This window comes from Thermobia domestica, chromosome 1 (assembly GCF_964235325.1).
Source record: "Thermobia domestica chromosome 1, izTheDome1.hap1.1, whole genome shotgun sequence".
NCBI classification, from domain to species: Eukaryota; Metazoa; Arthropoda; class Insecta; order Zygentoma; family Lepismatidae; genus Thermobia; species Thermobia domestica.
Window position 1 is genome coordinate 62,972,359 of NC_137454.1, and position 144,179 is coordinate 63,116,537.

General features: G+C 36.9%; 2 protein-coding genes across 3 annotated transcripts; one reads left to right on the forward strand and one right to left on the reverse strand.

Moving 5' to 3' along the window:
• Positions 1 to 12,837: 12,837 nt before the first annotated feature.
• Positions 12,838 to 86,314, reverse strand: LOC145685484 (uncharacterized). 2 transcript variants are annotated; one of them, XM_081757890.1, is made up of 7 exons: positions 85,648 to 86,314; positions 57,972 to 58,113; positions 50,007 to 50,839; positions 40,099 to 40,263; positions 31,967 to 32,636; positions 20,605 to 21,951; positions 12,838 to 14,792 (listed from the first exon to the last, which is right to left on the reverse strand). In XM_081757890.1, the coding sequence occupies exons 1-7, from the start codon at positions 86,173 to 86,175 to the stop codon at positions 14,734 to 14,736; spliced, it is 3,744 nt and encodes a 1,247-aa protein (XP_081614016.1). In that variant the 5' UTR covers positions 86,176 to 86,314; the 3' UTR covers positions 12,838 to 14,733. The 2 variants fall into 2 exon arrangements, with proteins under 2 accessions (XP_081614016.1, XP_081614010.1); XM_081757884.1 differs by having other exon boundaries at positions 50,007 to 50,842.
• Positions 86,315 to 88,224: 1,910 nt separating this feature from the next.
• LOC145684571 (zinc finger MYM-type protein 1-like) lies at positions 88,225 to 93,006 on the forward strand. The gene is made up of 2 exons (XM_081756979.1): positions 88,225 to 88,713; positions 91,189 to 93,006. Exons 1-2 carry the CDS (start codon positions 88,225 to 88,227, stop codon positions 93,004 to 93,006), a joined length of 2,307 nt encoding a protein of 768 aa, XP_081613105.1.
• Positions 93,007 to 144,179: the final 51,173 nt, after the last annotated feature.

Consider the following 144,179-nt stretch of genomic DNA (forward strand, 5'->3'; position numbering starts at 1 on the left):
TTCCTGTCCTGATGATTATGGTTAACGGCCATAATGCCCGTTGAATGAACTTGGATCTAATAAAGTTAATAAAATCTCTTTTGCCTCAAAACAATCAACTTACACCTGCAGTTCCTATTAACTTCGCTTCCCAAATAAAGGGCGTAACCCTTTGGGTGGGTGCAAGCTACGGCTAGCAAAAAAACTTTGGTGTTTATACTTAACCAGCTGGTGCAGTACAGCTTTCGTAACAAGTCTAGACTGTCTTCTTTGCGTACGTGTGGACGCACGGCGACAGGTTACGAGAGATCGAGGGCTTCACCCAAGTGGAAGCCTGTTGAAGTACACTATTATTGTGTATTTTTTGTTAATCATTTATTGTTAGTTCGTTTCGCTTCGCTTCAATCACTTCACCGTTAGCTGTGTAAAATTTCTCATCGCTTATGGTATCTAGCTATGGATATCGGAGAGGCTTCAGGACCATCAGCTTCCCGGCCATCTACTATCTCTACTAACGTAAGACAGAAAAGCGGAGGCCTCGTAGGGAAAAGTCTAAAGCTGAAACAAGCCCAAATCGATCTCGCTCACCTCTTAGCAGCCCAGTACCGTCGTCAAGACCACCACCATCTAAGAAACACCATACAGACGCCCACAGCATCTCTAGTTCAGACGATGAACGTCTCATCATTGACGAGGATTTTCCTCCTCTACCTCCTCCAAAGCTAAAACCAAAAGTTTACAGCTATCTTCTTCAAAACTACGATCCTAAGTACCGAAATTCGAAACTGCTTCTTCAACAAATTCTGAAATACCGACCACGCTCTGAGATATCACAAATAGTAGAAACCAAGAACAGCTTCATCATCAAGTCATCATTACCAAACTTTGCTACTACCGTCCGAGATAAATATAGCTTTGAAATCTTCGGAAAAAACGCAACGCTTTCTCCACTGACTAATAATAGGCAGAAACAGCGCCCACCCCCACGCCAACCACCTACCATGTCGGTAGTGGTAAGGGGTTGATCAGTCTATAACAGATGCAGATATTGAAGATGAACTACAAGAGGAAGCCTGAATTCAAAAAATGTATCCGTATTCGGAATAATCAGGGGCCCACCTACGTTATGCGGATCTTGACCACTTCGCAAGACACGATAAACGATTTTCTAGATAATGGCGTTTTCATCTTCAAAAAGCGACATCGTGTCAAACCGTCACGATCACCAGCACCACTTCCTCTTAGATGCGAAAGATACCAGGAATACAACACGCACTCCACTGATCACTGCACAAACCAATTCAAATGCGGTTACTGCTCTGGACCTCATCCAACTCGCACCTGCACTAATCTTCAAAAAGCTCCTACTTTTAATACTTGCCACGAAAGATCTCATCCAACTTACAGTTATGAATGTAAATCTCGGCCTACTCCAGAAGAGATTAAACCAGAACTAGCAGTAGCATTACGTACTCACGACGCCCAGAATCAAACAGTGGATACACCACTGGAACCCAACCAATTTGTCACCCTTCATCAATTATTAGCATTCATCACTTTGACACTTCAGAACGTCCATCCTTTTGCACGGCTACTCATGCTACAGCATGTTCAACACGTCGCTCACAACCTTTTCCATCTTAACTTCCATGCTACCTATAATGGTCCCTACGTACATTTCCATGCAACTCCACTTACAACTGCTATCTAAATCTATCTTTACTATGGCTTTTATCATGGCTCTCATATTCTTATTCCTCAACATCCGCTCATTTTTCACTCATAAAATTCTTCTTGAACTTCTACTAGAAGAAAAAGCCAATACTTTCCTTCTGAATGAAACGCATCTCACACCCAAGCTCACTTGCCATCTTCCAGGATATCACATTCTTTGCCATGATAGTACCCTACCAGCCCGCCGAGCCAATGGCGGCGTTGCCATAGGTTTTTCACCTCATATACCTCACCGTATTTACTCTGCTCCTATCCAAAATGTACCAGAACATCTCATTACTACTCTATATATGTCATTATGTCTGACAGTAGCCACCATTTATGCCCGTCCCGGTCACTCAATTCCATATCATTCTTTCGGCCGCTCTGATAGAGTTAAGACAGCTTTCACGAACTTCACTGCCACAACTACGACCAGTATAATTCATCCTTTACCTAAACCCACCCGCCCAGAATCCAATACTACTCCAGACATCGCCATAACTTCACCCTCTTTACCACACCGTATTCTCATTGATATCTTAGATCCAATAGGAAGCGATCATGTCCCAATTAAACTCTATCTCCGAGTATCCACTACCTCTATCACCAACACACCACCCCCTCCAAGGCTCATCCCCCGTTATGATAAAGCAGATTTGTCGAAATATCGTACTTACTTAACTCACTCTCTTGAGCAATGCGTTCCTCCTACTACGGAAGATGAGTAATACTCTACCCTGGATCATATCACTAATCACGTACAAGTTGCCTCCGAACAGTTCATTCCTCATTCTACATATTCACTCCGCAAATCTAAACTACCTCCACAATATCTAACTCTCATACAGCGCTCCCGGCAGTTTTATAACGATGCATACGATCTGCAAACCGTGAAGCTCTTCAACATCATCGAACCCTCCACCGTACAATCTCCAACTATGTTAAAGCTTACAAATTAAGACAATGGATCAAGGCTTGCAATTCAGTCTCTGATACTTCCCATCCTACAAAATATTGGAAACGTTTCAATGCACTTACCGGCAAATACACAATAATGTCCTATCCACTCATTCATCACGATCAAGCACTCCACTCAGACCAAGATAAAGCTAATGCCTTCGCTTCCTAATTACAGGATATCTTTACGCCTTTATCAGCTACACGCCATTTTCGTCATCATCCCACAGAGTACTTTAACTTCTGGTCTCCACATCTTCAACCTAATGTCAATCACACACAGTCTACTCATAAAGCACTCACTGCTCCCATCACTCCTGCCGAGATCACGAATGCAGTTACCCGCTAACGCAACACCGCTCCAGGCATCGATAACATCTCATATCGCCATGTAAAAGAAAGCCCACCCGTTCTGATAAATATTTTTGCCATGATCTATACTTTTATTTTTCGTACCTTGTACATACCCAAACGTCTAAAGTTCTTATGTTTCTTAAACCTGGGAAACCTCCCGCCCAAGTATCCTCTTACCGTCCAATTCAGCTCACCCCGGTTTTCACTAAAATTCTAGAAAAAATCATAGTACAACATCTTCATTTCCATCTTTCACGGTACAATCTTCTGCCGCTACACCAAGCAGGATTCCGCTCACAATTCAATATTAATGATCAGCTCATGCGTCTTCTAAACTACATCACTAATCAATACAATACGGCAAAACCATCCTGTCTGGTTCTTTTTGATCTGGAAAAGGTATTTGATAAAGTTTGGCATCAGGGACTTCTCACTAAGTTACTCAATTTTCGCCTTCCCTTGCATACATACGATTCATTTATAATTTCCTATCTGGACGTCTCGCTTACGTTTTTATCAATCAGCAATCATCACATCCGATTTTCCTACATCCCGGTGTGTCCCAGGGCTCTTCTCTCTCTCCCCTACTCTACCTGCTGTATGTCGCAGACATACCTCCACTTCCTGCCAACGTCCATCTATTTCAATATGCTGACGACACGGCCTTTCTTACCGTAGGCCGCACTATTCACCAATTGAACACAGCATTACAAGAGGCGATAGATACATTTGTCATCTGGTGTGATAAATGGAGACTTACGATCAATGCCAGTAAAACTCAAACCACAGTATTACTATCACCAAATAAGTAGGGGGATGTCGGCATTGCAACTCCACTTACTGGCATTGAGTGGAATAAGTTCCACTCAATACATCTTTATTGAATCTCACCGTTAATGACACCCGTATTCCCTTTCTAAAGCAGTCAAATATCTGGAACTAACATTAGACAGACACCTTACTTGGAAAGTACATCTACAGGGCATCACAGCAAAAGCATACCGTCGACTTAACCTACTTAAACGACTAACCGGCACAACTTGGGGTCTTAATTCAGAACTTCTTTTAAACATGTACAAAGTATTTCTTCGCCCGGTGCTGACTTATGGCCATCCTGCCTGGATTGCAGCTCCCCCTTCCTATTATCACAAACTTAAAAGTCCTAGAACGACACGCCATTCGTATAGCCTACCGCATCAAACTACCCACTCCAACTCAGATTCTGTACAATCGAATGCTTTTCCCCCACATCTTATTTCATCTCGAAAAGCTTCGCCTTAAATACTTTCAAACACGTCTCAATATTCATCACCCCCTCCTCCATGATATTATTAACACTCATACCAACTTTGATCTTTTATATCCCATCACACATTCTCATCTTTCCCTCCTTTTCACATTGTACCATTACTCGCTACCACCCGACCACCCCGATCTTCCATTCACTCGTACTTTTCTCGTCGCCCATCCTCTACCTTATATCATACCGTCATATTCTGCACAGTAGTCCTCTGTTACTAACAGGGCTTCCCCTTGTCTCTTATCAATGTTTGGAGCAGCCCCCAAGCGAGAAGATTAATTTGCATCTGTCCTCTAACAATCACCCTCGTGTTGTGTTGTCAAATGCACCTCATCTCATTCCTCTTTTCTCCCCCATAAAAAATATTGTCCAATACTACAATGTACTGTAATCAATTTATCAAGCAATGCCGACATTGCCCTACCTGATGATTGCTATCGCAAAGATAGCAATATCCACCTGCTGTATAATAATAGATATTATGAAATAAAGTGATATTAAAATAATGAAAAATTCCTTTAGACAATCTCCCAATCCTTTCCTCCCAATTCTCAAACTTCTCTTTCTCCATTGAGGGCGTAACCCGCGGGTGGGTAGCTAGCCTCGGCTAGCTAAGAAATAAAATGGTGTTAAATTAGCATACATGAACCACGCTCAAGTGGTAGTTATTTTGTATTTTAACCATGTATTGGTATAGAGGTTTCTGCGCTTAAGTACCAATACGTTGTTGCCAAAACTAAGAGTAGAGAAGGCGGAGTGAAGAGAAATTTATGGTGGCAAACCGCAGCGGTTCGCGGTTGTTCCGACTCTGTCTTGCACATGGAAAAATACGTGGGGGATTTCAGCGGCTGGATATCGGCTAAAGGCGGGGGAGAAGCGGGATTATGGCGGATACCCCGCCGGCGGGACAACGGTGTAATTGGTGTAATCGAGAAGGTGGTCCGACGGCGGCGTCCGCCATTCACCCGTCGAAGGGTCTAAGGCGACCCTCTGGGTTATTCTTATGGGTTTGTTTCTTATTTGTGGAAATTCCGTACCCCTTTTCATTAGGAAATTGCCAAATATTTTAAAAATTCATATCGGACAGTTATTTACGAAAAGGCGAAAATGATATGGAAATTCTTCATAAAGTTGGGAGCACAACTCTTCGTTTTACAGTAAGTATTGGATATCCATATTCGTAATAGCAAAGAAATAAAGTTATCTTTATTGCAGTGAGTGTACTTCATCTAAAATAGATTTTTAAAATTTTGTCAGTACTGTATGATTGATTAGTTATCAAAAATATTTGCAGTAGGAATGTATTTTATCAGATATAAAATTAGTTTGGCGTACGCATTTCTAATTACATGCTTATTTGCAATTATTTCAGTCTAATTTCACACCCATCCAATGTCACTGATTATTCTAGAAATTTTAAACCGAGAAATCTTATGTGTATTAGTTTTGGAACTGAAAGTTTAAAAAAAAATAGGAAATAAACACCAATTTTAACTTCAAAGCATTACATGTGAATTTTGTGTGTGTAACAAATATTACACTTTTAATTATTTCATCATATCTTCATCTTTAAAAATAAATTTTAAAATATCAGACCAGTTTCGAACCCTCGAGCTTCAAGTTTCACAAATTTTTTACGAAGATTAGTGTCTCACCACACTCGAGTGCCGTCGGCACATGTACTTCTTAAAAAAAAAAAAAAAAAAAAAAAAAAAAAGTTCCATTCCCATCCGAGGATTGGCAGGCCGTAAAGCAATATCTTCTCTGTGGCCAGAAATACTTGCAAGTTTAAGGAGCGTTTAACGTCTAGAAAGATTGCAGCCTGTATAAGATCATGAGCTGAAGTAGGAAAATGTGTAAGGGTATAGTCTTGCAGCTAGTGTGTATATAAAGAACGGAGGGAAAGTGCTATCCCCTCTGAACAGACCTGCGGGAATCGTAATGGACAAGCTCATCTTTTTGGACGAAAGGTTTCTAAATTTTTGTGAACAGAAGTGTACCAACTTATAATGTATTACTTCACACGGGAACTCAATAATTCATTGCATGCACTAAGGAATCCGTATATACAAGCGGAAAAACTGCAGATATAGTACCTAGTAGTGAGGCAGCCTAGAAATACCACATAATAGTGAGCGTAACTGCCACATGAGCCACCATAAAAGCCACATGAGCCACACGTTTGAGATTCTCCAATGTGTAAATTAGGAATTCTGCTGCAACTATTCACTCCTTGTAATTGCGTTCCTTGTTATAGGAAGGTTGGATATGCACTCAGACTCTTTATTCAATTGACGCCTGTCGACCTAGTGCGTATAGATTTATAATCTGTGTGCAAACATGGAATTAAAAGTTACCGCTATAAAAGCTGTTATTCGAGGGAACTGCATTCAGCTTTTCAAGGGAATATGTTCCCTGCTCCACTCGAAAGTGTGAAAGCCGAAATGACCAGAGGCGGCGGTTTAAGACTGAAATCCACGGTGCTAAAGAGACAAGAGCGGATGCAATTGAAAATCACTGCATAGATAAAAATAAATAATACAAATAGGTGCATATGTACGGCTCAAGTACTTCAGATATCAGAACACGTGCATACTGTGCTTCCATTTTCTAAAAATTTCCCTTTCTGCAAAATCAAAATATTTCACTCATATTATTTATTTTTATTACCAGGGTCAGTGATTGTCGCGTATCCTCGAGCTTGTGAATCCTCACCGGTAATCAAGAAAGTAATGAGGGCAATGAACGACCTATTTTCATTGTTTCGATCAAGCAATGACAGGATAAGTATATTACAGGAAATTGAAACGACTCTTGATAAATTACCACATAAATTTGTTCAGCCAGGAAAGACACGCTGGTTCTCTTACGAAGGTAGCATGATCGTTATTTGCAAACACTTCACCGCTACCCAAAGACGCCCATCGGGGGCAAGGTGTGGCGCTCGCCCCCCTAAGAGGAAATTGTACTTGGGAATATCGAAAACCTAATAGAATTTTTACATTAGTTACAGCAAAATTTGAAACTATATTTGAAACGTTGCTTATACTTGCCTCCCCCCCTGGAAACCACAACATGGGCGCCCTTGCCGCTACCTGCTTATCCCTCCAGCAGATTTATAGCAATGGTGCAAACTACTCTAATTTGGCTGAAGGGTTGCTACTACTATTCAAGAAGCCTTCTAACGTGTTTGTTTTGATTCTGTTGTCAAAGTTACTGAAGCCACTAGCAAGACTAAGTAGGGCTCAAAAGTAGGGTATACTACGAACAACATTTGTGAAGTTGTGTTTAAAATCTTATGGGTATCTTGCTGTCTTATTTTATCATATGTGTAATTTCATTTACGTTATGTTATTATCCATGCAACACCACACACATCTGTAGGAAAAACATACACCGTCAAACTAAAAATGCAGGGAAAACCCCTGATAAGGACCATGAGTGAAGTATGCAATTCGCAGTTTCCTAAAACAATTTTCAAGTTTACTTCATATATATGCAATTCTTGCAGTGTCAGATGATTTCAACACAGAAAAAGAATGTTAAAGAATGCATAAAGGAGTGTAAAATATTAAGTTCGGGTGATCTCAGACTTGGAGAGTCTTCATCCCGCGAAATTAAAATACCGCTAATTTTACAGTAATTATGTGATATCTTCAAATAGATAAAAGATAATCGAAATGTTAAATAAGAGCGCCCTAGACAATATTATTTTACATGAGAAACCGTTATCACGACTCACTTATCCGCTTTCGATTTCGAGCCATTTTGAAAATCGGCATTTATTTTCGCGTTTCTAAACAGCTGAAAACGGAAAGCCACTAGGTGACTTGTGATAACGGTACCTCACGCAAAATAATATTGTCTAGGGCGCTCTTGTTAAACATTTCAATTATCTTTTATCTATTTGAAGATATCACATAATTACTGTGAAATTAGCGGTATTTTAATTTCACCGGGATGAAGACTCTTAAGGAATATGCATTACATTATGTTGTGCTATGAAGAAAATGTGATGTAGATACACCAGTCTGGAACAATTAAACTAATAAAGGTAGCTGTCAAATATGAATGCAATTGTTGACTTCAGCATTGGTTTACCTCAGAAAAAACACAAGAATTTTAGGAAAACCAAAAATGGATCAAAAGATGAGATTTTGGCCAATAATTAGTTTTGGAACAAGGGCCACAAAATTTTTGAACGGCCCCTAAATCAAATTTTCGTATTTTCTACGGAGTAAGCACACCATACTGAGTTAACTGATGGTTTGCATTTGTCTACACTATATGTAGTCCTCCAGATATAAGGCCTACACGAAAATTATTGATTGAAATATATTGGATCTTGTAATTTTAAAGGTTTTTCTCATCGTGTTTGAATGTCTATTTTGAATACAGATTACAAAGTTACTATCTAAGAACATTCCAGAAAATAAATTGCAAACACCTTTACCTATTTTCCTTTAAAAACATAGTTTTAAAAGTCTAGCCAAATAAATAAAATAAAAAAAGTAAATCCTTTGCAAAATTTGTCCAAATTTTGGTTTATTTTCTGTTATAGTATATTCTCACGTGACCTGAAGATTGTAATACTGACATTTTTTGGGGTCACTCGAATTGGCAGTAAAACAATTAACAAATCGCATAAAGCAGACGGTTAATCATTATCTATTTGTAGTTCTGATATTTTCCTTCGAAATTTCCATATGCATACTGCAATATTATCGTTCAATTTCCACCCTTGACTGTGGTAAAAACGAACCAGATTTAAAAGGAATTCGTTACTACCTAGCCTAGCCTAGTACGATCATGTCTTCAGACTTAGTTTAGTCTCTGGAAGGAGCCTAGATTTTTGTGAACATAAGTATACGAACTTTTCCTTGCTTGACCATCTTATAGCAAAATGCAAATCACCAACCCCGAGTTAATTCAAACCTTCTTGGAAGGATTTGTATTTTTTTTTCGTAGAAGACAGAAATAATATTAGACGTTGTTGAAAAAAAAATAATGAAAGAAAATAAAAAAATAATGCTGCTCAAAGAATTTCAACGTCAAGCAAAATTATTCAACTTATCATGTCAATGAATAAGATAGAAAGAAGCGAGTTCAAGCTGGTGCAGAAATACATAATTAAAAAAGATAATAATAATAAATGTAATTAACAATATTATTATAAATCGTTACTATTGTTTTTAAAATTCCCTTCTGATAGTTGAAGAATATGCAACAACATCGTAGTACATTATACAATTTTCAAATTTACTATGTAGAATTGTTTCTCAAACGATACTCCATGGACCACCGGTGATCCATAGCGTGCTTCCTGATGGACCATCCGGAACATAATACCGTAATTTTCCAGGAGCCTATTTCTCAAAACAATAAGTCTTGTGATATGTTTCTTACACGTCGTAAAACATCGTGAATTAGAAATATCAGAATAATAGTAAAAGTAATTTTTAAATACCAACCGTGATACCTTTCATTTATCAGGATATGATGGTATACACGATTATACAATATTTGATTGTGAAAAAGACATTAGTATTACAAGACTAGCAGTTTTGAGAAATAGGCATCTGAGGATATAAAAGTGTATGCGCTGGTAATTTAATTTAATTTTGCTTGGCAGATTTAAAATTCCTCCAATCTTTGTGAAATTAGTAGCTAGGGCAGCCTGGGTAAGTAGGGCCAAAGCATGATTCTGACTACATCATTTCTATTATGTACCAAAATCAAGAACGTTTGTGAGCCTTCACCTTCACACAGCTTGAGAGACTATTAGACCTGTCCCGTATAAGTTCGCCCTTTGCGTTTTTACATGTCAATCAATAGGGCTATTTGCATGAGGAAATCTACTTAACAACTTTTCGCGGACAAGCAGAAATCGGAACGAGCATGCTTTAGATCAAAATACTGTAGATGCTGAGCGGTATACAAAAATTTGCCAGAAGTCATCAATGAATTGCGTAAAACAAATCTAAATAATCGCATCGTTTTGCACGACGAAAGCGCCAGTACCCACCACTCAGCATTCCAAACTGATATTTTATCCAGCAAAAATGTCGAATTAATTGTCCACACTTACCTGACTACTTTTTGTTCCCACATATGAAGAATAAGATGCGTGGTGAGCGATTTGTGGCCTGAAGCAGGTGTTGATGCATTCCAAACAGCGGCTGCAACCTCAGAGTGGCAAAATGCTTTCAAAACTGGTTTGAGCGTATGAACTGCATCGATCTCTTAAATGCGACAATAATAATAATAATAATAATAATAATAATAAAAGCCATTTACAGAGTTTCACAGGTCTTTTCTCATATTGATTGCAGAGACTTTTCCGGCAGTCTTCGTACATATGTATATATGCTGTATATAGTGTATAATTCAAGAACTTAATTCATCCACCAGAATAAGTATAAGTGAATATTAGATAGTACACGCACATATCGAATACTTCTTTACACTGGTTTATAGCATGCATGCAAGAGAGCGATAAAAAAGTAGAAGGACCCAATGATTATTAATATACAGGCAGATGTCAACCGACTTATTTAATATGAATCATTAATAAGTTAGACTCGTGTATTTACACCTCTGGCTAAATTAGTTTCCTCTTAAGAGCTCCCTCATAATTGCATGGTTAGCGAATGCGCGAGAGATCTGGATTCGATTCTCAGTGGGAACTCATGTGGTTCGAGTCTAACGTTAAACTGTAGGTCCACGTCCATATAGTCTCCGTGCTGAAAGGGATACTACACTCGAAATCAACCAAATTAGTCTTCTCAGAAAGGTACGGACAAAATCCTTAACAATAAAGTGTAAGTCAGCTTTTCAACACTATTTATTTAATTTTTTTTTTTAATTTGATACATGAAGTTTAAAATGTTTGAAAGCACTCATGACAATTTAAATTTACAAATATAACTAATTCTTTCATGATATTTTTAACAGTTTTCAATTTTTTTTGTATATATATATATATTTACATACATATTACATGCATAATTAAATATTTTGTCTAGTATTTATAATATATATATATATATATTTCTTTATTTATATAAATACACATCATTGGACTATAAAACCCAACGTATATACGATTATCTCCAAGAGATACTCACAAATAGTATTTGTTTTTAAAGATACCATAGTAATCTTTTCAGCGAATAGCAACACTAAGATTTCTTGCTCTTATGAGTGCATAGACCATTATTAGTTCATTCACATGATGACAAATACATATTATTTAATAGCGTTCACTTGTAAAACTCACTGTATGATTCCCATTTCACATCACTCAATTGTTGCATTATTTAAACCCACATTTACAGAAGAAAAAGAGAAAACAAGTAAATAGATCTAGCCTAAAATTTAAAAAGGAAAAGAAGACAAATGACACCGAAGTTTGCGTAGTTCAGTCACAGCATCATAGAGCACCGTAAAAAGATTTTTTTCAGAGTACATGTGTTTAACATATAAAATATTGCGATTGTTCTTTTCACCACTTTTACCGCAGGAAATTTGGTGTTTACTAAAAAAAAAAAAAATGTACAGTAAGAAAGACAAATAAATGTTATTGTATCACACTAAAAAAGATATTACTTCTAAAAAAATGCATAGATACATCATCATTTTCTTTTAGGTCAAATAAAGTGAAATCAACGCAACGGAAATTTTACGTCATATAGCATCGTTCGAAACTTACTTCACATTTTCATACACTTGTATAAATTTATTTACTGAAGAATTTCATTGGCACATGGAAAAAAATTTTTGGAACATCGAACTTTTTTTTTCTGTACAAAATACTGCTTTTCTTTAAATCTTCTTTATTAATATTATACTAAAATTTACTAGTCACTTCATCTAAAGCACCTGAGTGCAATACCCAATATTTTCGATACTATTACTTTATAATTAGTAGGTTTTCCACCGTACTAATTGATGTAACAATAGACTTACCAACCTATACACATATGTATATATATTTTTCTCAATTTTTCAAAGGAAGAATGGATAACCTTGCTTGCTGTAACTGTTCAGTTATACTTAAGATACTGGTGTTTAGCCATAAATACATGCCTTTACTATTCTCCATTCATTCTTTTAGTATGTATATATTTATTTAACTTTCCATATAACAAATGTAACTTTCGGAAAAGATTTTACACCTTTATTATTATTATTATTTAAGTAGAACAATATAGAACAGCACAAATTACATTATATTTTTATAATGTATATATATATATATAAATTACATATTCAATTTCCATTATATAGAAAATTTTCATCATATTTATTAGAATAAGTAACTTCAGTTTTATTTCATATACATACTTTGTATAAAAAAACAAATGCTCACATTAAATAACAAAACGTTTTATATTAAAATTGTTCTTTTTCATCTTTCACACGAAAAATAGATGCCGTTACGTAAGTACTTTAAATATATTACATTAATAATGGCCATCACATTCCAAAACATACAACACTAAAAAAATTAAGTGTTTTCTTTTTTAAAAAAAAAAAAATCAAAGATTTTGACAACAGTTTCGGTGATCTTCCGACATGCGAAAAGAGAAACATTTTTTTTAAATTACTGGTTCTTCTTTTAAATAAAAATTATATCACAAACATTACTGGAAAAGATTTGTTTCTCATCTTTGTCTAAACGCTTGACCCAACAAATTACACACGGCACAATTAGACATCATCAAGTGACTCAATAGGTATGTATATATACGTAGAAAGACTCTCCACCATGGCACATTAGACACTCATGCGAGGGAAAAAAAAAAAATAACACGCACACATGATTAACAGCATTGTTTGGTAATACTTTTTCATTATTGTCCACAATCAAGAGGCATAATATCATTCTTATTTTTTCAGAAAATGGGATATGGTAACAGCTTCTGTGTCGACAAACATGTTCATTAAGATAGTTCATATGAAATCCTCTTACTGAAATAAAATTGGTCCACTATATTTCCCTGATACTGTGATTTTTATGACATTAAGACACAACCACCACGGTAAACGGTTTTTTACTTATTAATATCTGGGATACTGTCTAATTTATTATTATTTTTAAGACTTTTTTTTTTTTTTTTTGCACTACTTTGAATGATATTGGCACTTTAAGTTATTAAAAAAATGACATGAGTCACAACCATTGATGAAAAGAAATTCTCTCTTTTTGTCGGGTGTCGTATGATGCTGAGACAATTTGAAATTAAGAATCTTCGGAGAACATGCTATTATAAACAGAGAAAGAGAATAAGAGAAAGTCAAAGCTATCTATTAAGAATGAAGTATAGTTTGATAAGAAAAACAAAAACACGAGAAACTTTAAAAAGACACTAGTTCCCTTTGCATGATATCTGCTTGTGTGACGCAAACTCTTTTCCTTCTCCTTGACTCAAAATAAATCTGAGCAATCTGTTTGTTTATTTTATACTGAACATAAATATGTTATAAAGAAATGTGCAAACGTCAAATTACACAAGTCAAAAATAGGCTAAATATTACATAAAAAAGAAAGAAATGAGCACTATAAACACGTCTGATATTGCCTGTTTCCTCCTAGTACCTTTTGAGCACGTATCCGGAATATTTATTCTTTTAACTCTGGTAACTCAAATTCACAATAAATATTCCACATGTTTTAAATTGATATAAAACCTCCCTCTTTACAAAAAAGAAAAACCAAAATATATTTATACAAGAATAGCTGCAGGAATAATCGTGGGGAAAATAAGTTTATTGACTGTATTCTGAATCTGCAGCTGACCAGAAAAAAATGGCATCTGATCTCCGACACTGCAATTGTGTTAGAGGCCATAAACTTCTATATCACATAATTTAATATCATTTTTTTAGTATTACTTTTTTCTCTTTTTTGCATGGCAAACATTGTCAGAAAAAAATGTGACCTAGAATTCTTCAGTCTTAACAAATGTACTATAGTCCAGTACAAGTAACTGATAGTAAAGTGGTCTCCAAAACCACATCGCTCCATGTATCATACATAATACACAAAGAACATGACCAACAAATTACATACACACATCTTCATGAGACACATTTACAAGAAAAATAAACTGCATAGAAGACCACTTAACTGATTGACAAATAAATTGTCTTATAAAATTACGTAAATAGAAGAATAAATAAACTAATAAAACAACTTTATCTTTGACTTAGTTGCAACATCTAATATTGCAATGTTCCGTAGGTCATGGGAGTATTGAATTGTCCAAAATGACTGCTTCATTCACGTAATGTGCCAAAAAAGTCTCTCTTTTGAAAGTCAGGACAAGTAACCCATTCCCACATCACATCTAAGGTGTTGGGAATGTCACACTAGCTGTAGGTAGAAGTTTCCATTGCGTACTACCCACTGGAATTCTACATCGTCAGTTCTCGGAACATTCGCCCGACTTCTGATACGGTGAATAATCAAGTCGATACTGGCCTGAAACAACAAAAAAACATTAGTTATTGTTCTTTGTTTTAACGTGCACAATAACAGACGTGTGATAAATACAAAATGACGTTTAAAAACTACTGACATCGAGATATGTAGAATATCTGCCCGCGCGAATACAAGACTTCGTCGTATATATATATAATAAAATAAACCAAAATCTATGCACGAACATTCAAAGAAACAGACAAAAACAGTTCTGGTACCTAAGAATATCATTGCAAAACCTTCTGTTCTCAGTTTTTGTTTTTAAAAAACGTCTAATCCAATGGAAAAGAAAAATATGGATTTCCTGGTGCAATTGTGTGTATAACCTAACACACAAAAAAAGTACAATTATATCAAAAAATTTTAAGTTAAAAGGAAAATCACGTGAAAGATTTAAAAATAGTATATTATTACCGATTTAACTAACGGTAAATCATTACAATAACTGTATACACTCAACTTGAAGTATGCTCTTATATCCCTACAATACGGAAAAATCATTCTATTCAAACGAAAAATATTCGGAAAATATGCACTGATTACGGTAAATTGAGAAAGCGACAAACTGGAGGACTAGCACGGCATTTCATAAGTTCCGCTCATGCACTTTTATCACGGTTACAGTAATTAGTAGCAAGAACGCTAATCCAAGTGAGATAATCCCGGTTTATTAACATTATTACGAACACCAAATACAACAAAAAGCAATAACTGAAATCAATGTTCCAAATCAAGTAACCGTTCTTCAAGGAATCAATGAAGGAGAATGACAAGAAATAGGCAGGCACAGATACCAAGGAAAAAATTCTTTCACCCAAGTCACAAGAGAGAAGAAAAATGTACCCAACCCTGATCACGCGATTTAACTCCATGGAAAGGCCTGAAGCTTGGACGTGTCTGTAGACGACTGTTCCAAGCAGACCAATGTTTGCTAAAAGACAATCTTTTATTCGATACTAAGAGCTTGGTGCTTTCAGATGATAGGCAGGAACATTTACTGAATCGCTTTTTGAGAGGAAATACGCAAAAGAATTTATATATAGTAGTTTTCAAGTGTCTTATTACTTGTTATAATGAATTTAGGTATGTAAATATTTATGTTTACCGCGCTCAATATGTGACCAGTGATTTTTTATTATTATTATACAAAGACACAAGACACTGTATTATCGATTTATTGCAGTGAAATAAATTGGAATCTTTAGTTCAATATCCTATAAATATGCTCTGAAGGCTAAAGGAGAATATTATAAGAAACTATGAAATAAGAAGGTGGAAAGGAATTAGTATTCTTTTACATCTGTTATTCCACATGATTGCTCTTCACGAAGGCGAATTTTGATATTCTGCTTTTGCAATTGTCTCGGCCTGTTTGAAAATGGAATCAATAATGTTCAGATTAAGAATATGGAGATCCTTTCTTTATTTCAATTACTATACATGATAAATATTGAACGGAAGAGAATTTTGATTTCGCAATAGATAAAGCGACTATCTCGGTCGAGTTCGTTAATGAGGTTAATTCCGTGCAGATTGAAAATATGAGGGTCACTTTTTTACATTTTACATGATCCTTCTTACTGTCTTTACCAGAGTTTTTTGTTTTTGGCATTATTTTGTTAATATAAAGTGAAAAGAGGTTATAAGAAGATATTAACTTATTTTTTTATTACTATTTTGAAGTAACATTAAAGAATGGAATATTTTTGTTGTGTCTATTCTGTTTAGGAGAGACAGAGAAGCGTACTTTGTAAAGAACCCGAATACATTAAGGAACAGCTGGGATTAACCGATTTAAAGATACCTGGATAATCGAATGGCGGCTGATTGGAAGATCGGATAATGGGATGGATCACTATATGATAAACAGATGGATGATCGGGTACTGTATTATTGAATTTAAATAGACGAATGATAGATGATTGGATGCTAGATGAATGAATCGTGGATGATAAGATGTTAAATGGATGACTGATTGGATGGTCATACGGTAGATGTTCCACTGATCAAATGGTGGATGTTTGAATGATAAATGGATTGATGGAGAATGATTAAATCATGTAATAGCAATCCAATTATAACTCATTCAATCGTTTATCTGTTAAATCAAACAATCAAGGTTAATGCTTAATGTATTGTGGATCTTTACGAAAGATCATTTTTTCTCTCTCCTAAAACGAACACGAGAAAACAAATAACTCTCTAACATTATCTCAAAATAGCAAAAAACAGCAAGCTTATATATCCCTACAATTTCTTCTTACTTTATACAGTGAAACCTCTACTAACGGACACCTCTATAAAGCGGACACCTCCCTTAACGGACATATTTTGTATTCCCCAAACACTGGAATAGGAAAAAACATATTGGCAAACCTCTCTAAAGCGGACACTCTCTAGTACGGACACGGACAGTCTTTTCTGTCTTTTACAGGTATCATTTACCTCCGTATTACGGACACTTTCTCTAGAAATAAGTTGAAAGGTGTAGTAAAAATACATTTTTAGTAATTCATACATGTGTCACCAAGGAAGCTTTGTGACAACATTGTACCCCCTCAATTGTCTGCTCAGCAACCCAGACGAAGTGTCTCTGTTTAACAACACTCTTATGTCCTTTGCTTGCATCCCACTCCCACCCAAGCTGTTTTAGAAACAAAAGTGATTGACAGTTGCCCGCCGTTAGGGATGACACATTATGCTACTGTCCCGTTGGAGTCTCTAACCAAACAGGAGACAAGTTTTGTACTTTTTGCCCTCAGGTATGTATATTGTCTCAAAAAGAACACTTCAGGATTCCAATTACCCCACAAATTAAAGCGCCATACTGAAAACGAAGGAAGTACTGATAAGTGTAAAGTGCATAGAACTATAATATGTTATTTCCATGTTGTGCCTCGAACATAGAGTATTGGATGACAGAGAATAATGCATGTAATATTCGTAAATACGTGATTCATGCAAAAATATTTTTTCTAATTGTATATTATCTTGCTCACTAATTTACATAAAAAATACTGAAACCTCTTGAAGGCGGACACCTCTCTATAGCGGACAATTTTTGATTCCCCGCGGCTGTCCGCTTTAGGGAGGTTTCACTGTATTAGGTAATAACAAGAAATTAAACTGACGAAGAAAAATACGACGTATCACGCAAAATAAATAAATAAATAAAATAAAATAAAATAAATAAAAATGGCCCTCATATTCTTCATCTATACGGGATTGACTACATTAACGAACTTGATCGCTGAATTAGTATTCTTAGATTAGACGACGATAATCGCTCTAGCAATCTACTGCAAAATCATTTTTTTTTTTTTTTTTTTAAACAGCTATCGTGTGGTGTAGCGGACGGAGTCGTTTTACTCTGAACGGGACTGAGTTTGCAAACACACCTGAGACTACTGACTTAGCTATCTCTTGGGGAGAAAAAAAATCGCTGAAGAGTTATTATACGAATTAACGGACATAAAAAGTGGACCCCATATCCTTAATCAGCACGGGATTGACTCCATTAATGAACTAGCTACAGATAATTGCTCTAGCTATCTACTACAAAAAACGGAATTAAAAAACTTGGTTTTGTCCAAGAGTTATCGATCGACAAATAGCATAATTTTGGAAGGCTTACCTGCATGACCCTAATAGTTGAGGGCTCGATTAGAGGGCTTAGGAGGACTTTCTAACGGTTGTGTCAATTATGACTTTTGTTCAGTAAGATGTGAAGAACTGAAATACCACTACTTAAAAAGAAAAAAATCCGAAGCCGTTTTTCTATAAGGAAAGTGCATGGTTCTTTACATGACACGGCCTAGAATCGAACAAATGACCTCTGAAACCTGAGGTGAGCGGTTTATCATTGAGGCTTCATATCCTTATTACGGTAATCTGGACGTAAGCTTCGTGTTTTTCCTAAGTGTTGAGATTTGAGGCTGTCTCGTCTCGAAATGGCATATCAGCTAATATTGGACGAGTTTTGTACTGTCTCGTCTTGTCAACAACCCTAATTTTTGCACAAAATAAGATACACACAACAAATTGGTAATCAATAATCAACGTAAATTAAAAAAATAAGTATTTGAAATGTATTTTGTTCAAATCTAATATAAAAGATAGGAAATGTTCATCCGTAGAACGGAAAAGCAATTAAGTACTGAACATTTCTCATGCTGGAATGAAATATTTTGTTCTCTTTGTAAAATATTTCACAATTCCCTTTATTGTTTTATGGAATTAAAAATGGAGTTCGAAAGCATTCTTTGGCTTTTCAAATGCCCAATACTAAACGACAGATATTTTATTTTCTTCTCTTCGTGAAATTAGTGTGATATGGTTTTTCTTCTTTACGGTAGAGGCAAACAAAAGCCTTAAGATCAACAGCTCAAAATTAGAAGATATTTTTTTCTGGACTATAATAAATCAAAGCAGGAAATAAGTAATTAGGAACTAGTCACATTAATGTGAGGACAAATTTCAACTATGAACATTATACGTTGGTTGGTTGGTGTGAAGTTTGATGTCATTTCAGCACCGTTGCTATATGAGACATGGACATACATTTAAAGTGGGTCCAAACCACATGAAACGTAAATTTGGCTTAACGTGGCATTTGAGTTACATGAAACTCACTGGAAACCGAAACCGGTCCTCCTTAAAGAAAACCATATATGATCAATTAAGTAAATTTATAAATCAAAACAAAGATTTAACCATTATACAATCCTACATATACTCAAATACATTTAATATTCAACCATAAGGCACTAAACATTGAAAATGAAAAGGAAGAAACAATTATTGCTTTTTTTAACTATGGATCAAACATATTCCCAAAGAAGTATTTTAAGGTACTGCAACCTCATATCATAATTTATGCCTTTCACTTTCTTGTACTTTCTATGGTCTTGTAAGACTTACGAAAACAGAATGTGTAGCATAAAATACTCATTTTGTAATATGTGAAAGTGGTATTAACGGAAACGGAAACTTAAAAGCTTTTGTTTTACATTTCGTTCACAACATCACATCACATATGCTTAATGTGTGCTTCCTTTGTCACACGACATATATCTAACCTGCAGTACATTTTTTGCCATACACGTTGTACAATGTGGTGCGAACACGATGATGGCAGTTGGTGAGGAAGCCGATACACGTATTCTTTAACAAAACCCCAGAGAAAAAAGTGACAGGATGTAAGGTTGCGGGAACGTGGAGGCAAACGCAAGCCATGTGTTTCCGTTTCAATTTGAATGTCCTCTCTAAGACTCTCACTTGACTGTCTAGTTTAAGGTACTTCGACAACTGCAAACGGTAAAGATGAAACCGCGAAAGTTTACTTAAAATTTTCCAGTTTGTTGCGGACTGGCTACGATGGTGGGTTTCTGTGCACTTCGTACGAAACTCTCTCTCTCTCAGTCCACAATTGCCCCGTTTACTGGTACGCGGCCGGTTGACTTTCCCTTACAGATGTTCATTTGCTTTAAATTCAAAATATCACTCACGGATACTGTGCTCACAAGGTGAGGGATCTTCACCAAACTTTCTTCTAAAATTACGTTGCAGAGTAACAGACGTGCAGATGTTATTTCATTGGGAGCCACTTTCTCTCCTATCGCCCTAGCGGCGAAAACAATAACTAAGCGACAACACCAACTACTGAAAATTCTTGAGTCTGTTTCCATTGATACCACTTTCACGTGTCTGAGTGTTAAGCGAGATCTGTTCAGGTTTGTAAGTGAGAAGATCATTGTAATAACACTGTATATATTTTGTAATAACACTGTATATATTTACAATGTACACTTACCTGGTTTTGTGATTTCTTCCATTGTCTGGTCCTTGCATTCATTACCTCTGTGATTGTGGCCACCACAATTGTAGCAAGTCATCTTCCCTTTCGACTGTGGTGGTGGACCAAACGCCGAGTACCCTCCGGGATATGTGACAACTGGGGGAGGAAGAAACGCTGGCGCAGCTGCGGCAGAGATGGGCGGAGTCTGAGACGATGATGGTGTCCCATGTATCAATGGTGTCGGATATGGACTACCTGTGTACAAAATATCTGGATTCATTCCATTGGGGAGTGCGCTGGGAGCAGCAAATGGAAAGCCAGGATGCATGGCAGAAATATAACTGTTGCTCGCTAGTGATGTATTATGAGAAGAGAGAAATCCATGGAAAGTAGGGTATATAGAACCAGTTCGTATAGAGAAATGGGCTAGATTGGGAGGAAGAAAAGGAGGGGAATAAGGCACATTGGTAGGGGCTGTAGAGGAAGGTAGAGAAATCTCAGCTGAATTCATATTCCGCTGCTGCTGTTGAGTATGGGATGTATTAGAGTACTGAAGTGGAGTTGATAAACCAGTTCCGTGATTACTCACGGCTAATGAATATGTTACTGTTGTGTAAGACATGTGTGTAGATACAGGAACAGGAAATGAGGGAGCCGGTGTACATGCAGGAACTATCACTGGCGGAGTAACAGGTACCTGGCATGTTTGTACACATGGAATGCATACTGGCACCTCATTGGTTGGAGAAACGTACATTTTTCTATCATCAGAGTTCACTTTCTCTAAACGACCAGATGAAGAAATGTTATCAGTTCTGGTAACTGGCACATTTGTTTTAACTATTGCCGTCGGAGAGTTTCTAGATTGGGAACTATTTGACGAATTCACTCCACTGGCACTGGCACTACTGTCTCTGCGGCAACTGGGTAAAGATTTTTGGTTGGTATCCATGATCACTGTAGCAGGATTTGGGCCGCGTATCATAACAGTTCCTACTCCAGGCAAGCCACTACAATTATAACCAGGTCGGGTAAATGTCTGAAAACTGGATGTTGATGGACATCCTGGTGGGTTCGCTTTGTTTCTTGTGGCGTGAAGACTTGGTATGCGAGGCCTCAACGGTTGACTATTTGTTGCATTAGGTTGAACCAAAGGAACTTGAGACTGTTGTCCTACACCCTCCAGATTCTGTTTCATTTCACTACTGCTACTACTAGACACAGATGGATCATCTCCATTATCGAACTTAAGGCCAGAGCACTGGTTCATTTGTAGCGACTTAGAGTCTCTGTCTACTGGATTTCTAGTATTAGCTCCTGTCACCCAATTTTCTACATCTCCTGCGTCTTTACCGGAAAACTCTGTAACAAAGAACACAAATATTAAAATTTGTTGTTGAATGCGCATAATTCATATTCCTCGTAACATTTCCACAGAGTAATTTCACTTAAGCTTTTCGAATTATTTAAAGTTTCTCATCAGGGTTGGAGAAAGGTGTTTAAAAAATGCTAAAAATAATTCATAATTGTTTGAACAAAAACTCAACTCAAAACATTTCTTTGCTTCAAATTTATCTTCACAAACAGAACTGGTAAACAGTGGAGGCTCTCGAGTTTTACAACAGGGAAGTCATATCGGTAATGGCGGTGAAAATGGCTCAATCTCTCCCCTCCGTCGCAAAATCATTGCTTGGCTTGGGGGCCTTCAGTGATGTTTTACTTTGAAGGCATTCTTTAAATTCTGGCATTTGATATAAATAATACAAGAAAATTTGACATTATATATTCATACGTATATCCAGTATATGATTTACATACAGAATTATTTAACTTAACTTTACATACTTGACTCAATACGAGGGATTCAAGCTATTTCAAGAAGTGAAAAATAATTGATGTTGGGGACACTACTCAACCTACTTCTTCAACTGAATTTTCTCAGTCGAGTCTGTAAATAAATTAAACTTCTAGTTCGTCTCATTTAGGCTAAAGGAGACTGATGAACTAATGGATATGAATTATGAATTGGAGGAGCAGGACGTTTGGGCGCGGCCATTCGGGCGCAGAGGTTTAGGCGCCCGGCCGTTTGGGCGCAAAGCAGACCACGATGAGCTGCTTCGGTGTTCGTTCTTGACTGGTCATTGAGGGCTCTGTCATACTGTCGTACAGATTCCATATCCTTATTGGAAATAATACTGTTCTTCTTATGCCGCCCAATCGTATCGTTCCTTTATGTTAGATATATTATAAAGGACAAAAATTAGTTTTGGCGTGTCACAGGCTGCCTACAGTAAATTTTATTTGGCGTATTCTTCATATTTCAATATATAGCTAGTGCCTATTTTTATGAAATCTGAAATAACTTTCTATTAATACAATGGGGTATCAACTATCCGGCCTAATGGGCAGATCAATTAAAAAAGAAATCAATAAATACTTACTTTCTGAACCATCCATAGTATTAAAAACGCCATTTTTATTCCAAAACCAACTCTTATTCGTTTCTTCTGACTTCTTGGTACAGGCCAGTGCTTAGTAATCACTTTTAGGTTTTGTACCACGCATTTTAATAATTTATTATAGAAAATGAAAATATTTACAGTATTGCACACATCTTAAGATAAATTTAATAATGTCTGACTCAAAAAATCAAGTACAAGTGCAGTATGAATATATAGTCACATCTATAAAATAGCTAAACATTAACGAAAAACGTACGTCTTTTTACACAAATTACATGTCTTTATTACATATATATATCTTATTTTATTAAAGAAATATTCTTTTAAAACTAAGCCGCTTAGTACGGAGACCAGTTAGTCAACAGTTTGCTATGGTTTCTTCCTATTTCTTTTCAACTGGTAGAGACAAGTTGTGCATGATATGCAGAAACTTCACTGTGTTCAAGATATTATTAGTTTTTGCACAAATAATTCGAAATTTCCAATACCGTATCTATTTTCATATTTTAGTGCCTAAACATTATAACATTTGTAGGTAGGTAAACCTATTTGGATAAAAGGTTTTGCGCCCAAACGGCCGCGTCCAAATGTCATGGACCCTGAATTGGTGCAATGATAATGTGGGAGGAAACGAAAGAATCCCGAGAAAACTCACGGACATCATTTTGTCACCACGAACTTGCATGTGTTCATGAGGGAATGCTCTACCACTGAGTCACGGTGCACCCTCCCTTTCAATAGATTCTATAAAAATCGTTTGGTAACATGCCCATTAACATGAATAAGAATGTGGTAGGAACTGGTACCACAAGTTCTCGGCGTGGGATCTGGCAACACTCCTAGCCACGTGCTGTCCACTACCTATAAAGTGCAGTCCAAGCATGACTCGCCCTTCTTCGTCTTGGTTCGAGTCCGGCAGGCTGCAGCGGGGGAGGCGGCCCATAGAAGATCCTAGTTTGGAATGTGTTATTGCAAAGTAACAGTGCTGAACTTGTGTGTGAAAATGTTATAACCAACAAAGTGAAAGTGGACTATTAACCCAGCAGTTTCCGAAAGTTAAGTAGCTGGACAGTGCTGAACTTGTGTGTGAAAATGTTATAACCAACAAAGTGAAAGTGGACTATTAACCCAGCAGTTTCCGAAAGTTAAGTAGCTGGACAGTGCTGAAATTGTGTGTGAAAATGTTATAACCAACAAAGTGAAAGTGGACTATTAACCCAGCAGTTTCCGAAAGTTAAGTAGCTGGACAGTGCTGAACTTGTGTGTGAAAATGTTATAACCAACAAAGTGAAAGTGGACTATTAACCCAGCAGTTTCCGAAAGTTAAGTAGCTGGACAGTGCTGAACTTGTGTGTTAAAATGTTATAACCAACAAAGTGAAAGTGGACTATTACCCCAGCAGTTTCCGAAAGTTAAGTAGCTGGACAGTGCTGAACTTGTGTGTGAAAATGTTATAACCAACGAAGTGAAAGTGGACTATTACCCCAGCAGTTTCCGAAAGTTAAGTAGCTGGACAGTGCTGAACTTGTGTGTGAAAGTGTTATAACCAACAAAGGTAAAGTGGACTATTAACCCAGCAGTTTCCGAAAGTTAAGTAGCTGGACAGTGCTGAACTTGTGTGTTAAAATGTTATAACCAACAAAGTGAAAGTGGACTATTAACCCAGCAGTTTCCGAAAGTTAAGTAGCTGGACAGTGCTGAACTTGTGTGTGAAAATGTTATAACCAACGAAGTGAAAGTGGACTATTACCCCAGCAGTTTCCGAAAGTTAAGTAGCTGGACAGTGCTGAACTTGTGTGTGAAAATGTTATAACCAACAAAGGTAAAGTGGACTATTAACCCAGCAGTTTCCGAAAGTTAAGTAGCTGGACAGTGCTGAACTTGTGTGTGAAAATGTTATAATCAACAAAGTGAAAGTGGACTATTAACCCAGCAGTTTCCGAAAGTTAAGTAGCTGGACAGTGCTGAACTTGTGTGTGAAAATGTTATAATCAACAAAGTGAAAGTGGACTATTGACAACCCAGCAGTTTCCGAAAGTTAAGTAGCTGGACAGTGCTGAACTTGTGTGTGAAAATGTTATAACCAACAAAGTGAAAGTGGACTATTAACCCAGCAGTTTCCGAAAGTTAAGTAGCTGGACAGTGCTGAACTTGTGTGTGAAAATGTTATAACCAACAAAGTGAAAGTGGACTATTAACCCAGCAGTTTCCGAAAGTTAAGTAGCTGGACAGTGCTGAACTTGTGTGTGAAAATGTTATAACCAACAAAGTGAAAGTGGACTATTACCCCAGCAGTTTCCGAAAGTTAAGTAGCTGGACAGTGCTGAACTTGTGTGTGAAAATGTTATAACCAACAAAGGTAAAGTGGACTATTACCCCAGCAGTTTCCGAAAGTTAAGTAGCTGGACAGTGCTGAACTTGTGTGTGAAAATGTTATAACCAACAAAGTGAAAGTGAACTATTACCCCAGCAGTTTCCGAAAGTTAAGTAGCTGGACAGTGCTGAACTTGTGTGTGAAAATGTTATAACCAACAAAGTAAAAGTGGACTATTAACCCAGCAGTTTCCGAAAGTTAAGTAGCTGACTATTATTTTTTCTTTTCCTTTTTTCAGGATATCATTCCTTAACTATTGTAAATGTATAATTCGCAAATATATTCTCGAAAGTCGAACGAAGTGTTTCGTTTCCAATTGCATCCCTAGATTTCATCATCTACTTTCATCAAAATATTTTGCAGGTAAAAGACGCGGGTGCTCCTCTCGTTACCAGGCAATGTGCTCGTTGAACGGCCTTGTACGTTGAACGACCACAAGAATGTGATTTGAAATGGATAAAAAACTTAATCTAACAGTGAAAGTTAATTAGCTTCGTTTCTCGTATATTTAAAATATTTATTAGCTTTTGAAATATGGGCACGATAATGTTTTCATGATGCACTGAAACAAGTATGCATTCAATTTCAATAGTTTCTTAAGTAAATGAGTAATTCCATTGGACCACTTATTTTCAGCATCAAGACATAGGCCGTTGACTGTTTTTTTTAATGTAGTGCAGTTTCATTTCTCATGTCCAAAGATGATATTTCGTAGTACAAACCCAATACCCTTAGCCTTTCGTAGATTCGACCTATGTTAAAATGTCATTACGTATTGTTGAAGATATGTGACAGTCATCAGAATGAACGCCAAATTCAAAGTATTTTTGATGACCTCCAAACTCTCCATATAGCCATCCCTATTCACCCATGTTTTACTACAACTACATTTTATAGCATCACAAATATACGTATACAGGTATCCGTAGCGTTCCCCTTAAGGTATATATACTACCACCTTCTCACTACCATCCCCATCAGCCGTGTATTTCAATGCAAAACGCTATATTTGTCTACTATCACATAATATACAATAGCATATGAGTACACGGCAATATATCTAAACCAATATGACAAGAATGTTCTTGTTATACATACTAACAACAGCCATCCCTATTTACCCATGTGGTTTGTAGAATAGCACATACGAGAGACAACATGACAATTTGTACAAATACATAGAAAAATATGACAAGAATCATCTTTGAGGTGTGAACGTTCAAACTTCCTTATTATCTATTTCTATCCACACTTTTAAAACTGCTATATTCTTCTAATATTCCTAAATATATACAGGGGCCGGCAAAACGATCTTCCGTATTTGGAGAGGGTGCTGTGTAAGTTGTGATGGCAATACGGCGCCGGATGAGGTATCAATCGAATGTGCCATTTTCAGTAGTCGTAATGGCGTGGCACGGTGAGTATCGTGCACTTGTTATGGAGGAGTATATTCGTAAATAGTAGTTCTGTGATGACTACTCGGCAGACATTTCGCATTCGGTTCAGACTTGGCCGACATTATTCTGTTCCGGATAGAAAAAAACATTCAAGTTTGGGTATCAAACTTGAGAATATTAGGTTCTGCATTGAGAAAAAAATCGCCTGGCAGACCTCGGACTATAACAACTCCGGAAAATGTGACGCGTGTGAGAGAGTCCATCCAGCAATCTCCAAAGCGTTGATACCCAAAACCTACTCAGGTTCTATCTGAAACAGAATCACGTCCGCCAAGTCTGAACCGAACGCGAAATGTCCGCTGAGCAGTAATTACAGAACTACTATTACAAATATACTCCTTCACAACAAACGCACGATGCTCACCGCACCACACCATTGCGACTACTGAAAATGGCACGTATACTGCTATCGATCGATACCGCATCAACCGCAGTATTCCCACCACAACTCACACAGCAACCTCTTTAAATACGGGAGGTCGTACTCTGTATAATAATACATACGAGTACGTTGCAAAAATATATGAACACGTGAAAGGAGTGTTTTGTAAGGTACAAATATTTACACATGTTCATAATGTTTACGAACAGGTAATTATAATAAGATCAGAAATTGCAGACTACTTCCGCTTACTCAGTGTTTTCTCCAGATCCTTCATTACTTCATCAACTTCTTTAATTTCTTTTCCTCATCTTTTAAAGATTTTTTTTTCTTTCTTTTCATACAATTCTTCTAGCGTTGCTGCAGATCTTTGTCTTTCTTTTAACCGATTTTTCTCCGCTTCAATTGTTAGTTCTTACTCTGAAGGATTTTTTCCAGTTGGCATTTGCATTTCTTGCTGTGTGAACTAGTTGTTTCGAGATAGGGAATAAATGAATACCTCTATGGAGTGTGACCATTATGTAAATAATCTCTGCGAAACTAGAGATTCTTCAAGTAAGTTGTTCGCAAGGTACTCCTTATTCGAAAAGAAACTACATTCAATCGACCCTTTTCCATGTAAAATACTAAAATAATCTTAACGAATAATGAAAAGATGTAGATGATGATGATATCACGAGCACAATAGTCACTATCCCAAACATCTCTCATCATGCAAAAATTACTCACTCTTGTCGTAAACAAATTTGGGACAAATTTCGTTGTTAAGTCTTATCCACTCATTGTTAACTACTCTATCCACAACAGGGCTAGACAAAATGATGCTTTTCCACAAGCACTTTTAATACTTGTTCCTTTGTTCCCGTTCAAGTTTCTTGTCTACGGTTAAATTTGGAGAAAGGTATGCTGCATCATACATGAGCCTGTATTTCAACGGTGACTTGCAAGAAATGTTCTTGCACAGACATTAAAATATGAAAATAATACTCACAAAATCACGATATCAAGTTTAGTTAATTTCTCTTAATTGTAAAACGGACATCAATATGTTTGCTGAATACAAATCCTTATTACCACCATCTAGACAAATTTTCATAAGGTCTTCCGCTCGCTGCTTCAATGAAGGTAACCTTTTCTTGACAAACCCAGTCATGTGGGTTCTCAGAAGCTTAAACATTTCACACAGAGAAAAGGAACCATCCATGAATGTGACTCAAGTTTGGTAAGAAAAGGTTGAATCAGCAACATCTTTGGAAGAACACTAACTTAGCTCATAACAAAAGATCTTTCAAACACGATTGGTCAGTTTTAAATGTCACATGATGATTGTCGATTAGTACTTGCAATTGAATCAACGTACTTCTTTAATTAAATGTGCCAACAATCGATGTACTCTGTCAACAACATTAATTCTTTCTACCATCGTTTCGAGCAAAATTATAGAGGGAATATATAGCTAACGAAGAAATTACCACAAAATCTGCACTTCAAACTTTCACTTTTGTGCCAATAGTGTATGCGTTTATTTTAAATTACTGTCTTAACCAACCTTTACTTAGGTTGTGTTTTGATTTGTTTTTAGATTAATAAGGCAAATTTTCAAAAACACGTCTATTTCATTCTTGGCTCCAAATAACATTCTTGAATCAGCAACATCGTGTTGTGCTTCTTTTAGATGTTTTGTAAGGCAAAAAAAAACCGGGTGTCCTGCTTTAGAATCTCTAGATGTTTTTTTGAATCGTAACTCTTATGTTTCTGTTTGTCATGTCTATATAAACAATTCAAGCACGTTAACTCTTGATTTTTCATTGGAGTTCGTGTAGTAGCTCTTAAATTGAGTGACCTTTTTCGAAGTTAAAGAGGTTTCGATGCTATCCTAAAACCATACTGACAAGTAAGGGACCATATGGTTGTCGCGCAAATCAGATGCAGACATACGCCATCTGATTGAGCATGAAAAGATATGGAGAACACAGAAATTTAAGGTGCTAAGGGCCATAGGGAGCGTAGCGAGGAAGAGGAAACATTGAATGTCGACAAAATTGAAGAAAGTCAGGAATGACGGGAAAAGTTAATTTCTTGCAATCAGGGAAAGAAAGTCAACCAAAAGAACGAAACTAAACATAACAAGGGCATCAAGGACGAAGAAAGATCATATTCAGGGTTGCCATCCGGACCGCAGTGTTGCCAGCGCTGCATAACATTGATATGGAAGGTATAGCACAGTATAGCAATTCATGCACAAGGAAAAATATTAGTAACACAAAAGACAATTGAAAAGACTCTGTACACGTGCGTAAAAAGGTTTAACGATAGTCGTGAGTGAATAATGTACATGAGGGAGGACGGTGGTTGGGATGGACGGTACATTGCTTCCACACATGTATGTTCTTGTTTCGAAACCCAGTGGTAACTTTCAAGCGCGCATTCCCCAATGTGAAAGCATATGCAAGCAGATCAGCGAATATGACCAAACGGGATTTGCAAATCTTCCTGGAAGATGTTTTGTGGACCGATCTTCAGAGTAAGGATCGTGTTTTGCTTTTGGTTCACTCCTAGACTCCAAACAAGGATGACACTCTTTACAACATAACAGTTCCTGACGGTGTTCAGTTCTACAAAAAGCTGATTCCTCCGAAATGTACAGACTATATACAACCTGCTGATGTGTTCTTCTTTCGTCCATTCAAAAACATGGTGAAGTTCATCACTCTCCAGTATTAATGTGTGGCAACGTGAGAACTTTCTCCGCCTTCAGTCATTTGTTCATTACCAGTTTTCATCTAGGCGATTCCAAAAGATGATACGCTTTGCGTTTTTCAAATGTGGCTACTCCAATAAACATCCTGGACAGTTTGAAACACCTTCCGTATATTGCTTTGAAAAAGGACTCACAGAGGAATACTGCAGACGCGTGTGACCAGCTTGTTTTCATCCGCTGTGCTCACTGCGAGAAATGTTTGTGTGTTGACCACGCATTCATTCGTGATCTTCACGTCAACTGCCATTAAACTACAAATGGTGCGTACTGCTCTCTATTTTCCTCCCTTTGTATTCACTCGGGTGTAATATTCACTCACGACTATCGTTAAACCTTTTTACGCACGTGTACAGAGTCTCTTCAATTGTCTCTTGTGTTACTAATATTTTTCCTTGTGCATGAATTGCTATACTGTGCTATACCTTCCATATCAATGTTATGCAGCGCTGGCAACACTGCGGTCCGGATGGCAACCCTGAATATGATCTTTCTTCGTCTTTGATGCCCTTGTTATGTTTAGTTTCGTTCTTTTGGTTGACTTTCTTTCCCTGATTGCAAGAAATTAACTTTTCCCGTCATTCCTGACTTTCTTCAATTTTGTCGACATTCAATGTTTCCTCTTTCCTCGCTCCGCTCCCTATGGCCCTTAGCACCTTAAATTTCTGTGTTCTCTATATCTTTTCATGCTCAATCAGATGGCGTATGTCTGCATCTGATTTGCGCGACAACCATATGGTCCCTTACTTGTGAGAGATCATCTTAATTAATGCAGTTGTCAATCTGGGAAATACTGGTAGTCCGACCCAGCTATCAGTATCTTCGGTTTCAGGTCTGTCGGAAAGTGTACTCCTTTTAACCTGATTATACTGATTTAGTAAACTGAAAACAGGATTTCCTTTCATTCTACCAAATTCCAACAAGTAATCTCTCTCTTTCTTTAAATCTGACTTCAATAAGGTTAAGTCTTATAACACTCAGAAAACAATCTATATATTCCCGTTGATCACTGATGACTCTGTAGATCTATAACGCATACATTGTGACTTCTAATGTTTAATTCTGTAGATAAAATCATTTTTCTTTTCATGGTCCACAATGAACTTCAAATTACTGTAGATATGATTAAGTTTGCTTAATAAGAAATCCAATTGCCTATTTTCCTTGTCCAGGGAAAGTACATCAACATATCTATAACACCACACGGCACCTAGTTGTAGTTATTTAAGAATCTTATTTTCAAAAATATGGAGAGATAAGTTGGTCCAAGAACGCATATATATATATATATATATATATAAATAAATAAATAAACAGGATTCAAGAAGACTCAATATTTCATTTATTTTACAGGTGTTAAGTTTCTTCATGTATAAGGTGGAAGACTCAAAGACTAGTTCTAATGGAATCAATGGATAAATATCTACTATGTCGATTCGAGCCATTTTAATGTTGTTAGCGTTAACTGGATATCAAATATGTTGATTTATTTCCTAACTGTCTCTAACGCAATATGGAAAATTAATATTTAAGTCTTTGAAAAAAATTACAAGGATATCAAAGATTTCAAGAGTGAGCCAGATCGTAATGCTATTACATGAAGTAACAACCACTTTTAAGATCTTTCTCACTGTATACAAATTTCAGTGCCCAACGATTGTGACCAAATGAACTGCGCACCCAATATTTGGGAACAGTTATAAATTTATTTTATAGCAACTGGTACATACTACTTAGCTCACTTTCTACATTTTTTTATATTCATATAAAAAAATGTTGAGGCACTTATTCAGTGAACTCAGCGAAAAGCCTTGAAGTGAAATCCGAATCCCTATTGGGCTTCTTATTCAAAACAAATGCCCCAATCGTGGATCGAACTCTGTACCACATGCACATTAAAACTGAAAAGGAAACTAAGAAGCTAGATAAAGTGTATTCACTTACCCCTATCCCAATCTTCAGCCTCATCCTGAGTTGACTGCATAGAAGGCGTATCCGGTGGGGTAGTACCTGGAGAGCCAGGAGGACTAGACAAATCAGACGCACTGCTGGTTGAGTATCGTCCCGTTGGCATGTATCCGAGGCTATCACCTGGCCTAGCCTCGGGGGGCTCCTGGTGGGACTTTTCTTTCGTTGAATCCATGCTTGCAGCACCTAATGGCACCACTCGGTGGTAAGAAGGAAGATTTCGCAATACAGTGTGTTGCCCTTGTACAAGCTGTGGATGATTTAGGTGACATGCATGATGTCCTTGGCCCTTACTACAGCATTTTTGGAATGAAGGAGCATTGGAAGGCAATGGGGACGCTATACACGTATGGCACGCAGTATTTGTGATGACCGCTGCTGGACGCTGCTCTGAGCTGACTCCTGTTACACTGTATTGTCCACTCTGAAGAACATGAGTGTGTTGACTAACAGGACTCACAGAAGTTGGCACCACCAGACCTCCTGGAGGTGGAGGTGGCATAAGTATGCTGTCAGGAACGTTACTCACTACCCTGTTTCCTAAAGACTGGGAAGAATTTGACGGTATGGCACCTGCTGCTCTGTTGTCACTACTCCGAGATCCAAGCACAGGGTACTTCTTCATGTCTGATGCAGAACCACTTACCTGCAAAATGGCAATTATCAATATAGCAAAGTTATCTAACAACAAAATTATATTCGCAAACACATTCTTAGTGGAAAATTACGCTCTGAGATGATATAATTACAAATGTGCTAACAAATATATACGTAAGAAAGTAAATAATTTTCATCCTGCATTCACTTCATTCTATGCATGACCTCCTCCAAGATTAAATAAAACAAATGTACAAAGTCAGGATAGAGTAGTTATTCGTATCACTTCACGAAATGTTTGTTAGTTTCACAGAGGACGTGTTCATTCCTTTAAAAAAAAAAAAAAAAAAAAAAAAAAAAAAAAAAAAAAAAAACTAAGTACACTGCGTTTAGGGATAGGTCTGCTAAGTGTAAAATGACTACAAAAACTGCTAACTTAACAAAGGTAAAAGGATGGGACAAAAACTAGTTTTATTATACCGGTGTTACCACCGTGGTTGAAAATGAACGTAGAGCTACGTTGTAGCCTACACTCCACGTTGGTCTAATTATACTACTGAAGTATACGCAAATGGAGGACATTCTGATAGATTTTTAAGATTCATTGTCGTTTCTGTCAACATTTACAATACTTAGTTACGTTTACATAAAGTGGAAACATTTCTTGCTTGAATATTAATAACTGTTCTTGTAAACAATTCAACCACCATAGTTTGTAATCAGTCTCTGATTAATGGAAGACATATGAAGATCTACAGAGTTGTAAAACCTAGACTGCATCATGTAACTGCAAAATCTATTAAGAGAAATTTTAACGGTAATACACAAAGTTTCAATCACAGCTTTCACAACTTTACAAAGATTTATTCTTTTTCAAATTTATCTAAAGAGCAACCATGCCTTGATCTTTTGTGAGACGGCAATGTTCTTTTGCTAAATTAATTAGTTAACATATATTTATGTGTATCTGTAACCTTACATGCATTTAAAAAGGTCATGTAACATACAATATCGTACATTTCATCACAAAATGTAAATGAAACAAACTTTTACCAACGTAATTCTTTCAAACACAAATAGGTAATATTGTTATGCTACAATTCTGTCGATTAAACTTCAAAATGTATTTCGAACTGAAAAACAAATAATAAAGAATAATTATATCTTTCAGCTAGATCCTTCCAAATCTTCCAGTTACATTCAACTTTTTTCAGACTCCCAAACTGTTTATGCTAAACATGAGTATCGAAGTCTTATAACACGGCTTGTATCTTTCTGCGTTTCGTTGCACAATATGGCTGGTTTGCAGTAAATTAACATTTATCTTGATCCCACGCAACATCGGTGCTATCAGCTTCACTGGGGTCCGTTTCGGACGGTTTAGTCAATAATACATAGTCCAGGAATGGTCGAAATGAATACTGTCGCACTATGGCATCCACAGTGGAGCGCTCAACAACAAATCTATGTTCGTGGCAGTGTTGAACTATGCTGGAATACTGCGTCGGACCATCCTAGAATGTAGCCTTCACCGATTCATTCAATTTCGGCGTCATTAGTTTGCACAACAGAACTACTGACGCAGACACATCATTCAATGACGCAGTTATCATGTTTCAGTGCTGCTCCGGACTGTGCACTTTGCTTTTCGTATACATAGAAGAGTATCAGCCTATGTATTATTCTACACGATACGTATTAATATTATTCTATGTACTATATATGTATATTACAAGACGCGTCTATTTTATACATTCGGAAGACAGACCTCATTTACTCTATTCTAATTATCTACATGGAACTTTTAAAGCAAAACTGGGTTAACACATTCTCTATTTCATATGAATATTAGATCAGCCAATATACACATCTGTACACATAACAACGAAAGTCGATATTGACTTGATCCACATAATTTAATGTAGTAGTTAGATTTCAAGTTTTGTGGTACAAAGCAAAATCATCTTCAAAACTCCACTCCATGCGATCAATATACAAAGTGTTCATGAATTTATCGAATTTTTAAAGACAAATTTCGTACATTATCAAAATGTAAAATTTGATCTTGCATTCTGCCTAGAAGTATCTGTTATAGAATTATATGTATGCAGAAGTAATTTTAGTCAATACATTGGTAAAGCTTTGTTTGTCGGATAAAATATTGACAAAGAAAATAACACATTTTGAAAATTAATAAGGAAATTTCTCAGTAGGAATTATAAGTTCTTGAACGACTTAGAATTGCAAATTTAATAATATATCTTTATATTCACGAAAAATCCTATGAGGTTTCCGTAGAGAATGAGAAATACATACAGCAGAACCGTATATTCCAGAACCTAACCGAAAAGAAATAGAGATTACTATACAGAAATTAAAGAAAAAATCTCTGAGTGTGTACGAAATTCCCGCTGAGTTAACTTTAGCTGGAGGAGAAATTGTGAAACGAGATACATAAACTCATCCTTCTCATTTGGAACAAAGATGATTTGCACAAGAGTGGAAAGAATCAATCACTATTCCAATTCACAACGGAACAAAACTGATTGTAATAACTATCGAGGCATCTCTCTTTTGTCTATATTCTATAAAATCTTCTCAAACATTCTGTTAGCAAAATTGACCCCATACGCAGATGAAATAATTGGAGATTATCAGAGCGGAGTTAAGTAAAATCGTTCAACTATCGACTAGATATTTGTCATTCGTCAAATACTCGAAAACAAGAATACAATACACCGTTCGTTATTTATTGATTTCAGAAAGGCTTATGACCCAGACATAAGATTGTACAACAGAAACATTGTACAGTACAACATTCTTACCGAATATGGTATACCAAAAAAGCTACTAAGATTAATAAAGATTTGTTTAAATGGAATCTAAAGTGAAGTCCGAAAATACTTGTCCTCGTTCTTTCAAATCGAAATGGCATGAAACATGATGAGTTGTTGTTATTGTGGTTTAATTTTATTCTGTGACACGCTATAAAAAAAAAATAAAATAAAATAAAAAAAATTAAAAAAAAAATAAAATAAAATAAAGATGAATGGCGCTATCATCACGCGACAGGATTTATTAAATTCCTGCAGGTACACGAGATTAGAAGTAAATGCACAGAAAACTAAATATATGGAAAGTCGCCCTGACCGTAATACTGTAAACTATAAATATATTAAAATATCAAGTAATACTTTCGACAAAGTGTACACTTTCAAATATTGCATCTAGGATCAACATTAACAGACCAAAACCACATCCACGAAGAAATTAAATGGCGACTGAAAGAAAGGGATTAGTGTTTTAACTCAGTCCAAACCCTTTTGTTCTCCCGAATTTTGTCAAAAATTTGAACCTTATATATATAAATCAATAATTGTCCCTATAGTGCTGTATGGTTGCGGAACATAATCGCTAACTTTGAGGAAAGAAGCAAACAGAAAGTATCTGAAAATAAAATCTGGAAGTAAATATTCAGACGCAAAAGGGAGGCGAATGGCGGAAACTTCGTAACGAGAAACTATATAATTCATAAATTTACCACATTGTTAGGGTCAATAAGCCTAGAAGGCTCAGGTAGGCAGATTATGTAGCCAGAGTAGAAAGAAGCAGGAACGTTTTAAAAACTAACTGGAAACCCAATCAGGAAAACACAATTAGGAAAATTTAAACGTAGATCAAGATCATATTCAGATGATCTCACTGAAGAACTTTTGTGCATGTGGGATTGACTGATATTCGAGTTCCATACGCCACTGAGTTAATTAGTTAAATAAAATATCTTACAGCGTAAAAACTTGTTTGCAGTTTGTTGAATATGTCGCGCAACGTTCTTCACAATTAATGAGCAAAATAATATGCTACAACCAACTGATTTAAATTCGACAATTTAACTTAGGAAAACAAATTTCACTAAAGTGATTAAAAAATTTCACCGTATTATTATTATTTTGGAAGATTAAATTGAACGATGGTGGAAGGATTGCGTACAGTCGTAAAAATAGGACTTAGATCTATATATGGGGCTGGTTTAGCCTGGACGACAATGCACGGAAAAACATAAGGAAGGATTTTAAAAAAATATCAGGAATTTTGCTCTAGGAAGCAAGTCAAATTATATTGTATGCTCAATAAACGGAAATTGACAATGAAATAAACCATTGTCTAACTTCAATGGTTAATTTTGAGTTAATGTCTCTTTCAGCATAAAGGCTACACGAAACGTGGACCTGTGGTTAATGTGGGTTTTAAACCACATGAGCTTTCGCCAAGAATCAAACTCGAGTCTCCCGCGTCCAAAGCGCATGTGCTAACTATATAGCAATGCAGGAGTCTACGTTGTCAGGAAGAAAGAGAAAAAAAACTGGTACTATACACATATTACTATCCAAAATGCTGATGCGGGAACGGTGCTCTAGCTTCCTTGAAGGCGAACAGTTTATACTGTGATCCTGCATCATGGTCTGTGCATTTGACAACTACACCGAATTCAAGCCCCATAACTTCAGTACTGAGTAAGGACGAAATACGCAACTCAAAATGCTGACAGTGATATGGCCAATTCTTTTCGTCTATATTCCATTAACGAGAACCCAAGACTTGGTAACTAATGTTAGTTGAATTTTGATTGGATTTGAGTTTAGTGCTCGGTTCAACAGCGAGGCTATATGAGATGTAGATCTACAGTTTAACGTAGGATCCGAAGCACATGAGCTCCTGCCTGGAATCGAACCTGGGTCTCCTATGCCAAAACTATCAGTGACTTCAGTGTGTTTTGTTCAAATCTGTTATGTTAATTATCTTTAATTTTTATTAAGAGCTTTAAAAACACCCAGTTGCTAAAACTTGGCTAATTATTTCAAGAAGTAGAGATTCATCGAAAAACTGGCGTAAGCAAGTGCTATCGATGTATTTAAGCCTTATATCGTTTTCTAGCGTAGCCAAATCATTGATTTATTTCAATTAGTTTTTTTCGCCAAAAAATTTCCTATGCTTTCAGTTTTACAAGAATCGCTTCTTTTTTGTTTTTATTTATTTTCACAAAGTTTCTCAAAACTATAACCGTTACACCCTGGATATTAACATTTCACTTGAATCAAGGATGTTTATCATGACCTATTGTTAAGTTCTGTACCCAACATTCTTTCCATGCATAAACATTATGAAAGAGAAATCAGGATTGTTAGATTAATCTCATTCAACCGTTCCCTGATCAAGATACCAGAAGTTCCAATCACCAGATCCATGGAACACCTTCACCAGAGGAGTAGGTATATCCATTTAGATCTCATTACCTTTTCTTCTCAATGCAGGTTGATGCCAAACTTAAGTGTAGATACATCGCATTTTTTTAAAAAAATCACCGTAAACTTGTATAAGCATTCACTCCCCAGTCAGGACTTGACTGTCTGCACACATGTATCCTGGGAGAGGTTAACATCTTTCAGTTACACATTTTACTAGCATAGTTATGGTTACCTAACAAAAGGCATGCAAATCAACAACCACATACGACGACCACGCTACCATATTAAATTTATTTTTCCCTTCCGACCATCATCTGAACACAACTCCATAACACATATACTTACGAACACACTGAAGTTTATTTGGCTTAATACCAATATAATGCTGGTTTAAGAAAAAAAAATCCGGGTATAGCTATGCAATCACTTCACGCGGAAAACAATCACCAAAATGAGAACTAATTTTACAGAGAAAATTCCAGGTCCGAGACTTAAAGACTCTTTTCCACATTCGCCTGGTGAACTTGGTAAACAGAGAAAAAATTGGCAAAATGTGTCTCGATGGCGAGCTACATTATTCGAACCTGACTTCCAGATTATGCTTATGCTAATCATTCACGCATTAAGCCTACAATATTTAACCTGACGTTTAACTGATATTATCTCACCAATATAAACTTCTAATTTTCGTTACTTAAGATAAAAAAAATAATTATATTGTCAAGTAACTTTTCATAACATTTGCTAATTCTTACTTGTGTTAATTATTATTAAATCGTTTACTCGTGAGGGTTAAATCATCGAATCGAAAAAAGACAGATACTTATTTAATATTCATCACGAAGTGGAACACCGCTTAAGCCTACATTGTAAATGTAAGTAGTGTGGTGACATGATAGATTTTTATAGCGAAACCTTTGTGATAAACATCAAATAAAATTAAATAGCTCAACCTTGTTGATGATTTATTCCCTTTTCACAATAAACGATTCAATTAAAATTAGTTTTTACTTATTTTTTTAAATATAAATAAACTTGAACGGATGCGTCCGCGACTCGTCTTGCGAAAGAACGCTTTCCTCACTTAACCTAGTCAAACCCCCAAATGAGCTTCCAGGTAATGTCACTGACGAACAGGTCATTAACATAGAAAATGACTGGTCGTTTATGAACAGCTAGTTTTGTTTTCGAGATAGAAAGCGTTAAAAGTACAGGAAAAAAAGGGTCTTCAAAAACAAGAATACATTTGCACTGATTGCTTGAACAGGAACGAGAACACCAACATAATTTTGTCCAGATCACCCAACCAAGCACACACTCTACTACATCTTCGACATACTTTTCATCAGATTTACTTTCACTGACATGAAAAACTACTTTCGGAGAGCTATATAAAAATAGTGCACAAATTATGAAATTTTCCCTTCCCTATAGTTCATGTTCCCAGTTTTCAATATTTTGAGCATAAATTGAAGAAAACTTGACATAAATAAATAAATAAATAAATGAGTAATAATAATTTATTAAATAGTGATCGTATTTTATCCGCCAATGGCAACAGAAATTCATGAAAACTGAGTTCATGGTGGATTAAGATCTTAATTGCAGCTAATAAGCACCAATGAAGATATCAAAAGTCTTCGTGATTCATTTTCCATTCGTCACGCTATCAGAGGACTACATATATTTTATTTGTGTTCCGTGCCATTTAACAAAACTTCATTTTGTGCTCAGTTGGCAACACTGCATTACATATGATGTTACTGAGCAGGTTTGTGGGTACAATGTTTGCTTACTACACTGTTGTGTAAATGTCATTTTGATTACTTTAATCATTTTGAAGTTCTTTCTGTGTCAGTGTATCTTTTAAATTGCTGTCTTCATATGATTCTAGATCCTTCTTTCCTCTGTATCTCGTGAGTTTCTGGGTGTCGGCCCGAAAAACTTTTGATTTCTCACTTTTCTTCACTCCTCTACCGATTGCGCATTGTTTGATTGGGCAATGCTACTATCAATATAAGATGTTCCCTTGTGAGTCACTGTCACTGACTTACTATTCGACTGAGTGACAACGGTTCCAGATCAGCATCGAGAATTATCTATTGTAAGGGAAATATGGAATGCCGGTAAAAATACATTACTTTTAGGAAGATTGCAATTGAAATATTCTAATAAAGACTAAATGCAAATAATAAATGGAACTTTACTTCACGCCAAAGAGAAACTTATCTGACAAGCAAAATAGCATAAACCTTAGCCACTTACATCTGAGCAATCTGACTTCTTCCTTCCAAGTTCTCTTTTCTCAGTCGGAGGGAGACGTAGGCCATTGATAGCTGTAGGTAACTTTGATATGATCTTTCGTAGCTGCTGTATGGCACTTTGCGGAAGCCCCATTTCCCTCAGTTTATCATCAGACATCTCCTTTAACTGTAATTAAACAGAAATACTTAATTTAACAATTACAATATTAACCTTGATTACACAAATTCAGTTTTCTAGACACGGACAGCATTTCACCCAAAATATTACAAATAGTTTTATAAAATTTCCATAAAGGCCAAGTTTTCTTTTCTTTTACTGTTCAACTACAAATGATACCAAACACAAATTAACTACTACCAAGTGTACCTAATTCATTTACAGTAAACACCAATATCTGCAATTCTATTTTATCAACTTGTGGGTTGTGTCCAGGAAATTTTTGACACTCGGGAATTAAAAGTACATTCTAGAAACAATCTTGAGCGTAGAAACAAAACTGAATTACTAGTTGCGTTCACGTTCATCGCTCATAAAAGCTTCAGGTAGAAATAAATCGGTCATTATGAAAGCATATATGTTTCATTAGGTTTAAACAGCACATATCCCTTGTGACGATGACCAATTGAACTAGTTTGTAGTTGGTTCCATACATACAAAAACTAAAACGGCGGAAAAATTAACTCCACCTTGGGGCTTAGAAAACTTTTTCACTTAAACAATATCTACAAAACAGGTACCGCTGTTTTGTTTTACTGCTCAAAACGCTACGTGTATACGTGTTTTTCAGTTATTCACATTAGTTCCAATTTTGTTTTCATTTACGATTTGTTTTCAAATTATAAAGTTAAATTACTTAACTGGAGTACAACATCCCTTTCCAACACCATGGATACATAAGTTACGAAATATTGCTTAAAACGGGATCCAAATCATTGCTCAAGCTTTATCCGAGGTAAACACCCATATCAGGACACCCGTGAACTAGCTGGCCACAAAGACACAGACAGAATTCTAATTTATCTGCCTGTTATCATCATTAGTATAATTAATTTTGACACAGAAAAATCTACAAAACAGTTATGTACAATTTGACTCCATATTTGTTATTCGTATGAAATAGTATTAAAATAAAGACTAATTTCGGCAGTAACTGTTTAATGTAGTGATAGCCAAAAATGGCGGTCCGCGAGTATGTTTCATCCGACCCACAAATAAAAATGAAAAATGTACTGCTTTTATTTTAATTCCACACGTAATACGAAAATTACATACCTGAATCACGACGACTTTAATCTTTTGACTACGAAACCCATTCTGCATCGTAAGCCTATTCGATGGTACCGGGCATTTTTTTTTTTTAAATTGTAATTTCATATAGTTATTTTCACATGTTTACAGCTCAGGTCCTAATTCACCCACACACATGAAACAAGTTGATTCAGAAAATGTATGAAGAATTTTGCATATTCAGTGAACCGTCGTCGAAGAGAAAGAGGGGATGGACCAAGTAGGGTACCTTTGTCTTGAGTACCAGTACGTTATAAATTAGCTATCACTGGTCTAATGCAATGGTTTCTAACCTGTATATAAAAAATTTTTAAATATGTAGTATTTTAGTAGTCAGTTAAAAATCAATTTTCAGACAGAGTGTAAGTGTACCGGTCAACGCCTCCAATAGAGCAACAATGCTCAGTACTTCAGGGAATCTTATAAGCTTACACTATTATAACTTGTATTATTATTAATGCCCGGTTTTATATGTAAAAACATATTTTTTTTTTTTTTTCAAACACGTACAAGCTCAAAACAAAGTTTAATACCCCAATTAAGAGTCTGCAAGTGTAAATTACAAATTTTATTTCACATAAAAATACACATTTTCTGAAAAAAAAGTTATGTAAATAAATGTTTTGGACATTTTTGTAATAAATACATATTTTTAATAATTTTCCGTTATTTTATTCTAAATTTCACAGCGAAGTTTTCTTTTCTTTCTCTCGAAAGAAATTAACATCGGGAAAAGAATAGGCTACATAATGACATCCTAATGACATGCTGACATATCCCTATATATAATAAACAATCCCGAGTTCCGAAATTTTTCTTACCAAATATACGAACTTAAATTCTCCAGATGAGTCAACGCTTCCAAAAAAACTATCTACCCAAGTGCTATTCAGAAATATTATCACATTAGGTCCATAGGTGAAAATGGAAAAATTTGGGTAAGCATTGATGCAACTAGTATTTCTGTTAGTGTTAGAAAAGTGGGAAATGTTATAGTAGGTGTACTGAAAAATTATTAAATAATTTTCAAACAGCATTTCTTGCTAGCTTGTAAAGAACTTCCAGTTACGAATCACGTAACAATTTTCAGGCTGTTCAATGAATCTTTGCACATTTTGTGGCCGAACGGTGTGATATTGACAATGATTTGCTTTTTCTGACTGATCGTGCTCCTTATATGAGGAAAGCTGGTGAAGCTCTTTATGTATGCTACCTTAATATGATTCCGTAACATGTATCGTACACGCCCTACATCGATTATGTCAAGAAATCCTAGTCCTTTAACCTAAAGTAAACAAGTCAGTGTCAAATGAAAAAAAAAAAAAAAAAAAAAAAAAAATGTAAAATTGCCAACTAGAATTCAACTTTTCAAAGAAACAAATCTCGATCTTTCACTTACTCCAACACCCGTAATCACACGCAGGGCGCCTGGCTTAATGCAGTATTATTTTATGCGGAGAATTTTGAAGCATTTGTATCTGTAGTAACTAAACTAAACCCAGACAATGCTTCATCCATTGAAATTGTTCAAAACTGAGTAAATAATAGTGGCTTGAAATGTGACTTGGCTTTCACATCTGGCAATTTCGGTTTCTTGACTCACTCTATAAAGAAAATAGAAACTACGGGAGATTTATTGAGTACTTCGGTTAAAGAAGTACAGTGTGTTGAAAGAAAACTGAATGTTCTTTCTGCTTCGTAAGCTGAAGTCGTAAGAAAAAAATTAAGAATTTGTTTGTGAAAAGGAGTGGCTATAAAACCCTATGTAAAATATCTGAAGTATTGGAAGGCCAAAACACAAGTATAGTTGGTGGTGATTGTTCGTGATATGCTCTTTTTCAAATACGCGAGATTAACATCGCGTGATGCAGAACATTCCTTTTCTCAATATAAGGCATTATTTCGTGACAATAGGCATGGCTTTACGATGGACAATTTGGAAAAGACGTCAGTTATTTACTGCAATGCCCATGGATTTTCGACATCTGATGAATAGGAGCTATTGGTGAGAAATTTTTCTTATTTTGCGCGTTTGTCCATACTTTTACTTGGCATTTTTTGTTAAATATTTTCTTAAAAATTGTTAGCAAATATTTTTTTCATTTTTTACTACATAAAAAATAAATATTTTAAAGGTTTTTAGCACATAAAAATCCGAGCCCTGATCATTATTAATAAAAGATCAAACCAGTGAGTCGCGATATCGCTGGGGTTCAAAATAAAGTGTGTCGTCAGTCATAAAGGTTGGGGAGTCTCTGGACTAATGGGTAACTTCACTGGTGATATAATAAGAAGAATCGTTACGACTATATTTGTAAATCTCGTACTATCCATGTATAGTAGAACTGCCAATGTTTTCAGTAACAATGAACTCACGTCCACACAATGAATCCGCTAAAACATTTTGATAATGCACACACGACATTTCAGATTTTACTTCTGAAATTGATGGTAAACCTGATCTTTCGTCAATTAAGAACAAAATTTCTACTTTTTAAGGCGTTTCAACTTCTCAGAACACACGAGAAAGAAGTTACCCGCAAAGATCATTTGGAAAGCTCATCTATTTATCATAAACGAGCATTTTGTTCTTCAATTTCATCTTATTTTACAGTAAATGTGGTAAATTAGAACACAAACCTACTATCAGAATGGACCAGATCAAGTCAAATAGGTATAGAAAAAAATCTACTTTTATTGAATTTAACAGATGTTAAAATTCACGTCAAAGTAAGAAACCAGTTTTTATCATTCTTTATTTTGTCCAAAAAAGTTCCTAGCCCGAGTTACAGGCCGCCAATGGAGCCTCGGACGTTGTTTCTCACGTACGAATTTCACCAAATAATAAAATGCTCGATCTCTGGTATTTTGGTTCAAGGTATTTTGTTGCTTTCTGTTTTATTTGAAAGTTAATAACTCACCGATTCAAATTATATCCTCTATCTAAAAATGTGTGTCCAAGTTCTCGTGCTGTAGCCTTTTGACTTTTTCTTTCAAAGATGTCTCTGGGCAACAAAATGAGGGTTGCTGATGTGTAAGACTTCACTGTCTGGTAAAATCCTCGGCATTTTGAATTACAGCTGTACTTGGGCTGAAAAGATTATTTTCTGGCGTGCTGCTTCAGAAGGCTTCCTAGACCATCACTTCTGCACTGTTGTTGCAATTTCTTCAAATGTTGGTGTGGTACTGCTTTCACTGACTATTTCCCAAGTTAGTCAACAAAGGTATCAATGGTAACAATTTTCTTAAGGAGTTTACTGTTGCATATGTAACCTCAGAACAGTCATCTGCTATGATTTCCATACCAAGTGTCTGTAAGGCGAGTCTCACCTTTCTAGGACATTCACCACATTACTGAAACAAACAGGTCTCTCGCTGTACATAACAGACTACTAATGACTTCAACCACGGTGCCATATATCACGCCTTAAAATAAATTCTCCCCCTCCCCCCCCCCCCAAAAAAAAAAAAGGAAATTCTTCAAAGTTATCACGCAAAGTTCAAACCTGACACAATACACACATATATTTACATTGTGCATAGAATTTTGATCTAATGTGGAAATACTGAATGTTCCTTCTTATATATGGCGCAGATTTTGTTAATACTGTGGGTCATGTATTTTTTCACTTTCACCACGTTTTCTCCTGCAATTATTATAGAGATAGTGTCTTGTTTTATTGGCGTTCTGGCGACGAGAACAATCCCATTTATCTTCCACATAAAATGACTGCAATCTGAACATGTGTTTCATTCACAGGATTACCATAATAGGGATGCTGTTTTCCGAACACTTTTTGCAGACATTACATTTCTTGTTTTGTCTTCCATGTATTTTGTTGCAGATGGGATGTGGTGCAAAATTTGTACCTGTGAAGAGACACTGAGATAATTGTTAGAATTTGCATCTTTTCATTGTAGGATTAACACGATTCAACAGCTGGATTGAGATTCGATATACATTCTACGCAGGTTACACGAATTTCTCTTGGTTCATTTTCTTCTGAAGATGGAATTTCTACTTTGAAGAGATTGGTCAGTTTTGATTTGGTGTACTCACCCACAACTGCAATAATTTCGCTTCGGAACACACAAAGCAATCACTGGATACATCTTAACTTTGGACCAGTCTTCAAATGAGCACTGTTATTCCCAATCTAAAGTAAGATTTTTTTTGTTAGTTTTATATATCACTCTTTTATGGGTATCTAAATAGTCAGCACACTTCACTCCCCTGTGGCTCTAGTCAGGAGACATTTCAAACTCAGTCCTGTACACGAAACACCTTATAAGCATCGATCAGCAGGATCCTCACAAAAGCTTATAGATATTGTTGGACCATAACTTTGGTAAGCTGCTCTCTTTGTTTGTCTATTGGCACTAATTGTGCCTGTTGAGAATTTATATATGCTCCTTTTTATATGCCAGGCCAAACGCATAGAATTATCTTGATAGTTCCAGAATGTTCTAGAATAATTTGGATTGTTCCACATTGTTGTAGAAGGTCTGTTACATTCTGGAATACTCTGAATGGTTCCATATTGTTCCAGAAGACCTTTCTTTCATGATTTGGAAGGTTCTATGTACAGAATATTCAGAAGAATAAAAACATTTAATCAGTTCCAAATTTGTCTAATTTAACGTTTTTATTCCATCATATTGAGCACATTCGTCCGAGAGTGGACATTTTATAAAACTACGATGAAAAACTACATAACCAAAGTGGCGTGTTCTCCTTTTCAGGATATGTAGCACCCTTAGAGGTACAACTTCTCAGAACTTTTGGGATTAGAGATTCTGAGACAAAATATAAATAAATAACTATATATTTGGTCTAGGAATTAATTCGTGCGGGTGGACAAGAGATGGCGCAACGAACGGAGCGTCCCACAGTTCCGTGTATCCACACATGTGTTGCAAACCCCTGTCATCGCGTATCGTTCGTAGTATAGGGCAGTGGATTAAAGCGTCAACAACACCACTTTGTAGTTAAGTGAACATGGCGCAATTTGTGCCTGATAAAGTGTTTTTGCGGGCTGTCCTGCTGCATTACTTTAACATGCAGAAAAGTGCGACTGAAAGTCATCGTATTTTGGTGGAAGTGTATGGTGACCATGCTCTAGCTGAGCGAACGTCTCAGAAGTGGTTTGCACGGTTTAGAAGTGGTGATTTCGGCTTGGCAGACCAAGAGCGAGCTGGACAGCCAAAAACATTTCAAGACGAAGAATTGACAGCATTGCTCGAGCAGGATTCGTGTCAAACGCAGGAACAACTTGCAGCAGCATTAGGCGTTGATCAAACAACAGTCTCCAAACGCTTGAAAGCCATGGGAATGATTCAAAAGATGTCACATTGGGTTCCACATGAATTGAAAGACAGAGACGTTGAAAGACGAAAAACCATTTGCTGCTTCAACGACAGAGCAGAAAGGGGTTTCTGCATCGAATTATTACGGGTGATGAGAAGTGGATCCATTACGAGAACCCTAAACGAAAAAAGGCCTGGGTGAAACCAGGTGAACCAGGTCCATCACAACCAAAACGAGATATTCACTGTGCAAAGGTTATGCTGTGCATATGGTGGGATATGAAAGGTGTGGTGTACTATGAGCTGCTGCAACTGGGTGAAACTATGAATGGAGAACGTTATCGACGACAATTAATGCGTTTGAAGCAAGCTCTGGCCAGAACACGACCAGAATGGGAGAACAGACATGATAAACTTATTGTTCAACATGATAACGCTCGCCCACATGTCGCAAAACCGGTCAAAACCTATTTAGAAAATGTCGGATGGGAAGTCTTACCCCACCCGCCGTATTCACCAGACGTTGCTCCTTCGGACTACTACTTGTTCGATTGCATGAACAACGATTTGATTGGACAGCGGTTTACTTCTTCAGAAGATATCGAAACATGGGTCTCTGACTGGATCGCTTCCAAGGATGAGTACTTCTTTCGCCACGGAATCCGTACATTGCCTGACAGATGGGCGAAAGTGGTAGCTAGCGATGGACAATATTTTTCTTAAGGTATTTATGTATTTTGTGTCTGTACTACAGCTTCAATGTGTGCGTACCAACCGCACGAATTAATTCCTAGACCAAATACTACAATTAAGATATTAGTCACGGAAGTTGAAACATGAACATTGTTTATAAAAACTGTTCAACTCAAAAGTGGATGTTCTCAGAATATGTATGGTACTGACCAATAGTAACAAAATTTTTTAGGATTGGCATTTTGTGTATATATATACAGATTACAGCACGAGAACTTGGAAAAAAAAATACAGATAAGGATGCCAGTTGATTCAATAAAATTATCTTTCAAACAAAGCAAAAAACATTATATCTTGAGCCCCGTTCAAGATAGAGCATTTTAATATTTAGCCGGAAACTGAACATGAGAAATGGCGGCTTGTGTCTCGGACCAAATTTTTTTTTTTTTTTTGACAAAACAAATAATACGGTTTTGTTACTTTGTCCCGAATTTTAACATCTGTTAAATTCAGTAACATCTGAGACTATCAAGGCAACTCCCCTTGCCTAAATTGATTTGGATTATGCCTATTAGTTTCAAAAGTATTATTTTTAGAATGAACTCAATGGCAAGAAACACAAAACAATGGTTTTACTACAGCATGTCATTGTATCCCCTATTAACCTAGCAATATCAGAGAATTGCGCGGTTTTGATGGTATTTGACGAACAAACCTATTTCTACACTTATATTTAAAATGTTTCACTAGATCTTTACTACTGCTAAAGGATATAATAACATACGAAAAATAATTTTAAAACATAAATTCGTTAATTATGCCGTATCATATGTACAGTACCCAATCACCGTATATAATTGTTGACTTTAATCCGAAATGTGTTATGCGAAATGGGTACACGTTCTATTCAACTATGCATTTTAATACGAGAATTTCCCAGACTTCACATATGAATGTTCGGGTAGTTTTATTTATACTTCTTTCTCGGTCGTGTGATCATCATAAAACGCAATTCCGCAGGTCGTGAGATAAGCCTACAATGCAAACATTTAAACGATAACACTGTGCTATATACTTAAAATTCTTAAAATATTTGTTATGCAAGGTGTCTGTCTACATAGTAAGTACGTGTGCTGACTGGTATCTCCCTTTTTTCTTCTGGTAGTTTTGATATTGATGTACACTCATGTCCAAAATGATTGTCACATATCTATAACTGTCTTCTTGTAAGAATATAATCTGATAATGATTTTTCAGGGACGTTTTTAATACTGATATAATGTGTATAATCGGGAAATGTATATTTGTGGTAAAATTCAAAGGAAAAGAATTATAAATACGAAAATTAGAATGAGTAAAAACAGTATGTTGCTAAACTGACAAAAGAGTTTTATTTTCTTATTTACTGCTCTTTTGACATAAAATTTTCCACATACATGCCTTTGTCAATTATACACATACTAACATTGTAAGAAATACCGGACGAAATGAAATGAAATCTTTAAGTTTTACGTCCCACGGTTATGCCGATTAGGCTAAAGGAGACGGTGATTATGAGAGATGAGTGAAATGGTGGAATGAAGAAAGTGGGAGGAAACGGGAGAACCCCGAGAAAACCCACGAGCACGAAATACCGGACGAATCGGTTACCAAATTATATTCCTACAACAACATATTTATACACATGCGACAATAATTTTGGACATGAGTGTACATATACTGAATTTTAAGGAATGGTATATTATTTAAAAAGTAATAACACATCAATAACATAAAACGCTAATACGCGGTTGCCAATTCCATTATTACTTTTAGTTCAAATTCAACATTAAAGGTCTCCAAAACTGCAAAATGTCTCAAATGTGTCAATCATATTTTAATTTCTATACTCTGTCACTACGTATGCCTTTGAATTACGTGAATTTAACCTCACTTTTATATATCGCAACTGGTTTTAAAACGAGATTTAAGATATAATACATCAATCTACATTAAGCACTTGGAATCTTTAAGTTTTACGTCCCCGCTTATGACGACTAAGCTGAAGATGGTGATGAAAATGAATGAAAGATGGAATGAAGTAGGAGAAAACGCCACGCACACGGTGTTTGTTCACCACAAAACTCATCTGGCGCGAGCTGGGATCAAACCAAGGATCCCATGCACCAGAGGTGAACGCTCTACCACTGAGCCACCGCGCCCTACATTACGCATTTCAGTTCAATCTAATTTGTTTAATAATGAATTTCTATCCAATAAATTCTGTTTATGAAGTGAAATTATCATTAAACTAATGAAACCACTTTATTTTTCTCTTTGACATATAGACACTTCGTAAGTGAAAACACACTACAATTTGTAAGTATTGAAACACAACCATAACAATTGTTTACGCTTCACCAATTCAGAAAAAAATTATATACAACTTATGAACTACACTTAGCGATTACCTGCGACTTCTACTGCGTTTGCCTGAGGTGTCCTCCTGAAGATATAATAAACAACACATTTTGTAAATTAATTGTTATGTTTATGCAGGTAAAAAAAAAAAAAAAAAAAAAAAAATGGTAACTTTTAGTTCACCGTAATTACTACTGCTAATAAGATTTAGTAGGACTTACCTCATCTATTTCGAAGTTTTGTAGATGATCAGAGTACTTCGGCATTTCTTTCCCTAATGTTTCTTTCAAAACGTTCGGTTCAGCACCTTCTATTTTGCCTATTGTAGCAGAGGCGTTGCCAGAATACCTGTTTTGCCCTTGAGGTAAACATGGCTTCTCTTGCATCGAACTAGTGGTAGTAACGGCTAATTCAGGACTTGAATGAGATTTGGTCACATTACCGTTGGTAGTGCTACAGCAATTTGCTGCTGCAACAGCTTGACTGGGTACATGGGAAGAACCTTTCTCACTTGACGTCATCTTGCGGGGTAATTTCTGAAAATGGCTCTTATTGTTATCCCCATTGGCTGGACCATTAGCTGCCATCTTCCCTGCACTTATTGCTCGGTCTGAGGCACTTGACTGGGTCCACCCTGGAGATCCTGACCTGCTTGGAGAAGAAGACTGACATGGTGAGGCATATGGGGAGGACTGCTGACTAGCGAGTGGTGAAAGGTAAGGTGACGATTGACACTCTTGTTGCACAACACCAAACTCACTGGTGTCAACCGAACACCTGACTCCATCAATAGGAATTACAGTATTATAGAAGTGTGGAGCAAAATTCACTTCTTGCAATTTGCCCATCGGGTGAGTATGCATGTTGCATAGATTATTTATGGGCACAGGATGAGCAAGAGGATGTATTCCAGGGTGGAAAGGAGATGAAACTGAACAGGTAAGATTGTTCCCGTTCCAAGAGCCATGGGAAAACGGAAGATGCATATAACTTGTGGTTGATGAGTCAGGAGCAACGCCAACTCCCAGCTGTGGTCCTCGGCCTTTGATGCCATCTGCTGAAGAGAAAATAAAGAGGTGTAACTACATTTTTACTATTAATTCATTTTTACAACGGTTACTGTGCAGTTCATCAAGACTCGATTTTCATACCCTTTAATTTCAGCAATTATTATCGGAAGGTGATAACTGTGTTATATTGAACGTCGATTCTTCTCTGATGGGACATTGTTTTTCTTTAAATTTGAATTTTGAAAAAAAAAAAAAAAAAAATGTTAATCATCTCTACTCAGATACATAAATAACCATGTACTTATTCTTATGAACGGTAAAGTGCGAAGTAATTTCAACACTTCTCTCTTTCAAACAATATATACATTTTATTGTTTTAGAAACTTTCTTGCAAGTCAGTGTCGCAAAATATGTTGCGGGTACATACACAAAACCTTTGGAACAAAGATGAGGGGGTTCTTATTTACTTTTTCTTCCTTTCTTTTTATTTATTTATTTATTTATTTAATGATTGTACACCATTAACATATCAGATGATGATGGCTCTATTTCGAGATGTGGGCGTAAGGATAAGACACGTTGCATTTCCTAGAAAAGAACTGAAAACCATGCAACTATACGGAAACATATATTTACTCTATGTATTTAACGGACTACTGTTAAGCCCCGAATGATAGCAGTAGGCTGTTTCTAGATGATGATTGCATATGCTCATGAGGCACCAGTAGAATTTATTGATCTATGTTTCATTTTCTTATACATTCTCCAGACTTTGTAATATTAACATTTCAACTGTTTCCACATCCAACATTAAAACTATAATGGACAAAAGTAATAAAGTGAAATCCGAACCACTACTCTGCAAGGAATCTCTTTCTTATGTTTGAGGGTAGGCTCATTACACGTGAATTTTATAGCAAAATCCTTTGATTTACTTTCAGCATTTAAACGTTACTGATTTCTTAAATTATGCGAACTATTACATAACAATAAATAGATAAATTTTGAGACGAGGTGAAAAGTAAAACTAAAATATGGGAGCTGATAATTTGCTCACAGCTTTCCCAGTTTACCATTCTATCCTAAATTTAAGAAAGGAACAACTGAACTGAACTTATGAGTCATTGCTGATTGTATCCTTTTGTTCTTTACTTTATTCATTACGTTAGTGTGTAAATGCATTTTGTAAAGTGGCGATGGAATATTTATACAAGGTGATGCACAAAATGGTCCAATACTTATTTTACAAATAAAATGACAAATATAAAGGACAGAATACCGTTTTTTATCATCATCATCATCTTCTTCTTCTTCTTCTTCTTCATGTAAAACACTATTTCAGGTATTAGTTACTAACAGTTCCGTTAGAGTGCTAATGACTCTTAAAAGAAGTGAACTCCTTAAAGGAGCTTGCTAATATAGGTTTTTAGATTTATTTCCACGAAGCAAAAAGTGTTAATTCTTTTCATTTCAAGGAGAAACGAACACCTTCGGATAAAACAAGTCAAACACTGTATAATGCCCCACTATCGTTGGTCATACAGTCTGTATAATTGTTTCTCGTTTTGTTCTTCACTGTTCTAATTACGATACTTGTTATAACGTTTATTATCTTATGTCTTGTTTATTAATAAGATGTATCAAAATCAACCTGGATCGACATGCAGTAGATGCAGAAAATATATGTGACCTGGAAGTCTGATCTGAAACATAATGATTTAAAATATATTTTAAAACCAAAATACGTCGAAATATAATGTAGTTTTCATTTTAACTAAAAACAAGTGTGTAATAAACGATCATAAACATTAAAGTTACGGGAAACTTGGACTCTAACCTTCTGAAAAAGGATTCCAAAACTATTAATAATAAACTATATTTCAAATTACGATAAGCAAGTCAATAGTAAAGAACGAAAACTTACAATAAGGTAAACATATATTTTCATTCCTTGCCTAATCAGTAATTTGGTTTTACGATGTGCTGAATAGTGCTAATATGAAATCCTAGGTCAATCCATCTCAGGGTTAGATCCTTTATATAACTATCTAGTTAATACAGTATGAACTGCATCGAAATGTAATTTCTGGTCACGTACAAACAAATTTTTGTTTTCTGATTCCTTAACATAAATGCAAGAACGTCCACGTCAAAATGTCCATACCAATCGCAGTTCATTCAATGTTCAAAAAACTTCATGAAATATTAAGCAAACTTAATTATTTGTTATTTTACACATCAATCTTTATCTTATCTACATTATGCATGATACGTAGCTTATAATCATTTGTCAAATACACGGAGGATACAATCTAATACCGTACGATTTGTATATACGCAGTATCCAACTACTTTTGGATTCGTATATACAAGCCTTATTATACAGCGAAACGAATCGTCGAGTTCAACTGTTATTATGTTTAAAAACATGCAACGTTAATAAGTGAGTAAGACATAAATGGTATGCATACTGCTACGAGTAATTATAATATGCAACTTCTGACAGTAAGGTTCGGTGAATGATCCCGTGAATAGAAGGTAGATACAAAACGAATGAAACTTACCTTACTGTCCTTCGAAGTAAGTTCCCCTCCCGCTATGCAACGCTGAGCACGACTGTACATGTCCTGGAAACTTTTTTAGAAGTCGTCTTTTGGGATGGTGCTCAGGAGCCTCATCACGTTTCGTTGGATGTCTGGAATATCGTCAAATTTCTTTCGTTTTAACGCGAGTTTGAGGCGTGGGAACAGGAAGTCGGGAGGATTCCGATCTGGCGAGTATGGTGGATGATCAATTTGCACCACCCTCTTTTGGACTAGGAATTGTCTGACGATATTGGCTGTGTGAGGGCGAGCATTGTCGTGAACCAGAACCTTGTTCTTAGTACTGGGGTCGTACCCTTTGTACACATTTCATGAACGTCTCAAAATTTCAACGTACGTAGCAGCATTCAATATTGTTCTCTCAGGTAAAAATTCCTTGTGGATTATGCCATTACTGTCAAGAAAGGTGATAAGCATCGTTTTGATGCGTAATTTTTCTGCTTTGCCTTTTTTTTTTTTTTTTTCCGACGAGGTGATGCAGGAGAACGCCATTCCATGCTTTGGCGTTTTGTTTCCGGATCGTACCCTCACACATCAGGATTCATCCTCAGCATCAATACAGTTCAAGAAATTTGGATTTTCATCCACCATAGCGATAAAATCCTGTGAGGCAAGAACACGTGCGTGCTTCTGGTCATCAGTCAAGTAATGAGGCACGAGTCGACAACACGTTTTTCTTTTCCCTAAGTCGTTGGTGAGGATAAGTCTCGCAGATTCACGGCTAATGTTCAATTCCTCAGCAATCATTCGCACAGTTAATCGGCGATCATTCGTAATTAATGTCCTCACCTTTTCTATGTTTTCGTCTGTGCGAGAGCTTGACGGCTTTCCACTAGCGGGGTATCAAAAACATATCCCGCCCTTCTCGAAAACGGCCGAACCACTCGTAAACACACTTCAAGGACACTGCTTGATCTTCATAAACGTGTACAAGCATATCATGAGTTTCTTTCGGTACTTTGGCACGCTTAAAACAAAACTTCAAATTGATCCTTTCTTCGTTCATTTTACTGTTACCGTATCGGTTTGGTACCGGACACACTTGATATAACGCATCTCAAAGACCACAGACCACAGTTGACTCACAACTGAACAACGGTGGGTCCACAACGGCGGCACCTGTCGCTACTCGTGTGCAGTATTTCGTTGCTCCAGTGTAGCCAGGTCGAGCACAGCGACTTCATTAACCGAACTTGATTGTCAGAGGTTGTATATCACGAAATAGATAAAATAATTATATTGAAATAAATATTAAACTTTCGAATAAATTGAATTAAATTGATAATACGCTTCACTTGTAAACTCTATTTTCTGCTTATGATTAAAACCACGGCAAATTGTGTTCTGTCTTTCGTTCTTCTATTAGCCCAAGACATCGTTCACCTATACCGTGTAACCTAGGTATACAGAAGGTCAATTCATCTATGATGGTCAATTTTATAGAGCTGATGAGCACAACGTAGGAGAAGGAACCAGAAGTCAGTAGTCTGTGAATCCAGTAGTGAGTCATGTACAACGCTGTGTGGAAGTTGCTGTGGTGAACAACTATTATGTTTGTTAAAGTGACACCTTATTGGGAAGGGTACATATGTGCACTTTCCGATGCACAATTCAGTGCATCAGTGACTGTGAAAAATGTGCGCGGTAAGGGGTAACAATATCAACAGGCGTACAGTAGCAAGGGTAAGCCAGCGCTGTAAAAGCACCGGCCCTAAATATCAAGTCGTGAGAGTGAAAACGAAACGAGCATGTCCAACCAGGACAACACGCGTTGTGAGAAACATCAGGGTATCAGTTGTGAAGAAGAACCCACCCACCCAAAGCAACCTTGCCAGCTCATGTAGGATATCACAGGGTACAGTTTGTCGTATTATAAAGGAGAATTTGGGACTGAAAAAAACGTTATAAGGCGATGGGGCATAAGTTATCACCAAGACACATTCAAGAGAGATTCACGAACACAAGAAAGCTGTATGAACTGTACCTCTCATGTCACAAAGGACAGTGGGTTGTTACTCTGGATGAAGCCTGGATCTACTATGATAACACCAATAAGCCCAGGGCCATTTTTTTTTTCACCACATGATGCGAAAGGCCGCGGCGATTTTGTCCGTGGTTTTCGAAAGGCTTCATGGTGGTGGCAAGTTTCTGCGTCCGTGGGAAGTTGCCAATGCATCGCGTGGAGTCGAAGGCCAAGGTGAATGCAGCCTACTTTCAAACGAACATCATGGAACCCTTATACAAAACGCACATTCCACAGTTGTATGGCAGGGACACCCGGAAGGTGTGGATCCACATGGACAAAGCATCCAGTCACACTGCTCGCAGTTCTGTCGCATATTATCGGCGTATGGCCACGGAGACTGGTGTGTCTGTTATATCCTTCTCGACCATACCTGTGAAGTCACCAGATGCGTCGCCGATGGATTTCTGCGCCTTTGGCCTTCTGAAACAAGGCCTCGTGCGAAGGCGTCCCACCACCAAGCGGGGCTCTGGAAAGCTTGTCAAGCGGTGTGGTCTACTCACACACCTTCGACGCGCACTGCTTCAGTGGAAATTGCGTTGCCGTGCGATAGTCCAGGCTTGTGGCCACCACATCGAGAGCAACCGTTAGTGGAGGAAGGGAGTTGTGAGCACGTGAGCGCACAAACTTTGTCCATCTTAGGTGAATCGACCTTCTGTACAATTAGATATAAGGTCCAAAGTCCGATAAAATTAGCTTCAGCAACCATCGCCGATATTTCAATAATTACTGCAAGAAATTAAACTATTTTTGTTCCTTTAAAACTTCGTATTTCCTTAATATTTCTAATCGTCTTGACGAGTCTTTGGGGACTGTGAGCCGGACGTTACACCATCAACTCAAGTTGGAAAGAGTCATGAAAGATCGCGGTCATCTTCTCACGGATGCCCACCAAAAGGAACGAAAGTGAACGCCCGGAAGCTGTACGAACGGATGTACGTCGTAACGCTCGATGAAGCATGGATTTACCTTTCCGAATGCAGCAAACCGAAAGCCATCATGTACCGAGAGAAAGGCGCCAAAAACTTCAGAAGGTGGGTCCGTGTCTGTAAAGAATCCTTCCCAAAAGGGTTCATGGTCGTTACTGGCTACTGTTACCGAGGTAAACTGAAGATTCGTAGGGTGGTGAAGAACTGCAAAATAAATTCGCAGTATTTTCAGGAGCAGATCATGCGGCCGATCTACGAGCATGAGATTCCAATAATGTACGGAGATGACGCCAATCTGGTGCGCATTCACATGGACAAGGCCGCATCACGTACCTCACGATCGTCCCTCAAATTCTACAGGAAGATGGGGGAGGCAAGTGGTATACAGGTGATACCTTTCAATGAAGTACCTGTTAAATCTCCAGATGCAAGTCTTATGGACTATTGTGGACTTGGATTGCTGAAGCGGGCTTTGAGAAAACGGTGTGTGACAACTGTGAAAGGACTTTGGAAAGCTGTGCAAACGGAATAGGACAAGATATCCCTCCCAATTCTTCAGAGAAGTCTATTACAGTGGAAATTACGCTGTCGGGCTACTGTTAGGAACCAAGGGAAACACATCGAGCACTTACAGACCTGGCGCCATGGATTCTTCTAAATTTTTAGATAAGTCGAAATTGGCCAAATGTAGACTGAACAATCTCTGTATTTCTTCAAGATTGTCCACTTGACTAGTTTTGGATGAAGGCATTTTTTGAGTATAAAAATATAGGTGAAAGGGCACTGAAACATCTGACTCAATTCAGTACCACATATTTTTGTAAACTATCATTTCACCTCTTTGTTTTGAAAAGCAAATCTAGAGATCCAATGCTGATACTGATGAAAGGCTAGAAGTAGCAAATCTTGATCTATTTGGGAAAAGATTGTCCGAAACATAAATATGTATAATTTTCCCATGGCACCTAGATTCTGGCCTATACTGTATATCGTATGATTATAACAAATATAGATTGGTAATTGAATTGTCAATATTGCTACCTCTCTCTCAAATACTACTTCAACGCCGACACCAATATTTAAAAGCGTGGACTTGCCGTACAAATACAAAAGGGTTGGACAACTCTAAAGTAACCGGGAACCACTGCTTTACAGCATCAAAATTTCTGAATACACACAAACTCCATCAAATTTCTTTTACATAGTCAACAACTAATAATGTTGAACATTTTTGTCTTACCTTAGTGAAACTGAAGTTATTAGTAAAGGTTTGAAATTTGTAACACGGAAAGGTTAAGTTATTTCCCTTATGTATTGCAATAACTGATTGAACAGCAATTAAAATTCCGTTTCCTCAAAACGAGAAAGTGTAAAAAATAAATACAAAACCATTTCGTACATCACCTTGCAGTACCAATGAAAACCGCAATGCTCTGCACCTAACTCACTCACATCCTCTACTATTTTACACCTTGCTGTATACTGGTACATACTCAATATAGTCATCAGGTATTACCATGTTACCAAGTCCACAGCCAGTGACAGATAATAACTCTTTATGGTCTCGTATAGAGCCAAACAACTGATCGCATTTTTCTTTCTATCAATTCCTAGTGCTTACCTGAAGCCTGACTATCACGTGCAAGTGTGACTCCTCTTCCTTGAGTTGTTCCAGTACACTGGCTTGAAGCACTATCTCTTGCATACTGAGAGCCTGGAGATTCCACCTGTCTATCACCAGGAGAAGTGCATGGTACTCCCATCTAAACAAAGATAAATAAAATAAAATAAATATATATATTCACGTAAATAAATGCTTAAACAAAGCATTAAAGTTCACATCTTTCTTAATGTTTGGATGAAGGAATTCTTAAGATACTTATGAACTTAGTGTAATGAAACTATGACATGAGTTGAAAAAAAAGTTAGCTCAACATATTGCAAAAAGAAATATATATATATATATATACAGGGTTTGTATGATAAGTAATGAGACCAGGTCTGGAAACATTGTTTTATTGATCTGATCTGTACAGGGACTTAAAAGCTTTCGAAGTACTCTCCTCTTGCGTCGATGCACTTCTGCAATCGATGTTTCCACGCTGCAAACGCCCCCTGGAAGTCAGCAGCCGGCATGTCCTTTAGAAATGTGGTCACGGCTGCTTGGATGGCTGTGACGTCTGCAAAACGGGTTCCTTTCAAGCGTGGCTTCAGCTTCGGGAAGAGGAAGAAGTCGGCCGGGCTCACATCTGGGCTGTAGGGTGGTTGTGGAAGGACTTCCACCCCAATCCGGGTCAAAAAGGAGGTCACTAAGAAGGCGGTGTGGGCAGGGGCATTGTCGTGATGCAACTTCCACCGGCTAGCGATCGCCGGTCTTTTCCGCTTGACGCTCCTGTGCAGTCTCTCAAGGACTTGTTTGTAGAAGGCGGCGTTGACGGCTTGTCCTTGGGGTACAAACTCCTTGTGGACCACCCCCACATTGTCAAAAAAAACAATCAACATTGTTTTCACCTTTGACTTCGACATTCTGGCCTTCTTGGGGCGCGGGGACGCAGGAGTGTGCCACTCCGCGCTTTGACGTTTCGTTTCAGGGTCGTACTGGAACACCCACGACTCGTCACCTGTTATGACGTCATCTTCAAAGTTAGGGTCACTGTTCATGAGGTTCAACAGTTCCTGACAACAATCAACACGTCGTTGCTTTTGTTCGTCAGTCAACACTCGCGGCACCAGTTTCGCACAGATTTTTCTCATTCCCAATTGTTCCGTCACAATCTTGTGCACTGTTGTGTGGTTCATATCGAGTTCATCAGCAATCAATCTCAACGATAATCGACGGTCTGAGTTCAGGAGATCCCTCACTTTTGCCACAGTTTCGTCCGTAGTCACTGTTGTCGGGCGTCCAGCCCTCTCCAGATCCTCAACGCTTTCCCGGCCGTTCCGGAACGCACTGTGCCAACGAAACACCTGGGCTTTGGATAGGGCTTCCTCTTTGTAGGCCTCCGTGATGAGAGAAAGCGTCTGAGTAGCCGTTTTCCCCAGGCGAACGCAAAATTTGATCGCATAACGCTGTTCGATGGAACCCTCCATGTTTGTTGATTTTCCGCCGTGACAAGAATGTTCACAAGGGCTTTGTCCAAGGCTTGTCCGCGCTCCACTAAGGCTCGGAGCCAACTGACGCGCGGTGCGTTGCTTTGCTCGGACCCCCCCCCTACATCCTCCATCACCGACAAACCCGCTCCAGCGACACGCGCGCCGCGGCGCGGCGAGTCTCATTACTTATCATACAGACCTTGTATATATATAAAGGGTTTTGTCAAATAACTAACATTGTTTTCTAGTAATTATATGTAAAAAATGTATGTGTACTTAAATTAGGTTACAAAAGAATTTTGGATAAACAGTCACACTTATCGTGGACTAATGAGGTTCTCCGGCAGTCGCGTAGCCTAAAAAGTAATTAAGTGAACACACAAGGCTGTTATGGAGAGCCTCAGGGTCTGAATGACGAAATTTATACCATATAAAAAGGTAAGGGAGAGGTCCAAGGGTCATCTCAGCAACCAACCAGCATCTCATCGAGTAATCGACCAGCAACTGCGCAACATGGGTGGAAAATTAACATTTATACCGTAAGTTGTATTTTTCATTAGTACCAAAAACGCTATCATTTATATAAGGCTCCAAGCTTGTCGAATTGGTCTCCTGCGAAAAAGCATAAGTTGAATTTGTATTTTGGTCTTTAAATCATGTAAAATAAAGTCTTGCTTGTTGTAGTAGAAAATTATTAATCTGTTAATTGACATCTGACAGGCAAGAGATCCCTATTACAGAATACCAGGAGTATCGTCTTATTGAAACAGACCATCTGGACACTGCCTCTAAGTAAATATACAAGTGGCATGTAGAAAACAATTACAAAATGTAACAGAAAAGAATATAAAGTCAAAAATTAGCTTACTACATGATACCAGATTCAAACCTGATGATAGTGTACAGTCAACAGAACAGTAACAGAAACAAACCGAGGAGGCTTAATAGTCAAAGTGTTCTCGGTCTACTGGATAACGTAATGGATTCGCGTACCAATGTTCATTTTAACACGTGTTCGAATTCTGTCTATAAAAGATGTTATCTTTTGCTTTAATTTATTTTGCAAAGAAACTGCATTTTACTGACAAAGGGCACATTTGAATGTAATAAAGTTATAAATATATTACAGCTATGTAATATGGTGCATTAGAGCACATATACTATACAAAATTGTAATTCCTTGTCTAACGTTCACTCTGAGACGGGATACCCAAGTTCGATTCCTGGCGGAAGCTCATGTAGTTCAGAATCAACGTTAGCCAGTAGGTCCAGGTCTCATACTCGTATAACCTCAGTTTTGAAGGGGACATTAAATTCCAATACAGCACAGTATTAATGTTTACTCCTAATCAGAGATCAATATGGAAAGATGTTCATCCTAGGACCTAATTCTTCAGTGTTCCGGGCAAGGGAAATCATTGTGTAAGAAAATAAATGGTCGCTAAATTACGTCAATACTAACAGAACTGTCCACTCAGAGTATGGGAAGCATATATGAACATGAAACCGAAAATTTGAATATTGTAGAATTTATCCCCCTTTTTTCCCCTTCAGATTCAGTATTTTCGAAAATGCTGAATCACGTGCGTATTTTTAATGAATAGATTGTGAACCGAAAAGCATACGTTTAACTTACTAAGCAAATCTCCATATTGGGTCGTTTTTGAATAAAGAAAGAAGAATTTGAATGTTTTAAAAATGTTCTTTTCTTCCTTACGAGCAGTTTCCAAAAACTCTGAAACACGAATCCCCTTACTTTTAAGAGTTTATATATCGAATTTCACACCTAACTTATAACCGGAAAATATTTGGAAGGCATACTTAAATATCACATCGCTCATTTACATTGCATTTCAATCCAAGTCAAATGACAAAAATCCAGGTCGACCCAAGTGTTAACAATATTCAAAAATTCATTTCAAACAGTTCAACTGTTTCCTACGTTTAGCTACTTTATGAATTTAATATAATCGAAGTTGTTCACTTCTCTCTTTAGAAGATTGGGGGCGCGGTGGCTCTGTGGTAGAGCGTTCACCTCCGGTGTTCGGGGTCCCTGGTTCGATCCCAGCTCGCGCCGTGTGGACTTTGTGGTGGACAAACGCTGTATTCGTGGGTTTTCTCCGGGTTCTCCCGTTTCCTCCCACTTTCTTCATTTCACTCATTTCTCATCATCACCGTCTCCTTTAGCCTAACCGGCATAACCGTGGGACGTAAAACTTAAAAATTTCATTTCATTTTTCTCTTTAGAAGCAAAATTTTTCGAAACCGCTGGGACACATGTCAAGTTATTTTTAATAACAAGTTTCAACTGTCAAACTTGAGAGGCTAGTGAGAAACTCTATTTTCCCCTACATTTTTAGCCCTACTTCTCCCTTAGAATATTCACTATAATATTCAGTTTAATATAACTGATATGATAGTAAGCCGGATCAAGAACAGTGCTACATTCAAAAAATATTTTAAAGTGGTTCAGCCGTTATCCTATGATAATAATACAGACAACATCGATTTGAAAGTGAATGAAATACAAATTACACTTTCGCACCTTAATTGCGGAATTTTCAGAAAGGCTGTGAGAAATGTCCACTTGGTTATAATGCTGCGCTTATACGCAAAGTTTCATTTCCCTAACTTGAAAGGTTCATGTGATATTCTACTTTTGGCATTAATTTTGAACCCTCTCTGCCTCTTTACGATATGTAGTTTACTAAACATTATATGATAAAAATCCATCCGGAATAAGTGCTAACTAATATATACAAAAATTCATTTTAAACGTTTTATCCGTTTTCCCATGATGATGAAACACAACCGTGACGTCATTTTTATATATTGAGAAGAAAATCCGAAATGTCTTTTCATCTTCCCCTTAAAAGAGCAATTTTATAAATCGTTAGGGCACGTACATGCTTGCTTGTTTTAAGGAGTATATGTTTGGTTTCATTTCTCTAATATGAGAGTTTTGTGAGATAATCTACTTTTGGCATACACTTAAAACTCCTCTCGCCCTTAGGATATGCATTTTAATAAAAGTGATGACAAAAATTCAATCCAAGTAAGTATTACGTATGTTCAAGAATTCATTTCAATCGGTCAGCTGTTTCACCGTTACGATGTAATATAGGTCTTTTTCATTCTTTATAATTAACTAACTGAAACAAATTTCAATGAAACTTTACTAATCTATCTCTCTCTCTCTCTCACACACACACACTATATATATATAATACTCTTTTTTTTTTGTACACTCAGCCACAAAAGTATCTCCCCCCTAAGTACTCTAATTCCATTACTTGGGGCCCAGGTCTTTTGCAGTTGTGAGAACGCCTAGACAGATGCAACCCAACTTACACGTAACTCACGTAACTTTTCTCGGCACTGACAGCAGTTGGTAGCCCTGACCCAGATGTTTATCCAGGTAAAATTGTAAAGTAGGTGACTAATGAAACAGATTTCCAATCTAAGATGAATCTCTATGGTTCGGATCGTGTTTTCCAAAGAGCACCATATATTTATCTTAATATTGCTGTATATGCAATATATTATTTCTTTATATACTGTATGTTTAGAGAAATAAAAATAGTGACCACGCATGAATCAGAAAATGCTTGAAAGTAGTTAAAAATATCAAATCTAGAACAACTGCTGGAAATAAGTTAGTAAATGATTGCCTTCATTGAGACACCTTCCCCAATTCTCCTCATTCCAACATCTTTTTCTTTCTGGAGGAAAGATCTTTCTTGTCACACTGAGTATGTATTGAAATTGAAACATTTGAAAAAGTTTCTACCTGGCCGGGATTCGAACCCGGGCCCGCCGAATAGAAGTTCAATACGCTAACCACTTACCTACCGAGTCATTCAACCTTTTATCTAAACTTTTAGCTAGTTAAAATTGTTGCATGTAAGGCTATACAAACTACTAATGCTAGTATCAGAAGACGTTTCTTATGAGTGTCACAATGACTTACTCGAGATTTCCTTCTTTAAGTCAAAAGCAAGTTATATAGACCTTCGTCAGAGGAAAATATCACGAAACGTTCTTCAAGTTGAGGCTGAGTCGTTTTTAACTGCTCCCGATTTACATTACTACTATTCTTCCTCATCGTAACTTCTAATTTCCAAAGAAGAAGAGCCGGCAGCATTTACGCCGATCCCAAGCGTTTCAGTATTCGCGCGCTACGATAACCAGCTGTTTGAAATTGGTCATGTAAAATGTACAGAAAAATTTGAGCAAGAGAACAGAACCTAACCATCCTTTCGGGGCTTCTAACCCGTTCCTACTACTACTGATATTATTATTATTATTATTATTATTATTATTATTATTACTTTTACTATGGATTCGTATAGTAAAACTGCAAGCTTATTTTAATGAAAAAAGTGTTATGAAAATTAAAAAAATCCTTGGGCAAGGTTTGAACCCACGCCAAACACTATTTTCATTACTAGAACGTTGCCCTAGAACACTTGGCCTTAATTTCCGCTATATATAGGTCATGACTCTTGATGTCCTATCTGTATCGGCCAATAAGATCAGAAGGTATCTGAAATTCTTTGAATCTCCCGCACACCTGGTGTGCGGGGTCGTTAGTTACGCCTCTGGGCTCGTTCCATACTCGACAAATTAATTAAGGGGACAATATTGACAAATCTGACAATAATATACGAATATATATTATTCCTAGTGCCCTACTAGTAGACATTTTTTTTTACTGAAATAGGCCCACGACTCATTATTGTTTTATTTATCTTTAGTGTACTGTTCTGTTTATGTAATGTAGTGAACCTGCTTGATGCTTCACTTATAATTTCATTTTCGTATCGTATATGAAGTAAGACAATTTTGTTTTAAAATGGGAACCCCTTGAACGGCGGGGAGCTTCCCTGGGGGTGGGGGCAGTGATCCCCCCCACAAGTTACGCCCCGTCGTCGTGGCAATCATTTTTTCTTAATTGGAAGGTATTGTTTACGTAATTGATTTTGTAATTCTGTTATTCCTTTATATTATGTCGAGACATGGCTACATATTTTATATTTTATGAATTTTCTGATTGGATTTGAAGTCTTTTTGTTGAATAATCAACACACTCCACTTTAGGGGTTTGGAGGAGGGAAATATCCTGTTGGTTTTCATTTCTTTACCTGCACGCTACACCAAGCCTGGACACTACATTTCACCTTTCTATATCTACGGGAAGTACCCTAAAGGTTGTTATGTTCATAAGAGAATAAGTGATGAGATTAATGAACTTTGCGTATTAACATTTAAAGTATTAGGTTGTCAGAAAAGTCATGACGTATTTTGGTAAAATATGACAAATGATGGTTTGTGGATATACTAGAGTTATTCGGATCATGCAATAGTTTGTCATGAATAGCTAAGATGTTGAGCGTTTTGTGTAGTAGTATTGCTCTTTGTTTGGTTTGGTTTTACAGATTTGGTTAGAGATGGCATGGGTCAATGAAAACTTGACCCACCATCCACCGCGACAAACTCTGACCCATGATCCACCACCCACCTTAGCCCACTCTGATCCACTACCCACCATGACCCACTCCGACTCACCCACCATGAACCAACGACCCACCAAAACACATCGTCCTCAACTCTGACACATGATCTACGTCCTCTTTTCTACCGACTAAAGAGTTTATACTTGTAATAAAACCAGGTTGTCAATTCCTAACTAATCATAGTTTGAATTTCTACGGTCAATTCCTCAAGCACCGCTCTGTTACAATAATGATGGATCTGACCTTTACGATATAAAATGGTAAAGTGTTTGTCATGGGCAAAATTACGATGAATTTCAACTAAATTATCATGGTCTAATTATTTCCTTGTTGAATTATCGATACTTTTCAGTGGAAAAACGGATGAAATTTGAAAGTCCCAAATCAAGGTACGTAGACCAACATACAGAAGCTTACATTACAAATTTTATGTCTATTTTTCTCACAACTTTATGGGTTGATTGCCCTGTGCTCTAACCGCTCCATATAATAAACAAGCTTCAGCAATTATAAAGCGTATGGTAAGCATATATGGATATACGATGCGAAGCACTATTTTTTGTTGAGTAGAGTTGATTTTGAGTTTAAAGTCCCTTTCAGCAGCGAGGCTATATGAAACATGGACCTACCCCATGCCGTAAACGTCACCAACACCTAGTGGCCCACTTGCGGGTAAACGTCGATCGTCAATATGGAGAAGATTCGAAGGATTGCCGCTAGTGTCCCACTGCCGGCAGGGTTTCGTCGAGTCGAAACAGATATCTCGCGTCGGGGGTTGAAGTTACCACCGCGTAGCAGCGAGGACTTCATTTGGGCCGCGTTCCTTCGATTCGTCGCGAAGGGACCAACACGAACAATCGCCAGTCATGTGCATGCGATTATTATTATATATTATTTTTTCCTGACGAACTGTTCCTAAAGTGAGCTCCGGGGGTCAAGAATATCCTCTGCGTCAACATCATGAAGTGAAAAATCTTGAGTGCGATAATTGTATGAATTTAGATGGCAACTGTCGTCGATCATTAGAAAGTGACTATAGGAGAACTATGAAATAAAGTAAATAGACACGCGACATTGTGTTATAAAATTACATGGCGAACGCATTTTATCTTATCCCAAACAGTTATCGTCTCATATATACGGTTAAAAGAGCAGTGATTGACCAAATTAATAAGATCTCAACGATTTATCCCTTTACAAGCGACATCTTCTTCATCGCCTCCGTGGTGAAGTCGGAAGAACACCCACACAGTAACCATAAGGTCGGTGGTTCGAGCTCCCTCCGGGGTACTTTTTTGGTTTTTTAGACTCACCTTAATGTTAACAAATCATTCATATAGACTATTTAACATATTTGGGGGAGTCATTTTGTGGTTCATTGGCGTTTTGTCGCGTCAGAAGATGCTGTCTACAATGCAGTGAGCAGAGAGGGTCGGTGGGTCAGAGTGCGTCATAGTGAGTGGTGCGTCACGGTGGATGGTGCGTCGAAGTGGGTCACGGAGGATGATGGGTCGGATTGGGTCACATGCTGTTGACCCACTGACCCACTCAGAAAATTCGATCAATTTGACCGACTGACACTCCAACTCTGGATTTGACACCACATAAAAATGGAAGACCAAAAATTGCATGTTCACCATATTTTATTGTTTTACTTCAGGCAAGGGAAGAACGCGCGTATAATGTTTGTGATTTTTACTGTCTCCATGTTTCTGTGTTTTGTCCCTGTTCTTAAAGAGGTAGTGGAAAAACTAAAAGTGAGTAAAACGCGTCAATATAGGAAACAAGGTACTGAGGAAGGTTCGTTCAATTAATTAACTTTAAAAAAATCCAGTGACCTGAAACAAAGTATCTGTCCAATGCCGTGCCGTGAAAAATCAGGGTCCGAGGCGAAATCATACGACAGAGCCTCCGTACATATGAGTTGTTAATTGAAAGTTGACTTCTATGGACTATTCTTTCTGCATAATATTTTACTATTTTATCATGACTGAAATCGGAAAGTTTCAGCATTATTACACTAGAATCGTAAACGTGTGTAATTACTGAATTCACTACAACCCCATTTTTTCCTTCTCCCAGAACAGTGATGTCTTAAGAGTAGTGGCTTAAGCGTTAGCTTCTTAATGTTGGGGACGCGAGTTCGATTCCGACTGTGGCAATTCAGGAATTTTTTATAATCTACAAAACTGATACTTCTGATGTATACTAACATGAAAAATATTCAATTTCTCTGGGTCTAAGAATTGAGACAATTTCCTTTACATGTGAAATGCCAACAACATAAAATTACGTCATCCGTATCAACCTTCGTAACTGTCTGACAAGTAACGTGTTTGGACAAGAATTGATGAACACATAAGGGCTAAACACGTCCTTACAGCTGTAGTATGGGCCAAAAATGGAGTATGAGCTCCAAGGAATTGTTCGTAGCTGTGCACAAATTGCAAATAGTGATCCAAATTACAATAGGGATCGCTAGTCACGAGAATGATTCTATTTAAGATGTAACCTCACCTTTCTACTTAGAAGAAGGGCGAAACAAAATGCATTACTGTTATAAGCTAACAAATCTTTATATTCCACTTCTTGTTGTCATAAAACGATAATTCTATCTGTAAATCCATAAACGTAATATTATTGCGTTCATGTGTAAACCCAAGAAACATCTGACATACTCTATATCTTTTCTGTTCCTATGAATACCTTTGACTATATTACTTTTCCTTTCTATTGTGGTAATAACATAATAATAATAAAGGAATAACATAATTACAATACCAATTACTTAAACATTATCTTCCCATTCAGAAAAATTACTAATTACCACGACGGGATTTGAACCCAAGTAGCCGCAATTGGGAGTTTCCTGCTTTCACAATTACTTTTTAAACAAATCGCCCCAACCTAAGTATTGTTTGTCATTGGCACCTCGTGTCCTTTCGACGTATTCCAAACACTACAGGAACACGAATACAGCAATACTGAGGACAATTAAAATTCCGACCTTTCTCTTCAGAGGAATTCGCATCCCTAGTGGATTGAGCCTCATGATCAGAAGCCGAAAGCCCGGGATCACTCGGCTAGTGCCACCGGTTCAATTTGCCACAAACTCCTCATATGAATATAAGAAAATAAACTAGTAGTTATGGAACATAAACATAGAACTGTCTATTTCTACACGTGTTGATACAATTCAAAGAATGTGAAAATAATTTCTGTCGTCTTTTCTTCTTTGGAAATTAGAAGTTATGGTAAAGACGAAATGTAATGTAAATCAGGACCAGCGCCGTAACTTAGATTCTTAGGAAGGGGAGCAAGCATTAATAAGCTTACTTGGGCCCCCTAGATAAAGTTGAATTTCTAATTATTGGGCCCCCTCTCTCCAACTTTCTCTTAATCTTTATGGTTCCCTGGAGCCTGTGGGCCCTCCCACACGGCAAGTTCTGCAGTTCCGTTAGTTGCTCCCTGGGCCCATTCCATACATGACGAAATTATTAAGGGGACAATATTGATAAATCTCAAAGCCATACGAATAAATATTACTTCTAGAGCCCCTAACAGTAGACATTTTTTACTGAAATGGGTCCACAACTCATTTTTGTTTTATTTACTTTTTGTGTGCTGTTTTGTTTATGTAATGTACTGACCATATTTGATGCTTCATTTCTAATTTCATGTTCCTATCGTATATGGAGTAAGAAAAATTTTGTCTGAAAATGGGCGCCCTCGAACGGCGGGGAGTGTTGCCCCCCACAAGTTATGGCTCTGCCGATGGCGTAGCCTCAACTTGAAGAACGTTTCGTGATATTTTCCTCATTGAGGAACGTCTATATAATTTGTTTTTGAGTTAAAACAAGGAAATCTCGAGCAAGTCATTAAGACATTCACACAAGTTGCTTATATTTTCTTGTTTATATTTGTTTGTTTTTGTAATATTTGAGTATCTTGTTTATATTTTTCCATGAAATGACTTTAACTAGGTATTAGTTTGGGTGGAAGTTGAAATGGCGCGGTAGGTGAGTGGTTAGCGCATTGAACTTCTATTTGGTGGACCCGGGTTCGAATCCCGACCAGGCTGAAACTTTTTCAAGTGTTTCTGTTTCAATTTCAATGCATACTAAGTGTGACAAGAAAGATCTCCTCTCCTCCAGAAAGAAAAAGATGTTGGAATGAGGAGAAGGTCTCTCAATGGAGGCAATCATTTACAAAGTTATTTCCAGCAGTTGTTCTAGATTTGATATTTTTAACTACTTTCAAGCATTTTCTGATTCATATGTGATCAGTGTTTTTATTTCTTTGAATATACAGTATATAATGAAAAAATACATTACACACACAGCAATATTGAGATTAACATATGATGTTCATTGGACAACACGCTCTGAACCAGAGAGATTGATCTCAGAATGAAGAAATGTTTCGTGCGTCATCTACTCACAATTTTACTTCCATACAGACTTGACTCAGTGCTACCAACTGCTGTCAGTGCCGAGAAAAGTTACGTGTAAGTTGGGTTGCATCTGTCTAGACGTTCTCACAACTGCAAAAGACCTGGACCCCAAGTAATGGAATTAGAGCACTTAGGGGAAGAGATACTTTTGTGGCTGGGTGTACACATTTTGAAATCCCCTATCTTCCTTAGGATATGCCCTTTATCACAGTGATATGATAAAACCTACCCGAGACAGGTATTAGGTGTATTCGAAAATTAATTTCAAACTACTCAGCCGTTTTCTCATGATGTGACCAAAAACAACAGATATCTTTTTGAATGTGACTCAAAAAATATATATAGAAAGTGAGCCCTTTTCCTGTTAAAGCAGCAATTTTTAAAGGTGCTGGATATGTGTCTGCTTATTTCTAAAAAGTTTATACAGCTAGTTTCGCCTTCCTAATTTGACAGGCTCATGAGATACTTATTTTTTTCATAATTTTTTAAATTCCATACCCCCTTAGGAAGCCCATCTTAAGCAAAGTGACATGATAAAAACTAGGGATGGGCTAAACTAGAAAAAACGAAATCCGAAAAACCGACATTTCGGTTTTCTCCAAAACCGGTTCGGTTTTTCACCGAAACTGGTTTCGGCGTAAACTTTCGGAAAACACATAAAACTATTTCTGTGGAAACGGAATTGGTTTCCGGAGGACAACGAAACACTATTCTGATGGGAAATAGAACCAATTTTGGAAAAAGAAAACGGAACCGGTTTTGAAGAAAACCTAAACTGGTTCTGGTGAAAAATCGGTTTCTGTGCCCACCACTAATAAAAACCCAGTCCGAGGTAGCTGAAAACTATTAAAAATTCATTTTAAACGGTGGTTAGCCATTTTTCCGCTTTGCGATCACAATCAATATTAATTTCAGGTACAGTACAGCCAGATTATCCGAGTTAATGTGGACCTGACTAACCTTGTATTATCAGAGCTCAGATAGGTAATACACTTTCTGCAAAACGAACGGCAGTGTTGTATGTATAGAAAAAATGACATGAGGCACCGTATCCGTGTAAGAGAACAGCCCTATATTAATTGCTGTGCAGCATGTTCAATCGTTCTGTAAGTTAACCGATAATAATAATAATAAAACCAGCAATTTTTTTTTTTAAAGTAACGTTACAGTAGTTTTCAAAGCCACATCACAAAAGGAAAAGTCTTAAAGTTTCTGATAAGAGTGTTGACAACAATATACACAGAGGTCCAAAAAATGTACTCACTGCTTGTAGTTAAATAATTTCTAACAAAAAGATTTACACTCACTAATCTAATGCGTGGTGTAGTGTAAGGTATTGAATTTGTCATGGTATACAGATTATCTGGTGTATCGATAAAGACCGAATGCTAATCGTTGGACGAATGGCTAAATTATTAAACAGCATTATCATTATGAGAAAAAAAAAAAAAAACTCTTAGAGCATGAGCTCCTTATCATCAATACTCTGATAAAACTGAAGCGCTCTGGGATACCATGGAAATATCGCATGATAAACGAAAATGTAGTCTCTGTAATTAACATAACTACGGTTTTCAGTCAAAAACTTCCTTGAGGATATTTTTGTATAAAAAGCCAGCGTTTTATATATATGGATATGCATATCATTGTTGGGACAAACCCACTCCATATAATTCGCATTGTGGAAATTGCAGATTCTGAAAAAAAAAAAAAAAAACTCAAAATCAATGCTATACCATGGCCGGCGAACGATGATTTCTGACAGCTCAGCTCGCGAGGACGACTGAGAAGTGTGGTGTTGCCATGTGCTTCTCGCTCAAGGGGAGAATCGTCTGCTTTCTCGTTGAGGATGAGAGGGGGGTGAATGAAAAGTTTGGCAATGTGCGGTGGTTATCATGGAGACGCTACAGGTTCTAAGGCTAAGGTTGGTTGACCTGCTGTCCTCTGCTCGCTCGCCATGGCCATGTGCAAAGCTGTCAGAAATCATCGTTCGCCGGCCAGGGTATAACACGATTGTAACTCGTTTATATGGAAATTCATCACGTGTAATCTTCATGCATTTTAGGATAATCACAATTATCGGGTCTGGTAACGCTATAGTTCGTAGAATCTTGCTTATTTCTAGCGCTGTCTAGTAATAGTTTTGTAACTGGCTATGCGCACTTGTAAATATTGTCTACAAGAGAAAAAGTTAGCTGTAAAGCTAAATTGACTGTATCCCTAAACTATATTTTAGAAAGAAAAAAAGTACTGTGTGAAGCTGAATCCAAGTTTCTGTGCTTGAATATCTGCTCCCTACACAAATCCAAACCGTTAGCTTGGCATACTAATTCCATGAGTGACAGGACTGTCTTGCAGATTCTATTGTGTGTACTATTATTGTTTTATTAGTATCTGGTGTTTTAAATATTTTATTTTCTGAATATTTTTTTGCTTTCAATGGAAAACATGCTTTCTTTAAGAGTGCTTGATGTTTTAACTATGAGGGACACACTGAAAGTTTTGAAAAAATCTTTTAAGATTTGCGTCCCACGATTATGCCGGTTAGGCCAAAGGAGACGGTGATGATGAGAGATGAGTGAAATAGTGGAATGAAGAAAGTGGGAGAAAACGGAAGAACCCCGAGAAAACCCACGAGCACGGTGTCTGTCCACCACAAAGTCCATACGGCGCGAGCTGGCATCGAGCCAGGGACCCCAAGCGCCGGAGGTGAAAGCTCTACCACTGAGCCACCGCGCCCCCCACTGAAAGTTTTGAGAATGGGCAATAACGAGTTATCACAGTTCGTTGAAATTTTGATCACTGTTTGAGTGATGTTTAGTTAAGAAGTGCATTAAATTTGAAAAATGCTCAACAAACAACCGAGGCAGGACGTTCCGTATATTGGAAGCAATTTTTCAACAACAACCGACGTGCAAAGGAAACATTTTCGTGCAATGATTTACTATGATTATAAAGTAGGATTAGACAAAAAAAAAAAACTCACTGAAGATTAAAAGATTGACGCATGCGTTTGGGGATAGTTGTCCTACACAAGCCACTGTCTAAAGCTGGTTTGCAGAGTTCAGGAGGGGTAGGGGTTCCCTCGAAGATCGTTCTAGTCGGCCCACAACAGCAACTACAGATGTTATGTGCTGAAATTGGAACAGAGCTAAGAGATCCTACATGCACATATACCTAGATTGAGTACTACCTTAATATTGGATCCGGAGTAGTTAGGGAAATCCTCCATGAAACTCTGCAGTCGTTGGAGCCCTACCAACTCAGCAAAGAACAGAAAAGGACGCGAGTGGATTGATCCCGTGGAATATTGGATAGATTTGACGGGAAGACGGTCTCAAAAATAATGTAAAATTCAATGACTTACCGTTGTTTTCCTCAGACACTCCATTTGAGTGAGACTGGGTGTTTGAGGAAGACAACGATAAGTTGTTGAAAATGTTACACATTATTTTTAATTCAATAAATAAGTGTATTATTATAGTCACAAAGTGTTTTTATTTATCTAATAAATTCCAGAGTTGCGTAGTTCGAATTCTCCATTAAATCCCAAGCCCACTGTTTTTTTTTTTTTTTTCATTGAAGTAACGAACTTTCCTTGAAGATATACATATATACGGAATTATCCCAATGAAGACCTGGTTTCAAACAAAATAGAAAAATAAACAAGCAATATTATGGATTTAAGCAATAATAACGACAATGTAGAGTGAAATAAGTAAAGAAATTTAGCTGAAATTGAAGGAAACGCCCCTCCAAACATACGTTAAAACGTTCATTTCTATTATATTTCTAACTAACTACCTCTATGGCCTATGAAATCTGGAAGTTCAATGCCGCACTCACAAATGCTCTCTATTGACTTCTGTCCTTGGCCAACTGGATCTAGTTTCTACTTTGTATTCTCACTTCTGCGAGATCCATCTGAATATTTTCCTCCCATCTGGTCTAGGTCTTCCTAATGATGGTTTTCCGATCGGATTTCCAGGTAAAATTTTGAAAGCGTTCCTACTTTCGTTTATTCTGGTTATATGACCTGCTCCCTGAGCGTCCAAGACTTAATGACCCTAACAGTGTTTGATAAACAGTATAAATTACGCTGTTCCTCGTTATGAAGTTACCACCATTTCCTATTCCCGTTCCCCTTGGGTCCGAATGTTTGCCTCAGGATTTTATTCTGAAATACTTTCAGTTTGAGTTCTTCCCTCAGCGGACGCGATTGTTTCACAACCATACAGCAGAACAGATATTGTTATCGATTAACCTTAAAATTCCTCGACAGAATTCGTGAAGACAAAAGACACTGAACTGAATAATAACACGAATTCCTTGCTTTCAGTCGACATTTAATCCTTTCGCGGATATGGTTTTGGTCTGTTAATACTGATCCTAGATAATTTGAAATTATCCACTTTATCAGAAGCATTATTTGACATTTTGACATACCTACTCATAATTTGCAGTATGAGTGGAAACGTCAACTTCGTGCTCTCGTTGAACTTCCATGCGTTTAGTTTTCTCCGCATTTACTTCCAAACCCATGCTATGCACGCGTTTAATAAAACATCTACTTTTTAAAAATATTTTCCCCTATCATCCCTTATCAAAATTACATCATCAGCATATGCCATAACATGGTAAATACCGTTCAGCTCTAATCTTGGTTGCTATCCTTGATTTTTCTTATAGCGTAATCCACTACAAAGTTGAATAAGAATGGCGACAACGTATCTCTTTGTTTCAGCCTGTTCTCGATGTGCAAACTCGTAGACAAGCATTTTCCTACTTGGGACTTTACTTTGGAATTAATTTAAACACATTTTAATTAACCTATCTTTTTCGGTATTCTAAACTCTGTAAGAATGTTGTACAATGTTTCTCTTTTAACTTCACAACATGGATTCATGTTTCTTAGTACACATCTAGTATCAGGATTGGATTAAAATATGTATTTATCACGAGATCATCACCAAAACAGAATATTACTTACAAAAATCAATTAATAGATATTTTATTCGGTCATAAGCGTTATATTTCACCACAAGCCGAACAAGAAAATATTAATTATTGGTTTGTTGAAGTTTAGCTCCCCTTTTCAGCAGCAAGGCAATATGAGACATGGACTACAGTTTAGATGGAATCCAAATGCATTCAATGCTCTTCTACTGGGAATCGAATCCAAGACCTGTGCACCAAAAGCGCGCGTTAGACACTAGAGCAGTGGAGAGCTAAGAAGATATAAAGTTTATAAGTTTAAATATATGGATTAACTGATAATCAATAATGATATCATTCATTTTAATAATTTCTGTAATCGTTTCTAAGATAAACTACTGCCGTTATGTGCATCTATAGATAATATGTGATAATATTATTATCAAGGAAATCAACAACAGGTTCTAGGAATAATTTACACGTACTAGTGTAATTTTGTATGATTGTATAATATACTTGGAAGTTATAGTTGTAAAGAATAAATAAATATATAAATAAACTTTGTTATGTATAATAAGGAAACCATCTGGCATATTTTTCTCAACTATAAATAATATAATTTAACGTTACAATCCTAATGTACTTATTCCAGCAAAGTAATTTCGGAATTGCTCCTACTCACATACTCGGTCCTCAGCGTACGAATAACAATGAAATCACCTAACTCATATATTTATTAGTGCATAACTAACAGGATATAGAACACAAATCATGGCACGAAAAATATTTGGATAACTAATGACATATCTTACCATCCATATGTACCGGAAGTATGACAAAAACTTGAACGCAACAGAAGCAAGTACAACTGTCAATGTATCACTTTACAGAATATAACCCACGTATATTTTAGAAACTTATAACCCTGTGATCAATTGCTTCATGGGAATTCGCATAATGAGAAATATAAAGAAAATCTAAATTAATGTAAATTACATTTTTGAATGAAACCATTAAAGATACAGTTCCAACTCTGTATGTAAAGATTACCTTTGTCTCAATTTAACTTTGGCTTCTTCATTCCTAAGTAACGTGATCCAAATACCTTCCTTTCAATATGGAACATACTTTTCTTGATTATTTTTATCTTAATATTATGATTAGACGATAGATCTAAATCAGCAGATTCCTGATTTTTAGAATTTCCTGTGTTTCTTGATCCTCGTGTCAACTGTCAAGGTTTCTCTTCGCCACAGATTTAATTGACTATTGAGTGACCAAGGATGAAAGTGGAAGCAGCTCTCACAATAATTTACATGGAACAAATACGCTGTTACTATACAGAGCCATCCTGTGGGTGGGACCGTTGCTCCAGGTCCCGAGTCATAGGAGGAAAGAGAATGTTCAGAAGCAACAAGTTCACTGCTTCTAGAATAATAAAATAATTTAACTGTTGGAAGCGTTGTATTTATTATAATCCATTGCTATATTCTGTTTCCATTTTATCTTGCTGGAAACATCTTCTGGTAAGTTTAGCAATATGTAACAGACAGAACAGCGGGGGTCAAAATGTTATTGAGAACCTGCTCGATGCTCCCAGCAAGGTAAAAAAAAAGAAACGAAATATAGCAATGGATTTATTACAACGTTTCAACATTTAAATTATTTAGTTCCTACTGTTCTCATATAGAAAGCATTGTATTATTTCTAATTCATTCTGGCAATTCAAGATACTTGAAGATAAACCACCATTCTGCAGAACACTTTTACGGCCACGTATATTATTAATAGCACAAAGTACACTCATAACGCTAACACTGGCTGCATTAAATAGAACTTTATGTGATTATCCGACTTAACCTTTAACAAGGCACAATTTATAGATTATTAGATTTTAAACTTCGATGTCCTATACTCAACAGAATAAATAATAAGCATCAAAGAGTTTCGGCAAGAAGACTTCATTTTTACAAACTATTCTACAATATTATTAGCGATAACGAGAACAGAAAAATAAGTCTTATTGACCTAAACAATATAATATATCGGAGGATAAATCCACGTCAAGTGGTCCAGAAATGAATAACCATGTTGTTAGTTGAAAACAACCATTATTTTAATTTTAGTGACTTCAGGTTTCGACTGGCAGCCATATTTGTTTTCGAAGATGCGCCATTTGGTGGTGTTGTTAGGGGCTACCGAATCTGAAGTGTCTCTTCCCCTAGTTGTTCTATCGATGTGGAACAATAACCACAATGGTCAGAAAATTGTAAGCTACAAGACTATGCATTAACATTATTGTCCGTGAAGTATAGCAGAGTGAAAAGTAGGCTTGAAAAAAATAGGTCACTGACGTTAAAAGTTACGAGTTAAGCAGATGATTTTTGTAAGAAGGCAAATTTTCAGGAAGGTGAGCTTTTCTGGATAAAGAGGTCTGATATAGAAGTGCTCATTCACCAAGTTTCAATCCTTAGACGTATCCCCGTTTTTCATTCAGGAAATTATTAAAAATTCAGGAAAGTGAATAAAGTGCATACTTCACACGAATATCTCCCTGGTGGGGGACCTGATAAAATTATACAATTCCTCCCCATAATAGGACTGTATTATATTATTATATACCAAAAATTAGGAGTTTCAGATTTGACTGTATCTTTACTATTAACACAAAGTTATACCTACAAATAAGCATAGGCAGAAGTACGGATAACCGAGAGTTTACTATAGACATCATACATCAAGAGGTAGTGGGTGAATGATTCACAGAGGGGTTAAGAAAAACTTACAAGAACAAGTTTTATCCAGCTAAGAAGCAAACAGAACAAATTTACACGAACACAGTCAGCACGCTGTGTGTTCCAACATGCAGAATCGTGTTCAGACATGCAGATAGGGATTCACCACTGGTATTCTGGCATATAGTACTCTTCTTTTGGCAGCAATAAGGTACGAATTTTATATGTCCGTATTTCTCATACATTTTATGATCACTGAAGTGCGTACCTTCTGTCAAGCTTACGAAGAAACTAATAAACTTGACACCATGAGTTCTAAAACTGAAATAGGGTCAATTCACATGAAGTGGTCCAGAGGTGGTTGCTTGAATATGTCCGAAAATTATAAAACTTTGAGTGTGACGAATCTTGTACATGAGATGGTCAATAACATCATTCACGTTGTCGTATGCACAAGTGTTCCTGAATGGCAGCCATCTTTGTTGTCGGAGTGATATATTTTGCATTTGCAAGCGTTTACGAAAACTACAATTGCTGAGGACGTACGTATCAGACGAACTCCAAACAAAAACGAATGATTAGAGGAGAGACTGAGGTACACGGAGAACATACACTTTTGCTTCTAAATAAATATGCAAAGTTGCAAACCAATCATTGTTGAAAGTTGCTGCTCAGGATTTTTTTTTTTTTTTTTTTTTTTTTTAAGATCGTCTGTATTATTTGCTAATCCCCTACTTTATTACTTGAGAAAGTCATCCCATCCCAAATTAAGAAACACCTGGTTGTCTCTAACAAATTCCTGTTCATTTTATTTCTTGTCTTAAAAACGTCTGTGAACTTTTCACTTAAAATTTTAAAAGCATTTCTTTTATGTAACGAATTTACTTTTAGTAGATGTAACATTTGAAAAATTTTTCAAATGTTATGTCTCATAAAAGCAAGTCCTTTGCATAAAATGTTTTTGCGTGTTGGTAAAATTTGAAGTGAAAAACTTACAGTGGCTTCTATGACAAGAGAAAACATTAACAGAAATTGGTTACAAAGACTCAGCCAAGAGTTCCTCCATTCACACAGGACTTGCAAAATCTTGAACAGTGACTTCCTCAAGTGAAGCAAGTACAAAATTAACAAGTAATACATCTGTAATTGTTTGTTTAGATACTCGTGTGTTGCTGTTGTTGCTTTATGACTTTTTCAGGGCCGTTTTCAACGATTATTATGTTTTAAAAAATCTACTACCAGTGTTGGGTGTTGAGGAAGGTCTCAGAGCAGACCAATATGATGTACGAATAGTTAGGAAAGTCGTCACAGATACAAAGGTAAGGAGCTAATTGATTATTGATGTATATGGCATTTCTCATTGAAATATGTCCCAATAACATCAATCATATCATTATGACGACATCCAAATCGTAAAGCTCTGCATGGTGACTTTTTGTTCTTAACTCACGATATTCGAAGTTATAAATTATATTCTAGTTTTCTTAAACCTATTCTTGGGTATCGCAGTACTGCGAGATCCTCCATTCATTCTACTAAAGCATATCAAAGAAAGTAATCAAGATCTTTCTATAAAATATCCTCTTTCTATATATATATATATATTATATATATATATATATATATATATATAAAAGCATCATAACAGAATCAAAAATGTAAACCTACGTAAAACAGTGGTTCCCAACTGGTGTCGCGCAGCCTCATATGGTGTGCAGCGAAATTGCAGAATTTAAAAATCATGTAACATTTAATAATAATTACATCATCTTCAGACAGGCTGTACAAATCAATGGCTCCAGCAGCAGCAACAATCATCAGTACTACTCATCGTCTTTCATTATTATAGCTTAGCTGATATTATTAATAATAATAATAATAATAATAATCAGACAAATGTGTCGCGGCCGTTTAGTAAACTGTGTCGTCATTCAAAAAAGACTGACAACCACTGATGTAAAAGATTCATAAATTTAGCTACACCGAACCAGAGATGATTAAACTAAATCATCTTTTCAGCAGAAAAGTTCCATCAAAAACCATCCGCCTCAGTATCCTGGAAAAGATATGCTTTACTAACTAGGAATGGTTCCCAATTGTAAAATGGGTTTTGCATATTCTGAAAACAGCCCCTCCAAAGATGTAATTTATTTCAAAGTTTTAGCGACTAATGGGTATAAATAATCAAATTATAGCATAGTGAAAACTCGGGAACAGTGAACCCAGATAATAATCAAATTTTAAGATCATCATCGAAAGGCAATATGATCAATACTGTAACTAATGCAGCGTTACCAACCTGGTATGCACTTTTTATTTTCGAATGGTACTATGTCATGTTATTGGATACATGGCTACATAATAGTGACCAAAAATATATGTCTAATACGTCAGTAGCTTTGGAAACTTCAAGAGTTATTTGATCAGATAGATTGCTACAGCAATCCCTAGATTGCAAAATACAAAAGTCATGGTTTTAAACGAAACCAGTTCCGAAGAGGACTATTCTAACCTCAAATACAAAAATATGTACACTGACTGAACAATGTTGTCATAATAAAAACTTATTTTTCAATATCTTTGTAAAGAATATTCCGAACGGAATAGTTTCTAAATACACATTTCTCATCAAAATATTTCAAATATAACAACCAATAGAATATAATAGTGAATAACACAAACTAATCATCAAAAAATCAGGTCAAGGAGAGAAAATGACGTGAAAACCATCAAAATCCACATTGTTTACCAGTTCTCATCGCGATCTGAGTTAGCGTACCGAATTTCCACGCGACACACTTGACTAAGAATCTTATTAATTACCACTACTTTTTTTTTTTTTTTTTTTTTAAATAATCCGAAAGAAACACCGCAGAACAGTAAAATACTTTGATACACCTTCGAGATATCGTCAAATACTAACATCAAACAAATAGTCTAAATAACGGTTTTGAGACTTATTGCTAGTTTTAAAATTTAAATGAAATGAAATCTCTGCGTTTTACGTCTCACGGTTATGTCAGCTAGGCTAAAGGAAACGGTGATGAAAAATGAATGAAATGGCAGGATAAAAAAGTGGGAGGAAACGGGAGAACCCCGAGGAAATCCATGCACACGGTGTTTGTCCACCACAAAGTTCACTTATTTCTACAGCTATGTTTCACATATTACCAAAATTGATAAATGAAGTAGTATTAAAGACGGCTATCTTAACTGCAAGTGCAAAAATATGTCGACTGACGAAACAGTGTTACCGGAGTATAAAATTATATTTCAGTAACTTTGTATATATCTGATCCATTGTGATAAGGATCAAGCCTGGATCAGTATCTTTTCAAATTACTAAAAGATTGCAACGCTGTTATGTATTATACACACATTCTGATTCACCGTTATCTAGACATCTTTGCTGTCATCCATCTAAAGAATTCAACTGGGATATTTGGACACATTATAACTACGGAAATGATGCAATTAAATCTTATCACATCCAAAAAAGTTATCGATGTATTGATAGGAATTTGAATTACGGAAGCCTTCTCCTATTCCTATGCCCTGGGAAAGCATAACAGATGTCTCCTTCTTGATGTACGGTGTGCACCGTATGGTGAAAATATTTGGGAACTAAATCTACCAAAAGATGTCAATATACAAAAACTGAAACTTGCTGAGTTTCTCTCCCACCATACCATACAGCTATTAGAAGTGGCTTCTAATGCGACATCAAATGTATCCTGTAACGCATTACCAACCAGGTTGCTTTAAATAAATTCCACATAAGGGTAATCTGTCTCACACCAAGAATGTACTACGTAACATTTCTGGACATAGTTCGCTTTGTCATTTAAACACTCTGTGTCATTCTTACTGTGGGAAGATATTTTGTTTTGTACCTTGTTCAAAACTTACACACATATATACACTTTCACTTATATAACAACGTAGCAAAGTTATTGCTACAATTTAACAGTATTTGTTTCATTGGTATTATTTGACGATATCTTGCATATGTAAGAACCTTTCTTTTATTCTACGGTGTTTTTTCTGAATGAAAAACTGAAAAACTAAACGTGAAAAAAAAAAAAAAAAAGCAAGGCAGGCAATATTCGAAAGCTAGTCTGCCGCATGAAAATTCAGTATGCTAACCACCACATCACGACACGAACTGGTAAACAATGTTCATGTTTTTAGTGATTTTCATGTCACTCACTCTCCTTGACATGATTCTATTATTTTATTCCCCATTATATTCAATGATGGCAAGGTTCTAGAACATAGGTCCCCTTCCCGTTTAGCTGTAATAAAGACAGAAAACAACATGCTCTTTGGGGCTGTAACCCTCTTTCACTCGCTAAAGCTCGCTCGGCAATGCTATGTGGGATTGAGTAAACCAGCTCCCCTCAGTGATTTTTAACGAATCATAGTGATTCTAGCGTTTCATATTAGTTCACAATGATTCGGAATGACAAGGTCCTAGAACACAGGTCCCCCTTCCCACCTAGCTGTAATAAAGACAGAAAACGTGCCCTCTAACCCGCCTTCACTCGCTAATGCACGCTTGGCAATACTTTGTGAATCAAATATTTTACTTTAGTACAGAAAGGAACCAACTTAGCTATTAACCTATATGGGGGGACCTGTGTTCTAGAACCTTCCCTTCAATGATTTCTATACGTGAAATATTTTGACACGGGAAATATATTATATTAGTCTGGAAACTATTGTGTTCGGAATATTCCTTACAAAAATGTTAAAAAATAAATTGTAATTCTTACAACACTGTTGGGTCAGTGTACACATTTCTGTACGTGAGGTTAGAATACTAGTCCTCTTTGGACTTTTTTCATCAAAATGAATTACTTGTTTTTGTGTATTTGCAATCTATGGATCAAAGCCGTCGTAAACTAACTTCACAGATTACTTTTACAGTTTGTAACATTATTGGTATTAGACATATATCAGGGCACAAAATTTCAGGTCGCCAGGTCGCCATTGGCGACTAGAAATTTAGAGCTGGCGACTAGATTCAGTAGGAATGATTTGTGCCTAAATTCATACAACTGCACAGTTTCTGTTTCGCACGAAAATAATTTGACTTTGAGTGAGAGAAAACACGGACTATGAAGTCTTCACAACGGACATGGAAAGTGGATGTTTGTAAAGTTGTAATTCGCCCCTCCTTTCCCACTCTCAGTCGAAATGGTTTGCCTCTTGGCGCGTCAACGCCAGAAATAGTTTCCCTCGCTGTTTGAAATTAGAATAGCTAAGGAGACAGCCCATGCCTAGAACAAATCAATCACTTCACGATACCAGTGATAAATAAATAAATAACAAAATAAGTAAATACCTAAAATATTTTTTTAAAAAATCGATATTTGCACGAGATACCGTTATCACTGTAATCGGCAACTGGTGCTTCACTGCAGAGGGAGAGTGTTACACAAACGTGAAGTCTTAAGGTAAGATATTTTTTATCATGTATATGAATTGTCCAATTCAAAATGGATTATCCTGAATCTAACTGTCTGGTTTTGAAATTTTGTGCCTTAATGTAATCTCTTTCTTGGGAAGTGGGAATGGGACCTTCCATAATTTTTATGTGACATACTGGCGAGCATCATTTTTGGATTGGCGAGTGCGTCTGACTGAAATTTTGTGCCCTGTATATATTTGTGTTCACCATTACGTAATTATCTTTATACCTAACAACATGATGTAATGTCACTTGAAAATAAGAACGTGCATGAAGTTGATAATACATGAAGTTGATAATTTCCTTAAAATTTATCCATTGTCCGGGTAATTTCTAATCTATTCCCAAAAATTTACTGAGCCATATCTTCGTTATTTATGTCCATTAAAAGATAAAACTTTGGAATAAATTACATCTTTGGACCTAAATATGTTTTCAGAATGCAAAACTGATTTTACAATCGGAAGCATTCCTGGTAAGCCAGTCCGGAAGTCTAAATGTGCAAATCTTTCCTACCCATTACTTTCAAGAATTAACATATACAAATACCCATTTTCAACAATAAATCACTTGCATTATTTTACTGTTCGCATTAGTAATACAGATCTAGTCTCAAACCAAATAAGGAACTTCAAGAAAACCTGCTGAACTTATGATTTCTTTTTTTTATTCATACTCTAGCAGGAACTTCTTTTCCTTCCATGTTTACGTTTGCTCGTTTGTTGTTATATTGGTACATAGCTTTCAGTTAGGCTAATTGTACGCATCACAGTTTATATATATATAACTAACTCTATGGCCTATGGAACCTGGAGGTTCAGTGCCGCGTTCACAAAAGCTCTCCACTGACTTCTATCCTTAGCTAATTGCATCCAGTTTTTACTTTGTATTCCTATCTCTGCGAGATCCATCTTAATATTGTCCTCCCATCTGCGCCTAGGTCTTCCTAATGGTCGTTTTCCTATGGGTCTACCAGTCAAGACTTTGAAGGCGTTTCTACTTTCTTCCATTCTAGCTACATGACCTGCCCACCTAAGCCTCCTACACTTGACGACCCTAACAATGTTGGGTAAACCGTATAAACTATGTAGTTCCTCGTTATGAAGCTTCCGCCATTCCCCATTCTCGTTCCTCTTGGGTCCGAATATTCTTCTCAGGATCCTGTTCTCAAATACTTTCAGTCTATGTTCTTCCCTCAGAGTAAGCGACCATGTTTCACAACCATACAGAACAACAGGCATAATTATCGTTTTATATATTTTAAGCTTCAAATTCCTCGACAGAATTTATATATATTTCTGGAATATTACTACTGTCTAGTTACGAATTCGGGTTAAGTTTAGAGTTGCCCCTCAGTTTTTTTTTTTTTTTTTTATTTTGTACAAATTATGTAAATTTACAGGGGAAATGACATAAGAAATAATGATTTGGTTTGTAAGTGATGTTTTAGTGTTGAATTTGACAGTAAAGTTACGTTTAATACGAGAAAAGATATGTAGAAGTGGGTACTATTTGCAAGACGCGTAAGGTTTCAGTGATTCAGCAGCGTGGTAGTCGTATAGAATGGGGGATCGATGTGTTGAATGTGGTATTTCCGCATTGAGTTTTACACAATTATATAAGAATAATGAAGATCTATTATTATTATTATTATTATTATTAATGAGAACCACGGTTTACTAAATTTAAGTGATAATTGAAGCTTCTATGAGAACTGGTTCCAGTCACTGTTCTAGTCTAAATAAAGTGTTATCGGATAACCTAACCTAACCAAACCTATTCTAAACTAACCTAACCAACCCTACCCTAACAATGTTTAACGTTTAGTTGCTTTTTTGTAGGTTTGAAACTCTTAGGGGGTTTAGGAGGGGTAACTCTTAAACTTAAGCCACGAATTCTAATAAAAGCATACATAAACTGTAAACGGTTCATTTTGACACACAGAAAAGCATGAAGATTTTTAAGTGATCTGAAAGGTATGAAAATCCCTTAGCGTCATGCATATATTCCGTTATTCTAGAGCTCAAACTGTTCTGTCATTCCTACCCACTCGCAATTACCTTGTACACCTTATTAATCTGCTACCAATTCCTTGTACGTATAGAATAGGGATGTTTTAAATGTTCATTAGGTATTCATTGTATTGTCAGCTACGGAATTAAATCCAGCATTTCTTATATCAGAATACAGCTTGGCATTGAATTCAGTTGGGGTCTCAAGAAAAGCAGGTTTTACAACATGTAAATAAAATAAATGTAATTTTACTAATCTTAAGCTTTTCGTGACAAGAAATTACAGCATTAAGTGATTGATTCATTGTATATCACATGGATCTGTGTATATATACATTGCCCAACTGAACCGTAAAATTACTAACATTCAGAGATCTAAAGCAAATCTGTGCCAGAGAAATAGTTTTTTTTGAGGGGGGGTGGGAATTTTACAAGACCCGCTCCAGCTGCACATCGATAAGTGGGTCCTTTTAAAAAGTATAGCAGAGAAGGGTAGGGTAGAGTAGAGTAAGATATAAATACAGTAGGGTAGGGGTTAGGAACGGATTAGCTTAAGGTTAAGTAAGTTCGATCTATTTTCATAAAATTGTTAGTATGTAATTTCTCGTTTCTGAGTGAGTATACCTGCTGGAGCGGGCGTTGTAAAGTTAACCCTTTTCTCAAAATCGTCAATTGTGTTGTCAACATGTTTCATTTAATTAATTAAATATTGGTTAATTCAGATATATGCATTGAAAATATAAACTGATACAGATATATACACTGAATCTGTACCGTATCAATGTTTGCTTTATAAAGAACTGTGCTGCAATAGTACTACGTACCATTTATTGGGAATAGTATACTATTAAGATTACATGGCATCTATCAGAGCCTGCATATTGCAATATCTCATTACAAGCACTTCCAATATTCACTAAAGGATGTGTTTATTGATTCTAGACGTTCAACCTTTTGAATAAATCTACATGATTACTAAGCATTTATCTGCAGATAACATTTCTATTCTCGAGATCATGTGTTAAACAAGCATCAACGCTCGTGCAAGGCGTAACACAACTACACAGTCATGAAACTCACCTGTACCGAAGACTTCATGAAAATAACATTATGTAACCTATTCTCCTCTTCTTGGAGTTTTACTAATATATTACCAAACACAGATTTTTGTTCATATGTAAACGCTGGATGATTTACTGCCATCGTATACAATAAAAGAAGTTCATCTAACATTTCCGTATCTAAGTTCAACCCCGATATTGAATTATTCACCAAAATATCATCAAAATCGAAGTTCGTAAGTATCTTATATAGCACATTTGAACATACATGATTAGAAGAACGTAGTAAAGATATATACAAAGCTAGTTTTCTTCTAGTCCTTTTGTCACTGACACAATGTAATTCTGACAGTTCTGAAGAATTATTTGCACGATTTTCAGCGTCTCTTAGATCCTGAAAATCTCGCTTTCCAAGATCCTCTAGACATGTGCCAAGGAAGCGTAATTCAAATGGAAGGCACATATTTAACAAACTGCACATAATATCTATACGCTTTGCGCCTTTTAAATTCTTAAACCACTTCACTATGCTTTCCTTACACAACATCTCCAGCAATCATTGATAATATTTAGCTATTTCCGTTGACTGTGCAGGATAACTTGTGCTCAGTATGAGTTCACTAAAGCACTATGGGTCCACAGATATCTCGCACCCAACATCCTCATTTAGCATCCCACTTGGTGTGAGAAGATAATCGAATGCAACTATCGATAGTATTGTAATCGAAGTGGTGTTCCGCTTTATACGAACAAGTTTAACAAAAACGTTTCATTTTGAATTAGTAGATAACATGAAAGTGTTTTTATTGAGCAAAGTTAAAATAATCATATTAATTTGTAAATTTTAATAAATTTCTTTATGTATAACGGCTTCGTCTACAGTCTACACCAACTACCACGCAAGAATATCGGTTTACTGCAAAAATTACTAATCGCACGGTTATTGGTACGTTGTGTGGGTGTTAGTAGAGTATGATCTTCACTTACACGAGTAAAAATGATACGCGCTTTGAAGTGTGGCAAACTAAAATCTTAAATCTCTAAATTTTGTAAAATTAAATTCGTGTTGGATAAAATAGATAACGCGCTTAGTGCTCTTCATTCTACTTCCTGTACTGAATAAAATAAGTAATTCCAGTTCTTAATAAACACGTTGTTTGGTTGATTTAGAGTTTAATATCTGTTTTCAAACCCGAAGAGAAGGACGCTACAGTTTAACATGTGATCTTACTTTAATGAGCTTCACCGGGAATTGAATCCAGGACTTCCGCACCAAAGGCAACTATGTCAATCAGAGAGCCACGGATGAGGTCTGAATAAATACGTTGAATTGCCAGATTGCGAGCAATTTCTCTGTGCTTTATTGTGGAGATTTCATTCAAGATTTTGTAATAATTTTGATGTAGGTAATATTGAAATAAATTGACCAAGTTTAGATAGTATTTCCTTTCAGAATTTACTATTTTAAGAAGTTCTTTTTCTCTCAGATTTTGTAATAATTAATTTTTCATAGTAATAGCCAAGATTACTGTTATATCCTAAGGCAGCAGTGGAAAATGGGAGATACCGACCAAAACAATGAAGACGAATCTTCTGGCAACCATGTAAGTGGTTTTTGTGTAGGTTCTCCCGCTTATTCCATTCTGTTTATTCAATTAATTCTTCCATTATCATTACTTTGCATTATAATCCGTTTCCTTTCGCCTACAGGTATGACAATACGTAGTGTTGGACAAAGGGAGGCTTAGGGGGACTGTAGCCCCGGGCCTCTACTCTGATCAAAATATCAACTGGCTATCTAAAAACAGTGACAAGGATACAATCATCATATGAAACATATTCCCTTAACTTTCGTACTGTACTTTTCACAGAAATATATTAGGCGAAGTCATCAGGAGCCGCATATTTTTTCTACCCCCGTGCCTCCAGATGGATTAATCCAGCCCTGACAATACGCAAGGTGAGGCTTCGATACGCACTAGAATTTATGTCTATCAATAATGATTTAAGTTGGGTTTCCCGTCAGGGACGTAGCTAAGGGGAGGGGGCACGGGGGGCACCGGCCCCCTCAAACCTTGACTTGGCCCCCCCAAATATTTATTTAAAATTATATATTACAATTTGTTTTTATCCGACAATAAATGAAAAAAATATCCATAAGAAATTATTCATACTTGAAGTAAAAGGTTACTTTTCTTTTTAAAATCCACTTATAGGCTATTTCTTAAACGTTAAGTGAACGGTAATAAGAGTATAAGATCAGTAACTTTGGGAGCCGGGCGTCATATTCCTTAACATTGTTAAGTTCTTACAGCCCTTAGAGTGATTCAGCCTTACATTCGCCTTGAGGTACTAAGGGCTAAAAATCCATGCGAATGCACTTCTTGTAATCGACTAACGTAAGACAAAACTGAAAGGTCAATTCGACTCAGAGGCGAGTAGGATGCCTCCCCTCCCCCGATTGCTGGTTTTTGTAGTAGCCTATATTATCTTATATTTTAATTGTTTTACGAGAGTCTCACGAAGATCCTCTTCGTGAAATTGTAGTGTGCTGTGTTAAGTTTGCTGTGTGCCTGTTCTTGAAATTAAGTTAAATATGGATAGATTTATTAAATCTGGATATTTTATTTCACATGGAAAAAGTGATAATCAATTGGATAATACCTGGAGAGAAACTGATAAGGTGCATGTTGTTGCTGAGGAAAAAATTCATTCGGACACTGTTGATAAGGAAGAAGCTAAGGAACTTGCTAGTACCTCACTGCAAAACATTCATGTGAAAGATTTAGGAAATAATTCTCCCAATCAACCAAAGCTACAAAATTACCCATGTACAACTTTCGGCAAACGAAAACGAACATTTCAAAAAAATTGGTACACTCTTTACAACTGGTTGGAGTATAGTGTTTCGCAGGATGCTTGCTTTTGTTTTCCATGTCGTGTTTTTGGAACCCAATCGGGTTACGCAGAAACTGCTTTTCGAATATCTGGGTTCCGGAATTGGAAGAAGGCCACAGATAAACTAAAGGAGCATGATGGATCCAGCTACCATAAAAAGTCAATGGAAATGTGGGCCAATTTTGAGGTAAGTAACAGCTTTCTTAGAAAATATGAGGTGCAGTTCATTTTCTTTTGTAAATTTCTTGTAAACTTTACAGATTACAGGAGAGGTGTTACTACGGTGTACAAGTAGATAACCGTGAAGTGTAAACGTTAACAGGTAACCCAGTATTGGTTCTTATCTCATTTGAATGAATGTGCACCAGTGGCGGCATTAGCGGATAGGCACGCGCCTACCCAAAAATTTTGAAAAATATATAAACACTAAAAAGATACCATAGAGAGTAAATATATTTTCCACTATACAGGGTCTATATTAATGGTAGATAATTATTTAACAAATAGCATCAACCATTACTTTACAAATAATTTCCGAAGCTTGGAGCTCTTTGAAGCAAAGCAGACAGCAGACGGCTAACAGCATAGGTAGCCATTGTATCATTTTTCGGTCACGTTTTAGTTTGATTATTTCATAACCCATTTTCCTACTCTCCCTTCCCTTCTAATCACTACAATAACGCCAAGACTGCTGAACAAGAGTCCAGGCATCTAAATGATGCAATAAATTGCAGCAGACAAAACAAATCCAGACACGTAGGAGTCAGAGAAAGCAGATACAACTATGCAGAAACAAGGCCTCTTAATTTTGTAAACGCAGGAATAAAATTGCTCCTACGTACTGCAATGAGTGGAGAAAGACCACAAGTTAGGTGATATATATTGAAAGAGAGGAAAGATGAACAAGTTTGCATCACAAAAAGGAATGGGTTTACAATTTATGTTACGTATGTTTCAAATTCTGTTTCATTTCGTGCTTTTCAAGGTAACTTGTAATAATGTGTATTTTCTTAATCTATGAGGGGCATACTGAAAGTCATGAGCAAAATTTTTTCACAACCGTAATCTTTCTTTGTAAGTGAAACCAAATATATCATCTCAATCTATAGACCTTTCTTTCACTTTTCCTTTCCACAGAGTCTCCGTTTTTTGCACACATTTTCCCCATAGTTCTACAAGTTTGAAAATACTCTTGCGATAGAATTCCGTTCCAGCTGCCCGTAGACACTGACGCACTGCTTACCGAATATCTTCCTGTGTCTCGTAGCGATGGCCTCGCATCTGTTCTTTCACAAAACCGAAAAGATGGTAGTTGGAGGGTGCCATGTCGGGGCTGTAAAGAGGATGTGGAAGTGTTTCCCTCCCAAATCTGATCTGCTCCACAGTGGCACGTGCAGAATGCGAACGCGCATTATCCTGTTGAAGGATGATCTTTCCAGGACGTTATCACGCAAGGCTCGACGGAGCTTCAAAAGTGTCTGGATGTAGCGGGCAGAATTTATGATTTGTCCAGACTCAAGAAAGTGAACCAGAATGCAACTCTGCATCCCAGTAGACATCCCATTACTTTCCCTACCGATTGCGCTATCTTCGCCTTCTTCTTCGGTGGCGGATTCAAGTTGTGCCATTCCATACTCTGTCATTTTGTTTCAGGTTCATAATGATGGAACCAGCTTCCATCTCCAGTCACAATACTCGTCAAAAAGTCATCACCTTCATGTCGAAATCTCTGAAGAAGGGTTTGGGTAATGGTTAGTATCTGACGTTTGTGCTTCTCGATTAATAAACGGTCCTACCAAAAGCACAAACCTTCTGATAACCTAAGCTATGAATCATTTCTTGCACCTCACTATGTCCAACACCACGTTTCACAGTGATCGCCTATCTCCCCTAATCATCTCATCAAGCCTTACGTTGTTGCATTCCGTGGAGGCAATTCGAGGGCGCCTACTGCAAGACTCATCTTCGATACTCGTGTTTCCATCCTTAAAATGTTTCACCCACCTCCTAACACTGTTGTCACCCATGTACACGTCTCCATAGGCATGCTGCAATCTGCGGTGAATTTCAGAAGCAGGTTGGTCTTCTTTAACAAGGAATTCAATCATAGCACGCTGTCGAAACGAAGCATCGCTGTCGCCATTTTGGAAACCTTGCCTGTGGTTACGTGCTAGCAACAAACAGCGTCAACGTCTGGAAAGAAAGAAAGAAAGTTCTGTAGATTGAGATAATATACTTGGTTTCACTTACAACTAAAGATTACGGTTGTGAAAACATGTTGCTCACGACTTTCAGTATGACCCCTCGTATATGAATGCATTAAACTAGTCTGATTTTCTTTTGTCGAAGTTTAAAGCTATATTTTTAAGTGTTTGACTAATAATTAAATGATTATTTTTTAAATCAATCATACCAGATGATTATTCAAATTATTCAATGGCTTATATGTATATATATCCAAAAGTATACATGGTTTCCTACCGTCACTATTCAATCAAGTGTGTATATGTATCCATGAGCGAGGAAGCGGGCCTGCCCAAATTTGAAACTTTAAAGTCGCCTCTATGTATACACTATATGAAATAAGTATTTTCTTTAATAAGTATTGTACTCTTCATCTTAATTATATAGCTTCTTAAAATATACCATATCTTCCTTTCAGAGGTCCAAGGAAACTGGAGATGTGCTGGATCTGCAAAACCGTGCATCTAGAGAAGAAATAATCGCCCGTCGAGAGTACTTAAAACGTATAGTGGCGATTGTGATCCATTTGGGTCGACAGGGATTGGCTTTCCGAGGCAACGATGAAGATGACAGCAGTTTATATAAAGGGAATTTCTTGCAAACATTCGAGTTGTTACAACGTTTTGACCCTTTTTTAAAGAATTATACAGCGCCAGGGAATACCACTTATTTATCCCCAGAAATTCAAAATGAACTTATCTTGTGCTGTGGTGAGGAAATCGTCAATATTATTGTAAGTGAACTGAATGCCGCTGGAAAGTTCAGCGTTATGGCTGATGAAACGCGAGATATTAGTGTTTCTGAACAACTTAGTGTTTGTGTGAGATATGTAAAAAACTCTAAACCGGTAGAGCACTTTTTGAAATTTGTTAAACTTCGTGAGGTAAATGCTGAATACATATCGAAAACAATTCTCGAAACTTTGATTTCTGTAGGTGTTAATAAGAACTCAAGATGCATTGGGCAAGCTTACGATGGGGCGAGCGTTATGAGAGGTCACATAGGTGGTGTGCAAAAGTTATTTCGCAAGTCTCATCCCCTCGCACTGTATATTCATTGTTATGCGCACCAGTTAAATTTAATAATTGTAGAAGTGTGTTCGTTCGAACAAGCAATTGCCTTTTTTGATTTATTGCAGTCTTTGCATAATTATTTCTCCTCCGTAAAAGCTCACGAACGACTACAACAAGTTCAGACAGCGTTAGGTTTGGAGCAGTCCAGTATACCTGGCCTTTCAGACATTCATTGGGCTTCACATATTCGCTCACTGAATGCTGTGAAAAAGAATTATGGAACTATAATCTCTGCATTAAAGGGTAAGGATGCTAAGAAGACTACTGAAGCTGAGGGTATTGCTAACAAACTGAAATCATTTGCAACTGTTTCATGTTTGATTGTTTTTAGCAAGATTTTGGGAATTACTAGTGGCTTGAACAATTTTCTACAAGGAGAAGATATTACCCTAGCCGACGCCCAGCTACTTATTTGTTCGGTTGTTGAAGCCATAAAAGAACTTAGAACAGAGGAAAATTCACTGCGTCTCTACACTGAAGCATTAGAGTTTGCCAAACAAAATGGTGTAGAATGTTTTAATCTACCAAAGAGCATAGAAAAGCGAGATAATAGTAGTATGAAAGATTTTCTGGTTTCCGGCAGTATTCCGAAGAAAAGAATCCAGGGTTACACTGAAGCGAGTTTTCGTACAGAACTCCTATATCCAGTAGTTGACAACATTGTGAACGAGTTTGACAGACGATTCTGCAAGGAAAATATATCTGTGATTCGTGGCATTCAAGCATGTCATCCTAAATCAAAACTGTTCTTGATGAAGGAGGCAATGGAAGAGTTTGCTACGCAATTCGAAATAGATTTTCCTGAACATGAATTCGTTGTTGTAAAAAATTACGTAGAATCTCTTATGAAGGAGAAAGAAATTACAAATATCTCAGACCTGCATGTTGCTCTGCCCAAGGCAATTTTTCCTCAAACTACGAATTTGCTGGAAATAGCCATGACGCTACCTGTGTCATCAGCTTCTTGTGAGTGTTCTTTCAGCGTGTATAAGAGGCTCAAATCATATATACGTTGTAAATCTGGTCAGGACAGAACATCAGCGTTAGCCGCACTTGAAATAGAACAAGAGATAGCCTCTAAGCTTGAAGAAGATAAAGTTATTGACATATTTGCAAAGTCGTCGCATAGGCGTCACAGTTTGTGTCCAGCAAGTAATTTGTAAATGCAGTGTGGCAGATCTTGTCAGATGAACCCAAAACAACATTAAAAAATGGTGTTGTAATATTAGGTGAATATTTAACCAACTATTATGTTATTATATATGTATACTTCGTTGATTAGGTTTTTCTTATGTTCACGAAAGTTCAAGTAATTGTAGGCCTCTTTGACATTCATATTATGTTTGAGACGCACGAAGATGTTAACAATTTTGTAAACAATAAAGTGTACTACTTTTTTTTTAGTAATGTATAAAGAAAATCAGGATCTTTGAAAAAATGCTAGTTTGTTAATTCTTATAAAATTTACACTATAGTCACTCGAAATTATATTGGTTTATTAGTCTAGTATATAATGTTTCTTCAACTATGTAAAATATTACATTTTAACGCTATAATATACGTTTTGGTAGCCTATGTGTTCAATTTAGGTAGCCTCATGGAACTCATATCACTTTTTAGGGTAGTAAACTGTTATCATGTTATTTGTAATTATTTTCTCAAACTACAAAGTGTATAAAGGTACAAGGAAAAAAGTATGTATAAATGTATTAAAAACTGTTTGTATGAAGTATTGCGTTTTATAATGTAACTGGATGCCCTTGCATACGTAAACACTATAAATACATACAGTAGTTTTTAAATTATTGTTTCATTATTGCATTTCGTAAAAGATCTCGCTTTTCTCTTCTAACCCTTGAAAGAATACTTAAAGTTTAATTTAGGACAATTTATTGGCGAATATTCCAAACCATATTTTCGTGTTGATTTATCCGCGGCCACCCGATTCCAGGAATTATCGTGAGTACGCAATACACACACACACACACACACACACACACACACACACACATATATATATATATATATATATATATATATATATATATATATATATATATATATATATATATATATATATATGTGAGTTATTCCATTTGCAAATGTGCCCCCCCCCCAAACTCAGAACTCTGGCTACGTCCCTGGGAACGATCAATATTTTCTACATTTAATTCTTTATTTCTTTGCGTACTGTTTTATGACAAACTAAGTGGTCAGCAAAATATGAAAGCATTTGTCTTTTTGCTAAAAACTATGCAATGAATATCGGAATGGTACTGTCCATACAAATAAAACACTGGGCAACTCGTTTCTACGGCCTTTCACTTTTTATAGCCAGAGCTGGGTCTTACATGCGAAAAGGCCATAAGTACAGGGTGCGGCACGTAAAACCGGCCCGTAAAGTGAACACATAAAATGAAATGTAATGTATTGAATATGACTACTCACCTTCACAGCAGGTGCTGAAAGTGTCCTCCGCCCACTTCAACACACATGTGAGCACGATTGAGGAGATTCATATATACCGTTGTCAGTTCTTGTGTTGTAATGCTATTGGTGACATCCTGGATCCTGGTCTTGAGTTCTTCAATTGTGTGTGGATTTGTTTCGTATACTCTTCCCTTTAACAGTCCCCATAAGTAAAAGCCACACGTGGGTAAGTCTGGTGACCGAGGAGGCCACAAGCCTTTGCTGATTGTCCTCTCTGGTGTAAACATCTCATGCACAAGGGACAATGATGCAGCTGATGTGTGGCATGTTGCACCGTCCTGCTGAAAGTAACATAACTGACGCTCCTCTTCGGTCAAGTGTGTATAAAACTCCTCCAGGATTCCCATATACACATCACTGTTCACTGTCGTCTCAAAGAATATGGGCCCAATAACGCGTGTGGCGGAAATGGCACACCAAACACCAATCTTCTCATCATGCAAGGGTACCTGGTAGATTGCGTGTGGATTTTCTGTCGACCAATACCGGTTGTTTTGGGAATTTACGTACCCAGACAGGTGGAACCACGCCTCGTCACTCATGATGAGCATTAGTGGATCCAAGAAACCACTGGCAACATTGCTCAACAGCCATGAACAGAAATGCACCCTCTTCTGCAGGTCAGGCTCCTTCAGTTCTTGCACAACACTTATCCGGTACGGTTTTAACTTCAGTCCCCTTAAAACACGTCTGCAACTTCTCTCGCTCGCATGAACCTGCTGACTCAATCTTCTGGTTGACTTTCGAGGACTTCTTGTCATTATCTCCTCCACCTGTATCTTTAATTCAGGTGTGCAGACAGATGGTCGTCTGTTCCTGGGAGCATTTTGAACCGATCCTGTACGTCGCCATTTTTCAATCAATTCCTGAATGGTGCCTTTTGCTGGCACATAATTTCCTGGAAATTTCTCCCGAAACAAATTCTTTGTTTTCACAAAGATCCAGTGAGAATGAACCCTTCAACAATGGCAACACGCTCGGGTATCGAATACGGCATTATCACACACTGACACTCACCCGGCTTAACACAACGAGGCCTTTTTCTCAACTGGTTTCGACAAGTTTCACTGGCTGGGGCTGCACGTGACTGCTGCAGGTCACGTAAGTTGACCCGACCTCGACACGCCATCTCTTGGTAGGAAGGTAGATTATTTAAGTGTTGCCAAAAACACAATATACCAGAATATTACGACGGGCCGGTTTTACGTGCCGCACCCTGTATTTAAAAACACACATACATACAAAGAACTACAAACTTTACCTTTCCCTGTGAAAAATCGTGCGGATGTCCAGGCCTACAGGGCATAAGTAAGGAAATTTAAACTATGATTCTAAGTTAAGAATTTCATTAAATTTACCATGCTTTCATTCATATCGTATACAAGATAAACTATCCTAAATAAACCATACTTTAACTTATACATAAAAGGAGGTGTACGACAGTGGCGGATCTAGCCCAGGACCGGGGATTCTTAGCCCCCACCCCCCAGTTTTTTGAGTGGCAAAAATAATTTAAGCTATTATTTATATATTTTTTGAAGTTTATAATAAACTCATGATACCTATCATAGTCTGGTTTCTGGTTGGATACCCCAGTGTTTACCTTCTACATCTGCCACTGGCGTACGCAGAATTTCATCAAAAGGAGAGTTCAAACAGTCAATCCCATATCCTTTCAGGACAATTGTGATTTTTGTATAGGCTATATACCGTAAGACGGGGTGGGTTACTTTGCACAAAATATGAAAAGAGTTTCACAGTCCTCTGTCGGCAAAACCATGAACAGTAAAGAGGAAATTTCAACTGACACCGTAAGATAGAACATCTAACTGTATTTTGGCTACAGTTAATGTTGGCGGTTAACATCAGTTCAATTTACCCGGAGAGTTTATTGTTGAAGAGGTATGGAAAGCAGTCACTGCAAAGGCCGACAAAATTTGAAAGATATCACGTACAAGAATTTCCGTCAAACTTAAGTCAGTTTCGTAGAATACTACAGTGTATAATGGGACTTTGATGCAATACATGAAACTGAAATGTGAAACTTTTTAAAGCCATGAAATAGTAAAACTGCCTGAAGCCGCTTTCAGCCTCTAATTGGTCCAAAATACCCCTTAGATAGGAAATTATTACCACTGGAGCTTCCTGCATTCTAAATTTAGGTAAATTTGATATTTAGGTAAATGCCGGAATAAATTTCTTGTTGGAATATAAATTATAAATAGTGGTCCAATCCAGAAAAATACTTTGAGAGGGGCTTCGCTCACTAAGGCTTCGTTTTATTATTATTATTATTATTATTATTATTATTATTATTATTATTATTATTATTATTATTATTATTATTATTATTATTATTATTATTATTATTAAGAAATTATTAGACCTTCGAAGGGGGCTTGAAGCTTATACGCATAAGAATGGCTAACATTAGATTTTTCAAAAAAGAAAAGAAATCATGCAATTTGGGTGGGCTTTAGCCTGAAAGTCCCAAACCCCGTAAATCTTGCACTGATTACGGTTGGGATGATATTCTTGGACATAAGGAATAACCAAGGCAAATCAGTTCACGGGGATTTTTTTTTCTGTTCCTGATTTGCCATTTTAGTGGGACATGCATAATCTATCAGAATGTGGTTCCTGTGCTGGTACCAGAAAATATGTACATAGCTTTCTTTACAAACATGGGCGGCGATTAGGGGGGGCAGTTAGTTGCTCCCTCACTTTTTTGAAATAGCCCATTAAGGTATATAGTTTCATTTGGAAATGTAAAGTTTTTGTATGCATTACTGGTTCATAGAAAAAAATGTTGCCATATAATGTTTGCCATTGCGTGAGTACGTATTGGTTGTCTTCCTGTGGAGTTAAGAAAGCTACAGGAATTGGATTTTAATTGCCACTGAAAATAACTCAAAAATTAACTTATTGGAGCACAATAATTCCAGCATACTTTCACTTCTTCTTACAAGGGCTCGATATCTTAGTCAGACGCTTTCAAACGAATTGAGAGAACATTTAGCAAAAAAAAAAAAAAAAAAAAAAAGTTTTTACACGTTATTCTTTAAGTGCACAAAAATTGTCAGTTCCTAAAGTGTCTTTTCTTTCTAATAGTAAGGAATATTGATTAAAAAGAGAGTAACATGGAACAACTTCTAGCTTTTCCATTGTTTTGCAGTGTAATATACGAGTCAAGTGGTGTGTTTAGGGGGTGTACGGGTGTATATACAATTAAATTTAGTGAATTCAACATAATTCTAGGTTTTTAGATTATTTTGTATAACTAGAGTGTAGAGTGATTCTAAGCTGTTTTGATGTGGTCCCAAAAAGTGAAAATTTCACCTAATGGCAACGAACATGTTTCGGGAAGCTGCAAAAGCATGAGGGCGGGGAGAAAAGTTCTCGGCCTCACAATGAAAGAATGCGAATTTCAGTTCAAAAATGATTTTATTTTTCGACATAATCTTCCTTAACTTCAATACACTTGGTCCAGCGTTTCTCTAACATCAGAATTCCTTCTCGGAAGTGAGAGTATGGAAGGTTGTGAAAATAGTCATCCACGACCCTCTCAACTTCTTCATTCGATGTGAAGCGCTTCCCAGAAAGAAACTTCTTCAAGTTTGGGAGCAGTTAGAAGCCCGATGGGGCCAAATCAGTAGAATATGGGGATGGCCGTGCAAATCGTACCCCAAATCCCGAAGTTTTCCCATCGCCAACGCACCCTCGTGCACAGTTGCGTTGTCCTGGTGAAAGATGATTTTCTTCTTCTCGCGAATTTTGGCATCCAGCTGTTCAGGGAGGTTGGAGTAATATTCGCTTGTAATTGTTCCCCCTTTTACAAGGTAATCAATTAACAGGATCTCTTTCGCATCCCAAAACACATCTGGCCATGATTTTTCCGGCCGATACGATCATCTTTGCTTCCTTCGGCGCTGCACCACCGGTTTCCACCCACTGCTTGGACTGCTGTTTCATTTCTGGTGTATAGTGGTCAGTGGCGTATTTAGGGGGCTTCCGTTCTTAAGTCCCCCCGAAATCTTACTTACTATAGTAAAGTATATGAAATATCTTGCTGAATTTTCACATTTTCAGGCAAAGCCCCCCCCCCCGAAAGTTAGCAAAGCCCTCCCCGAAAGAAAATCGTAAATACGCCACTGATAGTGGTGAACCTATGTCCCATCCATTGTCACATCGCCGCGCTTTTGAATCGGTCCAAAGATTGCTTCGAAAATCGTTTTCGCATTTTCTTTTGGTCGGCAGTAGTGCTGTCGAAATCGGTTTTTGAAAAAACCGAAAACCGGTTTTTGAAAAAAGTGAAATTTCATAAAACCGAAATGTCGGTTTTGAAAACCGATTTTGCGGTTTCGGTTTTGAAAACCGCTTTTGTGGTTTCGGTTTCGAAAACCGCTTTTGCGGTTTCGGTTTTGAAAACCGCATTTGCGGTTTCGGTTTTGAAAACCGCATTTGCGGTTTCGGTTTTGAAAACCGCTTTTGCGGTTTCGGTTTCGAAAACCGCATTTGCGGTTTCGGTTTTGAAAACCGCTTTTGCGGTTTCGGTTTTGAAAACCGCATTTGCGGTTTCGGTTTTGAAAACCGCTTTTGCGGTCTCGGTTTTGAAAACCGCTTTTGCGGTTTCGGTTGTGAAAACCGCTTTTGCGGTTTCGGTTGTGAAAACCGCTTTTGCGGTTTCGGTTTCGAAAACCGCTTTTGCGGTTTCGGTTTTGAAAACCGCAAATGTCACAAAAATTCTACAGCACTAATATCAAGTAACGACGAGAAAACAGCAAAGAATCTTTCCCCACACCGGCTCTCAGTTGCCAGATGGAGGGAAATTTCCCTCGGCGGCTTAGGGGAAAATGATCAAAATTTGCAGAAGGAAAAGAAGGTATTTTTTCTTAAAATGTCCTAAAGTGTAGGGAAATTCTATACTTTTACAATTGGCAGAATAAAAAAAAAATAAGCTGCAATTTCTCAAAGAGGCACGGCTATCGTTATTGGGAAGTAAAAAGATACAGAATAAAATATGATCGGTGTTTCCGTCTAGTATAAACTATTGCAGGTGTCTGGGACTTGCGATAAGAAGCCAGTTGACACATGCAAAACCACAACATTCACATTTATCGGAGTGGCAACAAATCAAAAATAAAATTGTGTATTGCGATAGAGATTTTCTTTCTTTCTTTTCTCTTTCTTTATATTAAGAAAGGGAGGTGGTGCCTTTTTGTTAACAAAAGAAAGAGTGGCAGTACTATTTTTAAAAATATGGGGAGAGAGTAATAATAATATAAAAGATGTCAGTCTAAGTGGATGATATTTCAAATTGAATTTCATGAGTTGCATGTGTAGTGATCTTAAATAGGGATATACCTTATTATATCTCTGAGTGTTGAGTGTTGGCTTATTACCCTATTTTAGCGGGTACCACCCGATTTTCAGGTTATATATTCGTCCCCCGCTTAAACATATCTTAATCACGAAAAACCACCCGCTTTTTGGGATTGGAGAAAAATCTAAGAAAACTTAGTTGATAAAGTGTTGGTATGATATATTCCCCGTAAACCGCTACACCTTTGACAATCTCAATCGCGATTGAGTTAAATTTGGACTCGCGCTCAGGCTCAAGCTCTGGGCTATCTGAGCAGTGCGCGTGTGCAGAATCATTTGCTAATAAGAGATCTGCTCTAATGCACAATGGTTTTCTTTGTATATTTCATGTGTTTTCTATGTAATGTATTGGAGGTTCTATACGAATGAATATTCGTTTGTAGATGTTGTAACAAACATACTTGAATTATTCATACCTTCACAAGCTACAAGAATGCCGAACGACAATTTCAAGTGTAACTTTAAAGACTCTTATAGAAGCGAATTTACGTTTCTTAGCCAGGGCAGAACTCAGTTTGAAGCAAAATGTACAATCTGGAAAACTGTTTCGTTTGAAAAGTAGGATGCAGGGAAGCAAATTGGATCTCCCCTGATTTTTATATATTTTGTAAACTAGATCACGGGGAACACGAATCTGAAGGCGTTTTGACATTCCGACCTCCGGAACTCGAGATATTAAAACTTAAAGTTTAATATAGACGCTATATGAAAAAAAAAAACACAATATTCTCTATACGAAACATATTATGTCCTGAGAGATATATAAAGGTAACCAAGAAAGTTCTGTCGCTTTTTGTGGAATTCTGTGTAAAATTGACCCTCATACCGTGAGTTTAATGCGAATGGAGATAAGGCGAAGATCAGTTGTTGGTGTATATCCGACATTCTACCTGGTTGTGGAAGTTCAGTTACAACGTAAACGTATATAAGGACAGAGTGAATATATAACCTCCACAGAGCGTCATAGGGGCGTGTATGCTGTACGAGTTCCAACTTGGATCAAACGCCACTGTAGCGGGGCGGAAGATACCTCAGGCCTTTGGTGAGGGTGTCGTGATTACGCAGACAGTGCAAGAGTGGTTTAGCAAGTTTAAGAACGGTGACGAAACACTCACGAAAGACGCACCACACGTGCCGGAAGACCAACGCATGTACAAAATGAGGATCTTCAGGTAGCAATTGAGCCGAACAGACATGTGAGGAACTGGTGCTAACATTCAATGTTAGTCGAGAAACCATTCGCCAGCACCTCCATCAATTTGGGAAGCACTACAAGTTGGGTCTATGTGTCCCAGATGATTTGTTTCCGGGCCAGAAAGTCCTCCTGTGTGTTTGGTGGACTGCTCACGACATCGTGCATCGGGAACTGCTACCGGGCGGTCAGAGAAGAACATCAATGCAACTGTCTACTGTCAGCAGTTGAGCCGTGTTCAAGAAAAACTCAATACCCTGGAGCCAACACTTCTCAATCGCTAAGGGGTTCCCCCATTACGGGACAACGCTATGCCCCACATAGCTAGAATGAGCCGGAACACCATCCTACATCTTGAATGGGAAACACTATTGCATCCGCCATACTGTCCGGACATTATACCTTCCGGTTATCACCTGTTCCTTTCCTTGGACACTCACTTTAGAGGACTCCAGTTCAACTCCGTAGTAGAGGTGCTAAATGCACTTGATACCTTCTTCGCTTCACGGCAAACCAAGTTCTACCGCGAAGGAATCCATGCCCATCCCGAACGTTGGCAGAAGGTCATTGATACTGATGGGTACTATTTTTGATCTTCCAGGTACGTCTTTGGTGACATATCTATGCTCTAAGTGATAGGTCAAAAAGCGACAGAACTTTCTTCGTTACTTTTATACATATTACATAAAACTACTGTATAAGTTCTAGTATCTCGAGATCGGGAGATCGGAATGTCAAAATTCGTTCAGATAATTGCTAATTTTGGTCCAGTTTACAAAATATATAAAAATCAAATAGTGTCCTTTTTGCTTCCTGGTTACTTTATGTTCGAATATCTCGAGTTCCGAAATTCGGAATGTCAAAATTCCTTCAGATTCGTGTTTCTCGTGGTTTAGTTTACAAAATATATAAAAATCAGTTGGGGTCTAGTTTGCTTCCGTTTTCACTGATGTTCGAATATCTCGAGTTCCGAAATTCGGAATGTCAAAATTCCTTCAGATACGTGTTCCTTGTGGTCTACTTTACAAAATATATAAAAATCAGGTGGGGTCCAGTTTGCTTCCATGGTCAATTTATGTTCGAATATCTCGAGTTCCGACATTCGAAATGTCAAAATTCCTTCAGATCCGTGTTCCTGGTGGTCTAATTTACAACATGTATGAAAATCAGATGGGGTCCAGTTTGCTTCCCTGCAGCCGAAAAGTACATTGAATAGTCGTCAAAGAAATAACTAAAAAAAAAAAAACTAAGGATCGAACGTCAGTATTTGTCACCCTAATTTAGCTGTCACTTGTACAGCCATCGAATTATCCCTTTCGCACTGTGCTGCACATATTACCATAATAGTCTTGGAGCAAATAAAAAAAGTTAAAACACACATATAAATCAATACATTTGTCTCGATCCATAGATGCTTTCACAATTGTTAAAAGGTGTAATTAAAAACAGCAAACATTGTTTCTACTTTGAAAAGGACAATCCCTTATAAAACCGCAAACACGGTTTCGGGCGGCTTTCGCTTTCGAAAAGAGCTTTTTCGGTTTCAGTTTGGAAAACCGCATTTGCGGTTTCGGTTTTGAAAACCGCTTTTGCGGTTTCGGTTTTGAAAACCGCATCTGCGGTTTCGGTTTTGAAAACCGCTTTTGCGGTTTCGGTTTTGAAACCCTCATCTGCGGTTTCGGTTTTGAAAACCGCATTTGCGGTTTTCGGTTTTCAGAAAATCGGTTTTCTCAAAAACCGAAAACCGCAAATGTCACAAAAATTCAACAGCACTAGTCGGCAGTCAGCAAATGCGGCACCCATCTTGCGCAGAGCTTTCGCATCCCTAGATCTTTGTGCAAGATGTTTCGCACCCGTTCCTCCTATATCCCCATACTTTCAGCTATCTCACTCACCTTCACTCGCCTGTCGTCCAACACGATATCATGCACTTTTTCGATTGTTTCCGGTGTGGTTGCCGTTTTCGGCCTTCCTTCGCGTGGGTCATCTTCGAGGGATGTGCGACCATGTTTAAATTCAGTTGCCCACTTTTTAACAGTTAACATGCAAGGAGCAGAGTCTCCGTAAACTTTTGTCAACTTCGGATGAATTTCCGTAGGGGTTAATCCATCCAAAACGAAAAATTTGATTACCGCACGATATTCAAGTTTATCCATTTTCACAACTAACACGAAAGACGTTTAACTGCAACAATGTCTGCACACAAACTACTTGAGAGAAGAAGTTGATACTTGTTATACGAAGAACTGAAAAGCGCACCAAGGCAAGAACAATAAAATTTTGCTGATTGGAATGCCATCTCTGGGTCAGGTAGAGAACTTTTCACCCCACCCTCGTAAATATTTCTTTAAATGTAGCATATGCTTGTAGTGTTTACTGTCTTTCATTTTCTGAGAGTAAGAACATACATTTAATAGCATGTGGAATTAAAAATTAAGTCGTTCATTAATTCACAGTTTCAATGTAACTTCTACAAAACAAGCCTCATTATTCATTACTGTGATTAATATTATCCTTTCTATTTATTTGTATTGCAAATTTGTTATTAAATAATCTGATCACACAATTTTCCAGACAGAATTTTAAGATGTTCATGAGCAAGGAATCAAATTTCTTCTTATGCTTCGTTGTTTAAGAGTACAAAGAGCTAGTACCTACTTCTGTTGCTCTTGTCAATTTACTTAATAAAATATGAAATACGATATACGGTATTTTAATTGAAAAATATAATATCCTAGATCTATTAGTTATACAACCTTTCGACAAACAAAGTGTTAGAAACAACCAGGGAAACTAAGACTGATACACAAATATTCAGATCATGTCTTCCCCCCCCCCACTTTTATCGTCCAATCGCCGCCACTGTTTACAAATATTGGTAATTCATACTAAGTATCGATACCGGTACCATGACTCTAATATCAATATCTGTAGACTGCATGCAGTTTTGTGTAGAAAGTGAAATGTATAAATACTGAAGTGAAAACATTGCACAGAAACGTTATACAGTATTCGTATGTTGGACATACTTTTCTGTATGTTGTGCAAAGTATTCTCACCTATGGGGTTAGTAGCACCAAAGTTTATATATCAATAACTATGGTCATACTAAATATTTACTAATGAACTTACTCTAATGTTTTCCTTATATATCTACCAACTATATATTTAAAATACACTGTTCTAAATCATTACGTTTGCAAGCTATATGCGATTTTCTTTAAACTTCATTTAATCCTGTGCAAAGTACAGGCATCTTAATATAGCGAATGGTCACTTTTCCCTAATATCTTGCTCAAGGAGAAAGTTTAAACCCCGAAATCTTCTCCCTCTGAGTACGCCACTGTGCACAAACCAACTTACTTGTATAAGTTCTCAGTTATTATTACAACATCGATATACACCACCGTACTTAATTCTAGAATTATTAGCAACGATGAAAATATATAATCTAACATATCATAAAAATACTTTCTATTCATTTAAGAGCCAATAAATAGATTAATTAAAATTCAATAACGCGGCATAGCCAAATATACTAGCCCTCCCCGCTGATCTAGAGGCTAGCATGTGTGCCTTAGATGTATTGGTAGTAAGTGGTCCCAAATTCGATTCCCGGTGGTGGGAGTGCACAAAAAAGTAATTTCACAATCATTCACTCCATCTCGTTCAGTGTAAAGAGAATAGTCGTGGAGCGTTAAAATTAAAAAAATCCTAATATTATACCATTTTCTGTACTCTTCAATCAATAGTGGTGGCTCCTGCCTTAGGTTGTAGGGTCTATGACTACATTTCTTTCTTTCTTTCTTTCTTTCTTTCTTTCTTTCTTTTTTTTTTTAATCTCTAAGAAAGTATTTAAAATCTTGGAGCAATGTTTAAACACAAATAAAATTTTACTCTTTAGTGCAATACAATATTTATGCATTTTTCCAAAAATCATATTTTAAAAAATGATTACGGTTACGTTTGCAGTTGCATGAGTGCTCCAACACTAGTGAGTGTACCAACACTAAGCATATCGCAGGCAGCTTGTATTTGCTAAAGTGCAAAAGCACATTTCCACCCGTTTCTCGTATTGCCAACAAGTGGCTACAGTTACGTGACAACCACCAGTAGCCTACTTACAGTACCAGTAGTTACCAGTGGCGTACGCAAGGGGAAGTTCAGAGTTTAAGCCCCCTTTGAGCAATGTATCATGGAAAAATGAACACATATTAGGTACCATATCAATATATAGTGAATACCCCTTAATGAAAGTCTGTGCACGCCATTGGTAGTAACGAATTTCTTCACTTCACAGCACTTTTTATGTTTTGTCAGAAACTGACGAAGGAGTGGGAAGAACATATGACATAAACAAACGCGCTTCGAGAAAATAATCAAATACGAGCGTAGTGGTGATGTAATACATTAGAATGTGAGTTGCAAATTATTCTCTCGAGAGCAGAGGGAGTAGTTCGTAAAACACTCCGAGTACCGGTATATTTTAATCCAATCTCTAAAACATTGGGTACCATGCATTATTCTTGTTCTGATGAGGGGGAACGGTAGCTTAGTGGTAGAGCACTTTTCTTAGGTGTGTAGAGTCCTTGGTTCGATCTTTGGCCAAGTAAGTTTGTGGTGAACAACATCGTACTTGTGGGTTGTGCTCTCAACGAGTCGGGTTGAAGACCGACTCGACCCGAATTGACTGACCCGACCCGACCCGAGTGACCCGACCTGTGACCCAACCCCAGTGACTCGACCCGACAACCCGACCCGTGCTGAACCGAGCTGACCCGATTGACCCCACCCGACCCGACCCGAGCTGACCCGAATGACCCGATCCGAAAAACCCGACCCGTTTCAGAGCACTAGAAATGGTCGAGCGGTATTTTTTTTTCTCGATCACTATGCATGGATTGGCCCATATGCATCTTAGGGAATATTTGGCACTTTTGAGGTTTGGTTATTTCTTTTTATAACTGATACCAATTTCCGACGTGGGAGAAATTTATTTATTTTTCTTGCTTTAGTTCTATGTGACGAAATTTTTCTTGAAGGTCAGTGTTCTCACCTGCTCGGAAGGCATGGGGTCTTCTCGGAAGGCAGTAGCAAGAGTCTCTTGGCGGAGACAAAAGGAAATCGTTTAACTACAATAATAAGGGTTGAGGAAACGGGAGAACACCTGTGATTTCTTCCAACTCTTCAACTTTCATTCCAAAATAGGTTCTTACAGGCACGTATCCAGGGGAGGGGTCCGGGGGGACTGGAACCCCTTTGAGACCAGAAATGAAAAAAATAAGGAAGAATGAAACAAAAAGAAATGAGAAAAAGAAGAATCAGCGTTAAAAATATAAAGATAGAGCAAGCATTTGGTTACTTTTTCTTATGAGGAGATTTGTATTACTTGCAATACATGATGGCGAATGAGCGAGATATCCTGGAAAAGTCAGAGAATTTGAAATTTCTAGAAAAGTTACGGAATTTTCAGAATTTCTGCTACTAGTCAGGGAAATTTCAAGCTTTGGAAAGCATAGTGCCATTCTGTAACAGCGTAGACATTTTTTATCATAATTTTTCGTCATTGCTTCTCTGCAGTATCAAACATTTCAGAAACGGTTTTCTACTCCTCCTTTAACCTGTCATTTGGAGCAGACAGTAGTTGACGGGATAATAAAAACAAAAAAAGTTGTGTAAAGAAAGTCCTGTTAACATTTGATTCAGCAGAGAAGGGAACGCAAATATTTTAAAATATTTTGCAAGACATTATTGAATATGTACTTTTTATAACACTGAATATGTGCTTTTTATAATAGTTGAGGTTATAATGAAAGGAAAATTGTTATATTTGAATAAATAGAGGAAGGAACAAAAATATTGTAAAATCTTTTTCAATACTTTTTTCATTCCTTTACTCGATATTTTTTCATAGTTTTTTATTAAAATACTTACTAACATATTCTCATTTTATTGCCCTAACAAACCAATATACGTTGCCAATAAAGTAACATAGTTTAGATTGATGGAGCTCCTGGGCCTTCAGTATTTCATGTTACCTTCACCCACCCACCCTCCCACATTACGAAATCCTGGCTAAACGAACCAATATATGTTCCAGCAAAATAGTTTAGAATAATCCAGCCCCTGCTGTGATGACTACAGTACTTAATGCCACGGAACCTTCCCCCCCATACGAAATCCTGGCTACGTGCCTGGTTCTTATAATTCCGGGACCCGTGCCACTTTGATTCTTCTTTCTCGGTAATTAAAACATATTTTACAGTATATATAGTTGCAAGTAAGAAGATACATAATATGAATTTTGTAATTGAAAATTTAAAAATACAGTATGATAATTAATTATAAAGTACTAATTTTATTTCATCACTTTCATCCCAACAAATGAAATTCAAACAATTCGCACCCTGGGTCTTGGTTATCAATAGTGCGTCTTATTCTTTGTCTTGCATAGTCAAGTCTTGGTCCTGCATTCCGTAGTCTTGGTGGTCTTTCATGCTATACAAGAGCTAAAGAATGCTAGCCTCATCGGTACAAATGAAGACCAAGTGTGATTTTTATTATGGTCTTTCATACTATACGGAAAGCAAGAAAATATGCTCATCGCTACTTGGTGATCACCAAAACAAGGTCAATAGCAAGATTACTATGCATTTCGTCTTGCATATCCAATCTTTATCTTGGTCTTGTATCGATGTTCTTGGGCTTGGTGAAATGAAATGAAATATTCAGTTTAAGGTCCCTCGATTCTGCACCGAGGTTAAGCGATATGGTGACCATGAGAAATGAATAAAATTGTGGAATAAAGAAAGTGGGAGGAAACAGCAGAACCCCGAGAAAACCCACTACATAGCGTTTCTCCACCACAAAGCCCAGTTAGCACAAGCTGGGATCGAACCATGGACATCACGCACCAGAGGTGAATTCTCTACCACTGAGCAACCGCGGCCCCGCTTGGGCTTGGTCTTCCATATCCAATCTTTTTTTTGGCCTTGTTTAAACAACTTCTAGTTTTGTTCTAAATCCAGACTCCATATTGGCGTAGATATTAATATTACAGTCGATTGGCAAAATCAATCTTGCACACTTAAAAATTAAAGTACACACAAGTACAAAAATAAGCACTAACCATAAAAACACTAGCTGCAAGTGTTCAAAATAGATTTATGGTTTCTACAAAATCAATTTAAAATTGTTATTTTTAATTAGGCAGCTAGTGAAAAACAGCAGCTTTCGACTCCAGCCGAGTTTAAGCTCAACCTAAACTCAGTTGACCGAAGTGATCTGACCCGACCCGACAACCCAACCAGAGCTGACCCGACCCGAGTGACCTGATCCGACGACCCGACCCGAGTGACCCCACCCGACCCAAGTGATCTAACTCGACCTGAGCTGACCCGGCTGACCTGACCCGACCACCCGACCCGAGTGACGTGACCCGAGCTGACCCAACCCGTTTGAAAGTACTACTTGTGGGCTTTCGCGGGGTACTCCCGTTTCCTTCCGCAACTTCATTCCATCAATTCTTCCATCATCATTTATTTGCTTTAATCATCTGTCTCCCTTAGCCTAAAGGGCATAATCGTGGGACGTTCAACTGAAATTGAGTTGAGATTAACTTCCCTTTCAGCAGCGAGGCTATATGAGACAGGACATACTTATTAATGTGGAATCCGAACCGTATGAGCTACCACCGGGAATCGAATCCGGGTCTCCCACGATTAACCGCTTAGCCACGAATGAGCTCGTTAAGTTGAAAGATTTCATTCATGTTTTGTTTTGAGTGTACTCGGAGAACGTGGTAGTGCTTTTGTTTATAATTTTCTAAATGAAATGGAACATACATAATGATTACATATACTTTATGACTTGCAGGATAAACAATATTTCGTTTAGCTAGTTGTTTAAAAAGACAGATGTTTTGTTTAATAATAACTTCTAAATTCATACTGAGCAGTAATTGTTAATTACACAGGCCGACGTTTTTAGACTTTTGAAAAGTAACAGAAACAAAACTCACTGATGTTGTCTAATTTTAGGTCCCTGAATATGAATATGATATCCATTTTACTACATTAGCTCGTATTTTTGTGTAAGGCATAGTTACCAGATTTATCATAATAGGGAAAATGAGCTATCATGAAGTGTATAGGGAATCAACTTAATTTAGACAGTTGGTCAAGAACGACATTCAGTTTTAAAAATTCTTAAAATTAATTTATTGAATCAAACCAGTTAAAAAACTATATATTCTGTTTGTGTATTAGCACTAAAAAAACTATATATATATATATCGGGTGTTGCAAAATAAGTGTTACAACGCTTGGGAGGTGACTCCTGACACTGAGACAAGAAAAAAAGTTCTCTTGAACTTTCCGCTATCGGACATAGTTTCGGATCTACAACGTGCCGAAAGCGTGGGAAAATGACTTTTGGACGCCAATAGTTCGGAAACTATCCAACGTAAAGAGAGCGGGTAAAAAATTCACTGAAGAAGTCATACCTGCTGTATTGAATTTTGCATGTTTCACAATCCTATCATGCACGCGCAAGGGATTCCCCAAAGTAACGTAGGGATTCCCAGATAATCCGCCAAATGAAAATTGGTCTAAAGTGATATGAATTGATAGGGTTTCTACCAGGTAACAATAATTCGTTTGTATTAAGTCGATATCTGAAACAAATACAAAATGGCGGACACTTTCTTGCCCGTTGTGTGTGGTTGCATAATCACCAGGTACGGATGCTGGCCAACAGTGACGTTCTGAGTATTAAATGTATCGAATTTGTACTCAAATGCTCTATAAAGATATCTGGAGTGTCGGTAAAGCACAACGGATGAAGCAGGGTGATCACATGTCTGGAAATACTTAACGAAAAATGCCCAGAAAAAATGCACTCATACTAAGTAAACGTGATTTCAAAGGGTTGGAAATGTAAGGATTAGCGTAAAGAACATGAAAGCCATTGCCAATTCACCAATAATATTCCCTTAAGCCGATGCAATATGATATGCACGGTTGTATACCAATAAGGATGCAACAACTGAGGCCAAGTTGAAATTGTGCAAGGGGACTCACAAAGAAACTGGGTAAACTAAAGGAACGTCACTAGTGGGATCGCATGATCGATATTGAAATGTGGCCAATGTGTGTGTTGATATCGACATGTACATACAGAGATATGTTTTTCTAAACTACGGTTTCATTTTTCTACCTAGTACCTACACTTCTTCTGGATTGAACTACGACATTTTCAGCAGTCCCTCGTAAATTCTGTCTCTCTCTCGATATATATATATATATATATATATATATATATATATATATATATATATATATATATATATATATATATATATATATGGGTGATTCTGAAATTAAGGGGAATTTTGGCATTGGAAAAATCTTAAAATTAAAAATCGGATAAATAATGTATAATTTATTTTTTACACACCTAAGGGCTAAACAAATACAATCGTTACAGTGGATGAGGTCAAGAAAATATATATTTTTTTAAAAAATGGTAATTTATTATTTTGACAAACACGGTGGTTACATTAATATCCACGGAGGTTACAAAACATACTCAGTTAAGATATATTTAAGTTTTATTCACTGGTAAAATGTAAGACAATGTAATATTTTCAATTGAATGCTTAATATAGATTTGTGCACACAGCTAAAATTGTAGTAAACGTAAAGCGGAATGTTCTATTTTCCAAGAAAAGCTGTTTCAATCCCGCAACAATGTCTTTAGTATCCACAGTGACTCTATTTGCTTTTGAGGGCAACACAATTATGAGTTCTGCCTCTATTCTGTAAAAAACTCGACTTTATTCGGAGATGTTAGTAGACATTTTAAGGCCACGTAATGTCTGATGGTTTTTCTGGAGTACATAATTTCAACATAACAAAAGAGTTTGCTGTGTAAGTTCTGTCGATATCACAAAAAAAATGGCATCGTTTTCGTTTTCATTGTCACTGGCGGATTACACATCTTGATAACACAACGTTTGTTGAGATTTATTTGGTACTGGGTGCAGTAGTTAAGTAAACATACGGAACTTTTAACTCGTAACTATAATGAAACTTCTGAACATTGTTAGGTTAGAGTAAGAGTACGAAGATCTGAAAACAAGTTATAGCAGTTCATAAATGCTGTTACATAAAAAAATACACTTTATGGTTGAAACACACTGAGAAAAAAAATTGTAGGTGGCGTACTTAAAAAGATAGGTTACGTGCGTAATTCCTGTAGTTTTTGGACTTAACGTACAGCAGACGTATAAATGAAAACGCATGTTTTATAATACTTTTTGTGTAAGTGTTCCATCTATACGTACTTTCCGTATGAAACAATGTCGGCGGTCAGGATCTCATACAAATGGACGTATATAATATATAGCTGACGAAGGTAACAGAAGTATATGCATGTGATATACGGAAAACTGTTAGATGTCAGACATCCTGCAACGGCATGATGTAACGTCTAAGAGCAGTGCCTATGCAGCATGCGGATAACGTATGCTCCGTACTGATTTCTGTAGTAAGCAAGAAGATACCGTATATTTGTTACCGCTATCCGGAGAACGTATTTTTCTCTGTACAGCAGGCACAGAGTTGTATTATCCCTCATGAAAATGACTGCATTTAGTGTCAGGATTACATTGAAAGCAGCTTAGTCTGCGCATATTTAATACCAATGTGTTTCTTCCCCATATCACTTGACGGCACTTCCATCCCCTTTGGTAGCTATAACCAAAGGAGATTGCCCCCCTCATTTCAGTTATAATTCGCACACTGTCAACAGATGTAAACACGAAGCGTGAAGAACATTTTTTACCCAATAACTGGGGCAACCATAATATAACTCGTGATATCAATATATTTACGGAATAGATTACATTTTGTTGATAGTTAACATGGAACATTGAAGGATTTTACAACTGATTTCAACATATCTATTGTTTTATTCATTATAAACATAGGGAGAATTAATAGTTTACTTGTAGCTACAAATGGCACTTTATTGGTTGAAGTAAAAAAAGTAAAGTTGACTCGGGCGGAAACCGAACCCGGCACCCTTTGCACGTGAGTCGTAGATGTTCCTCAATCTGACACGCCGTCACTTGATAACTTCATGCGTCGTACGATATATGCGGCGAGTCAGAAACTTCAAGATGTTTTCTCCGTTATTTTTGGCTGTTGCGCTCTCCCAGTTTGTAATATTAACACTTTAAATATGCACTAGCACTTCGCGAAAAATGACCCCGAAGCTCATTTAGTAAAGTCTGCTTTCTCCTTGTTAGTTTTATTTGGTTTTGTAATTTTCTTACCACTTTTCTTTCGGCTGGTTTCTACCCGGTCAAAATTAGGCCCAACAATATCATTCCTTAAGACATTTCGATTGTTACCACCATTATCACTGTCAGGAGGAGTTGCCTCTTCCAGCATTTTATTTATTGTTTCCTTCTTTTCTTCGTTTCTTCTTTTCTTTATGCCTTCTGACTTTTTCACGTATTTTTTCTGTGGGCTCTTTTCTCTCGTTTACTCATGTCTGCTATTTTTTTTTTAATCATTCCGCTTGTAGTTTTGGCTTTGTATCTATCTCTCTCTTTTATTTTAAATTCTTCGTATAATACAGGATCTGCTTTTATTCTTTCTCTTCTTCGTCTTTCTGATTCTCTTTTCATTTTCCTACTTCTGATATCTTACTTGGCTTTTTCTCTCCACAATTAATGCTTTTATTTGATTCCATTGTTACTTTTTCACTACCATTCTTTTTTTTCTTGGTGCCATTCTCTCTATAAAATAAAAAAGTAAATCAATAATTTTAATAATCCAGGTTTAATCAGGAACAAACCTGTTTTTATTAGGTTGGACTCTACAAAGTACACATCCTAACACCTAACATCAAACATTTAGTGCTTTTGTTCAAAGAGATAAGTAACAACAAATGGTACAGATGTTCTACTCGAAATTTTACTCATGTATAACATTCAATTAAATTTTAACTCAATATTCATCAACCAAATTATATATTATTGAAGACAACATGTAATTTATATTATAGTAGCATGTTTAGCAAACATATGATGGAATTTTTGGAATTTTTCCTCCGAGTAGCTCTAATAGGTAACATTTCAATAAGAAGCTCATAGTAACTCAAATATATAACTATATTTTTATAATAATATCATGAAATGCTCATTATGGTAACCTCCATGGATCATGTGTAACCTCCATGCTAGATAGAAACCATGGAGGTTACTTCCATGGAGGTTACAAAAGTGCACTTCAGACAGCCTGATACTCAAAGCTAGAAGACTATATATGCAATGACTTCTTTTTTAGTAGGAAAACTGCTATTTTAACAATAATCAATTAAAAAAACATTTTCAACATTTTTAATAATAAAACTAGCAAATACATGGAGGTTACAAGATCAAAGAGTACGCACCTATTTTCCACAAGATGTGAAGATTTTTCACGAACACAATACTGCACACGCACTTATCAACATATCACTCACAAAATGGCTGCTCTGATCTTCACTTTCAAATCTAGAGACTGACAGTGTTGCTTCCTAGTAGAGTTTCTGGTAATATTAAAAGTACTCCATGGAGGTTACCTCACAACCCAGGGACAATATTTTTGCATTAAATAGGCCATGAAAATGACCTTAAAATTTAATTTCTTGCTAAGTAGTTTCATTATTTATGTCTTACAGTAGTAACTTATGCGGATTTTTCACGAATTTTCTAGTGGAAACATGTTTTTCTCTTGAAATGTTAATGTTGAAAAATGCTGGTGGGGACACTCCACGGAGGTTACATTTCACATATTTTTCGCTTTTTTAAAAACAGAAAAATAAAATAAATGTTAAAATAAACTCTGGGAACACAAAGTACTAATTATTTTTTATTTAATAATAACTTTGTTACTTTAATATTGCATATCTAGAGGCTGAAAAATCAGAGGGACTGAAAATTCCCCTTAATTTCAGAATCACCCATATATATATATATATATATATATATATATATATATATATATATATATATATATATATATATATATATATATATATATATATGCGCCAACAACAAAGGGGTCCTATCTGTCGCCAACTGAGTGAAATCTAATTTATTTCTTCCTCAAATAGCATTGTCAGACCGGTTACTTCGATGACAACTGAAACCGTCCGTACAAAATGGCAAAATTGGCAACAATACATAACGCCAAAATACGAGCTAATGTAGTAAAACGGCTTTCAATTTCGAATTCAGCATCCTGAAATTAGTCAGAATCAGATGTTTTCCTTTCTGTAACAACTGACGTCGGCCAGTGTTATTTTTGAAAGTAACTAAATATAGGGTCTAATAGGTAATAATAACAAATGTAAACTTCAAAGAATAAATATGGAAGTAGAGTGTAAGATAATGTTCTGACCGTATATTTTAAATATTGACTAACAATCCGGAGTGGAGAGTGCGCCTGCGTGCAAGCATGTCCTTTTATATAGCAACCTCTAGTTTTGCAAGGAACGATCCGCTAGTGCCGCGTACACATCTTTAAATTTTGTGCCCAAATTTACATTTTTAACAGCATTCTTTAAGGTCTCTGTCAATGATCTGGCTTTTTGTTACCGTAAGAATCGAGAGTGCTCCCATGTAGGAAGGATGCATGTAACTATCTGTGTAACAAATTCTTAATCAGAAGCGGATCTAGAAGAGTCGTTTGGAAGGGCGGATCGCCTCCTGAACGATGAACGCAGGCTCGAAATACGGAGTTTTGCATCAAAACTGAGTAAAGTAGCTATATATCGGGTGCGACAGATATTTAAGAATACACATTATAGATCATATAGTATTCTGAACGTCATAGTTACAAATCCTTTGTTTTGCGGGTAAACATGGAAGAATCTAGGCTAACCAAGGAAATAAAGAGGCATGCTGTCATCGTCTCCTTGGCTGCAGGCCACTCTGCTTCAGAAATCGCTACATACTTGAATGTCGCCTGGTCTATCGTCTTCAACGTCCAGAAAGAACTGAGAGTTACCAGGAGTGATGTGGCCACTGTTTCTCAGAGGGAAAAATATTATGCCCGAACATTATCAAGATGCCAGAGTTCATACGTTCTGTTAAGCTGCTGTCGGTGAAGAACCTGGGAAGTCTATACGGGTACATGGAAAAGGGCTGTCGGTTGACGAGGCCACCATCCAATATGTGGTTCATGAGAACATTCGTTATGAGTCATGTGTGATCAGTGGCGTAGGGAAGGGGTGGGTCCAGGGGGGATGCCCCCAAAGGTTCTAACAATGTACTTTGCTACTTTCATATTCGTAATTTTTCTAAGAAGAAACAACAATTCTCTCTCATGTACTCTGTTTCAAAATAAAATATGTCACTAAACAGTTCCTAGAAAGCTAAGTTTGCTAAGGTCGTTTTTATTCTTTTAAAATGTCTGCATTTTGGGGAATATGGAAATCGGGCTTTCTAGGAATCCCTGCTGTTGAAAGGGAAGAAAGGCAAGACAGTGGACGGAATATATTCTTATGGTGACCTTGAAGTTATTGTTCTACTGTTTGACAAAGCAATGACCACAGTTTTCACGCATCTTCTTTCACCCAAAGCCTTTGCAAACAGAGGCAGGCAATACTGAAAAGAATTAATTTCTTTCTTATCATAAAAGGAAAAATTCTTTTAAAAAAAACTTTACCAGACGGAATGGACATGTTTCAATCCAAGAAATCATTGACCTTGAGAAAAATAATAAAACACGTGACCTACCATCGTCTATTTTGAATCATTCACCGCCGTTCCCAATAGGATAAACTACAAGAAACATCGGTTTCATACCATTCAATTCTAGCCGAATTGGCATCAAAGAAAGCGGCGATCAATGGATTTGGGTAAATATTCAGCAGCTAATTTAGTTTCCTTAACTTACAAGAAAGAAAGGAAGGCTAAAAATAGATATCTGTTTATTATTTTGGTTTCATTCAGATGAAAAATAATTTAGGAAAAATTGTTAACAGGAGAGCGTCGAAAACAATAGTAGGGGGTCTAAAGACTTGTACCGTATGACTAGGTCACAGCAATCTCTGATGGTTGATCAGTTAGAGCATTTGTTGGGTTATGAGAGTTTAGGGTGTCGAAATAAGAACTTAGTTTGCAATTGCAAAATGTCGGAAAACGTTTTACAGAAGTGGTTAAAGTGGAAAAAAGTTAGTTGTGTTAATTTCGGTGAGAAAAATATGCAAACAAAGAAACAAAAAAAAGCAATGGAGAAAAATCTAAACAAGATATTAATTCAGAGGAAGACAAAAAATGTTGTAGAAAAGTGGCTAGAATGAAAAAAAACTGTAGTAGTGTTAATTTGGCAAAGAAAATGTCCAAAACAGCAATCGAGAAACAGCAAAGAAATATCTAAAGAAGCCGGCACCTCAGAGAAAGACTAATTATTATTATTACTAAACATTCTGACTCAACAAACGAATATATATATATATATATATATATATATATATATATATATATATATATATATATATATATATATATATATATATCCCAACAGCAAGCCTCCAAACAAAAATCCCGGCTACTCTACTGTCCAGAAAGAATTTTGTTCAGGACCAGAAGGTAGATCGAAAAAATGGTCGATGACAGTGAAAAAACCGCAAAGAAATTTTCACCGTCATGCACACCAAATTTTCAGCCTCAATGGTGGTTCTCGGGGCCATGAGCAATGATGGTGAGTGATTCTTGCACATTGCTTTCGTCAAAGTGCCGGAGTCAACGCTATTTCTTACACGGAGGAGTTGAACACAGTGTTGTGAAACCCTCGATTACTGCTGTAGCGCGAAGAAGGCCATACGTTTTTTCAGCAGGACTCCGCTCTATCCTATACAGCCCATACCACCAACTAAAAAGTTTCGTGATCATGTCCATCCTTCTCAATTTCAATGTGTAGACCTCCAGCTTCCCAGTTAATCCGTTGGAATGCTCGTATGGGACGTGGTTAAGAGGGACCGTTATGGTTTTCCGAGTAGCTGCTGTGGATGCAATGACAAACATTTTTAAGTTCCTTTCATTACTGCTTGTAGGCGGGATATCATATATTTCATCTCGATGAGAATTGGTAGTCGAGTGACGTCTGGAGAATTAGGAGTGAATAAGAAGAAAGCGCCCACCAAGTATTATGGAGATAACAGGAATAGCGGTAATTGCCGGAAATACCTTGCGATATTAACAAGGAATTTCCAGAGGGGAAAAGCCAGGATAGTCTTTTCAGTTAATCTTGAAGAACTTTGTCCAAAATAAAGAGTTCTATATTTCCACAACACAGAACACATATCACTTCCTGAAGAAATAAGCATTGCTTTCTGTCGGCTTGATCCTCTATTGTGGACCAAGATTCACCCTGGCCATACCTTTGGCGACTGTCGGCTGATAGGCACGTATGACCTCTTTAGGATAGCATTAACGAAGCATAATACACAAATTAGAGAAACTTATCCTTTAGGACTTATTCAACCTAACCTGACTGAAGTAGAAATCCGGCCCTTTTCAGAGTTTAACGTCCATGAAAGAAGACGCCTACCAGAAGACCAACAGTAGAAGATGAAGCAGCTAACTGGAAGCCCAAGAAAGGAGAATATGAAACCAAAAGACACACCAACACTCATGAGACGATACCAAGAACGGAACGATGAAAGTCCACGAACAGTCTATGGAAGCAGCAATGACTGTAGATGCATTCATCAAAATTCTTTCGGTGTTCATCAAAAATGTTAGAAGCAGATACTCTGAAAAGATGTAAAAGCCAATATCAGGAAAAGAATGGGCTACAATGAATTCCGTGCAGTGGATGGAGAGAAATACTTCAAAGTGTTCTTCAAATCGGAAGCAACACGAGATATCTTTCTTAAGATTTTTTGGACAGCGGACCTTGGTTCACATTCTGTGTTCCAAGAGAAACGCAAACCAGGCCAAAATAGTGCTGAAGTCCAGATGTCTGTCCCACCAAACCAAGAAGATCATCACACAAAGAAAAGAACACGAAAATTGCTGGTCTTATGAGAATCACCTTCCTACAGGTCCGGAGAAGCCGCACACAGGAGGCGACTTACACACCTATGAAGACCAGACTGAAATTGCCCAAACAAAGGTGGCAAGCGAAAAACTTGAAAGCAAGAAACCCAATCCACAAGAAGATATATTTCAAGTGGTCCAGAGAAGAGACAGAAAAAGAAGAGCATAGAAAAGAAACAATCAAATCAAGACGCTGTAATCAATCACACACAGGAGGGAGCCAAACTCTCACAGGGGGAAACCAATTACACACATAAAAACAATTTCACGCAGGTGAAATCGACCACACTCAGGTGGAAACCAAGCACATACAGGCGAAAAACAGTCTCCGGCTCCTAGCAGAACCAAAACAAACATGCAGCTGCCAGTCTGAAGTCTACAATCAACCAATCAGAAGCCAATAATATACCAAGTAATCATCATCAGAACAAGAAATCACCTCACTCAAACAGGAAGAAGGAGCCTATGTTCACGTATGTGAAAAAAGGATTCCCCACTAATAAGGAATTCGCAGAAGAGCTACACAAGCAAAGAATACAGTTCAACACACTAACCAGCATTAAATTAGAGAATAGTCCAACTCCACTTGAGAACCTATTCTCAAGTAAACCAGAAGACATAATCAAACTAATCACACAGGGCTAAAAACAGAATCTAAAACATACAGAGTCGAACAATCAAAGAACCAGTCGCACTTGGTAGAACTGTTACTTATATGGGGATCAGAAACAACAATACACAACAAGAGGGTATGCCACAGATGTGGTAATTCCCATACCAACACACGCAACTTGCCTATAAACACGAATTTTTGTGCGATATTTAAACTACCTGGTCACAGGACAGGAAGTAGAGAATGTCCTAAACGACCAAAAACTTCAATCCAGGTGAAAAAACATATATAATCAATTTCTGATCCTTAGAAATTCTTAACAAATAAAACACAGTTCTGACCAGAGCAGAATGAAATATATTAAAAACTATACTGACAATGTGTTACAGTTTCAAGGACCTAACGTCCTCTTCATCAGACACCAACACTCTGATCAGACAGAGTGTTGGTGTCTGATGAAGAGGACGTTAGGTCCTTGAAACTGTAACACATTGTAAGTATAGTTTTTAATATATTTCATTCTGCTCTGGTCAGAACTGTGTTTTATTTGTTAAGCTACTTATCCAGAGCCATGGAGTTTGTTCGTTAGAAATTCTCTTTCAACTTCTCTTTAGAAAGTATGGCGCTTATCAGAGACAGGATCCCAGCAGAAAACTACAACCAAAGACAGCGGAAGAATAGGAAAAAACCCATCACCAACCAACAACCGAAGCATAAACAGAGCAACACAAAAAATAATAACATCGGTTACATCCGTACTGACCATGACCACACCTCCAGCAGAAGGTCTAGAATCACAGAAGCAATCTCCACAGCAACAAGGAAGATGCTCCAGTTAAAAATCAACACTATGTCAACAAGGACTGGACAGCTGTACAAAACAAAACCTCATATAGCTACTATCAAAGACAAAAGTTATATATCCTTTGTCTGTGGTTACTACTAAGAACCTAAGCACGGAGAGCGGCACGAAATCAAAATCACTACAGATATAGGAGTAAAGTTGAGCAGCTGCGACCGCTATACATCCACGACGACCAGGCGAGGCCATGAACCACAACAACCGACTTACATACTTAAAAAATAAGATGTCTCCGCCAATATACGAGGGCGGGGTAAATTTGCTAAGCTGTTCTAAGCAGAGATGGCACTCCAATCAGTAAATTTATTGTTCTTGCCTGGGGGCGCTTTTCAGTTGCTCGTATAACAAGTGTCAATTTGTTCTCTCAAGTAGTTTGTGTGCAGGTGTTACAGTTAGACGTCTTCCGTGTTCGTTGTGAAAATGGATAAACTTGAATATCGTGCGATAATCAAATTTTTCGTTTTGGATGGATTAACCCCTACGGAAATTCATCCGAAGTTGACAAAAGTTTACGGGGACTCTGCTCCTTCCATGTCAACCGTTAAAAAGTGGGCAGTTGAATTTAATCGTGGTCGCACATCCCTCGAAGATGACCCACGTGAAGGAAGGCCAAAAACCGCAAACATGTCGAAAACAATCGATAAAGTGCATGATATCGTGTTGGACAACAGGTGAGTGAGATAGCTGAGAGTATGGGGATATCGTAGGAACGGGTACGAAATACCTTGCACAAAGAACTAGGGATGCGAAAGCTCTGCGCAAGATGGGTGCCGCATTTGCTGACTGCCGACCAAAAGAAAATGCGAAAACGATGTTCGCAGCAATCTTTGGACCGATTCCAAAGGGGTCCGACCAATTTTGTGACAATGGTTCACCACTACACGCCAGAAATGAAACAACAGTCCAAGCAGTGAGTGGAAGCCGGTGGTGCAGCGCCGAAGAAAGCGAAGACGATCGTATCGGCCGGAAAGGTCATGGCCAGTGTGTTTTGGGATGCTAAAGGGGTCCTGTTAATTGATTACTTTGCGAAAGGGAGAAGAATTACAGGCGAATATTACTCCAATCTCCCTGACCAGCTGGATGCCAAAATTCGCGAGAAGAGGCCTGGCTTGAAGTAGAAGAAAACCACCTTTCACCAGGACAACGCAACTGTGCACGAGGGTGCGTTGGCGATGGGAAAATTGCGGGATTTGGGGTACGATTTGCTCGGTAATCCTCATATTTTCCTCATTTGGCACCATCAGACTTCTATTTGTTCCCAAACTTGAAGAAATTTCTTGCTGGGAAGCACTTCACATCGAATGAATAAGTTGAGAGGGTCGTGGATGACTATTTTCACAACCTTCCAGACTCTCACTTCCGGGAAGGAATACTGATGTTGAGAAACGCTGGACCAAGTGTATTGAAGTTAAGGAAGATTATGTTGAAAAATAAAATCATTTTTGAATTAAAATTCGCTGTCTTTCATTGTGATGCCGAGAAATTTTCACCCCGCCCTCGTAGACAATTAGATTTGCATAATAATACAAGTAATAACAGAGTAAGATTACAGACTTACAAAATAATAGATAATTCATTAATTTATTATTACAGACATGTTTACAAAGAATTTTGCCACCCCTTCCAGTGTGGTTTTCCCATGTAGATTGTCTATTGTATGCAGTATGACCAACTAAGGATTTCTTCCTGGCGTCCGTTTTTTTTTTTTTAATCCCTTTATCAAAGCCTACAGAGCTAAAAATCTTCTAGCGCTTTCCTATCTTCTTCTATACCCTTCTTTCTTCTCTATCTACACAGTACCGCGACATACTTCCCCCCGACAAATGAAATGAAATCTTCGAGTTTTACGTCCCACTTATATGCCGGTTAGCAGTGGCGTGTCCTTAATATACGCAAGGTAAGCACTGCTTATCTTTAAATTATAAATTAAAATCTAAAGCAATCATTACTACTTTATTTGCTATAAAAATATCTCATTTATCGAAAGCTTTGTATTGTTGTACGTTATCATATGAAACGCTCTCGCTTGCTTCTATTTCTCATCTTCTAGCTGCACTGCACGGTCATTTACGGCAAGGCTAGCAGAAATTGTCCGGTGGATCGGATGCGATCGTGTTAGCTCGGTTCCTTTCGTGAAGACCAGCACTCTCCTTAGTTGCGGAACCTGGCTGCATATTCAGTTTAATCGTAAATCGTGTTTTAAACAAAAATTGTGACTTTTAGTAGTTAATTCCTATAGGTGTATGTATAATATTAAGTGCGTAATACTTAGTGTATAGTACAGTTTTGTATATAAGTGTTAGTTTCAGTGCGTCTATTCAATTATTATTGCTGTACGTTTTATAAGGGAGACTTGCTCGCGAATTGTACTCAAAGGTAAGCAATCCAAGAAGTTGCGTTCGCTAGTGGTTCGGCAGGTAGAATGAACATGGATCTCTCTCCTAAATGCAGTGGTGTAGACGGAGGATAGAAGTGCGTGATTTGTGACATATTGGTGAAGAGTTTTGCTTCTTGGAACTTTGGCCCCTTATGCTAGCCTGTTTCCTAAAATATCACTGATTTCTTCATCCTGTATGTAGTCCTACGTTTATTTGGACACATAAAGGGCTTCATTATCTTCAGCAGCTTAGAGCCCCACCAAATCTAAATCCAGCTCTGTTTTGGAGACTAGTAGAAAATAGTGTCTGTGGTCATGAAGATTGTGAGAAAAGTGCATTTGTTAAGTGTTTGTACTGCTCCATGACACTGTGTGCTAATCACTTCGTTTTGGATCTCCATCATCACAACTGAAGAGCAAAAGGTTAGTAGGTAGGTTAATATTTGCTTATGTGCTTAATTTTTCTATTAATTTTCTACTAACTTCAAGACATATTCTTGTAAAGTCATATGTGCCGTAGCACCTAACTTATATTACAGGATCTAAATGCTATGCATAATCACAACACACATAGACTCATACATATAGCGTACTTTGAAGTAGGTATAATTTGTTACAGTGCTGCTATTCCATTTTTCACTACAGGAATTTCAATTTAATTAACATTTCTCTCACTAGTCTCAAGATCTGTTTGGTACAGTGTCTATTGTAGATCAAGTGACTACTACTGCATTAGTTAAAATCTTGCAAGTGCTCGCACGACTGCATTTCATAACACAAATTTTACTTGCACTGTTTTTATATGTTCCTGTGAGCGAGAGAGCTCTTAACTCTGAAGTGAAAACAGATATGTAAACTTTGGTTACGGAAATGGATTCAGGAGTAAATTCCAGTGCTATTTGATACTCCACATGACCCCCTTACGATTTATCATATTTGACCGCGATTCAATATGGCGCCTTTCAAAATGGCGATCATGCACTGGAAGTACTCCCACATATAGATGCTCTACCTTGGTTTACAATACTAAAGTCAGATATACCAAAAGCTCTTTCATTTTTGTGTCAAAAGGATATTCGTGGACATTGCCTACTGGATTTCAAGATGGCGTCGGTATAGCAGCTCAACAAAGCATTTGCGCATCGAGTGACTATTACTACGTTACTTAGCAGCTCGAACTGAATCTTGTCACAAATTTTCATCAAAATTCAACTCTCACGGTTTATGGACCTTCCTCGTAAGTGACGCGAATTATGCCAGGAGAAACCTCGGCGTCCTCCCCTGCACACTTATTTTGGAGCAAAAGATTTCGTCGTTTCACAATAAAGTTACATGCTCATGTTGCAGGTTTTTTTTTTTCTGCGGATTGTACCACATGTGCAATGTGGGTTCTCATTGTGTGTATAGTAGTTGTGATTTTGTGAATGAGTACCCATGTGATTTCTAGGTAAGCTGCATAGGAAAATTTATATTTTACTATTACAGGAAAAGGCCAAACGTCCATGCAGTGCCACACGCAGAGTTCAAGAGAGAGAGTTCAAGCTCCAAAGTTCATACAATTTCAGATTTTGTATCAATAGTCCACCATGGTAAAAGCTTATTTTTGTATAATATCTCGCTTGATGGAAGGTTAAAACCCCGAAATCCTCTTTACGTACGCCATTGCGCTTATAGTACGTTCGTTCATACGAAAATGTTACTGAAGACGATTGTGTATGGTTATTTCTTTGTTTATAGCATGTGTGCTCTTCTATCACGCCTGTTGACTCCACCAAGCCTCGACTTTAGTTTTCGTCACACAAACAGCACACAAGTATCCAGGAGTTTCACCAAGAAATGAAATGAATGTTTCAGTTTAACGTCCCACGATTATTCCGTTTAAGCTAAGGGAGACGATGATTAAGGCAAGTGAATAACGAGGGAAAATAGCTAGAATCAGAAAGTGGGAGGAAATAAAAGTACCCCGAGAAAACCCTGTACATCACAAACTTACTTGGAGTTTCAGAAGAATTCGGAGCGTTACTAGAACAGTACCCCCGATTTAATGTTCTGTATAAGGATACTTGCAAAACCTGATAATTCTATTGGTTGTGGCATCGTCACGGACGGAGATCGCTCAGAATTTAGTCCGCATTATCCATCAATATTTAAATTTACAACTGAATTAACAGCGCTTAGACCGGCCGCATATTGACCAGAGATAGACTAGCCAAGTCGAGGCAGAGAGAGGGAGGAGATGATGGGAAGAGAGAGGCCTGAGTGCATTGATTGTTTTCGAAGAGAAATTTGTCTAACATGTGGTCGAGAGTGAATATGCTTTGTTGCATTACTCACAATGTTGAATCACGACTTATCTGGCTTATCTCTCTTGTCTTCTGATCAATATACGGCCAGCCTTAAGCTTACCCTCCACTATGTGCTTCAGCTTTGGTTGCATCGCGACACATCGTGTGCTTATCTACAGCTGACCTGCAAAGCGTTATTAAAAGCCTGTAGAATATCATTAGTAAACATAACTTCGTCCAAAACATTCTGGTAAGACGCTGGAAGTGTCGGTATTTCGGCACAGACGCCAAGAACGTCGTATTGGCAGAGGTTACACTGAAGCACTGTCTCCCGTGCTCGGATCTCCGTACCTACACTGTCCAACAGATGCGCTCTAACTAACTGGCAAGCGAATTGGAGCTAGGCTAATAAAAATAAGCTTCACTTAATAAAACCCCTTTCGGGCCATTGGCAGACGTCGTTGCGTACTAGCCGTTAAGATTAAATAATTTTGACTTGTTGCGTGGGACATTCCCGTCTCACTGATTCTTATATAGTGCGTGCTAATAATCTGTATTGTGAAGACTGCATGGTCTCACTGAGAAAACAGCACATTCTTGTAAAACGTTCAGAGTGCTCAGACCTCAGAAAAGACTTAGGACTGCTTAACATCTTAATTAGGGTTTGAAGGATAATTTTGGTTTTACTTACCGTATTCTCATATTTATTCGTAAGATTGGAATAGTTAATGTTCTCTAATGTTTATTATTATTATTATTATTATTATTATTATTATTATTATTATTATTATTATTATTATTATTATTATTTTCGAGTTATTTTATGTGCTTTCTTAAGTTACCTCCGAAATCGAAACATTTTAAACAAAAGTTTTCAAAAATTTTAAAAATTTTAAAATTAGAATTTGAAAAGTGATCAGTATCCACTATCTTGTATCATTATCTGTATCTATCCAAAGTGACCATACGGTAGGTTCCTAAGTTACTCACTTATTTTCAAAAACATCAACGCGCTGATTGTGAATCGGAAGTGTTGGCTCTCTGTGTACCCAATGAGAACTATTTTTTCGATCGTCTCGTAACAATGGATTGAGCATATCACTTTGACTCAGAGACTAAAGTAATGAGTAAACGGTCGAAACATAGCAGCTCCTCCTTCCCCTAAAATGGCCCGTGTGCAGCCTTCTGCTAAGAAGGTCATGTTTTCAGTTTTCTGGGATTGTAAGAGCATTATTCTTACGGATTACCTAACTCTGCTGGAAAAACTTCGTAATGCTCGAAAGGAAAACCGCGGTGGCATCCTCACCAAAGGTGTTCGCCAGTTAGTTGACAATGCTCCCGTCCACAAAGCCAGGAAACCATGAATCTTGTCCAACGCCTAGGATACCAATAACTTCTCCATCCACATATTCATCTGACCTCGCGCCGTCAGATTTTTTCTTGTTTATAAAACTGAAATAGTCTCTGAAAGGACGAGATTTTTCTTCAGATGTGGAGGTCATTGCTGCAGTGGAGCACTGGTTTTCCAGCCAATGCGACAGTTTCTACAAAGAGGAGTTCTGGAAGCTGAAAGACCAGTTGCAGAAGTGTGTTACTTTGCCTTATGACTATGTAGAGGAAGACTAATCATATATCTGCCTTTCGCCCTTCTTCCTCAACCTCACCATAGTGGGGACAAAAACTTATTGACCGCTCCTCGTATTTTTTCTGACAGTGATTATTAATTCCATTGTTCGTCATTTGGCGTAAAGTTGCATCAAATCTATTTGACTAACTCCACAAAACGCTAAAATTCGGGTTCAAATTTTCTCTATGACCCCTGAATGTTGAACTGTGTGAAGCCAAGCAATGGCTACAGCCTTTCTATTTCAAGTGTCCCGCTGCTGGTGCTGCTGTCGATGTATGTTTTCCCGTACCTCCCTCGAAAAAGGAAGGACAAGTTGCTGTGGCCGAGAGCATTCATAAGTAAAATACGGACATGGTTGCCATTTTGAGTTATTTCATGGGCTTCGTTGTGCACTGTCTTGTTAGCCATTCTAAGTAGCCTACGATCTTCACTCGCCAAAACCAAACGACTGAACAACAAATTGACAACACAGCCAAGGTCATTCACTTCTTGCCCCAAAGCAAAGGGAAGGTTTCCTCCTAAGAGGGCTGCGGGGGTGGGGCCGAAGTATGTTTCACATATTTTCCGAGGGCACACCTGAAATAGAAAAGCTCTAATAGCTTCTCTAAAACATAGAACTCTAACTATGGCTGCCTCAATTAAGCAGGATGCAGTTTATGAAAATTTAGAAAATAGTGTCCAAAGATTTTCCCAATTATAGACCTAGTACGCAAGAGCCCTAACAGCACAAGATGTGCTAGGCATGTGTCATTTAGGTGTGCCAGTTACTTTTTAGGTACCCGACACTTGGTACATATGATATTCATGTGCTAAGTATTTTCTTCAGCTACCTAAAGTTTTAGGTGCTTGGGATATATCGCATTTCAAGGGTACACATTTTATCATCTCTTTCAATCTTCAATAAGAAAGCAAAAGTCTTCCTTGTGCTCATCCAACCGAGGAATGTCGTTGGAAGCAATCAGATAAGAAATTTTGCAGATGTCCACTCAGCCGTGGACCCAATACTTCTTGTTATCTTTCGATCAGCGTTTTTCTTCTAAGATCACTGTAAACATTCTCCAAGGAAGTGATTCCTTGTCACGCATTAAAAATAACAGGAAATCACTAACTAGTTCATTTTTAAAATACTGATTCTATTTCACAGGTAGTGAGGTACATAAAGACACAATTATATAGGTATATGAATCTCCAAACTTCACTGCTATTCCAGTTAAAGTTGTCTAGTATATGTTTCAAATAAATATTCTTGCTTTGAATTTCTTATTGCTGATCATTGGGAATAGTTTATAAAAGTGTAGACATATATGGACGTTCAAGTTAGGGCTTTACGTTGATTGACATAGAACAAAAAACGATAATGCATAGCTAGAAACTGTATTTTTAGAATTGAATCAAATTCTCAATAAAATATATCATCTCTACTCTTAACATTCTTCTAAAACCGAACATTTTTTAAATTTACTAGTACCTCTGGTTTCATTATTGATTTCCATTAAGCAAAAACGGCGAGAGATACCGAGAAATGTTTTCCTGGAATCGATTAAACGTCCCAACAATACATGCTATCTACTCCGTTAACCTTCTATTGAAACCGGGAGTGTTAAAATCAACAATTTCAAATTTTAACGTTGATAGCCGTACCATAAAAACGGTAATAGGGTAAAGTAAGGTATATTCGTGATAAATCACTATAAAGTGGATATTTCCACTAAAAGTTAAAATCTAAGCAAAAAGTAAGGCTGCATATAGATAGTGCGTACATTGCTTTATACTGTTCCGCTGTATTGTTTATTCTGCATTCTATCTGTAGGGTGTATCAAGTTAATTTATAAAATGAATACATGCATAGGTAATTTAGTGACAGGTAGGGAAAGTTCGTGATAGTGGGTAGGTATATTCGTGATAACACTATAATTAGTACAATATAATAATGCTGATTGAACATAGGAATAAAATATCATTAGGAAAGAAGCGCCTTGCAGTTATAAAGCGTTTGATACACAAAATAAGCTAACTAATCGACAGGACTATCTAGGGGCTATCCATTATGATGTGGGTATGTAAACATGCCTAATCAATTCTTAATAGCAAATCACACATAGAAACAAACACACAGATTAGGTCCATCACAAACAAAAACGAAGTTCGTTTGAACAAGTTCGTGTAACAGTCAGTCCTCATCAGAACTTGAAGGAGTTGTGGCGCAAGAATCACACATAAACACATGAACAGACCCGACCTGTCGTCCTGCTTTCGACAACGCACATGGTATGGCACTAAACAGAAAGAACATTGGATCCACTTATTCCCTGTCTTATCATGGGCATTGTCTTCATAGCTTTCACCATACACATCACATTCCCAATCATCATCACGAATTGCCTGTTTCTAACGGATAGGCCTAGCTTTATTGTTATAGGGAGATCGTGAAGTCTAAGGCTGATCAACAGAGTTACTATTTTCACGTTAGTAGGGTTAGAAATCGAGAGCTTTCTCGGTCGACCAACTTGCTTTCTGTCAGTAGTAGTAGGACTAAGTTCGTTCAGACATTTTGCTGATGAATCTCTCTGCTTTCGTCTTTTGGACGGAACTCTCAGATTTAGTCCGTATCTTTTCTTGAACTCACCCCACCACCATTTATTTGCACTTTCACTTTCAGTGTTAGTGAAAAGTTTTATTTTCTCCCTGCTGATTTAGCAATCTTGTATGCGAGACTCCTGATTTGCTTTACCGTAAGTCCAAAGCCAGCTTCCTGCATATTATCGATAATGTAGTGATAAACTTTTAATTCCAGTTCAGGTGTCAATGCAATACGTCTTCCCATTTACGGCACTGCAGCATATGTTTCATTTCAAATATCAGCTAGGCCTTGTCTTTTGAGGAAATCGTTTAGGATACAGCACGGAATTTTCATCACTTTTGAGGCTCTTCACACAGAATGACCTCCCACGTTCACCATTTTAGCTGCCCTCAGAAAGTATTTCTACTCACATGCTCGGTATTTTCCTTTCTTGGGTGGCATTTGAAACAACCAAAATAGATCTAGCTACTCACTATGAATAAATGTAAACATAATATTGACAAAATGGGATCATGGATTTTTACTAGGAGCGAAAAGGTCAAGATAAGCAGGACGTTGGTCTATAGACATATTGGAAGGAAAGTGGACCACAGTCGAGGTTAGTTGATAGGGCTATAGCCGTATCTAAGCTTTAGGCAATTATTAATCGTTGATGGAGTTTTCAATTGCGTGCGCAGTTAATTTAATATATGAATACTGTGGACAAGGAATTTTTATTGTCATGAAGGACAGGTAATTTCGTTACAGTAAGGTAATTTCGTGATAGCCTCTACACAAGAATCAGACTGATAATTACACGTAATATTTATTAGCCTACTATACTAACGCGATAACTACGAAAATTTAACCTTCTTAGCAGAAATAAAGCCCTGATTTCAAGCTACTTGGCAACTTGTTCATAGATACAAACGTTCATTAAGAATTTTACATGTCTTCTTAAGAGTCTAAAATGTTTAAAAAGCGACACACAGACACACTACTACCGCAGAAAATTAAATTAATATATCAGGTATGAAACCAAACACCAATATTTACGTACCTCGTTTCGCTTTCGTTGTTATCTCATGAAAATAACAGACGTGACACAATCTTCCGCACAATGTAAACAATACCCCTTCCTCTGTCTTGTTTGTTTCCCTTCAAACCTATTTGTGGACGTGGCCCAGCGGCGTCGGCCTACACATGAAACTGGATCCATGCTCGATCTTGTGACAAGAAGTGGAAATCATAATGGGATAAGTTTCTTTGCTACAGTTGCTTAAAAAACTATCACGAAATTACTTATACCACGAATATACCTTAGTTTACCCTATATAGGGACGAACGGTTTTTGGAAATCGGTTCAGCGTTTCAAGGAATCATATCACTTGCGCTCGTAGCACTCTACAAAACCGGAAGAGTTTAATTTTTCTTACTTCTTCCGGTTTAAAATTTGATCACCGTAGATCAGAAACTGTAAAATATAGCGAGTAATGACTTTCTAATACAGGGCCGCCATTTGGGAGGGCAGGGAAGCAATTGTTCCTACTTAAGTTTGAGAAATACATTTTTTAAAATGTAGCCTATACTAATATATAACAAAAAACGCCAAGCTCTTGTCGGAGCATAATCTTGCCTCTCTGACAGAATCTGAAATGCCGCCACTGTTCTCATATGGATTCAATGTCCCAAGAAAGGAACCTATTTATTTCTCTATCCTCAAAGTTTTACATTAGTTATACTTATCTATATGACAAGCTGTTGTGGGCCCTGTAATAAGACAAAAATATTTACTTTCACAAATTAATGCACGTTAATCACATCTCAGGTGCGTTTTAATCTAAATATATAATATGTATTGCACTTTCTAGAAATCAGTTTTCCTTAGTTTATTGCCAATTAGACTAGTGCATACATTTTGAGTTCCTTTTTCAAATCGAAGTATTGCTTTTTTTTCAATGCCAACTTCCGTCTGCTCTTGTATTGTAGTTCCGAAAACTTGGGTCCTCTTTGATACTTCGTATTGCAATTCACATGCTTATGTCCAATCAAGTGCGAAAAGTCTTTGTTTTACGCTTCGCAGAATTTATTCGTACGTGATAGACAACATTCATTCTATGCTGGCAGATATAATGCCATTACCGTTCGGTTCCTCAATTAGTTACTGAGTTCGACAAAAGACCTTCTCACACAAGTCGAAATAATCTATCAAGTCTGTCTGCTGTTCCTCATTCTTCAGTATGCTCTGCAATACGTTCTACATTACAATATATCTCAGACCACTTTCAACTTGGTTCACTGCTAGAAATGCTAAGCACAAATCATTCCACTACGTGTACGCACTGATTTATCTTCCTTGTAAACAGCTCGTGAATCTAATACTTGAATCTTCCTCCACACAGACTGCGACAAAAGGTAGAAACAGCCTTTCACATTTACACTCGGTCCGAAACCTTTTTTAAAGCATTTATTATCGCCATTTCGAAGCCCATCCAATAGTCAAAGAGTCAAGTATTATACTTAGAGAAACATATTTTTGATACTATGTATCTCTTATCTCTCTGAATAGTATAAATTTTAGCAATATTGGGTAGGGATGGCCAAAAATTTTCGGATCCGGATATCCCGGACCCAATGAGATCCGGATCCGAATCTTGTCAGATCCGGACCTAGAACCGGACCTCGGATCCAAATCTCAGATCCGGATCTCGAATCTGGATCCGAATTTCGAATCTCAGATCTTGATTCGTATCCAAACCTACATCTGAAATTGTAATGATAAAATTGAATATCTAAAATTCATTAAAACTTTTTTTCGGATTCACTAATATAGTAGGTTGCTGTGCTTTTAAATGTTTCCATAACACGTCTGTGCTACCTTTGTTCTTTATTTTATTTTAACCTTGCAATGTTCTTTACATGTTGCACTTTCTGACGAAGTCTAGTAAAATGTTTCCAAGTTTGATTTCTTCCCATTTCAGAGTATAGTGAACTGTCTGAAAACTGATGTAAATGGTAACAAATTCTTCTGTTTAGCTCCTCTTCAAAACTTAATGTTAGCTTCAGATTGAAAATGTTTATTTTATTCTTAGAAAATAAACTTTACTGTTTTCTCATATACGAATGAAATATCTTTTAGATAAGGCCCTTCTAATCGCAGGAATACTAGACAAAACAAACTCTTTATTAATTGTAGTTTCTGACTCACTAGAGTCCAACAAATGTAATAATGAATGTCTTTCACTTCGAAGGTACAACAAAAAATAAGACTGGTTGGCGTGGAACAACAGTAAATTTTTAAACATACACACGAGAATTTCAGGAAAGCGATATGGTTATGTAGTATTATTAGCGTTAAAAAAAGTGTTCGTTGTGTGACTTTATCACGTACTTTATGGCTTGCCCTTCTGAGGTTGGGAGTTTGTTGAAGGAGTAAATATAAAAGAGATTTCTGTTATTTTTCTTCACCCTCAGGTTTCTTTTATCATACATTGCAGGACGTAACCAAAACATATTCATGCATCGTATCATTGAAGCGTTTTGTGTTTTGAATATTAAAGTGTTCAAAAATATTTAACATATTTGCATTTGTTCATGTGATCTCAGGTTCAATTCTCGGTGGGAACACACATGAGACAATTGGAAGCTAAAACAATATAAAAATAGTATTTAAAAGTCAGGAAATTGATATTAAAACTTGAGCTATCTGTTGGGACTGTAAGGCCGTAGTTAAATTAACCCACACGTTTCGTAAAGATATATTATGTCGTTATTGTTTATTTACTATAAGCTACCAGATACATCCTCAGAGGCCACTTTACACTGTAGTAATCAACAGATGAAAACAACATTGGGAAAGGAATGAAAGGAAGGTTTCCAGAGCCTTAGATCAAGGTACTAACCTAGCATTTGCCCGGTATTTTGAAACGGAAAATTTTCCGATTCATAAAAACATACTCCACTTATTCCTACATCGTTGTTTAGCCGTGATGTGAGGTGGAAAATTTTCTTCTATATTTTTCCGGAAAATTTTCCGTTCTTAACAAATATCAGTGATCAAGTAACAATTCCTCAGTATTCATAAAATTGATTGAATTTATGTATAGGAATGTTAAAAATGGAAATATCGTTTAAAGAATCTGAAAATTTTCATGGCTCACACTTTTCAGTACTATGTAGGAACAAGTGAAACAATGTTTCATAAATCGAAATATTTTGTGTCTTGTATGAAAAAATTGAAGAAATTTTTAGTCGGAAAATTTTCATCATTTTGAAGCAAAAAGTAAAACAACTTTTTGTGAATCGGAAAGTTTTATTGCTCTGTAGAAGCAAATTTAAGGAATTTTCATGAATCGGAAAATTTTCATCACGATGTAGAAACAAGTGAAAACACTTTTCATAATCCGAACAGTTTTGGATATTATATATAGTGATGTTAGGTGGAAAATTTTCCACTATATTTAACTGCACATTGAGACATACAATTCCTGTAGAGGAAACTTAGACAGCAACAAATTATAATTTTCCAATTAGATTTCGGGAACCAGAAAATTTTCTAATATTTCAAGTTGGGAAGTAAAAATTTACATAGTGTTTCTCTCTCTCTCTCTCTCTCTCTCTCTCTCTCTCTCTCTCTCTTATATCTACTTATTTCTAAATGTTGCAGAGTGTAAATCTATAAAAGTAGTAAAGCTATGAGAAAACCGTCTTATGCGTATTAAACTGACGAAATCTAATATTGTAAGATCAAAGGTGGGTTCTGAGGGAAGAACGCATTGAAGTTTTTGAAACATTCTTGAAATGAAGAATCGTTAGATTTTCATTTCATGAAACTTTTTAAGACAACATTTATTACCAATAAATTCTACGGCTAAACAACGATGTAGGAATAAGTAGAGGATGTTTTTATGAATCGGAAAATATTCATGACTTTTAATAAATTGAAATTTTAATTAATAGAATGAGATATTTGCACTCTAGGAACTCATGTTCTCTGCTCTTTGCATACACACACACAAACAGAGAGAGAGAGAGAGAGAGAGAGAGAGAGAGAGAGAGAGAGAGAGAGAGAGGAGTTGAATTGAGTTGGTTTTGAAAAAATGAAATGAAATCTTTAAGTTTTACGTCCCACGGTTATGCTAAAGAGGGTGATGATGAGAGAGGAGTGAAATGGTGGAATGAAGAAAGTGGGAGGAAACGGAAGAACCCCGAGAAAACCCACGAGCACGGAGTTTGTCCACCACAAAGTCCACACGGCGCGAGCTGGGATCGAACAGGGACCCCAGGCACCGGAGGTGAACGCTCTACCACTGAGCCACCGCGCCCCCAGAATTGGTTTTGAGTTTAACGTCCCTTTCACCAGCGAGACTAGATATGACGGGACCAAGGGACCAACTGATTAACGTGAAATCCGAACTACATGAGCTCCCGCTGGGAATCGAAGCCAGGTCTCCCATGCCAAAGGCGCGTATGCTAACCGCTTTGCAACGAAGGATGTCGCAGATGAAGAGAGAGAGAGAAAGACTGTGTAAAAGTTTACGTCCCAACTTGAAATATTAGAAAATTTTCCGGTTCGCGAAAGCTAATTGGAAAATTATAATTTGTTGCTGACTAACTTTCCTCTACAGAAATTCAGTTTTGTAGCTGAATGTGCAGTTATAGTGGAAAATTTTCCAACTAACATCACTATATATAATATCCAAAATTCTCTGGCTTATGAAAAGTTTTTTCCACTTGTTTCTACATCGTGATGAAAATTTTCCGATTCATGAAAATTCCTTACATTTGTTTCTACAGAGCAATAAAACTTTCCGATTCACAAAAAGTTGTTTTACTTTTTGCTTCAAAATGATGAAAATTTTCCGACTCATAAAAAGTTCTTCAAGTTTTCCATATAAGACAGAAAATATTTCGATTCATGAAAAATTGTTTAACTTGTTCCTACATACTACTGAAAATTGTGTGAGCCATGCAAATTTTCAGATTCTTTAAACGATCTTTCGCTTTTTTACATTTCTGTACATGAATTCTACCAATTTTATGATTGCTGAGGAATTGTTACTTGATTACTGATATTTTTTTTAGAACGGAAAATTTTCCGGAAAAATATAGCTGAAAATTTTCCACCTCACATCACTACATATATTGTTACAGATGGCTGTGGGTGCTGTTGTTCACTCTGAGAAATGAATCTTCTTAATAAATCTCTGTTAGAAATTCCATCAGACTAATATGCTTTGCTGATTGAGCTTCAGTGAAATGGACATACACCATTTCGCCGTCTAAAATGAAATAAAAATCATAGTGTAAACTGGTAGTTAAGTCAGCAGGCGACAAGAAAATTGGTCAAACGAGAAGACACCATTAGAGACACATGATCCTAGGTTTTAACCCCTATGGTCTCACTGGCCTCACTAACTGCCTCCAATAAATAATTAGATATATTAGTACAACATGTGGCTATCTTTGATCTCTTGCGTACTATTACATCCAAAAGTTTCTTTCCTTTTACTTTTTTAATTCAAAGCTTTAAACATACTAAATTTTAGTGTTTAATTCGTGAGAGGAAGGTTGGGATACATTCGCTTGTTTTTTAGCCTACTTCTGGTACTTGAACCACATTCAAATATTGTAATTTTTGTCATCTAGCATCTCCTTTTCTAAATTTCATAAATCGTAAAGTATTCTAGTAATCTGTTCCATTGGCGTCTCTGGCATGTAAAATTTGGGGGGGACATCAAAGGAAATGATCTAACTGCTAGTATCTCAGTGGAATTTTAGATTGTGTCACTTCAAAATATTGGGGGAACGCGTCCCCCCGTCCCCCCGCCAGAGACGCCCATGATCTGTTCTATGTTTCCATTTGAACAATCTATTTATATTCTTATTTTCTAACTCGTTTTTTTTTTTAAATATAGGTATTGCATTTATTTGAATCTGGTCTCTAAACTTACATTTATATAATGAAAATTCAAAGTATATACGTATATTCAAACGGATGTAAATGCTCCCCTAAGCCATCTCTTCGAAGCGAGAAACAGTAGTAAGAAAAATCTACCATATACTCATATAACATGATTTTTGATTTACTAATTGATTGTAGAGTTAATGGGCACATAATTATTGATGCGTTTGTTCCCCGTTACGAGGAATTTGATTTTGTATGATTATTTATGTTCGCACCAATTCCTCCGGATATAATTATAGAACCGTGTTAACCGGGGAAATACAAACTTGAGTAGTGGTTCAGATCCACTTATGTCCCGTCTCGCATATCAAAAAAAGGAATATGTATGTATCATATATATTAGACAATTTGAATCGAAATAGCAACTTGAGCTTTTGTTGCTTACGAGTTTAAAACTCATATAAACGAATTTTATATAAATCTCAATGCACAGATTTTTTGTTTTAAATATCTAATTTATAATTCAATTTTGGAGATTTATATATAATTGTGTCTTCATATATCTTCCTACCTGTGAAATGAAATCAGTATTTTAAACATGAACTAGTTAGTTATTTCCTGTTATTTTTAATGCGTGACAATGAATCACTTCCTTGAAGAAAAAGCTGATCGAAAGATAACGAAAGGTGTTGAGTCCACGGCTGAGTGGACACCTGCAAAATTTCTTATCTGATTACTTCCAAAGACATTTCTCGGTTGGATGAGCAAGGGAAGACTTTTTGCTCTCTCATTGAAGATTGAAAGAGATGATAAAATGTGTACCCTTGAAATACGTTATATCCGGTGCTTGTTATACCTAATTGATATTTGCGACTATGTACCACAAAAGTAGCATTTATGTACCTGACTCAGTTTCGAACTGAGATAATCATTTGTTTTTATGTCGACACTTGGGACATTATATCCTTCATGTTCGAAGTACTTCCTTCAGGCGCATACTTTTTCAGATACTTACGACACATAATTGATATCTGCAGCGACTCACGAATGACAGTCAGCTGTTTGCATTTGCTCATACGCAGTAACATGCAACGGTTTCTCGCGCATTCTGCTCCAATTTCTGTCCTTCTAGTACACAATCGCTTAAAAAAAAAAGAAGAAGCAACAAATGCATCAAATTTGAGAGATGAATTTAGAAGAAAATGACTTAATTGATGAATAAATAAAAATTAAGATGAGTCTTTCAAACATATGTGAACAGTTAAATATTTACGTAGTTAGCGATAAAGAATAGTATTTTTTAGATGCCAACTGCCGCCGATCATTGCAAGTGAATATGGAAGAACCATGAAATAAAGTAAAGAGACACGCGGCATTTTGTTGTAAAATTACATGGCGAGCGGATTTTTATCTGATCCCAAACTGTCATCGTCGAATATACAGTGTTAGAAAAGCACTCTGATTAGCCAAATTAAAAGGACCCCAAGAATTTATCCCTCTACAAGCGATATCTTCTTCATCACCTTCGTGACCAAGTTGGAAGTGCACACAGGGTTGGTGGTTCGCTCCCATCCTCGGCCCACTTTTTTTAAAACTTTTTAAAAGTATTTTTTAGATTTACCTTAATGTAAACAAATTACGCATAAACGCAATTTAACATATTTTGTGGGAGTAATTTTCGCTTACGGTATGAGGAAGAACATACCAGGTAAGTTCCCCAGGTATTGTATGATACATGTCAGGCATTACCTGGGGGCGGACATAGATTTTAGAGAAAATACCCTGCGTGCCGACGCGGCTCTATCAGAACTTAAAAAATGTCCCAATTTTCATTTATTTATGAAGTTGGTAACTATTATTATTATTATTATTATTATTATTATTATTATTATTATTATTATTATTATTATTATTATTATTATTATTATTGGAACTTAGTTTCGACATTATTACTCAGAGCTTTCAAAATACGAGGAAACCTCACAACTATAGCAGCTATGTAGGAATGTGCCTGGCAACAGATATTCTAATCTCATTTTGTAATTGGTGAAGACCGATTTTTCAAAGCAATAAAAATAACCAGAAATATACATTTAAGTGGCAGCACTAGCAATAGCAGTAGACCTAGGAGTGGCACAGCTAAAGCAATAACAACATGAAACGATATTCCTCCTACAATAAAAATTATATTAGTATTGGGATAATTAACTATTTCTTTCTTTCTTTCTTTTTTACTTTGCATGTATTTAGATACGTAATACAGGCCCTATAGGCTCCAAATTGGCCACTTTCTTACTACAGAATATTGTATAGGGCCTAAACAATTTAAATTGTCTAACTTTCCTTTTATCAATTAGAAAGTTAAATTATATGACTCACTGTTTACTATAGAAAGATTTAATGCTGGTAAATTCCCTCCCTTGCAAATAGCAGCATAATATGTCCCTACATTTTGCTTCAGAAAGGTAGCAAAAAGCATAAAGCGTAACGACATTTTGATTTGGAAGGATGGCAACCCGGCCCGTAGCCAGTTTGATTTCTTAGGCGGGGAGGCAGAAATGAATACTGAGGGGACAATGACGAAGACATCAAAGAACATAAAATTGTATATTTATTTATTTTACAGAATCTGTAACAGCTATATATTCTTTTATACATAACATCCTATATTAACAGTATTACACTACACAAATTCAAGATTAAAGACACGAGCATTAACATACAAAGATTAAAAAAGCGATGCTGTACAATTGTAGTGCTTGGGGCAATATAGTGCTGTGGTAAACGTAGGTGAGGAACGTCATATTTTGACAGATTTTTTGTCACAACGAAACACTCCAATTAACTTTTATTTTATAACGATATAATTATATGGTCATTAAAACTTATTTATTATGTTCCTATCTACATAAGAAACACTTTTTTGTTTCACATTTTCATTTTCTAGTAGAATAGACCAACTTTGTTTATTAAAATTGAACATCTTTCTTTTTTCAGCATCGAGGCTATGAAAAACGCGAAGCTTACAGTTTAAAGTATAATAAGAACCACAACATTGCTCTCGAATTTCAAGAATCACACGGGTATCAAACTCGGGATCACGTTCAAACACACGCGCTCTATTCACTAGACAGTGGTAAAGACTATTTTGTAGTACTGTTTTACAAATTATTAAAAAAAAAACAACAATTTCTCGTAAGTCTTCACTGCAGCTTTTTTTGTATTAATGCCTAAAAATGATGAGATAAAAATACTGTTCAAAGCACTTGCATTGATTAATAGAAAAAACTTAAAAGAGAATATTAGTATATATGTATAATTGAAACCGTAATTTTTTGTGCTTAATACAAGCTCTTTGGGAGGTACTTTGTTTCATATTAATTAAAATTGAAGTATTTATTTTTAAACGTTAGAACAAAATTATATTACAGCAACTTTAAATTATATCAACACAAAATAGAAGTATATGTTTCATTCAACGTTTACACTCAATTTTCTACCTTCCAAAGTAAGCGAGACACTACAGTTTATTTGTATTCACAACTAACGTTGTGGATTATCGTTTGGAAGTGCACTTGGTAGCCTTGGATGCTTGCCATGGTTGCAATAATAAGGTACGGTTTGAAATTCTTGAAATGGGTAAAGGTAATGGAAGATATTTGGTGCTCTGACAAGAAACATATAATAATATACAGAAATGAGTAGAATTCGCAGTTTTGAATTTAATTTGGTAAATATAATTACAAGAATTTCACTGGCTTTGAGTCAGTTTGAAAATTCTCTTCAGCATGATTTTGAGGGGCAAAATTAATTTAGTGGGGGTAGTGCCCCCTCTAGCCCTTCCCTGGCTACGGCTCTATGGCAACCTCAATGGCATACTAGATTCTTTTGGCAGCTGAATGTTCTGGCTAGACTTCGAAGCTTCCTCGCACGAAAAGAACGAGTACTGATGACGTCACAGAGCACTTATGTGTATTGATATAAAAATACTACGGATAAATTAAATGGATAAGCCTAACGGGACTCACTAATACACAGAACATTTAGATGGAAGCAATACTTTTCATTCATGGTGTATAGGCTATGTTGGTGTCCTACAAATCGGCTACTTATAGAAATCGGTTTGACTATTCTGGGATTTTCTAAACTTCATAATTTTATTGAGTTGCCCATAATCTGTTGGTTCGTCACACACACACACACATGTATATATATATATATATATATATATATATATATATATATATATATATATATATATATATATATATATATATAAGTAATCAAAAGTAATATTACTGAAGCGTGAGGTCCTTCATGTGTACGGGGTCCCGAGCAACTGCTCTGTTCGCCCGATATAGCGCCCGATAAGACCGCTGGTGGACTTAACTTCTCAAGGTTAAAATAAATACATCAATACGTATATCAATTTGTAGGAATATTAAACAATAATAGTTTGCAACACTACAATTTATTTTCCTTGCCATTTAAAAATATACAATCAGGATTATCCCGATTTTTTTTTATCTCATATTCTCAGAAAACATTAGCTCCTTAAGTGGCTGATAATTATATGAAGCGTGTTATAAGCCTATGTGTTTTGTGCATATCCTTTCTTTTGTTTTTCTTTCTATGCAAACTGGAGCAAAAATAGGTCATTGCATGTGAGATCGACCCCACGTGTTTCGTAGCTGTACAGCTGCTTGTGTTGAGTAGAATTGCTTCTTTGTCTGCTATTAAATTAAGTGAAGAGGTAATGTACTTTGGTATAACCAGCCATTAATTACTGCGTATATTTATTTCAAAATTATTACATGCAGCTTACGAAAAAAAAAAGTATGAAGAATTCTTTTTTTTTTTTTTTTAAATATGAAAATCAAAAGTCCAAAATATGAAATTTTGAAAATATAGTTTCTAAAAATGTAAGTGTTCGAAGTGGGAAAAGGGCAGATGCGGTATGTTTTATTACGATTTTGACTCGATATACAGGCTATCTAAATGTTGAAATACAGTGAGGGTATGTTGCTTAAAAGACTGCATTTCTATTTACGTAATGACTGAAAACCACTGTAAAGCCTCTCTATAGTTACAGGAAGGGAGGACATGGAGAGATCTTGATTTCCTGCCAACAATTTTCTGAAATTGTATTTTAAAAAAGTATTCCCTTTACATTGTATTATGGATAAATATACACGAAAATGCTCAAAAACCGAGTTTTTATATTAGCAATTTCCTACGGGGAAAACTCCCGGACCTCCTACTCGACTGAGGGGTATTCCAACTCCCCCCGGAAGACCCGCCCTCAACAGCAAATAACCCATAAATTCACTCATTCTCAAAACACGACATTTATATGCATTCAGGCAAAACACACACATACATAGGAAAGAAACAATTCAATATGGCACATCAAAATATAAACTAGATGAATTTCTTCGAAGATACCTCATTTTAAAAAAACAAAAGATAGGAAGAAGATAACAAAAATGTCGGTGTTGTCAACTTAGAAATAAAATCTTTACGCGAAAAGCTATTCGTTAATTACTGTGTATAAAAATGGATTATACATCTACTCTCCAGTGACGGTATCTCTTGATCACTGGAAAACCAGAGGTAGTATGCCTTCGTTACTGCGGTATGGCATACCACCGCATACCGTCTCACTTCGACCACTGTATATATATCCAGGCGGGAGCTCATGTGGTTCGGATTCCACGTTAATCAGTAGGTCCACGTCTCATATAGCCTCGCTGCTGAACGGGACGCTAAACTAAAATCAACTCAACTCAACCACTGTATATATATCCAGTGTAATAAGCCCAAGTCTATTAATAGGGCAAAGTGGGGGGGAATCGTGCGCGGCGGATAATTGTGCACACCGCAATTTCTCATATTTGGAATATTATTAGCGACTGCAGTGAGATGTTGGTTCCTAGGTGCTTCCAGGCGAAACACTACAGAGATGACCCAGTGCGTTCAGTGTTAATGAAGAGTGAGCTAGACCAGTGATGCCAATTGAAGGGAAATTTCCCTTGGCGCAGGGAAATTTTGAGTAAATTTTGGAGAAAAGGGAAAAGGGGAAATTGCTTGTAATCTCTCAATATTGCTGGGAAATTTGAACCTCTCTTCAATCATTTATAGATTGAATGTATCTGAATAATCTCATTAAAATGCAGTATAAATTCAACACCCTATTTGTTCCAAACCTAATCCGTTGCACATATTTCACATAAATTCCCACAAGTTATCTTGCTTTGCATTCGTTAATATTTATCAACATTATACATCGATCAACATATTCAGTTAAATTCGAAACATTACAACAATGCTTATTTAAAATCTTTTATCAAAATTAGTCTTCCCATTGTTGAATTAAATGCAATGCAATAAGATGAAATATTTCTCAATTAAATTATCACTCCAACTATTATAACAGTTTGGTTTTCCCAATCAGAAGATGTTTTCCTAACCAGAAAATTGATTGTGAAGAAGATTAATCGATGTAAGAGAAGAAAATCTTAGTGTCGTGAATGTAAATATGTATATATGGGCGAATACTAGGTCATTAATGTATGTGTGTTTGTGTAAGTTTACACATTTTCTGGTGACTGTGCGCACAGAATTATAAATTCTTAAGAATTCCGCATCTCTAAACTTTGATTTAGATTGTATTGTGCTTACGAACATTCCTCGTGTACAGCCAAAGACAGTAGCAGCTAGAGTTTTCATTGTAAATGTTCGTTTCAGTAAATATGGGAGTGCTGTTCTTAAGTAAGTACATATCAAATATATACTTAATATTTTGGATATAGTATACGTAAGACCGTCTGAGTTCCAGAAGGAGCTGGACGCTCATACTTTTAGGGATTATTCATTGAGTATCTACGAACTTAGAAAGGGGGTAACAAACCCACTTTCATTTACTTATCCACTGATACGAAAATAAAAAAGTACGTACCTATTTGCCCTTGTACTTTATATGCTATAGCGCATTACATTATATGCAACAAGGATTTTGGTCAGCATCACGATATAAATTTTTAAATATTTAACATTTTTCGAATCGAAATCAACAAAATTTATTCTAGAAAGTAAAAATAGAATGTTAAGCACATATAATGAAGACAGCGCAGTGATTTAATTTGGTAACGTATAAATATATAATATGAACTATCCTCGCGCACGGAAGACAGGGGGTTCTCATGTATACTATTACCAATATTTTCTTTGTATCTTACATTAATATTAAAATCTATCATGATATCTAGGGTAAAAATTAAATTTACATAATATTTATTTTATATTTTTTTATGATTTATTTAGGTTGTCCGTCCTGACTGAGGTATTTATAGGGTTTTTCCTCAGTCACACCAGTCAAATGCAGAGATTGCACCTTTAACATAGGTCCTAGCCTACAGCTTTCCATACCCTTTCCCCTCCTCTATCGCGACGCCTTAGATACCTAAACAACAAATCAAGTTCAAATTCTGCGTAAGCTAAAAGGAAGGCTGTCAAGTATCTGCTTGTATGTGATTATAAAATTGGGTCGAGGGGGTGGAAGCGAAAACGATTAAAAATACGTTTACTAAATACAGTACTTGAACGGTTGGGATGAAGGGAAATTTTGTCCGGAAAAGGGAAATTCTGAAGCTTGTGAAGGGAAAACGGCTCTGAAGGAATTGGCATCACTGAGCTAGACGAAACGGAAGAAAATTTCTACGTTTGTTGTTATTTACGAGCTGTGGAAAATAAGGAGTTAAGCCTACATTTTGCAACTTATGACATTAAAGTAGGTATAGTGCGAAAGAAAGTTCCTTCCTGTAGAACATACTATAATGAGGTTGCCTTGTCGCTCAATGTTCTATTGTTGCGAATAAAGTTTATTTCGACGGGACGTATGGGGTAATGGTGCGCGCAAATGCGCATGATTCCCCCACCCATTCAAATATTGTGGAACAAGTTCTAAGTTCATTCTTCATCATTTTTCATTACAGATGTCACGCAGGAACACTAGGAAAACAACAAAAGAATTCCTATTTGCAGAAACTTTGCAAAATGCTGTCGATGCAATACGAGACGATGGCATAAAAATGAGAGAAGTAGGAAGATGTTACAACATATCAGAATTAACATTGAGAAAATACTTGATACTAAACCGGCCATCAGTACCAAGATTAGACAGGCATTCAGTCCTTTCCAAAGAAGTCAAGTTAGAACTAAGAGACTACCCGCCTTATGCAGAGTCGTTTTGACGTATGATTAGCATCATACTAAACGTCTGACTACCTGCAGGAAACATGTTAGTCGAATTTTTTAGTATGACACTAATCACGTGACATTACGACCCTGCATAAGGCCCTATGTGTTTACTCTGAGTAAAGTATTTTATGGCATGACACCGAAAGAGCTTAGGCGTGTGGAATTTCGATATGCTGAAGAGATGAAAATAAAGAGTAATAATTTTAACAAAGACGTAGGGTTAGCAAGAAAGGACTGGCTATATGGGTTCCTACAGTGACACTTTGATGTTAGAGTGAGGCAGCCTGAGGGAACAAGTCTGAACAGGATTACTGGAAGTTAGTGAAAGCGTTTGTTCAAAAAGACCTATTGTCAACATATTTCTTAGTTTACTGGACTACTATTTCAGACTAATGTTAATAAAGTGTGAATTACAACTGCATTCGTGTTTTCATTAACCTTCGGATCTCCATATTTGATGCGCATCATTACCCAGCCTTCTGCGCACAATTACCCCACAGCGTGGAACCTTGCGAGCACACACACATATCTTGTTTTATTGCAGTATAATTTTCCTATGTTTAATTATAGACCTAAACTAATTTACTGTATGACGGTACAGTGGGGAAAGAACCTATTCAGGTAATTACTATTTCTTTGTCCTCGTTGTCAACACCACACGAACGTATTTGGCTTAGGTGC

Bases quoted from the DNA above. Each gene is read 5' to 3' on its own strand.
- LOC145684571 (XM_081756979.1), top strand. From the start codon at position 88,225: ATGGATAGATTTATTAAATCTGGATATTTTATTTCACATGGAAAAAGT. The intron at 88,714-91,188 runs GTAAGTAACAGC...TCTTCCTTTCAG, and splicing joins AAATGTGGGCCAATTTTGAG to AGGTCCAAGGAAACTGGAGA.
- LOC145685484 (XM_081757884.1), bottom strand. From the start codon at position 86,175: ATGTTGTGTAAGGAAAGCATAGTGAAGTGGTTTAAGAATTTAAAAGGC. The intron at 21,952-31,966 runs GTAAGTGAATAC...TCTTTGTTACAG, and splicing joins GGCTGAAGATTGGGATAGGG to AGTTTTCCGGTAAAGACGCA. The intron at 14,793-20,604 runs GTAAGTGTACAT...TTGTTGTTTCAG, and splicing joins GGAAGAAATCACAAAACCAG to GCCAGTATCGACTTGATTAT.